Source organism: Hyperolius riggenbachi, chromosome 2 (genome assembly GCF_040937935.1).
Source record: "Hyperolius riggenbachi isolate aHypRig1 chromosome 2, aHypRig1.pri, whole genome shotgun sequence".
Classification (NCBI taxonomy): Eukaryota; Metazoa; Chordata; class Amphibia; order Anura; family Hyperoliidae; genus Hyperolius; species Hyperolius riggenbachi.
The window spans coordinates 75,727,636-75,871,814 of record NC_090647.1 but is presented as its reverse complement, the minus strand read 5'-3'; the positions used below and the strand labels follow the sequence as shown (position 1 = coordinate 75,871,814).

Below are 144,179 nucleotides of genomic sequence, written 5' to 3'. Positions count from 1 at the left end.
TATTTTTTGGGTGTGGGAGGTTAACAGACAATTTTAAATGTAAGTTAATTTTAAATGTAATTTATTGTCTTTTTGTAATAAAAATGTATGTGCATGTAGTTTTACTATTGGACCACAGTGATTTTTTTTTCTATCCTGTGAGTGAGCATGCTCAGTACAGGAACTAGGAGGACGTGATTTATTTATTTTTCAGAAAGACTACGGCCTCAGAAAAGAAGCAGTCGGTTTTCTACCGGGGACTTAAATCAATGAATGGGAACAATGGGGGGTGCAGCAGCAGCCTTTTGGATGTGACAGACATGTCCAAAAGGCTAAAATGGTTCTTTTTTGAGCGGATAAAATGAGAAAATTATAATCTGCTTTTTCTTTCCTCCCCTAGATAAGACCATAAGCTGTCCAAAGAGGAAGCTGGAGGACATCTACATCATTTTGCACTGTTATTGGCATTTGATGATCTTGTAATAAAACTCTCACTTACAAATCTTTCCTCAATCTTCTTGTGTTTAATTTTCTCAAAGGAGAATCCAGATTAGGTGCACAGTGACCTAAGTATCCATTCCATTGCCACAGACTATTTCATTGCATGCGAATGCAATATTTCTCTGGTACGTTCACATAAGGTGCAGTGTGTTTGGTAAATACACAGCATGTTGTGAGTTACTCCCGACAAAACCCGACATAATTTACAGTGGGGTGAAGCATACACTTATTGTACTTTGTGCTTCACTGTATGGTTTCATTGCACTGTTAGGGCGTGATGAGACTTTTCGGCAAGTTGCATTGCAATGATATTGTAACTTAACGTGCACAGTGTGGGTGGACCCTTAAAGCGGACCTGAACTCTGAACTTCCCCTCTGCTATAAAAAAATAAGCATCAGCATAATAACCTTTAAAGAAAACCATTAATTTGTTACAGCTGGTACAAATCCTGAAGTAAATCTGCAGTGTCTACTTCCTGCTTTCATGGAAGGAACATAGGGTTAACATCCTGTGTTTACAAGTTAGCTTCTCTGCTGGGGCAGCCAGCTGACACGGCTGAGAGATCAATTTACAAATTGTGATTAGTCACAGATGAGGGGGAATTACATACATACAGGATGCATTTCTTATGTTTTCCTTCTGTCCTGTGCACGAGTTCAGGTCCACTTTAAACATCAGTTCAACGGTAAACCCATCAGACTGCTGAATAGAATACACATCAAATTTAAACCAGCAGGTTGTCCCCTATACTCATAAAATGGTCTACTATATTTGTGAAATATGTACAAGCTGTATTAGTACAAATATTTCACACACTTTTAACCACTTGAGGACACTGGGCTTACACCCCCTAGTGACCAGGCCATTTTTTACAAAATAGGCCACTGCAGCTTTAAGGCCTCGCTGCAGGGCTGTACAACTCAGCACACAAGTGATTCCCCGCCCCTTTTTCTTCCCACCAACAGCTTTCTGTTGGTGGGCTGTGATTGCTCCACAATGTTTATTTTTTTTGTTATAAATATTTTTGTTAAAAAAAGGAAAAATGTATTTATTTGAATTATCCCTCCCTCCCCCGCCAGCCAATCAGTGCAATCGGCTGTCATAGGCTTCAGCCTATGACAGCGGATTGCTTCCTTGCTGCCTGGGGGACAGCCTTGTCACATGGGTGTCCCCAGTACAGCGCTGCCATAGCTTGCATCACTGTACAGATTAAATAGACTGCGCTTTCCCCATTTAACAGTCTCCTAGCTCCGTCATCAAGCGGAGATGCACACGATTTACTGCAAATCCCCGCCCCAGGACTTTACGCTGATCGGTGTTAGGTGGTCCTGGGGCTGCCGCTGCGATCACGCCCATTGGTGTGAAGCGGTCGTATAGCAGTTAAAAGCCAAACAAAATATATGGTCCATTTTCTACTAGGAAATGTCCCCCCAAAACATGGGATTCGGCATTGGTAAACATAAAACTGGGCCCAATCAGCACTAACACAGGAGACCTCTCCTCCCCCCAACCGACCCCCCCCACCCCACCCCCCCAAAAAAATCTTTACAATGTCCACCCTGTCTGATTGATTAGAAATGACTGTAACAATAGTGACAGAAAATCCCAGAGGGAAGGTTATCTAGTAGCAGATATTCGTATAGTATTTGCCACATCCAGATACCCTGTGCTTCCATATATGGAGTACATGCAACAGTCTTATCTTGTCTTATAAAAGCACAGGTTTCTGTGTTTGAATGTGCATGGCCACGAGCATTAGCACTACGTTCTACCACCAGTTATTAAAACAAGTCTAATTGTAAATAATAGAAGAAAATGTACAAGCGCTTGCCAGATACTGTTAGTATAGAAACACACTGCTGCAGCCAAAGAATCCTATTCTACACAATTGAACACTCGAAAATCCAGTTAGCCTCAACGCAAGCATAAAAATCTCCTTCCTCTATAGAAGACGTCTCCTGCAGACACCCAGTGCTAAAACAAACTGAACAACCAGTGATGCCTGATGACGACATAGCACTGAAACCAGTCGGAACTGGAGAGTGGGCATATCTGCTGTACTGTATATTGGGTCCCTGTTGCATAGAACCTCATGATGTGTTTGTACACAGTTTTATTTTATTCAATAAAAGCTTCTGCTTTTACCTTACACTAATAGTGTTCCAATCATATGTGGTGACTGTCACCATGTTTTGTTGGTTTGAGCACTGCGTGGCTGCAGATGTTTACAAACTCTTCTATAGAGGAAGATGTTTATTTTTGGGCTGATTAGCAATAAACAGGCCCTGTAGGGACATATAGTAGAATGTAGTAAATTATCCAGGTTACCTAATTTTGCATTATCATGGTTTTAGTATCAGAAACACTTGCCATATACAGTATAATCTCATTATAATAAACTTTGATATAGTAAACATTCAGGTATAGTAAACTACTGCTCCAGGTCCCAGCCAATCTCCATTGTTAGTCTATATGGGAGCAATATTGATATAGAAAACTCTGATATAATAAAACTTCTGTTATAGTAAACATGGGGGGGGTTTTGGCCTCTACATGATGCTGAATCTGGATATAGTAAACAGTGGATGGGGCATGCATCATATGTCAAGGTAAAGGTGTGTACACATGCCATACTGTAGCAAACGACGGGTCCGTCAGACCCTCCCGCTAGGCGGACGATCTTCCGATAGTAGCACATGTGTACATGCTGTCGGCAGCCTCATAAGACTTTCTGACAATATTATCAGTCTGCCGACAGCGTGTACACACATGCTACTGTCGGCAGATCGTCCGCCCAGCGGGAGGGTCTGATGGACCCGTCGTTTGCTACAGTATGGCATGTGTACGCGCCTTAAAACCCATGGTCTGCTGCTCTCTTCAGGCTGGTTGCAAGCGAGTTGATGCCTGGTAACATTTGACAAGTAGAATGGTACCAGCACTGGAGATACAGTACAAATTAGCCTGGGGGAAATGAGGAATTATGTAAACAGGATGAAGCATTATCACTTCCATGTTGCAATCACTGGTAAAAGTAGTCACAGTCCTCCCAAAGGATTGTACGCACTTCTAGGTATCTCTTCCCTTAAAGGGAACCTTAACTGAGAGGGATATGGATGTTTATTTATAAACCATACCATTTGCTGATCTCTTTGGCTGCAGTAGTGGCTGAATCACACCTGAAACAAGCATGCAGCTAATCCAGTCTGAATTCAGTCAGAGCACCTGATCTGCATGCTTGTTGAGGGGTTGTGGCTAAAAGTATTAAAGACACAGGATCAGCAGGAGAGTCAGGCAACCGGTACTATTTTAAAAGGAAAAATCCATATCCTTCTCAGTTTAGGTTCCCTTTAACCTCTTGAGGACTGCAGGGCTAAACCCCCCTAAGTGACCAGGCCATTTTTAGTAAAATTGGCCACTGCAGCTTTAAGGCCAAGCTGCAGGGCCGCACAACATAGCACACAAGTGATTCCCCCCCCCCCCCCCTTTTTCTCCCCACCAACAGAGCTCTCTGTTAGTGGGGTCTGATCGCTCCCCCCATGTTTGTTTGTTTTTATAATAAATATTTTTATTTTTTTTTATAAAAATCCCAGTTTCTTTAAAACCCTTCCCTCCCTCCCTCCCCACATCCAGCCAATTACGGCGATCGGCTGTCATAGGCTTATGCCTATGAAAGCCGATTGCTCTCTTGTCCCCAGTGCAGCGCTGCACAGTGTATCACGCCCTCTAACAGTCTCCCGAGTGGCAATAGCCGCTCGGAGACTGAAGAGGGGGCGGAGCTCCACCCTCCGAGCATGAGATGTGCGCGCGATTTCATACAAATTACAGCCCCAGGACTTTACGCCAATCGGCGTAGGCGGTCCTGGGGCTGCTGCCGCGGCCACGCCCATTGACGCGGTCGGAAAAAGGTTAAGGCGTGATACACGCCAGATTTTTTCTGGGTCGTCAGATCTATTTGTGAGGCAGTCGTTCTGACAACAGTTGCACGTGAGTACAGGCTGTCGTCATACTGATGAGGCTGGTTTTGACTGATCAAAACCAGCCTCATCAGTCTTACAGCCTGTACTCACGTGCAACTGTTGTCAGAACAACCGCCCCGCAGGCGGGTCCGACGACCAGTAATTTTGGGAAAAAAAAAAATCTGGCGCGTGTACGTGCCTTTATTAGTGATGATGCTCCTGGTAGCATGTGGAGTACAGTACAGGCTACTTTCACTTTTAGTACAGATCAGAGCGGACCTACTCGCTGCAAAACTGAGAAGAGTGCCAAGTCCCACCCATGGAAGTATCGGAGCCACTTGTATTACAGATGCTAGTGCCTTATCATGATTGGCTGCATTTTGAAGAGAGCCTTCATAATTTGCTCAAGTGTGGGCAGAACGGTTTGCAGGGCACGCTACAGTCTCCCCCCACGAGGTATTGGAGCCACTAACAGGAAACAAGTGGCTTCAGCAATTTTTTAAAGAGCCCTGGATAATGTACTAGCAATGTTTTACAGCCTGGCTCTGTAGCCCTTAGGTATACTTAACCTTGTAGTCCACCAAATGTGCAGGCGCTTGTACTTTCAATGAGAGAATAGTTGGAGCTGTTGCAGCAGAGAAAGTACCAGGGCATGCCTGGCCATTTCTAGGGCAAATTCAGATATAATAAACCACTTCTGGTTGGAGATAACTATAGCAAGATTATACTGTACTGTGGTTTTTCTGTTTACTGGTATGTAATCCTACTCTCCCAGCAACTATTTGAAAAACTGTGAGCTAACCTACCTTAAAGGGGAACTGAAGAGAGAGGTATATGGAGGCTGTCGTGTTTATTTCCTTTTAATCCATACCAGTTGCCTGGCAGCCCTGCTGGTCTATTTCTCGGCAGTAGTATCTGATTTTAACCAGAAACAAGCATGCAGCTAGTCTTGTCAGATCAGACTTATAAGTCTGAACCACTGAAACACCTGGTCTGCTGCATGCTTGTTCAGGAGCAATGGCTAATAGTATTAGAGGCAGAGGATCAGCAGGGCTGCCAGGCAACTGGTATTGTCTAAAAGGAAATAAACATGACAGCCTCCATATACCTCTCTCTTCAGTTCCCCTTTAAATAGGAACTTAAAGTGGTATTGTCACTAAAAATAAAATTTCAACAGAAACTGGTCTGAGTGTATTAAGTGATAAAGATGCTAATCCTGCATTGAAAACTTTTTCTGCTGTTATGGTTTGGAGTTATCACATACTTTAGGAGCACTGGCCCTAGTGCCAAACAGTACCAAAGAGTTGAATGCTGGGAGTTCTCTTTATCTATAATATATTCCTCCTCTTCCATTTATTTCCCTGCCTAGCTGATCACTTGTGTTTACAAGCAAGGCTGAGGTGACTCAGCGATTGGATGTGTAAATAAAAAAAAGACTCTGGGAGGAGGGCAGCTAATGAATACACAATGAGCAAGAGAAGGGAGGGAAGGAAACGAGTCAGGAAGGATATGTCAGCATTAGCTTGGCAAAATGGCCACTGCCTAGAATAGGATTTTCTGCTTTTCCTTTATAAAATTCACAGGAATCATTACGTGGATAGCACAATACATCTGTTATATAAGTAGATAAATACTACTTCTACTTACATATGTGTTTTTATTACAAGGTTAGCATGGGTGTCGTTTGTTCTTTAACCCCCTTGCCGTTACAAGTCTGGCAGCAAGGGGGCAGCGCAGCACTTTTTAAAAAAAAAAATTTAAATTATGTAGCGAGCCCAGGGCCCAAGTGCTAGCTGCGTGCAGTAAAACATTTTTGGGGAAAATCGGCCTGGCGGGGCCGGAGAAATCCTCCTACGCAGGTTACCCCGAGCTGAGCTCGGGATAATCTGGCAAGGAGGTTAAAGGGAACCTGAACTGAGTAAAATTATTTAAAGTGTTAATTTGAAGTTACCTCATGTATTCAGAGCCGGATTAACCACTTCCCGACCGCCTAACGCACAGAGGCGGCCGGGAAGTGGAGCCCTGAAGGACCGGCTCACCCACAGAGGCGGCGGTCCTTCTAAGGGCATGGGCGGAGCGATCGCGTCATCCGTGACGCGATCCTCCGCCGGCGCCTGTCACCGCTCGCTCGCCGCAACATCCCGCCGGCTATACGGAAGCGCCGGCGGGATGTTAACCCCGCGATCGCCACATACAAAGTGTATAATACACTTTGTAATGTTTACAAAGTGTATTATACAGGCTGCCTCCTGCCCTGGTGGTCCCAGTGTCCGAGGGACCACCAGGGCAGGCTGCAGCCACCCTAGTCTGCACCCAAGCACACTGATTTCTCCCCCCCCTGCTCCAGATCGCCCACAGCACCCATCAGACCACCCCCCTGCCCACCCCCCAGACCCCTGTTTGCACCCAATCACCCCCCTAATCACCCATCAATCACTCCCTGTCACTATCTGTCAACGCTATTTTTTTTTTATCCCCCCCCCCTGCTCCCTGCCCCCTCCTGATCACCCCCCACCCCTCAGATTCTCCCCAGACCCCCCCCCCCCAGACCACCCCCCCTGTTTACTGTATGCATCTATCCCCCTGATCACCTGTCAATCACCCATCAATCACCCCGTCACTGCCACCCATCAATCAGCCCCTAACCTGCCCCTTGCGGGCAATCTGATCACCCCCCCACACCAATAGACCGCCCACAGATCCGACATCAGATCACCTCCCAAATCCATTGTTTACATCTATTCTCTCCTCTAAACACCCACTAATTACCCATCAATCACCCTCTATCACCACCTGTCACTTTTACCTATCAGATCAGACCCTAATCTGCCCCTTGCAGGCACCCAATCACCCGCCCACACGCTCAGATTGCCCTCTGACCCCCCCTTATCAATTCACCAGTGCATTAATTACATCTGTTCTACCCTGTAATAACCCACTGATCACCTGTCAATCACCCCCTGTCACTGCCACCCATCAATCAGCCCCTAACCTGCCCCTTGCGGGCAATCTGATCACCCACCCACACCATTAGATCGCCCGCAAACCCGCCGTCAGATTACCTCCCAAATGTATCGTTTACATCTGTTATCTTCTCTAAACACCCACTAATTACCCATCAATCACCCCCTATCGCCACCTGTCACTGTTACCTATCAGATCAGACCCTAATCTGCCCCTTGCGGGCACCCAATCACCCGCCTACACGCTCAGATTGCCCTCAGACCCCCCTTTATCAATTCGCCAGTGCAATATTTACATCTGTCCTTCCCTGTAATAACCCACTGATCACCTGTCAATCACCTATCACCCATCAATCACCCCCTGTCACTGCCACCCAACAATCAGCCCCTAACCTGCCCCTTGCGGGCAAACTGATCACCCACCCACACCAATAGATCGCCCGCAGATCCGACATCAGATCACCACCCAAGCGCAGTGTTTCCATCTATTCTCTCCTCTAAACACCCACTAATTACCCATCAATCACCCCCTATCACCACCTGTCACTGTTACCCATCAGATCAGACCCTAATCTGCCCCTTGCGGGCACCCAATCGCCCGCCTACACGCTCAGATTGCCCTCAGACCCCCCCTTATCAATTCGCCAGTGCAATATTTACATCTGTTCTCCCCTGTAATAACCCACTGATTACCTGTCAATCACCTATCAATCACCCATCAATCACCCCCTGTCACTGCCACCCATCAATCACCCCCTGTCACTGCCACCCATCAATCACCCCCTGTCACTGCCACCCATCAATCACCCCCTGTCACTGCCACCCATCAATCAGCCCCTAACCTGCCCCTTGCAGGCAAACTGATCACCCACCCACACCAATAGATCGCCCGCAGATCCGACATCAGATTACCACCCAAGCGCAGTGTTTCCATCTATTCTCTACCCTAAACACCCACTAATTACCCATCAATCACCCCCTGTCACTGCTACCTATCAGATTAGACCCCTATCTGCCCCTAGGGCACTCAATCACCCGCCCACACCCTCAGAATGCCCTCAGACCCTAGCCCTGATCACCTCGCCAGTGCATTGCTTGCATCTATTCCCCCCTCTAATCACACCTTGAAACACCCATCAATCACCTCTTGTCACCCCCTAGCACACCTACCCATCAGATCAGGCCCCAATTTGCCCCGTGTGGGCTCCTGATCACTCGGCCAAACCCTCAGACCCCCTTCCGATCACCTCCCCAGTGCATTGATTGCATCTATTTTCCCCTCTAATCACACCTTGAGACACCCATCAATCACCTCCTGTCACCCCCCTAGCACTCCTATCCATCAGATCAGGCCCAATACAACCTGTCATCTAAAAGGCCACCCTGCTTATGACCGGTTCCACAAAATTCGCCCCCTCATAGACCACCTGTCATCAAAATTTGCAGATGCTTATACCCCTGAACAGTCATTTTGAGACATTTGGTTTCCAGACTACTCACGGTTTTGGGCCTGTAAAATGCCAGGGCGGTATAGGAACCCCACAAGTGACCCCATTTTAGAAAAAAAGACACCCCAAGGTATTCCGTTAGGTGTATGACGAGTTCATAGAAGATTTTATTTTTTGTCAAAAGTTAGCGGAAATTAATTTTTATTGGTTTTTTTTACAAAGTGTCATTTTTCACTAACTTGTGACAAAAAATAAAATCTTCTATGAACTCGCCATACACCTAACGGAATACCTTGGGGTGTCTTCTTTCTAAAATGGGGTCACTTGTGGGGGCCCTAAACCGCGAGGAGTAGTCTAGAAAACAAATGCTTCAAAATGACCTGTGAATAGGACGTTGGGCCCCTTAGCGCACCTAGGCTGCAAAAAAGTGTCACACATGTGGTACCGCCGTACTCAGGAAAAGTAGTATAATGTTTTTTGGGGTGTATTTTTACACATACCCATGCTGGGTGGGAGAAATATCTATGTAAATGGACAATTGTGTGTAAAAAAAAAAATCAAACAATTGTCATTTACAGAGATATTTCTCCCACTTAGCATGGGTATGTGTAAAAATACACCCCAAAACGCATTATACTACTTCTCCTGAGTACAGCGGTATCACATGTGTGGCACTTTTTTACACCCTAAGTACGCTAAGGGGCCCAAAGTCCAATGAGTACCTTTAGGATTTCACAGGTCATTTTGCGACATTTGGTTTCAAGACTACTCACGGTTTAGGGCCCCTAAAATGCCAGGGCAGTATAGGAACCCCACAAATGACCCCATTCTAGAAAGAAGACACCCAAAGGTATTCCGTACGGAGTATGGTGAGTTCATAGAAGATTTTATTTTTTGTCACAAGTTAGCGGAAAATGACACTTTGTGAAAAAAAACTATTAAAATCAATTTCCGCTAACTTGTGACAAAAAAATAAAATCTTCTATGAACTCACCATACTCCTAACGGAATACCTTGGGGTGTCTTCTTTCTAAAATGGGGTCATTAGTGGGGTTCCTATACTGCCCTGGCATTTTAGGGGCCCTAAACCGTGAGGAGTAGTCTTGAAACAAAAATGACCTGTGAAATCCTAAAGGTACTCATTGGACTTTGGGCCCCTTAGTGCAGTTAGGGTGCAAAAAAGTGCCACACGTGGTATCGCCATACTCGGGAGAAGTAGTACAATGTGTTTTGGGGTGTATTTTTACACATACCCATGCTGGGTGGGAGAAATACCTCTGTAAATGACAATCTTTTGATTTTTTTTTTTACACACAATTGTCCATTTACAGAGGTATTTCTCCCACCCAGCATGGGTATGCGTAAAAATACACCCCAAAACACATTGTACTACTTCTCCCGAGTATGGCGATACCACATGTGTGGCACTTTTTTGCACCCTAACTTCGCTAAAGGGCCCAAAGTCCAATGAGTACCTTTAGGATTTCACAGGTCATTTTGAGAAATTTCGTTTCAAGACTACTCCTCACGGTTTAGGGCCCCTAAAATGCCAGGGCAGTATAGGAACCCCACAAACGACCCCATTTTAGAAAGAATACACCCCAAGGTATTCCGTTAGGAGTATGGTAAGTTCATAGAAGATTTTATTTTTTGTCAAAAGTTAGCGGAAATTGATTTTAATTGTGTTTTTTCACAAAGTGTCATTTTCCGCTAACTTTTGACAAAAAATAGTCTTCTATGAACTCACCATACTCCTAACGGAATACCTTGGGGTGTCTTCTTTCTAAAATGGGGTCATTTGTGGGGTTCCTATACTGCCCTGGCATTTTAGGGGCCCTAAACCGTGAGGAGTAGTCTTGAAACGAAATTTCTCAAAATGACCTGTGAAATCCTAAAGGTACTCATTGGACTTTAGGCCCTTTAGCGCAGTTAGGGTGCAAAAAAGTGTCACACATGTGGTATCGCCGTACTCAGGAGAAGTAGTATAATGTGTTTTGTGGTGTATTTTTACACATACCCATGCTGAGTGGGAGAAATATCTCTGTAAATGGACAATTGTGTGTAAAAAAAATTAACAAATTGTCATTTACAGAGATGTTTCTCCCACCCAGCATGGGTATGTGTAAAAATACACCCCAAAACACATTATACTACTTCTCCTGAGTACGGCAATACCACATGTGTGGCACTTTTTTGCAGCCTAACTGCGCTAAGGGGTCAAAAGTCCAATGAGCACCTTTAGGCTTTACAGGGGTGCTTACAATTTAGCACCCCCCAAAATGTCAGGACAGTAAACACACCCCACAAATGATCCCATTTTGGAAAGTAGACCCTTCAAGGTATTCAGAGAGGGGCATGGTGAGTCCGTGGCAGATTTCATTTTTTTTTTTCGCAAGTTAGAAGAAATGGAAACTTTTTTTTTTCTCACAAAGTGTCATTTTCCGCTTACTTGTGACAAAAAAATAATATCTTCTATGAACTCACTATGCCTCTCAGTGAATACTTTGGGATGTCTTCTTTCCAAAATGGGGTCATTTGGGGGGTATTTATACTATCCTGGAATTCTAGCCCCTCCTGAAACATGACAGGGGGTCAGAAAAGTCAGAGATGCTTGAAAATGGGAAAATTCACTTTTTGCACCATAGTTTGTAAACGCTATAACTTTTACCCAAACCAATAAATATACACTGAATGGGTTTTTTTTTAATCAAAAACATGTTTGTCCACATTTTTCGCGCTGCATGTATACAGAAATTTTACTTTATTTGAAAAATGTCAGCACAGAAAGTTAAAAAAATCATTTTTTTGCCAAAATTCATGTCTTTTTTGATGAATATAATAAAAAGTAAAAATCGCAGGAGCAATCAAATAGCACCAAAAGAAAGCTTTATTAGTGACAAGAAAAGGAGCCAAAATTCATTTAGGTGGTAGGTTGTATGAGCGAGCAATAAACCGTGAAAGCTGCAGTGGTCTGAATGGAAAAAAAGTGGCCGGTCCTTAAGGGGTAGAAAGCCCTAGGTCCTCAAGTGGTTAAGGCTAAATGGGGCCCTAAGCAAAGTAACTGATTTGGGCCCCCCCGTCATGTCGTAATAGAATCAGAATATGCAGCTGCACACACCGGGGCACCCGAGTTACTGGTTGTTATGGGCAACAGCCCGCTTTCCTCTGTGGGTGCACAATGCAGGGAATAGCAGCTGTAAAATGCAGAGTGAGAGATGAATGGCTGGGACATTTGCACTCAGGGGCTGGGGCACCCCTGTGAAGAGAGCCCTAGATATCACAGCAGCAGCACTTTCCCCCTGCATCTCCAGCCTGGCAATAGCTGAAAGCTCTGGACATCGCCAAACCGGAAGCCGTCCCCAAGACAGAATTACATAACCACCCCCACTACCGTACAACCAATTTCCTCCCAGACAAGACAGCCACCATGCAACCTCCATCACAGTGAATACGATAGTGCAGCAGAGAAGGCAGCCGCAGCGGGGGAGAATGACAGCACCAGATGACTCACGTTCACCTATTGCGATCCAAGCAATAGAGGTCCCGTCATCCGGAGCCCATCTGTCTCCTCTAGAGTGCTGCTGCTCTGTTACTACTACTTCCTGTCTGATCTGAGAATCAGGAAGTTCAGAGCGAGCGGCTGCACTGTAGAAGAGACAGATGGGTTTCAGATGACGGGATCTCTATCGCTTGGATCATGGATAGGTGAGTGAGCGTTTGCCATCTGCTGCTATCATTCTTGCTGCAGCTGTGGTTTTCTGTGGGAAGGGAGGGAGGAGTGGGCAGTGGCAGAGCGCACAGTAGCAGGAGGGGGAGCTAGGAGGAGAGCCTGGCTCTGAAGATAATCAGCAGCGCACAAGACAGAAATAACATATCGCGTTTTTCTACTGGCGGACTCAAAGCGCCAGAGCTGCAGCCACTAGGACGCGCCCTATAGGCAGTAGCAGTGTTAGAGAGACTTGCCTAAGGTCTCCTACTGAATAAGTGCTGGCTTACTGAACAGGCAGAGCCGAGATTCGAATCCTGGTCTCCTGTGTCAGAGGTAGCGCCCTTAACCTGCTGAGCGGTCTGGACGAGCTCAGCTCGTCCAGTACCGTCGGAGCCTGCCGCTCAGGCCCTGCTGGGCCGATTTGGCTCAAATAACAAGCAGCACACGCAGCCGGCACTTTGCCAGCCGTGTGTGCTGCCTGATCGCCGCTGCAGTGCAGCGATCCGCCGCATGCAGCGGCGAAAGAGGGTCCCCCCAGCCGCCTGAGCCCAGTGTAGCCGGAACAAAAAGTTCCGGTCAGCGCTAAGGGCTGGATCGGAGGCGGCTGACGTCCATGACGTCACTCCGCTCGTCGCCATGGCGACGAGGTAAGCGAAACACGGAAGGCCGCTCATTGCGGCCTTCCGTGTTACTTCTGGCCGCCGTAGGCGATCAGAAGAACGCCTCCAGAGCGCCCTCTAGTGGGCTTTCATGCAGCCAACTTTCAGTTGGCTGCATGAAATAGTTTTTTTTTTATTAAAAAAAAAAAACCTCCCGCAGCCTCCCTGGCGACCTTAATAGAACGCCAGGCAGGTTAAAGGGACTCCGAGCAGTGCCTGTGGGTATGCCTTTAAAGGATACCTCAACTGAAATGTGACATGAGATAGCCATGTGTATGTACAGTGCCCAGCACACAAATAACTATGCTGTGTTCCTTTTTTTCTTTCTCTGCCTGAAAGAGTTAAATATCAGGTATGTAAGTGGCTGACTCAGTCCTGACTCAGACAGGAAGTGACTACAGTGTGACCCTCACTGATAAGAAATTCCCCTTTTTTTACCTCTTTCTTGCTCTCAGAAGCCATTTTCTGCTAGAAAAGTGTTTTATAGTTGGAATTTCTTATCAGTGAGGGTCACACTAGTCACTTCCTGTCTGAGTCAGGACTGAGTCAGCCATTTGCATACCTTATATTTAACTCTTTCAGGCAGAAAAATAAAAAAAGGAACACAGCATAGTTATCTGTGTGCTAGGCACTGTACATACACATGTCTATCTCATGTCACATTTCAGTTGGGGTATCCTTTAAACATACCCACAACTAATTAATTACATCCTCACACCTACCAGCATGATGATTGTAATTATATCCCCCTGGGTTCCTTACATTTCATTGCATTGTGCCGAATCGAGCTGCTGACTTTGGAGAAAAGTCATCCTGTGTAATACAATGTAACTATGGAAAGATGCATATCATTTTGAAACTCTCTTTCTCCTCTTTCCAATGATAGATAAACTGCCACCCTACGCCTTTTAGTTTTTCCTATTTTCGCGATCGAAATTGCTGTGGCCGCAATTTCAATCGCGAAAATAGCGGAAACTAAAAGGCGTAGGGCGGCGGTTTATATATCATTGGAAAGAGAGCTTCAAAATGATATGCATCTTTCCATAGTAACTGCACTGCTCAGAGTCCCTTTAACCATTATACCATCCAGCCACCGCTGACAGGATGGCGAGGGCTGGTTTATGTGCTGATGGGGCCCCTTTGCCTCTGAATGGGGCCCCAAGCGACTGCTTTTGTTGCCTGGTTGGTAATCTGGCCCTGCATGTGTTCATTACATAGTTACCTTTCCATTAGTTCATCTCAATCTCACCATTTTCTTCCGACAATGATCCCTTCCAGTTTTAACAACATTTTGTTAGAACTGGAATATATCAGTTGCTGTCAGTTATAGCAGAGAGGACAATGGATGTGCCAGGTAATGTCCATGTTCCCCTATGGCTCAAGTGGGAGATGTTAGTTAAACAGTGTGCTGACCAGAAAGCTGCTATGGGGTAATGGCCATTTTCAAAATGGAGGACAGAGAATTCCATTGATCACAGGGGACAAACAGGACACAGGAGAGGAGAAAGAAATTGAGGAGTAAACTACACGGGAGGCAAGTATGACTTGTGTTTTTATTTTGACTTAATTTTCAGTTCAGGTTTTCTTTAAGTGAATATAATGGAAAAAAAATTGTAAAATTTTTTACAATTATAAATGATTTAGTCAATGTTTGCCCATCGTAAATTCTTTCCTCTCCCCGATTTACATTCTGTCTTATCACATGGTGACATTTTTACTGCTGGAAAGTGATGGCTGTGGAAAATGATGCATTTGGAAACCACTATTACTACCAACAAGGCTCCCACAGTGTAGTGTCAGCAGTATTGGAGGGTTTCACCACAAAACCAGCTGTACAGAGCTCCCTGATATGTTTGAGAAAAGGAATAGATTTCTCATGGGAAGGGGGGGGGGGGGGGGGGGGGGGGGGGGGGTATCAGCTACTAATTGGGGTCAAGTTCAATCCTTGGTTACATTTCTCTTGAAGAAACATGAACACACACAATCCATAATTGATATTTCTCACCACTTGGATGCTCAAAAGTAAGTTGGTATTGCTGGAGATTTACTTAAAGAGAACCTGTACTGAGTAAAAATATTTAAAATAAACACGAGGTAACTTCAAATGAACATTACATAGTTACCTTGCCATCAGTTCTTCTCAGAAGCTCACTATTTTCTTCTGACAATAATCCCTTCCAGTTCTGGACAATCTTTTGTCAGATCTGAAATATATCAGTTGCTGTCAGTAAAATATCAGTTGCTGTCAGTTATAGCTGAGAGGAAAACTGATGTACCCGGTAATGTCCATGTTTCCCTATGGCTCAAGTGGGCGATGTTACAGTTTAACTGTGTGCTGACCAGAAAGCTGCTATAGGGTAATGGCCATTTTCAAAATGGAGGACGGAAAATTCCCTTGATCACAGTGAACAAACAGGACGCCTGACAGGAGAAAGACACTGAGGAGTAGACTACATGGAAGGTAAGTATGCCTTGTGTATGCTTATTTTGACTTTTCATTTTCAGTTCAGGTTTTCTTTAACTGTAAACTATCAGTAGAGTTGAACATGGCTCCAGATCTGAAAACACCAGGCTGTTCCTGCAGCTGTGCAGTCCCTGCTCAGATCCCCTGTGGTCTGAAGCAGGGAATATATGCTGGAAGCTGCCATCAATCCTACTCCTAAGTGGACAGAAAAAGTGTGTGGGGGTTGTAATACACATTTTTCAGAGTATAGGACACATTTAGTTCTAGATGGCAAAGATCAGGGGAAAAAAAAAAAGAAACCTTGGGTGGTTGTGGTAAAAAGGGCATCGTAGCCTCCCTGGCGGTATGGAGGAACTGAGTTCGTCCAGCAAAAACTTGCAAAAAGCGGTAATGAGCTGAGCTCGTCCATGCAGACAGGGAGATTTCCTGTTTCTCTGCCCCACCAGCTGCATTTTTTTCTCTTCACAGGGATTCCCCAGGATGGCTGGATGCCTGACTGCAAGCTGTGGGTAGTGTTCTGTGCTACCCACAGCGTGCAGAACAAGCATCCAACCATGCTAGGGAATCCCTGGGCAGCCAGTGGGGCAGGGAATGTGTGGGGGTTCCCCCTTCAATGGTGGCTATGCATGCGGAGATCCCCCTCTGTGCGGGCGGGGGATCCCCCTCTATGGCGGCTGTGTGGGTGGCCTATCCCCCTGGTACCTCCCCCCTCCATCTCAGCCCATTGAGTAAATAGATGTACTCACCTGAGGACTTTCTCCAGCGACGGCTGCGGTGCACACCCTCCTCCATCTCCGAAGTCTCGTTCTCTGTTCAGTTACATTACGAGACTTGGCGACCAAGTCTTGTAATGTAACTGTACAGAGAATGAGACTTTGGAGTTGGAGGAGGGTGTGCACCGCAGCCGTCGCTGGAGAAAGCCCTCAGGTGAGTACATCTATTTACTCAACAGGCTGTGACAGGAGGGAGGAGGGGGGGGGGGGGGTGACAGGCCACCCACACAGACGCCATAGAAAGGGTATCACCCCGCCCACACATTCTCTGCCCCGCTGGCTGCCCAGGGATTTCTTAGGGTGGCTGGATGCTTGTTCTGCACACTGTAATAGCACAGATCGCTACCCACAGCGTGCTGGGGGGGGGGGGGGCATCTGGCAACCTATAAATCTGGCTAAACACCTGGCTCACTATATACCTGGCTGCACATCTGGCTTACCTATACATCTGGGTCTTATACTCACCATTGGGGTGCTGATCCCTCGTCACGTACCTCTGATAGCTTCACCAGTGTCTTTTTCCATGTCCTTAGGCGGATTTTGCTTCTCCCTCGCCGATCACATATCCCCCGTTGATCGGCGTTGATGACAACAGCGTCATCAACATCTTGCAGAAAACACTTTTTTAAATTCAATACAATAACCTGTATTGAATTAAATAAAAAAAAAATTGCAAAAAAAAAAAAAAAAAATGGTTGGAAATTAATTGAAACACTTTTTGCACGGAAATCCTGGGGAAATTGAACGCCAGGGTTGTTAACCACTTGAGGACCTAGGGCTTTCTACCCCTTAAGGACCGGCCACTTTTTTTCCATTCAGACCACTGCAGCTTTCACGGTTTATTGCTCGCTCATACAACCTCCCACCTAAATGAATTTTGGCTCCTTTTCTTGTCACTAATAAAGCTTTCTTTTGGTGCTATTTGATTGCTCCTGCGATTTTTACTTTTTATTATATTCATCAAAAAAGACATGAATTTTGGCAAAAAAAGATTTTTTTAACTTTCTGTGCTAACATTTTTCAAATGAAGTAAAATTTCTGTATACATGCAGCGCGAAAAATGTGGACAAACATGTTTTTGATTAAAAAAAAAAACCATGCAGTGTATATTTATTGGTTTGGGTAAAAGTTATAGCGTTTACAAACTATGGTGCAAAAAGTGAATTTTCCCATTTTCAAGCATCTATGACTTTTCTGACCACCTGACATGTTTCATGAGGGGCTAGAATTCCAGGATAGTATAAATACCCCCCAAATGACCCCATTTTGGAAAGAAGACATCCCAAAGTATTCACTGAGAGGCATAGTGAGTTCATAGAAGATATTAATTTTTGTCATGACAATTTTTTAAATTTTTTTTACACACAATTGTCCATTTACAGAGATCTTTCTCCCACTCAGCATGGGTATGTGTACAAATACACCCCAAAACACATAATACTACTTCTCCTGAGTACGGCGATACCACATGTGTGGCACTTTTTTGCACCCTAACTGCGCTAAGGGGCCCAAAGTCCAATGAGTACCTTTAGGATTTCACAGCTCATTTTGAGAAATTTCGTTTCAAGACTACTCCTCACGGTTTAGGGCCCCTAAAATGCCAGGACAGTATAGGAACCCCACAAATGACCCCATTTTAGAAAGAAGACACCCCAAGGTATTCCCTTAGTAGTACGGTGAGTTCATAGAAGATTTTATTTTTTGTCACAAGTTAGCGGAAAATGACACTTTGTGAAAAAAACCAATAAAAATCAATTTCCGCTAACTTGTGACAAAAAATAAAATCTTCTATGAACTTACCGTACTACTAACAGAATACCTTGGGGTGTCTTCTTTCTAAAATGGAGTCATTTGTGGGGTTCCTATACTGTCCTGGCATTTTAGGGGCCCTAAACCGTGAGGAGTAGTCTTGAAACAAAATTTCTCAAAATGACCTGTGAAATCCTAAAGCAGGGGTCAGGAACCTTTTTGGCTGAGAGAGCCATAAACGCCACATATTTTAAAAAGTAATTCTGTGAGAGCCATACAATATGTTTCAAACTGGGACAATAGGACTCACGTCCCTGTTGCCATGGTGACGTCTACAGTTGATCCGCTGGACAGCGGAAGTGTCAGACATCTTCAGCTTCTCTTGGGTTTCAGCAACATCAGCAATTTCCCCGAGAGCCAGACAGGAAAAATAAAGACCAACAGCTTGGACAATTAGCTAGCTGACTTGGGTGTTAATTCACTTTGGCCCAATAGGCTGCCAGTCAAGTGACAGGCAGCCTATTGGGCCAATCGAAGTGTAGGGAATCTCGTCCTACAAAGTCACTGGACCTGACAGGGCCCAGAGTGGGACAATTGGAGCAGCTGTTAGTTTTGGGGTAGGGTAAGTTAGTAGTGCTACAGCAGTAGCGTGCCTACTTTGAAAATGTTACTTGCGCTGCCACACTAAGCTGCACTGCTTGAGCCGTGTAGCTTAGTGAATCAACCCCTACTGATTTGTATGTGAGCCAGATGTAGCCATGAAAAGAGCCACATCTGGCTCCCGAGCCATAGGTTCCCTACCCCTGTCCTAAAGGTACTCATTGGACTTTGGGCCCCTTAGCGCAGTTAGGGTGCAAAAAAGTGCCACACATGTGGTATCGCCGTACTCGAGAGAAGTGGTACAATGTGTTTTGGGGTGTATTTTTACACATACCCATGCTGGGTGGGAGAAATAACTCTGTAAATGGATAATTGTTTGTAAAAAAAAATCAAAAGATTGTCATTTACAGAGGTATTTCTCCCACCTAGCATGGGTATGTGTAAAAATACACCTCAAAACACATTGTACTACTTCTCCCGAGTACGGCGATACCACATGTGTGGCACTTTTTTGCACCCTAACTGCGCTAAGGGGCCCAAAGTCCAATGAGTACCTTTAGGATTTCACAGGTCATTTTTGTTTCAAGACTACTCCTCACGGTTTAGGGCCCCTAAAATGCCAGGGCAGTATAGGAACCCCACTAATGACCCCATTTTAGAAAGAAGACACCCTAAGGTATTCCGTTAGGAGTATGGTGAGTTCATAGAAGTTTTTATTTTTTTGTCACAAGTTAGCGGAAATTGATTTTAATAGTTTTTTTTCACAAAGTGTCATTTTCCGCTAACTTGTGACAAAAAATAAAATCTTCTATGAACTCACCATACTCCTAACGGAATACCTTTGGGTGTCTTCTTTCTAGAATGGGGTCATTTGTGGGGTTCCTATACTGCCCTGGCATTTTAGGGGCCCTAAACCGTGAGGAGTAGTCTTGAAACCAAATGTCGCAAAATGACCTGTGAAATCCTAAAGGTACTCATTGGACTTTGGGCCCCTTAGCGTACTTAGGGTGTAAAAAAGTGCCACACATGTGGTACCGCCGTACTCAGGAGAAGTAGTATAATGTGTTTTGGGGTGTATTTTTACACATACCCATGCTAAGTGGGAGAAATATCTCTGTAAATGACAATTGTTTGATTTTTTTTTTACACACAATTGTCCATTTACATAGAAATTTCTCCCACCCAGCATGGGTATGTGTAAAAATACACCCCAAAACACATACTACTTTTCCTGAGTACGGCGGTACCACATGTGACACTTTTTTGCAGCCTAGGTGCGCTAAGGGGCCCAACGTCCTATTCACAGGTCATTTTGAGGCATTTGTTTTCTAGACTACTCCTCGCGGTTTAGGGCCCCTAAAATGCCAGGGCAGTATAGGAACCCCACAAGTGACCCCATTTTAGAAAGAAGACACCCCAAGGTATTCCGTTAGGTGTATGGCGAGTTCATAGAAGATTTTATTTTTTGTCACAAGTTAGTGAAAAATGACACTTTGTGAAAAAAACCCAATAAAAATCAATTTCCGCTAACTTTTGACAAAGCATAAAATCTTCTATGAACTCGTCATACACCTAACAGAATACCTTGGCGTGTCTTTTTTTCTAAAATGGGGTCACTTGTGGGGTTCCTATACCGCCCTGGCATTTTACGGGCCCAAAACCGTGAGTAGTCTGGAAACCAAATGTCTCAAAATGACTGTTCAGGGGTATAAGCATCTGCAAATTTTGATGACAGGTGGTCTATGAGGGGGCGAATTTTGTGGAACCGGTCATAAGCAGGGTGGCCTTTTAGATGACAGGTTGTATTGGGCCTGATCTGATGGATAGGAATGCTAGGGGGTGACAGGAGGTGATTGATGGGTGTCTCAGGGGGTGGTTAGAGGGGAAAATAGATGCAATCAATGCACTGGGGAGGTGATCGGAAGGGGGTCTGAGGGGGATCTGAGGGTTTGGCCGAGTGATCAGGAGCCCACACGGGGTAAATTGGGGCCTGATCTGATGGGTAGGTGTGCTAGGGGGTGACAGGAGGTGATTGATGGGTGTCTCAAGTTGTGATTAGAGGGGGGAATAGATGCAAGCAATGCACTGGCGAGGTGATCAGGGCTGGGGTCTGAGGGCATTCTGAGGGTGTGGGCAGGTGATTGAGTGCCCTAGGGGCAGATAGAGGTCTAATCTGATAGGTAGCAGTGACAGGGGGTGATTGATGGGTAATTAGTGGGTGTTTAGGGTAGAGAACAGATGTAAACACTGCACTTGGGAGGTGATCGGACGTCAGATCTGCGGGCGATCTATTGGTGTGGGTGGGTGATCACATTGCCCGCAAGGGGCAGGTTAGGGGCTGATTGATGGGTGGCAGTGACAGGGAGTGATTGATGGGTGGCAGTGACAGGGGGTGATTGATGGGTGGCAGTGACAGGGGGTGATTGATGGGGTATTGATGGGTGATTGATAGGTGATTGACAGGTAATCAGTGGGTTATTACAGGGGAGAACAGATGTAAATATTGCACTCGCGAATTGATAAGGGGGGGGGTCTGAGGGCAATCTGAGCGTGTAGGCGGGTGATTGGGTGCCCGCAAGGGGCAGATTAGGGTCTGATCTGATGGGTAACAGTGACAGGGGGTGATTGATGGGTAATTAGTGGGTGTTTAGAGGAGAGAATAGATGGAAACACTGCGCTTGGGTGGTGATCTGATGTCGGATCTGCGGGCGATCTGTGGGTGGGTGATCAGTTTGCCCGCAAGGGGCAGGTTAGGGGCTGATTGATGGGTGGCAGTGACAGGGGGTGATTGATGGGTGGCAGTGACAGGGGGTGATTGATGGGTGATGGACAGGTGATCAGTGGGTTATTACAGGGAAGGACAGATGTAAATAATGCCCTGGCGAATTGATAAGGGGGGGGTCTGAGGGCAATTTGAGCGTGTAGGCGGGTGATTGGGTGCCCGCAAAGGGGCAGATTAGGGTCTGATCTGATGGGTAACAGTGACAGGTGGTGATAGGGGGCGATTGATGGGTAATTAGTGGGTGTTTAGAGGAGAGAATAGATGTAAACGCTGCACTTGGGTGGTGATCTGATGTCGGATCTGCGGGCGATCTATTGGTGTGGGTGGGTGATCAGATTGCCCGCAAGGGGCAGGTTAGGGGCTGATTGTTGGGTGGCAGTGACAGGGGGTGATTGATGGGTGATAGGTGATTGGCAGGTGATTGACAGGTGATCAGTGGGTTATTACAGGGAAGGACAGATTTAATTAATGCACTGGCGAATTGATAAGGGGGGGGGGGGTGTTTGAGGGCAATCTGAGCGTGTGGGCGGGTGATTGGGTGCCCGCAAGGGGCAGATTAGGGTCTGATCTTATAGGTAACAGTGACAGGTGGTGATTGATGGGTAATTAGTGGGTGTTTAGAGAAGATAACAGATGTAAACAATACATTTGAAAGGTAATCTGACGGCGGGTTTGCGGGCAATCTAATGGTGTGGGTGGGTGATCAGATTGCCCGCAAGGGGCAGGTTAGGGGCTGATTGATGGGTGGCAGTGACAGGGGGTGATTGATGGGTGATAGGTAATTGACAGGTGATTGACAGGTGATCAGTGGGTTATTACAGGGAAGAACAGATGTAATTAATGCACTGGCGAATTGATAAGGGGGGGTCTGAGGGCAATCTGAGCGTGTGGGCGGGTGATTGGGTGCCCGCAAGGGGCAGATTAGGGTCTGATCTGATAGGTAAAAGTGACAGGTGGTGATAGGGGGTGATTGATGGGTAATTAGTGGGTGTTTAGAGGAGAAAATAGATGTAAACAATGGATTTGGGAGGTGATCTGATGTCGGATCTGCGGGCGATCTATTGGTGTGGGGGGGTGATCAGATTGCCCGCAAGGGGCAGGTTAGGGGCTGATTGATGGGTGGCAGTGACAGGGGGTGATTGACAGGTGATCAGGGGGGATAGATGCATACAGTACATGGTGGGGTCTGGGGAGAATCTGAGGGGTGGGGGGGTGATCAGGAGGGAGCAGGGGGGGGATAAAAAAAAAATATAGCGTTGACAGATAGTGACAGGGAGTGATTGATGGGTGATTGGGTGCAAACAGGGGTCTGGGGGGTGCTGTGGGCGATCTGGGGCGGGGGGGGAGGGAAAATCAGTGTGCTTGGTGCAGACTAGGGTGGCTGCAGCCTGCCCTGGTGGTCCCTCGGACACTGGGTCCACCAGGGCAGGAGGCAGCCTGTATAATACACTTTGTAAACATTACAAAATGTATTATACACTTTGTATGCGGCGATCGTCGGGATAACATCCCGCCGGCGCTTCCGTATGGCCCGCGGGATGTTGCGGCGGGTGAGCGGCGCCAGGCGGAGGATCGCGTCACGGATGACGCAATCGCTCCGCCCATGCCCCTACAAGGACCGCCGCCATTTGTCTATACGGCGGTCCTTGCGGGGTGCACTTCCCGGCCGCCAATTGTATATACGGCGGTCGGGAAGTGGTTAAAGAGAACTTGTAACAAAAAAAAAGTTCCCTTGAGGGTACTCACCTTGGGAGTACCCAATGAAGCTTACCTCTCCCCTGTAGCTGCAGGCAATCCAGTGCTGGCTCCCCCAAAGAGTCCCGGAATCCTCACTCGAGAAGCGCCGATTTACTTCCGACTCCACCGGGGGCGCTGTTGCGGCTCTCTGCACAGAGATAGGTGAAAATAGCCGATCTCAGTCGGCTCAGTTCTACTGCGCAGGCGACTTGCGCCTGCCTACTGCAATGTGCGCTGGAGCCGGGGAGGTAAATATTTACATCACCACCGTTCCGGGAAGATTTTTGCTGCCGCTGTGGGACCAAAAGGGGGGATGGGGGAAGTCTCAATAGGATCTGGAGGTTTTCCCCACCCAAGGTGAGTACCCCCATGGGAGGTTTTCTGTTACAGGTTTTCTTTAAAGACAGTTTAGGGGGGGGGGGGGGGACTTTCTTTTTACTGTAGAGAAATCACTGAACTCAAAATGTGGACAGTGCAATACATATGTTATGTAAGTAGAGGCAGCGTTTAGCTACTTGTTTGTTTTCTGATGAGATTGTATGGCTGACAGCTCCTCAAACTTCCCCCTCCAATTATCAATGTGGAGTGGGCCCACTTTTACACCCTACTCCGTAAGAAGCCACACTGCTCCCTTTCACAGCAGATCGGGGTGTGTGATCTCACCCGATTCCATGGTGGAAATCTCTTCTCTGCGCTCTCCTGCAGCCTTAACGGCATAATTAGACAGCGGAAGAATGAGCAGACATATTCATGCAATAAAATATTGCTAGTATAAACACAAGCGTGTTATATGTAAGGGGGCAAGATCCTCGACCTAGCTATGGAACTACACAATTAAAAAGAGAAAAGCACCACCTATATAGTGGGAATGTTGACATGAACAAATAACTGGTGCAAAAGTCCAAAGTAGATGCAAATACTAAATTTTAATGAAGAGAGGAGGAAAGCGCCGGCACTGCTGTCAATCACATTTATTTGTTCTGCAATAAGTAACATGTAAATACATGCAGGCATAAAAACATTGTGGTGGGGACACGTACCCTGAGGTGGATGGTTGTGGCGTGATGGTGGGTGCAGAGGGAGGAAGAGCCTGACGGCCGTTTCGCGCTGTGCGCTTCTACGGAGGCTGCAAACGAGGTAATGGGACAAGCGGCCTAAATACCTTTACTAGGTCCCAATAAAACGGTGGGTGCCAGAGTGGCAGAAACTAATCTGGAACGGTTATGCGAAAAGGAGGTGAAGTTATTCTGGACGAAAACTACTCTACAACAATACAAGGATGATGGCCTGACAGCCAGGGGCTTTAGACGCTATACCGAAACCTCAGAGTATCAAGACGACTAGGATTTCGTCAAGACATGGAAGGGGGCTTTCATTGAACAAGCCATTCGCCTGCAGGACATCGTTCTAGAACTCACCAAGCAAGAACATTCTAAAACAATAAAATAGATAGAAACAACAAAGGCTCAGTACCAAGGTCTGGTTAGCCGGGAGCAATACATGAAAACACTAAAACGTATAGACAAGAAATTGACTGTCTTACAAGACGCCATTAACTATTTCACATTCCTGGACGTGAAACTCACGTCCAGGAAGCCATGTGCGCTCCTGCGCGTCCACGCGGCCGATCGCGCGCGTGCACGCGCGCGATCGGCCGGCGGTTTGTTAGCCAGTGAATCAGTGAATCGGGCAACGGTGCCCGATCACTGATTCCTCTCCCCCGCAGAAAAAGCGACAGCTTCTCTCGGAAGCTACGCTTTTTCTGCTTCCTATGTCGCTCTAAGCGTACGTGGTACGCTTAGAGTGACGTCACTGTAAACAACTCATGGCTGCCATCTTGTGGCCAAAAAGTAAACTACATCTAAATGTTAAATAAAAATAAAAATGCACATATATTTACAAAAAAAATACAATTTCAATCCCACCCTCCCAAAAATACCCACATAAAATGTTTAATTAAAAAAAAAAAAAAACATTACAATTAAAAAAAAAAAAAAAAACACAAATATTTACCTAAGGGTCTAAACTTTTTAAATATCTATGTAAAGATGAAATATTTCTTTTTTTTTTTTATTATAAGCTTGTAAATAGTGATGAATGCAAAACGGAAAAAATGCACTTTTATTTCCAAATAAAATATTGTCGCCATACATTGTGATAGGGACATAATTTAAATGGTGTAATAAACGGGACAAATGGGCATATACAATACGTGGGTTTTAATTATGGAGGCATGTATTATTTTAAAACTATAATGGCCGAAAAGTGAGAAATAATGATTTGTTTCCGTTTTCTTCTTATTCTTCCTTTTAAAATGCATTTACAGTAAAGTGGCTCTTAGTAAAATGTACCCCCCAAAGAAAGCCTAATTGGTGGCGGAAAAAACAAGATATAGATCAGTTCATTGTGATAAGTAGTAATAAAGTTATAGGCTAATGAATGGGAGGTGAACATTGTTCGGATGCATGAAGCGAAAAACGACTGAATGCGAACTGGTTAAAGAGAGGAAGCTGCGCAAGTTCCAAAGGGACAAAGAGGACTGCTCATTGAAGCGATTTTTCTCTTGGCAAAAAACTAGGACACCTAGAAGTCCAAGGAGAGGTAGAGGCCATTGGACAACTGACTCTGACTCGAGTGACGAGGAGAGAGGGAAACCCAAAGGCCAACCCAGTGACCCAAACCCGGAGAACCGCCCTTTAGGCGGAGGACAAGGAGGGGGAGAGGCAGGAAGAAAACAACAAAAAAGGAAAGGGAGAAGGATCTCCTGGGAGGACAGGAGGAATCCTGCCCATCCGAAACGGAAAAAGAACTGACCCTCCAGGATTTGACCAATGAACAGCTGGAGATTTTGAACTTAACAGACCACCAACTACCGGAAGGCACAATCTCCCTACTACAAAAAGGCCTTAATTACAGCATCACCACCGACTTTGACTACAGCCAGTTCAAAATAGACCTATATAAGAACATTAGGCGTTTAAAGGGACTCCGAGCTCTGTTTAAAAATAAAATTTGAACTTACCTGGGGCTTTCTCCATCCCAGCCCTGGTCGGGACGTCCCACGCCGGCCTCCTGGCTCTTCTCCCGGCGGCTGTCCGCATAGCGCGGACAGGCCGGGCCCCCGGACGACACTGGCGAGTGTCGGGGCTTCTTCTTCCTTATACGTCACGAATGACGTCACACGCCGGCCGCCGCGCGTCATGACGGCGGCCGGCGTGACAGCACGGCGCATGCGCGGTTTAATCGCGCATGCGCCGTGCTGTCACGCCGGCCGCCGTCATGACGCGCGGCGGCCGGCGTGTGACGTCATTCGTGACGTATAAGGAAGAAGAAGCCCCGACACTCGCCAGTGTCGTCCGGGGGCCCGGCCTGTCCGCGCTATGCGGACAGCCGCCGGGAGAAGAGCCAGGAGGCCGGCGTGGGACGTCCCGACCAGGGCTGGGATGGAGAAAGCCCCAGGTAAGTTCAAATTTTATTTTTAAACAGAGCTCGGAGTCCCTTTAAACATACAGTTACAATTCCTGAAGAAGGACTTCACCATCAAGAAACAGGGAGGCATGGGTCGGCACTCTACAGCAATTAGTGCCCTAGGATTTAGCCCTGGAATAGAATGGGATCAACAAGATCTCCTTAATCTGGAGATCCTGCGGGAATTGGAGGGAACAGGACTCCATCAGTGTGAGCAATCTAACTTTAGGGCCTGCAGATCGATATCACCGTTTCCTGTGCAGCCAGGCTCAAGCCTGGATATCTTCCAAAAAATGATGGAGAAAGATATGAAAGCTGAAATGTACCCACAATCCCCAGGAAACCTAACGCCACAGGAGGAGAGAGCCTTAAGTGGTTACAAAAGAGGCCCGACCTCCAAATTAAAAGTGCAGATAAGGGAGGGAGCATTGTCGTCATGACAGAACAGCAATACAAGTCAGAGGCTCTAAGGCAACTACAGGATATCAGTACCTATAGGCCCTTACATCAGGACCCCATAATAGGCTATCAGGCCCGTTTGAGATCCCTCCTTAGACGGGGTGCAGAAAAAGGTCTAATTAACATCAAATTGGCCAATGACCTGCTTCCAGATTTCCCTATTAGGCCAGTGTGGTACCACGTGCCGAAGGTGCACAAGTCCCGGACCAACCCTCCGGGCCGGCCCATTGTCTCTGGCATTGGGTCGGTGACGGAACGGTTGTCCAGATATCTGGACCACGTCCTGAGACCCCTTTTAGATGAGATTCCATCTCATCTGGGGAACACGCTTGATGTCCTTAAGGGGATCGACGATTTGACGTGGGTCCAGGGTGACACACTTGCTACGATCGACGTGGAGAGTCTGTACAGCCGCATCCCCCATGAGTTGGGGGTGCGGGCTGTGAGAGTCTTCTTCGACAGGACCGACAAAAGCAATGAGTACTAGGACTTTTTGTGTGAATGCCTCACCTTTGTATTGACCCATAACGCTTTTCTTTTCGACGGGAGTTGGTACTGGCAGGTGGCGGGGACGGCCATGGGAACGGCGGTCTCCTGCACCTATGCCAATATTTTTTTGGCATGGTTTGAGGAAATATACGTCCACACGGATGCCAATCCTTTTCGTGGCCAACTCAGGATGTGGTCCAGGTATGTGGACGACATCCTTATCTTTTGGTCCGGGACTTGTGCAGATTTTTATGACTTTGTGGCGTACATCAGTAATAACCCCATGAATATGGCCTTTACTGCCGTTATCAGTGAGAGCAGGGTACCCTTCCTAGATTTGGAGTTGGTGATACAGGGTGATACCCTGGTCCCCAGAGGTTTTGGGAAACCCACTGCCTCAAATGCCCTCCTACACAAGTCAAGCTTCCATCCCCAACATGTAACCCAGTCAATACCATACAGCCAATTCCTCAGGTTGCGCAGGAATAATGCAGAGGACGATACCTTTGTCACGCAGTCAGAGGACTTGGGGGGCAGACTATTGAGTTGGGGATATGAACAGGAGACAATCCAAAAAGCCTTTAAAGCAGTACATAGGATTGACAGGAAAGATCTCCTTTAAAGGCATAAGCACAAGAGGAAATCCCTCAATGAGGGCCAAGTTCCATTTACATTTCAGTATTCCCCTATGGCCAACAAATTGAAGGAAATCACGAAGAAAAATTGGGACATCCTCCTTGGGGACCCCCTCTTGAGGCCCCTAGTTAAAGATGGACCTCTTTTTTTCATATAGCAAGGCCCCAACCATTGGATCCAAAATCACTAGGAGCGAGTTTGTCTCGCAGAGAATTGGAAACTGGTTGAGTGACCATCTGCCACAGGGGAATCACCGGTGTGGTAGGTGCGTATCGTGTGAATTTATGGCCACCAGCTCCCGGCACCAAGTGGGTCCCCTCTCGCGTCTTACGCGGGAATTTATCACATGCCAAACGTCGTTTGTAGTGTACGCGCTGTGGTGCCCCTGTGGCAGATTTTATATAGGAGAGACCACGAGGCCACTCACAAGGAGATTTCGTGAACACTTCCATTCCATAGAGTCGGGCAAGGGTTCCACCCGGGTCATTACCTATATTAGGGAAGCCCATCAGGGGGACCCTACAAAACTGACCTTTGCAGGACTGAGGCATGTGTTGCCCCCGAGACGTGGAGGCAACAGGGAGAGGATCCTAAAGAGAGAAGAAGCACGGATGATACTTCAATCCGATGCGATGGGCCCTCTTGGCATGAACGACCACACTGACCTTGCATGTTTCTTGGACCCACCGATCTGATATCTGTGGGTCACTTGCATCTATGAACCATTACCTGCAGTATATCTCTTTTAATACATGAATGTAATGTGTACCTTCCCAGGGGGGTCTGATGTATGGTCGCCCACCCCTGGCATGCACTGGCCACTCCCTGCCCCTTACATACAACTTGTGGATGCAGGTCATCCTAGAGATAGTTTGTCCACACAATAACGGGATTCCCCCTCCCCTCTAGATTGCCGTTCCAGGTTAGTTGTTTTTAATTCTTCCCCCTTTTTTTTATCACCACTTCAGGTTTATTAATAGCCACATGTGTAGGGTGTAGATACACTTTTATGCCACGACCCCATTACCCAACACATCATGTCTTAAAATTAAAAAATTAATAAATTAATTATACATCACTTAATGCACTTTATTAGGGCTGACTTTGAGCACTAATTTCATACATGTCAATTGCTCACACATGTATATTAGGTCATGCCCCCTACATTTGCTTATTTTATCCCTTCACGTATGGCTGTTTTTTAGCTGCATATCCATATATGCCACAAGATGGCAGCACATCTTTCCAGATGAGTTTATGGCGTTTATGGCTCTCAGCCAAAAAGGTTCCTGACCCCTGCTCTGAGGTCGTTTTTTTTAGTTTTGTTGATTCACTGACTGTTGAGCACCCTTTTTATACTAGATGCTCAGTACAGGAGACTTTATTACCCTAATTGCATGATACTGTGGTAACCTCTATTTCCTGTGGATTATAGCAATACAGCGTCAATTACTTAATCATTTATCCTCATTTTTTCCAAACTTTATTATTGTGACGCTGCTACTACCCATCAGGTTATACATGCTACATCCAATATATTATGATTGATATTATTATTATATCTTAGACATTTAGTCACTAGTTGTGCAGTACAACTACCTCATGGCAGAGCTTATCAACCTTGTTATCATATAAGGGATTTTTGGGCTGGGCACGGCGTTGCCTTATTTTTACATTTTATGTAATTGGCTCAATAAAATTAGTATTTGCATCTACTTTGGACTTTTGCACCAGTTATTTGTTCATGTCAACATTCCCACTATATAGGTGGTGCTTTTCTCTTTTTAATTGTGTTGCTCCAGCCTTAACGGCATCATATGAACGCTCCAATTCATCTCAATGACTATGTAATATCGACATCATGGATCTCAAGCAGTGAACGCTAGCAGCCATTCACCTGAACCAGCCCTTAAAGTCAATGGGAATCGTAAAAAAAAAAAAAAAAAAAATTGATACATAAGGAGAGGGAAGGTCTTAAGCCTCCTCCAGGTGCCCTCAGTGCAGCACTAGCCTCCCCATTTGAATCTCCCGCTGTGGGGGAACTTCGGAAGCCCGAGTGCTCGTGAAGAAGGGCTGCTCCATACTACGAGAGCGCCCTCTCACACACACACACACTTGTATGTGCAAAGTGTGGAGCCACCTGCCTTCGAGAGGACTTGGCTCCCGAAGACTTCCAGAGTCCCGCGCAGCGTGCGATTCAATCAGGGAGGCTAGTGCAGCACTGAGGGCAACAGTAGAAAGGGTAAGTATCTGGCTTTTTTTTTTTTTTTTTTTTTACAATTCCCAATGACTTTAAGGCATCTCACATAGGAGGCTGCATGGGTGAATCCATCAGTTGCTCCCGAGCACCAATAGATGCTTGCACAGGAAGCAGAGAGGCATTTGTCTCACTAAGCATGGCCACACTCAAATGTAACATATTTCTACTGGGTATCTGCACTATGTGGCAAACTATGACAGGCGTGGGGTTAAAAATGCTGTCATTTTGCCCATCAATCGTGTATGTCAGCCACTGGTGTACAAGACCCCTGAAAGTAGTGAGATTTCTCATATAGTCCTTTTCATAATTTCTGGGTATCCAGTTACACATCTGCAATGTTCAAACACTAACGAGCACAACTTGAAGTAGTCATGACTATTACACTTCATATCATTTCACATTTAAAGCATACTTGAAGTGACATGGTGAAATATACATAGGTACATGTAGTACAAGTTCAAAAATCAAGCACCTCATCCCCCCCAAGAAGATCTACCATCCTCCCGACTGGACTACTGCAATGTTCTCTACACTGGCCTTCCAAAAAGGACTTGTACCGCCTACAGCTAATACAGAATACTGATGCCAGACTATTAACCAACCCCGTCACTGCCACATAACGCCAGTCCTGCACTCCCTTCACTGGCTACCTATAGAATGGAGGGTCCTATTCAAGATTGGCCTACTGACATTTAAAATCACTAAATAATCTGGGTCCTGGATACATGAAAAATGTTGCAGCTCCGTAGCAATTCCCCGCAATCTCAGATCCACAGGTTCTAATCTAGTCATACCGAGTCCACTTGGAAACTTTTGGTCCCAGAGCCTTCTGTCATTCTGCTCCTACGTTTTGGAACTCCTTACCTCAACAGATCAGGACAGCTCCATCTCTGGACGTATTTAAATCCAGACTGAAAACCCACCTGTTCAGTCTGGCATTTGCAGAAATATAACTTTTGTTGTGTGAAGACTTCATCCTACTACCAACTAATGAATCTGAGAGAGCCTAAGCGCTTTGAGTCCTATGGGAGAAAAGCGCTATAGAAAGGTTATTGTATTGTATAATAAGAAATTATCTGAAGTCCTTTTCTGTCTTTCAGTACACAAGTGTTAAAATGTTCATTCATCTATTCAAATGAGCTTGTGAATTTAGTCTCCTTTCCTGGAAAGAATACAGTAGGAAAATGGCTATTATCTGGCAGGGAAAAAGACAAATAAGATTGTGAACTTTCCTAAAAACTTAAAAAACGTATTACTTCTGTTTTGCAGCAGAATGAAGCAGATTTTACTTAAGACTGTCATGGCTGCTGTTTAGAATACAGTTTTAAAATTTGCCAATTAACAGAAAATTAAACACCACTTAAAAAGAACTGACAGATCATGTCAGGACAGGCTCTGTGTTAAAGGATAACTGAATTGAAAAGTCACCATATTTAATTTCATTTAAACAATACCAGTTGCCTGGCAGCCATGCTATTTAAATTTGGCTGCAGTAGTGTCCGAATAGCACCAGAAACAAGCATGCATCAATTTGTACTGGCAGATTCGATCACCTTGATCAATTTGCAGCAAACCCTCTCTGATTGGATCAGAGAAGAATTTACCTTTTTTGTCATTTTGTATAGCAATTAACCATGTATGGCCACCTTTAGTTCTATATTACTAATGCTCTATTTATCAATACTACTACACGTACAATTAAATTACAATTACTTATTTTGTACTTAAGGTATGCTTTAATGTACATTTCAGCAGGTATAAACCACCACCCTAAAGAAAAAAAGTAGAAACATTCAAATACAGAAGTCATTTACAAAAAAAAAAACAGACAAGTTATTTTGTTTTTGTTTTCATGTTTTAATTTACAGAATTTAGAAGATTTAACACCATGCACTTTCAGGATTCTCGAAGTACTGTACCAAAGCACAGTGGGGCAGATTTAGGACTAGTGGAGGAAAGATACATTTGTTTTGCCACAGCAGAGTTGAGGCTTTCATTTTGCGCAAGTACGAGAAAACAAAAATCGTAACAGTTGGATGCCGGCTGCTGTGACCAGACAATTCTTTCCTTCAGGCAGGTTTATATACTAATATACAAAAATATATCATGGGATATTCAAAAGAGTGACTTGATGAAGAGTGAGGTCAACAAATAGTATTTTATTTCAGTAAAATAAAATATATATTTAGTGCAACTTTGGAGCTAGAATTTAACAGAAAATTTCTGGGAAAAAAAAATCTTCCAACTGATCTCAACTGCGTTGTGTGGCTTTTTTGAAAATCTGTCACACACTGCGAGAATTTCATGAAATGCAATAGACAAACTTATTCTGCTAGCAACGGTCAGTACAAAATGCAGGTTTTACACAGTCACATGGCTGTTAGCACTTCCTCAGAGGGAATAAACCTCTTTAAGTAACAGTAAAAAGTAACTGATTTTTTTTCATCACTTTTAATGAAAAATTTGGTTAACTGTTACAGGAGCAATGAACATTAAATATCACTCTAAACATATTAGACAGCAAGCCGTAAAATATTACTGCCAAATTCCACATTGTGGAAATATTTTTTTTTTTAATTTTTTTTACGACATAAAAAGTAATGAAGGGCCAGTATAAAGCGTCATCTTAGTCAACCCAGATGTCCGCCTCCGACATTACAACTATGTACAAAGTCCTGGGCCCTGCTAGAGAAATATCTACTTCTTCAAGTCGAGAAGGTCTAGCATTGGCCACTGAACCACATTGTCTGTGCAAAGTTTTAGAGAAGGTCGTCATCAAAATCCCATATTAAATTAATAACCAAAAAAATATATATTTATAAATATAATCTTGCTTCGGCAAAGCAGGACAGAGACTGGAGTTAAGGAGGTATTGGACTTACAACATCAGGAGGTCCAAGAAAAAAAAAATTACATCTGAGATGATCGATACAATGGAAACCCAATATTTCCTGTAGTTAAAGGGATTTCGGGAATGACACACAAAGTACATCTACCTTCTCCAAACTAAAGCGGATCCAAACACTGCAACACAGACCAAGTGACAGGAATGACTCCACAAAATAAAACTCTACTGTACATGTCACGTCTAATAAAAACGTGGATGGACTTTTCTGGCAGGTTCATCCATATATCACTATTGTACAAGGAGGTGTACTGGACTTCATTCTGAGAAGAGAGGTCCACGTGTCGTCTTCTAATGGAGCTGTACTCTGTACGCACTGATCAGCAGCTTCACCTAAAAAAGGTAGACCAGAGCAGTATTAAAGGAAAATTATCGATTAACTTTTTTTAACCTGAGATTGAGAGCGTTCCTGAAGTGCTGGTAAATAATGGATGTATACAATTAACTTGCTTATCTCTTGTTTACTGTATCAAGTTCCTTTCACTCTAAACTGATGGCAGACTGCTCTAATCTGACCGCAGAGTGAACAATGAGGGGAGGGGGAATTCCATTACAGTGCATCTGTTAACCCTGTGTGTGTGAGAGAAAGTCCTGTGTGTCTGCCTGAAGTGTCTGAAGAGAGCAGAGGAAATGTTACTGGTTATAAAAATTTGTAATTGTCTGTGAAACCTGACAACACAACTTTTCATACTTGTTTTTGCCTGCAGAGAAAAATACTCTATAGTCTGATATGCAAAAAAACAACAACAACAAAAAAAAAAAAACTACTGGCCGTGCATTGAAGCAGACATCTCTTTTGGGAATGATTTGTCCCAATAGAGCCAAATCCTACACACAATAAATCCCCAAGTCCTCCTCGGTCCCACGGCAGCAAATATAAAGCTCCCCGAACAGTGGGGAAGCAAGTATTTACCTTCCCGGCTCCAGCGCAATATCAGCTCTCCACCTCAGAGACAGGCAGAAATAGCTGATCGCTGTCGGGCCGCTCTACTGCGCAGGCGCAAGTCTCCTGCGCAGTAGAACGGACCCGACGGAAATCGGCTATTTTTGCCTCTGTGCGGAAAACCGCCAAAGCGGCTGTACAGAATCGTAGTCAGCCTGCAGGCGGTGCGGTGAAGATGTTACATCACACTGCGAGCAGGCGAAAGGCAGAACCGCCATCAATCGACCTGAGGCAACTGGTCGTTAGTAAGGGCTGCTGTACACACACAGGATCATCAGCAGAGGCAGCCACTGTTGGCAACCATTGCCAACTTTAATCTTGTGTGTGTACTGGCCTTAAGGAAAAGTATGTCAACAGAGGCAACCCTCTCAGTTAGGGCTCGTTCACACTACAAGAGCTTTTCTAAGCACTTTGTGATTTTAAAAGCTCTTGCTAATGTTATCCTATGTGTGTGTTCAAACTGGAGCAATGTGATTTTGTAAAAAGTCCCCATAGCGTTGCATTAGTAAGAGCTTTTAAAATCTCTAGCGATTAAAAAGCTATTGTAGTGTGAATCAGACCTTACTCAGTGACATAAGATCTTCCTTTGTAACTTAGGAAACAATATCACAAACCTGTTTTTGTCTAAAATTTCTGAAAACTCAACCCTAGGTGTAAGGGGATCTCTTGCCCTGCTCTGTAGGAAGTGTAACCTCAGGACTTCCAGATCAGGGAATTTACTACTGGGATACAGTCTGCTAGACTTCACGCCATTTTCTCTAAGCAACACTGCTCTAACCCCTCAATACATAGCCTACCTCCAGGTCACTGTAGCAACTGACCGGAATGCAAACCTGTACTTTCAGACAGGAAAATACTCACTGGCAGATTCATCAACACCGATGCAAAGAGGTTTGAGTAAATGTGTAAAAGTAGCCAAACACACTTTATCAAAATCCTTCTTTAATCTACAGAGTACAACCTGATAGGTGGATGTGGGCTATGACAAATTTTCCCCCAATTTCCTCTGCAAATGTTTTGATAAATCTGTGTCCCTATTTTCCATCTAGGCCTCTTCAAATACGAGACACAGTGGCTTTAGGTACCTGTAGTATGTTCTACAATGCTTTCATACAGCAGCAGAACAACAGCGCATAGCTGGCATATGGTAAAATGAAAACAGGCCAGAAGATGACAAGCCTACCTTTGCAGTTGGTACTTCTGAGAGTCTAATAAAAAGTTTGTTTGCACCAGCCACGGGACTAAACGAATAAATAAAGTGAGCATCCTGGAAAACAAAAGGAAAATACATCAGCAATGACGGATATCTAGAGACATAATTTTACAGATAACACAAATACATTATGTTAAATATTAAAAGATAACCAGTTAGGGTTTGCTAAACTGATACCATCACCATCAGATCGACAGGAAAATTCCCGTTGTCTGCTCATTTCCAGTATGTTCAATCTTCTGATAAGAAAAGGATTGATTCTGTGCAGTACTGATCTCAATGCTTGTCGTTCTCGAACAGGGAATTTCTCATCAATCTGACGTGAAAATTGTATGGTGCGTACATAGACACTACAAAAAGCCTGCAAAGACTTTGGTCAGGTCATCATGCATAGTGTCAGGAACCCCAGACAGAAAAATCTATATTAATATCTGCATGGTTCATTTTAAAGTACAATGCCTCAAATGGGCACTTATCTAAGTAGAGGGAAGACTGTGCATAATCCATAGCTGAGCCTGATCGTGTTCCATCACTGGGACCCACAAAGTCCACAGACAAGCTGCACTGCGCTGGCTGCTCGTGCCTGCATACTAACACAGAGCCAACAGACAAGCTGCACTGCGCTGGCTGCTCGTGCCTGCATACTAACACAGAGCCAACAGACAAGCTGCACTGCGCTGGCTGCTCGTGCCTGCATACTAACACAGAGCCAACAGACAAGCTGCACTGCGCTGGCTGCTCGTGCCTGCATACTAACACAGAGCCAACAGACAAGCTGCACTGCGCTGGCTGATCGTGCCTGCATACTAACAGAGCCAACAGACAAGCTGTACTGCGCTGGCTGCTCGTGCCTGCATACTAACACAGAGCCAACAGACAAGCTGCACTGCGCTGGCTGCTCGTGCCTGCATACTAACACAGAGCCAACAGACAAGCTGCACTGCGCTGGCTGCTCGTGCCTGCATACTAACACAGAGCCAACAGACAAGCTGCACTGCGCTGGCTGCTCGTGCCTGCATACTAACACAGAGCCAACAGACAAAAGCTGCACTGCGCTGGCTGCTCGCGCCTGCATACTAACACAGAGCCAACAGACAAGCTGCACTGCGCTGGCTGCTCGTGCCTGCATACTAACACAGAGCCAACAGACAAAAGCTGCACTGCGCTGGCTGCTCGTGCCTGCATACTAACACAGAGCCAACCTGCTCTGCTCCTCTCCCCTCCCCCTTCACTGTGTCACTAGCTGTTCAGGATTTAGCATTCCATCAGCAGACTACTGCCATTCAATCACAATACTGCATTACTATTTGGATAGCAATTTTTATTTTGTTTTAATCTAATCTTAATCACAGTTACTATATTGTGACGAAGTAATGGTAATCATGGTTTCATCTGGTTAACACTTCATTGGTTCAATGCCACCTTTGCGTCGCTTGATGAAAAGCACGGAGGGGAAATAGTGGCTGCATGATGTCGGCTTTTCATCAATCCTGTGAATGTAATTATTAAACAGCACTCTACATGTTGCAACCCACCACAGAGGTATTATTATAGTATTTTTAAATCTTGAGGGAAAGTTAGTCACACATGGTGGCATTTGGAATTGCATATTGTATTTATTATATAGGACTGTACTGGCCATACAGACTCTAATGTGTTTCCAATTTGGGGTCATTTTTTAAACTAGGTCTAATAAATGTTAAGTTTTAGTGATGCATGAAGGTTCTTCAGAGTTTTTTGTTGCAATGAACCAACTTATTCCCCACTAAAGTCCCGTATGCAATTCCCTCCTTGCTTATCCAAATGCGTCTGTGAGGAATGTCAGAGTTTATGTATTTATATAAATACTTATATAACATTTTACTTATAAATGTTGGATAAGCAGTAGTGCATTGCAAATTCAACTAATAAAAACGGTATTCTCTCTATCTATACAGTTTCCATTCACCCATCAACCGGATTGCTAAAAGGATGCATCTCTTTCAATTCTGGATTTAGCTGGGCTTTCAGAACAGGAAACACAGGAACTCTGGGAGAAGAGTTCGATAAAGCGGTCATGTAAGACTTACTAAAAACACCGGGAGCTGGAATTTGTCATTTAACACCACGGCTTGGACGCTGCACGAGCCACATAGCCGGACCACCACTTCTTTACCAACGAAGTTTGCATGAAACACAAACAGGAGAATCCCTGAATCTGGAGACAGAAAAGATTTGAGAATAAGGAGGGAATTTCCTTTCCTTCACTCCACTGTAGACATAAGAAGCAGCACAGCATAATTCCCCCACCATATACCTGCCAGAACATTAGGAAAACTAAATGTATCAGTATAGAGCCAGCTTTCATAGTACCCATCACACATTTTCTGTGGTTTTGTATTACATGTGGGAGGTTCCACAAAATGTGCCCAAATCAGGGCTGAGACACACTGCAGAGCACTTTTCAATCAGTCTGTTTTTAAAGCGGTATTGTCACCATAAAAATCTAATTTCAACAGCAATTGGTCTGAGTGTACTAAGTGATAAAGATGCTAATCCTGCATTCAAAACTTGCAAACTTTTTCTGCTGTTATGGTTTGTAGTTATCACATACTTTAGGAGCACTGGTCCTAGAGCCAAACAGTGCCATAGAGTTGAATGCTGGGAGTTCTTTTTATCTATAATGTATTCCACCTCTTCCATTTATTTCCCTGCCTAGCTCCTTATCAGAAACATCCTCTGATTACTTGTGTTTACAAGCAAGGCTGAGGTGACTCGGTGATTGGATGTGTAAATAAAATTAAAAAAAAAAAAAAAAAAAAAAAGACAGTGCAGTTGTTAGTATACACCTCCGTGGGAGTGTTAAGACTCTGGGAGGAGGGCAGCTAATGAATACACAATGAGCTATAGAAGGGAGGGGAGAAAACAAGAGTCAGGGAGGATATGATGTCAGCATTAGCTTGGCAAGGATGGCAACTGCCTAGAATAGGATTTTCTGCTTTTCCTTCATAAAATTCACAGGAATCATTACGTGGATAGCAAAATACATCTGTTATGTAAGTAGAAGTAGTATTTATCTACTTATGTGTTTTTAATTTCTAGGTTAGCATGGGTGTCGCTTGTTCTTTAAAAACACGCTCCTACTGACTGCATTCAAATCACAGTAGAATTGCTGCAATCAAAATTTTTGGAAAAATCATGATCTACTGTGATTTTAATGCAAGTCAATTGGAGGGCGTTTTTGAAAAATAAAGATTGATTAAAAAGTGTTCAACAGTACTTCATCACTAAGTCAGCTTTGCCTAAATTTCTCTGGCTGAATAAATTTCCTTCTGGATGCCGGCTTCCCCCACACCCATCATTGCCCCAGGAGTACCGGTGGTACATAAAGAGCTCCCACACCGGCCTCGTGGACTGACCACTAGTGTTGCATGTGTATGGGCCACCCAATCTCCATGCTCCATGGGCCTCTAGTGGAAGAATAGGGAGCCCTAGTAAATGCATCTTTAATTCTACCACTGCAGCACCCAACTGATTGGACCTATGAGAATCCTTCCAAAAGCGTATTCCCAACAGTCAGATCAAACAAACAATGGGAAGCCCCTCTTGGCAGATTCAAAAATGCCTTATGCCAGGGCTCATTGCACATTACTATTAGGAGCCCCACCAAAAGCATGCTCGAACTTGCCACTGGGGTTTACTTTTCTAGACACCGACTAATTGGCTTTCTAAAGAGGAAAGCAGCAGTAGAGAAATTATTGGACTGTCCAACATCAGGCGTGAAATTTCTGTCGAACCTAACGTAATAGTTAAAAAAACAAAACCACAAAATCGTGACAAAAACAAAAATGATGCATGGCCGCCTTTACCAGCCCACATTCTACTGTGAATGTGGGCTCTGCGCAGGCGTGTGACATACGCACAAGCAGAGCACTCGCGACCGTGTACTGTAGTAAGCGTGCATCGCGGCCAGCACAGGCGCAATGATGCTCGAGCAGGCCAACTGGAAGACGGAGCCGGTGGGCAATTACAGGTACAGGAGTGGGGCAGAAAGGAGAATGGGCGGAGCAGTGAGCACACCCCCCTCCCCCGTTTCATCTTTAATTAGCTCTGGTATCCTTTAAAAGGAGTCATCAGGCAACCCTAAAGAAAATAAGTGCTACTTACCAGGGGCTTCCTCCAGCCCCAAGTTCCCAGCACGTCCCTCGCCGCAGCTCTCCCTTCAGCAGTTTGCCACAGCTCCGTCCCCAGCGATGACGCCACATCAATCGCCGCCACGTGGGCCAGAGCGGACTGCGCAGGCGCAGTAGTTCTGCGCCTGCGCATTCCGCTCCGGCCCACGTGGCGGTGATGGCCAGCGCCGCTCGCGCAGGCGCAGTACAGGCCGTCCTGGAGGTCGCCCCGACGTCATCGCCAGGGACCGGGACGGAGCTGCGGCAAACGGCTGAAGGGAGGGCTGCGGTGTGGGACATGCTGGGAGCTTGGGGCTGGAGAAAGCCCCCGGTAAGTAGCACTTATTTTCTTTAGGATTGCCTGATGCCTCCTTTAAGACAGAGGTGCCCACATATTTTCGGCTTGTGAGCCACTTAAAAAAATTAACAAGTCAAAATTATCTACCCATGTACAATTTTAGGAGCACACTTGTATATACAGAATGGAAAATGTACTGGGGTCGGATCTACCATGAAGTCCTTTGTGATCTACTGGTAGATCGCAATTTACCTAATGGGCACCACTATAAGATTACCTGAAGGGAAGTGCCCCTAATGGGTACTTTACTCGGGTGGGGGAAGCATCTGGATCCTAAAGAGGCTTCCTCAGTCCTCCTTAGCAGAGGCGATCCTGCACTGGGACCCCTGAAAAGCTGCTCGTCAGGAGCCTAGCGCAGTCACATTATCAGCTTCCCCCCCCCTCCCAGCGGAAATAGCAGAGCCTGATCGGATTAATAGAGCAGATATTTCCGCCAGAGCCTAAGGGAAAGCTGCTACTGGCGTAAGGTTTTCTTTTTGTGGGGGCTGCCTGCGCTGGAATGGAGGAAGCCCCATTAGGCACCAGAGGCTCCCCCCCTCCCCCCCGAGGCAAGTATCTGATTTTGATTGAAATAAAAATGTACAGGTTTTCTTTCATCATGTATTCACTGGGACTGGCCATAGATGTGTGGAGTAGCAGTCTTCCACCCAGCCTGTCATTTATACATGCGGTTTGTGGTACAATTCTGAACCTGCAGATTGGACCTGTGTTTCCACACATTGTTTTAATTTCAACATTATATCACAATTCCTAACACGCATAAAAACAAAAACTTATGGGGGGGGGGGGGGGGGGTGTTGGCACACATGATGCAGCTACTATTTTTAGCTCTAAATCCACACTTGATTAAAGATTGTGGGGTAACTCGTGTAAGCAGCTCCACTGTCTGAGGCCCCCTCCCCAGATATATTATAGCACTGACAACCCTGGATTATCCGGGATACGTGCAGGTTCAGGATGGTGACTTTTTTTCCTTCTTTCTGGTTGAAATTGATGGATGGATGTCTTCTTTCTGGTTGAAATTGATGGATGTCTTCTTCAACCAAACTAACTACGGTATGTAACGCATAAGTAGATGTGCAGAACAGCATATGTACCTGCCGGTGTATTATGTGGTGGTTTGTAATTGAAATCCAGGGAAAAGTCTGGCCCTTCGCAGAGTCTGTGGCAGGCAATTGGGAACACTGCTTCAAGCACCACTAGGCGGGCCTCAAAGTAATCCTTTATTGCATCTTCAACCACTCGGGAGAGTCTGAAAGAATATATGAAGAAATTTTTTAGTGTACTAAAACCAAAAAGCGCACCATGTCCTGTCCAGTAGCTGCACCAGTCAGGCAATAATTGAGACAGACACACACTAGATGGCAATAAAGAGCCATTCTAATATAAAACAAACATTTTTTTTTTTTTACTGGTTATCTTTAAAGCGACCTATATGCATCCACATACCACTGCACAAGTATAAATACTAAGATTCTCTAACAAAAACCTGAAGTGAAAGAACTCTAATTCAATGAAATAAATGTATTTGTAGAACTAATCCTAAACAGAACTTTCCTGAAGTACACACATTCTTGTGGTTATAAGGGTTGAAAATCTGCAATTTTTGAACCAGACTTAATGTCACATTGACATGACTGCTGTTTATTCACCACCCACACAGAGAAAACATATCCTACTGAACATCTCATCACTATTCTGCCATCAGAAGTGTTTGCACAGCCACAGAGGCTTTATGACCTCTAACTAGTTTCAAAGAGGTTGCTCCTGGAGTTCCACAGCAGAGATAAACCACTGGTCTATTAACTCTCGCAATTAAAATAAAAGGAAACGGGCGCATGCAGCTTTCGGAGGGGAGAGCTGCTAAATGGATCGGACCGGAACACTGAAGGGTCGCTCACACCAGAGGGCATTTTTCATAATTCGTAAAAGAAAACAAATGCATTAATTACACATAGCCAAGCACTAAAATAGCTACAAGGGAATACTTACTTTTCCAAGTGGCCATTGATCAATTCAAATAGCAGCACAACATTGCTCTGTTTAGCAAACTGTAAAGCATTGCCCTGGTGCTTTGACAGCACATTGCAGTCAGCGCCTTGCTCCATCAACAGTCGCGCAATATCATAATTCCCTCTTTTACACGCCTAGAGAGATAAGACAAGACAATTACTTTGTTATATATGGATACCTCCACGAGACAGCAAACCACCTTCACACTATTCACACGGAAGTTTAGCATGAAGGCCTGCACACACACTCAAACTGCCTGATTGTTGTCTGAATTTCGTGACAATCAGGCATGTGTACATGTGACAAATGACTAGACGAGTGATATAACAGGCGGTATGCCCGATCCATTTGGCGCAGTGATCTGCAAATTTGACTTTCCAGCTGTTTAGGAACTACAAGTCCCACAATGCATTTGCCTTCATGAATCATGACTGGCTGTCAGACTCTTGCAATGCATTGTGGTACTTGTAGTTCCTTAACAGCTGGAGAGCCAAGTTTGCAGATCACTGATCTGGCGGTTCAATTTGACTGTGGGGCTGACATCGTGCAGTTGGCCACATGTGTACAATGTCGTTTGAACAACGTAGTTTTGAATGCGACCATGTTGTACAGTTTCACTTGCGCGTGCAGTATTTAAATGAGTTGGTAGTTAATGGGAAATGCAAGTCACAGTAAAAAATCCAGTCGCCACGTGCCTGCGCGGTACTCTAGGATCCTCCAACACCCGGCGCGGCTTTCGATTTCGCCAACTAAGCCCAACACCAGGTACTGTGTCTGCGCAGCCCTGGCCGCACGAGTCCTTGTTTGTGCTCCTGGAGCGTGCTATGCAGGCGCAAGAGATTTTCTTTTCAGGATGCTCAGGGGACAGGAGCGCAAACGAGTATGCATGTGGCTAAGGTCACGCAGGCACAGAAATATAATTTTTTTTTTTTTTTTTTTAATTACAGGTTTTCTTTTAACTATTTTCCTATTCATATTTCCATCACGAAATTTGTCGTATGGATTTTTGTAAATTTTATAAATTCCGGCCAGATCTGCAGTTACTACATAAAGCAGTGAAGTATGCAGCAGCTTTGTGTGCATTGCGCATATATTGGACTTGCTGGATTATCTGTTTTTTCAACCAAGCCATGTATCTATGTTGGCTGGATTACCTCCTCCTAAGCATCCAGATGCTGCTCTTGTCCTCGGAATCCCCCGTTACACGTCCCTCCCTGGTCCTCTAACCTCCCAAGTGGCACAGAATGATTCTGAACTGCGCAAGCGTGAGTTTTGACTGCACATGCGCAGTGAAATAAAGCACTTGTGGGTGAACACTATTTTGCTCTGCAAGTGCGATTTTGGAGAACTGGGAATGGGACGGACCCCAAGGACAATGACCAGCATCAGGAGGAGATAATCTAGCCCACTATGGGCTACATTCATTGACATGAGTATTTTCCACACACCAGCCAACTTAGAGGGAAATGTAAGTCACTGTAAACAAGCCAGTTTTACCTGGGGCTTCTACCAGCCCCCTGCAGACGTCCTGAGGCTGCGCTTAGTTTTAATTTTGCCGACTGAGCCTGTTGTTGGCTGCTGCGCCTGCGTGACCTTAGCCACATGCATACTCGTTTGCGCTCCTGTCCCCTGAGCATCCTGAAAAGAAAGTCTCTTGCGCCTGCATAGCACGCTCCAGGAGCACAAACAATATAATCATCCCTCTGGGGGATACTTGCAACGGGAGGGGGAAGCCTCTATCCTAACAAAGCTTCCTCTGTCCTTCCATTTAAGTGCCAGGGTCCCACAAAGTGCGGCATGGCAAATATTTACCTACTGCAATCCTGCGCACGCACAATAGTGACACTTCATTCGGGTTAAGGTGGAAATAGCCGAACTTGATCGATCCGTTGTACTGTGCACGCATGAGTCCTTTTGTGCCTGCGCAGTAGAGCAGATACGATCAGGCTCAGCTATTTCCACCTAGTCCGAACCAAAAGCCGCTACTGTGCATGCGCTGGATCCCGGAGAGGTAAATTTATCAAGCCTCGTCAAGCTTGTCAGCACTGGATTCCCTAAAGCCTCATTGGGACCCTGAGGCTTCCCCCTCCCAAGGTAAGTATCCCCCAGAGGAGTGTTCTTTACATTACAGAGTCTCTTTAAACAGACTCATGTAACATTTATTGTTCAGCAGTTTCTAACTAAAATGCTGCATCCCCGCGGCAGATCGCTACATTTAAACGCCCCAAATCTTAGGGCAAAACTCAGCGACTTTCTTGGTCATGGATTTTGCTGCCCGGGGAGGCAGAGCTTTGGGCTGCAGCTCTGCCTCCATGCTTGTCCATCAGCGCTGATCACCGCCTCTCCCCACCCCTCTCAGTGAAGGAAGACAGAGGGGTGGGGAGAGGCGGTGATCAGCGGGTAATGACACGCATGGAGGCAGAGCTACAGCCCAAAGCTCTGCCTCTGAGGAAGCGATCTCCGCATTTTCCCACGGGGATTTGGGGGGGGGGGGGGTGTGTTTAAATGTTGCGGTCTCCTGCGGGTATGCAGCGTTTTAGTTAGGGTGAAACTGCTGAACATAAATGTTGCATAAAAAAATGGCATTATGACACTTCAGACTCTCTTTAATATGCACATGAAAGATGCTTGAACACAGACTATATGGCTGCGAAATGTTTTTCACCATGATGAATACAACACAGAAGGAACAGACAATTTAATACATAACTAGAGCCAACAAAGCAGGTAAATGGCCTGTAACAAGCATAAGGCCCAGTTCACAGTGCTCAGTTTCGTTGCAGAATAGTTCTGCATGTCAGCTCACTGCCCATACAATTCTGTGGGCCTGTTCACAGTACTGCGTTGTAAAGGATTGCGTTATTCTAACTCACTGCATGAAGGCTTTGTATTAAAGACTATGTCCGGTCTCCATTGCAGTTCACAATTATAACACACACATTACTGTGAACATAATGCCTGGTACACACAATTACATTTTCTGGCAGATTTACTGCCAGTTCGATTATTTCCAACATGTCCAATCTGATTTCAAATCGATTTTCCAGAGAAGTGAATGGAAAAAATGAATCGGAAATTCAGATCAGACATGTTGGAAATAATCGATCTGTCAGTAAATCTGCCAGAAAATCTCATCATGTGTAACAGGCATAAAGCTCACAGAGCCATTTATCGCTGTATAACAGTCCCCACCCTCCTCTTTACCTTCATCAGGGCAGTCTCCCCGGTTACTTGCTGCACATTCACAAAAGCTCCAGCATCCAGCAGTATGGCTACTGTTGTCAGGTAATTCTACAAAGAGGAAATACAATGCAATAATAAATATTCTTACACAATGGTCCAAACTTCACTTCCTAGCTTTTAACACTCATGCAGTCTGGCAATTTCACAACACTAAGGTTGCCTTCTCATGCACAGCGACTGCTGCCATTCAGGATCATGCTTTAGGGCAAAAAGTTTAGGGCATGAGCACTATTGAGAAACACACAAATTGGCTGTAGGCAAAAAGAGGAGTAAAGCTCAACTGAATATGGAAAAGGGAGCAGTGCACAAGCCAGCAGGGCAAGTCACTGTTGGGGCAAGTAAGAATTCATGGCACTTGTTCTTGTGTGTCATTTAGGACGAGTAAAAAAAAAAAAAAAAAAAATACACAAGGAACACTGCATCCAGAATTTGCCGCTTCCCACCTTTTCTGCAGCATGCATTAGTGCTGTGGTCCCATTCTTCTGCCTGGCGTTGACTTTGGCTCCTTTCTTTATCAAAATACGGAGGATGTCATCCTGCCCTACAGCTGCCGCCATCATCACCAGAGTCATCCCACTAGAGTCCTGCATGGAACAAAAACACAGCTACACAGATTAGACGACAGATGCCAGAAGTGCAGCAGACAATCTGACTACCATCATTTGCAATAGAAAATCTACTGGTAAATAATATATATATATATATATCTTGGTTGTAATTGGTTTGTGCTGCTCATCCCCTGATATATATTATCTTCCCCTGTGTGCCTAACCACGCCCATCTCTAGCACAGTTAAGCATATAAATGAGCGGAGCTCAGAGTTCAGTCAGTAGCTAGTAGAGGGTGAGGTGTTTTTAATTTCCTTTTTCCCCATTTAGTTGACTCTTGGAATGGTTCCCACCAGAACGCTGATAAAAACTAGCATTCTTGCATGGTTAGAGTAAAGCTCAATCTACACGATACGATTCTTTGTGCGATTCGATTACGATTCTATTTACAATCCGATTAAATCAGACATGTCCGATCGGGATTCAATTCAATTTGCCATTGCAAAACAATTGCGAATCGAATCCCGATCGGACATGTCGGATTTAATCGACTCGTAAATAGAATCGTAATCAAATCGCATAAAGAATCGTATTGTGTAGATGGGGCTTATGACTCACCAGATTGGGGGCATAGTTGGTGAGCTGAAAACTAAACCAAATAAATTACAATAGCAAGTTATTTGCCGTGTGTATGCGGTTACTCTGCCTATAATTATACTTACCTGGGTCTTTCTCCAGCCCCCTTGTAGGCCTTGGCCTCCCTCACTGTCCTCCCGGGTCAGTCCGCTCCACCGCTGTCCATCTGGTAAAATCCCACTGGGCCAGTCCCACTACACTACTCATAAGCAGCCCTGGCCACATCTTGGTTGCATTCCTGGCGCAAGGAGCTCTCTGCACCTGCACAGTTACAAGCCTTAACTAACTGCACAGGTGCAGACCACGCGAGACCAAAACCACGCATGTGCATTGGTCCCCGACTACTGGGGCGGACAGTGGAAGAATAGAGCAGCTCGGGATAATGGCAATGGAGCCCCACGGCCTACGGCAGGCAGCACCAAGTCATTATAAATGCGTTTTTAACATCTCAGGTTTCCTTTAAAGGAGTCATCAGGCAAATAGAAAAGCCGATTTACTTACCTGGTTCTTTCTCCAGCCGTCCTTACAGCGGTCGTCTTTACTGCGCCTGCGTGAAGCGCCGCCGTCAATCAAGACCACGTCGTTTGCGGCATACTGCGCAGTACTGCATTGTTTGCGGCGTACTGTTCAGGGGCAGAACTACTGTGCCTGCGCAGTACGCTGCGGACAGCGTGGGCTTGATTGACAGTGGCGCTTCACACAGGCGTCGTATGGAGGACCTCGAAGGTCATCTGCACTGTGCAGGGACCCCGGGCCGGCGTCTGCGAACGGAGCTGTCAGCATGGGACAGACAGCTGCGAGGGGCTGGAGAAAGCCCCAAGTAAATCAGCTTTCCTCTTACTTGCCTGAACAAACAACAAACAAACACAGAACATTTATATTGCGCTTTTCTCCTGGCGGACTCAAAGCGCCAGAGCTCCAGCCACTAGGACGCGCTCTATAGGCAGTAGCAGTGTTAGAGAGACTTGCCTAAGGTCTCCTACTGAATAGGTGCTGTTTACTGCACAGGAAGAGCCGAGATTCAAACCCAGGTCTCCTGTGTCAGAGGCAGAGCCCTTAACCATTACACTATCCAGCCACCACACCATCCAGTAAACATACACTAATACATATCTAATAAAGAGATCTGCGCCCAACTGATTGTTAGCAGCAGCAGCCGCCCAGATAACGGAGGGTGACCCTTCCCTCAAGGTACTAGAAAGACTGTATAATGCCTGGTCTGCACTGTGGGTTTGGTTCCCACTATAATGGATGACACTTCAAATATACATATAGACAACTAAATGACTTAGTTGTTCAAGAGATAAATACTAAACTAGATTGAACAATTTAATAATATCAGTACATAATAGTACAGATGTGATATGCAGAGTATCGCACTATGCAACACCAAAGTTCAGCAGAGTACTGCGCTGAGTGGATAGCCAGTTCTACTCACATAACCTCTCACTGAGCTGGAGTGGAGCGGTCCGTGTCATCAGCGCTCCTGCGATTCCTCCGAGTTGGTGTGCTGGGTGGAGCCGTCTGATGTCTGAAATACATCAAGGTCCGGATGGCAGGCGGCTCAAAGTGAAAAACTGGCCAGCTTCAAGGGGAGGTGGCGGCGCGCTGCTCTCCTCCACTGCCGGTTCAGTTGCGAGGGACTTCCTAGTCGGTGACGTCACCAAGAGTCTTCCACTGTATTTATCTCTTGAACAACTGAGTCATTTAGTTGTCTATATGTATATTTGAAGTGTCATCCATTATAGTGGGAAACAAACCCACAGCGCAGACCAGGCATTATTCAGTCTTTCTAATACATGTTCGAGGTACAACACTAAATAATAATATTACCTCTTGGTCCAGATTGTACTCTTCATCAGAATTAAGCGCATATTTTACAGTCAAGTAGTCACCATTTTTGACAGCCTCTTTCAATGCGCCTGATTAAAAAGACAACACTGTGTTTAGTCACAGAAAAAAAACACAGAACTGTTACGCAAGACCATACTGGTAACACAACTTACTGCTCGATATGGGATCCTTTGGGATGATTTCATCAGCTCCATCAAGGTGCCTCTGAAAGTCTTCCAGGGTCATCCACTCTAGCTGAAGGTCCATCGTCATCGCGCTCACTTGGTTCCTGCTCTCCAGGGGGCCTGACAATGCAAATTCCACTGAATACGGTGCAGCTGGTGAACCACAAATTCCTGACCTAACTACTGCACATTGCTGTGGAGTTTCACTTACCTGGGGCTTCTACAAGCCCCCTGCAGCCGTCATGTGTCTGCGCCAGTCCGACGATCCTCCGGTCCCCCGCCGCGGCTTAGTTTCATTTTCTGCCTACCAAGAGTAGGCGGTCCACTGCACCTGTGCGGCCCAGACTGCGCTCACCCTCCTACATGTTCCTGTCGGCAAGAGCGTCCTGCACAGGCACTGTAAGAGAAAACCTTGTACTGCGCCTGCACAGGACTCTTGCCGACGGGAACACGTGCAAGGATGCGCACAGCAGTGGCCTGCCATCTCTCAGTCAGTAGAAAACGAAACTAAGCCATGGTGGGGGACCGGAGGGTCGTCAAGGACCAGAGTATGCACAGGAAGGCTGCAGGGGGCTGGTAGAAGCCCCAGGTGAGGGCTGGTGCACACCGAGCGGCTTTTTGGGCGTTTTCAGATCCGCTTGCGGCTGCGGATCTGCTTGGTCAATGTATCTCAATGGGGTGGTGCACACCAGAGCGGCAGGCGTTTTGCAGAAACGAAAAATGCCTGGGTGAGGCATTTTTTGGATTGCGGATGCGTTTCTGCCTCAATGTTAAGTATAGGAAAAACGCAAACCGCTCTGAAAAACGGCACTTCAGAGCGGTTTGCCAGGCGTTTTTGTTACAGAAGCTGTTCAGTAACAGCTTTACTGTAACAATATATGAAATCTACTATACTGAAAACCGCAGCAGCAATCCGCAAAACGCTAGCAAAACGCCTCATAAAAATAAAAAAAAGCGTTTAAAAATCTGCTAGCATTTTGCGGATCTGCTAGCGGGTTTTGGTGTGCACCAGCCCTTAGTGAATATTTTTTGCCTTTCGGTTTAGGTTCACTTTAAATCTTATTTGACTTCAGATCAAAAGCATAAAAAGGTGCACAAGCAGCGCAAAGATACAGAGGAGTCAAGGCAAGCACATGAGGCACAGTCTACCATGTGTCATGAGATTTAACTATAAGCATGGATTTTAGCAAACATTTCTATAAGCAGCTTTATTATTTTACTTTGTGTAGCTCATCTGTCTCACATGTGTAAAGCAGGAAGCTTAACTGGGTGTGTCTGCACATGGGCTGTATAAATCTGGCACGATGAATTCCCTGTACAGCTCTGCAAAGTTACATGGGGAAACAAAGAATACACATTTGGAGCAGTAACACCCACCAAACAGTGGAAAGATCCCATGGCTTCAGGGAAGCCCAATGCAGCAAGTATTTAAAAAAAAAAAAAAAAAAAAAAAAATAGCTGACTAACTACTAGATGGGAAGAATGACAAGGATAGTCAACAAGATGCAAATTTTATGCCAGTTAAGAAAAAACAATGGACCACCCAAATGCTTGCAATTTGTTTAAAGAGACACTGAAGTGAAAAAAAAATTATGATATTATGATTTGTATGTGTAGTACAGCTAAGAAATAAAACATTAAGATCAGATACATCAGTCTAATTGTTTCCAGTACAGGAAGAGTTAAGAAACTCCAGTTATCTCTATGCAAAAAAAGCAATTAAGCTCTACTGACTTTCAAAGTAGTGGAGAGGGCTGTTATCTGACTTTTATTATCTCAAGTGTTATTGAACTAATTACTTTTTCTCTGCCAGGAGAGGTCATTAGTTCACAGACTGCTCTGAAAGAATCATTTTGAATGCTGAGTGTTGTGTAATCTGCACATATTATAGAATTGTTCAATGTTAGAAAAAACACTACATACCTGAAAATAAAAATATGAGAATATTTTCTTTGCTGCTAATCTTCTAGTAATCATTCATAGTACACAACCAATTCATTATATCATATATATTTTTTCGCTTCAGAGTCTCTTTAACCAACCTCAGGGACGCGATAGTCACGTCCCTGCAGCTTGGGGGGCTGTGCGGGCAATTGTGCGGGCAGATGCCTGCAATCGCACTGTCAAAGGCAACGGGGGGGGGGGGGGGGGGGGTATTGGCTGCAGGGGACAAAAGTCCCCTGTGCCTATTAGTACATGTCCACTGAGAATAAACACTGTTTTTGTTCAGAAACAGTGTTTATTCTTCAATAGAGCCGCTGCCGATTGTCAGTCGGGCATACACTTTGTGGCATCAATTTTCATCGGATTTCGATTATAATAATCGAATCAGAGGGTCAATCGGCCAAGTTGCCTGATGTATGGCCACCTTAACTCCCAGATAGAGTATTGCTATGAACAAAGAGCTGTCCATCTATTACATACATGTCAAACTCCAGCCCGCGGGCCAACTCTGGTCCACAGAGCCATTAAATTTGCCCCCCCCCCCCCCAAGTGGTTTCTCCCTTTGCATTAGGTTTGGCCCATTCTAGACCACCAGGTAAGCTATATTGGAGGTGAAGCTCTAGATCACCAGGGAACTGCACAGGGGAGGGAGGACCACTAAACACCAGGGAACTGTATAGGGGAGGGAGAAGGCATTAGATACCAGGCATCTTTCCACCAGACATTGAGATTGGCCAACAACTTGGTTCCAGCGTTCAGTTTCAGTCCAATGTATTTGAGTTTGACAACACTGATCTATTACAAGCCACGGCAGGATCTACACACTATTGCTCAGTTGACAATGCGCTGGCTTGCTGTCCTGCATTTGTAGTAATGTATGCATGGCAGGAACCCTAATGTATCGGTCTAAATCGAGAGCTTTACTACCAACTTCAGAATACAAAAACGGATGAAATGTACTCCACCAGAGCCCAATAAACATTTATCCAACATATAAAACACTGCTGCATCCCTTCAAGTCTATAATATAGAAGACCTTTATGAAGTACCTACCAGAGTTTTCCTGCATGCGGCACACTGAGTCCATAACTTCCTGTTCCCCTTCTAAAGCCCCAAATGTCCAAGAATCTGTCTCATCTTGGGTACTTCTCCTCTCTTTCAGAACTGGCTTGGCCACTTTCATTTTATGATCTTCAGGGAGTCTATTGTCAGGAGGCGGTCGCTCCTTCTTGGTGCTCTCCATACATTCCTCCCGGTCCTCAGCAGACACAGTGAAGGCATCGTGTGCAGGTTTCTGTTCTATGAGAGCTGCCACAGATTAAAGTAATAACAGTTTACAGCAGACATCTCAAGTTGGTGGAAATCAAGCTAGCCACACAACCTAGCCATTTATCAGAAGATCTGACCGTTTCAATCGAATCTGCCAGTAATATATTTACTCTCATAAGTCCTTCTAGGTTCTTTTGGGCAATTAACCAATTAAAAGGTGTAGCAGGTTGGTGGTGGTAATCAACAAGTGTATAGATTTGTACTGTACAGAGCCATGTAAAGTTAATGAAAATGAGGGTTAAAAATGAGGAATTTCAGCTTATTAGTTACAGGGAACCTGAAGTGAGAAGGGTTTGGAGGCTGATGTGTATGTCCTTTTAAAAAATACCATTTGCCTGGCGTCCTACTGATCCTTAGCCTACAATACGTTTAGCCATAGACCCTGAACACGCAAGCAGATCAGGTGTTTGACAAAAATCTCAAAAGATTGGCTGCATGCTTGTTTAAGGTGTGATTCAGACACTACTGCAACCAAATAGATCAGCAGGACAGCCAGGCAATTGGAATTGTTTAACCACTTTGTCCTCCTTGACGTATAAAAACGTCAAGGAGGACAGGCGTGCTCCCGCGCGCTCCCGCGGCCGATCGCGCGCGTGCACTTCCGGCCGCGGAGTCGGTAGCCACGGAATCAATTTATCGGGCTATGGAGCCCGATCATTGATTCCTCTCCCCCGCTGAAAAAGCGACAGCTTCTCTCGGAAGCTTCGCTCTTTCTGAAGCTGTGTCTCTCTAAGCGTACATTGTACGCTTAGAGTGACGTCATGTAAAAAAAAAAAAAATCGAGATTGCTATCTTGTGGCCAAAAAGTAAAACTACAAGTAAATTCCCAAAAACATTACAATACACCAATATTTCCCCAAATAAAACACTTTTATATCCCACCCTCCCAAAAAATACCCACATAAAATGTTTAATAAAAAAAAAACAAAAAAAACATTACTATAAAAAAAACAAAAAACAAATATTTACCTAAGGGTCTAAACTTTTTAAATATCTATGTAAAGATGAAATATTTCTCTCTATTTTTTTTTTATAAGCTTGTAAATAGTGATGTATGCAAAACGGGAAAAAATGCTCTTTTATTTCCAAATAAAATATTGTCGCGATACATTGTGATAGGGACATAATTTAAATGGTGAAATAACCGTGACAAATGGGCAATAACAATACGTGGGTTTTAATTATGGAGGCATGTATTATTTTAAAACTATAATGGCCGAAAACTGACAAATAATGAATTTTTTCATTTTTTTTCTTATTCTTCCTGTTAAAATGCATTTACAGTAAAGTGGCTCTTAGCAAAATGTACCCCCCAAAGAAAGCCGAATTGGTGGCGGAAAAAACAAGATATAGATCAGTTCATTGTGATAAGTAGTGATAAAGTTATAGGCTAATGAATGGGAGGTGAACATTGCTCGGATGCATAAGCTGAAAACGACTGAGATGTTAAGTGGTTAAAGAACTGTAAGTTAAATTAAAAAAAAAAAAAAAAAAAAAAAAAAAAAAAAAGGAGGTTCAACTTACCTGGGGCTTCTACCGGCCCCCCGCACTGGCACAAAACAATCCTCTCGTCCTGGGAGCAGCCCACTTTTTTTTTGTTTTGCGAATTTAATGTCAAGGGCCACTGCGCCTGGGCAGCCCTGGCCACGTACGTCCATGCTCCCGCCGCCAGGAGCATCCTTCACAGGTGCACTACGTTCCCGGTATACTAAGGGGGAGTGAGATGCGTGCAGCCAGGGCTGCACAGGCACAGTGGCCCGTGACATTGAAGTCACAAAAAACGGAAGTGAGCCACGGCGGGGGAACAGAGGATCATTTTGTCCTGGCAAGGGCACAGGAGGTGTTTTTTTTTTTTTTTTTTTTTTTTTTTTTTTTTATGTTGTTTACAGTACTCCTTTAAAGGCAAATAAATGAGGCAGCCTCCATACCCCTCTCTCTTCAGGTCCCTTTAAAACTTGGTTGAGAAGTGATGCAAGATGGCAAATTGACTGTAAGGGCCCATTCACACTTAGAAGAAACGCAAAACGCCGGCAATTTTTGACAGTGTTTGCGAGAGAAAAAAAAAAATCACTGAACACTAGCGATTTTTCCGCGATCGCATTTAGTGCTTCTATAGCACTGAAACGCGATCGCCAGAAAATCGCCTGAAACCGGTGCAGGCGACGCGTTTGCGTTACGCGGTTTGCACAAATCGCACAAGTAAGAACGGGCCCATAGACCTATTACACTACTGCTTTCAAAAGCGCTAGCTTTTTTCCAAAATCTCCGGCAAAACGCTCAAGTGTGAATGGGCCCTAAGGGCTTGTTCACACCTAGGGAGTTTTGCGTATTTTTTTTGAGCGCCGGCGATTTTAAAAATCGCCTTAAAAGTGCTTGTGCAATGATTCCTTATAGGACAGTTCATAATCAGCGCGTTTCATGCGCTTTCCGCTCAGCAAAGCACTGCATGTACCATTTTCAAGGTGATTTTTGCTACAATGGAAGTTATAGGAAAAGCGCAAAACGCTCACAAATTGATTTCTCTGGCGATTGCGTTCATGAATACATACATTGTATTTATTCATTTCTGGGTGAAAGTTCACTTCCCGACTGACGTCAGGAAGTGAAAAAACGGATTCGCTCTGCAAAAGCGCTTTGTACAAAATCGTAGTGCGCAGTGGAGCGCTGGGGGGGGGGGGGGGGGGGGGTTACGACTGTGCCTCTTATTCACAACCTGCAGGGAGGCGGGGGAGCCATCGGGTGACACGGTCAGACAGAGAGCTGGCCAATGGCAGGTCTGGAAACCCTGCAGGAACATTTTAAACAGGGATTCCCTCTCCCCTATGTTTACCTCTGAGATAGCAACAAATATTGTCACTAATCTTTGCAGGCTGTAGAGCTGGGAGTGGGGGGACACAGAGTGACAGAGAACATGTATGTGTGTCCCATCTGACCCCCCCCCCCCCCCCCCCCCTCAACTGCCTCAGGTTCTCTTTAAGGAATCTACAGATAATGGTTTTCCATTCCTGTGCAAAAGTCCCCATTCCTCACTGATAACAGAAAGCAACAGGAAGGAAAGTTGCACAACCATACCAATCATGCTGCTGATTTAAAGAAAAAAAAAGTGTTCTGTCATATGACGTTCAAGAGACCACAACTCACTTTTCTTCACTATTGGCTCTTTCTTCCCCTCTTTCTCAGGCTCGTGCCTCTTCTTGGGCCTTTCCTTTGCAATTTCTGCTTTTTTTGCTTCTTTAGGCTAGTGATACAACACACATGTTAACACCTGAAGTCTCAGAGATAGAACATTCCAAAATGTAAAAAATATATCAATCAAGTTCTACAAATGCGTATGAGATAAAAAGACAGCGTTCCAGGATGATACTTCCACTGACATTCCTTACATCCTTCTCCACAACTATCACCAGGCTCTCCTGACGTGTAGGAGATTCCCATCATCCTCCCTATCAGTTACTGTAGACATAGATGGCTGCTGCTGTTTATCCCCTCAGCTGGAGCGCAGCCAACGTTGATCTGTGCTGAGGCCTCAACCTAACTAGCAGAGAGAGCGCCTGAGGGTGAGAATTTGTGTGCTGGAAGCACATCTGCGGCACAGACGGGTGTGTTGGGGGGGATTAGCAAGCCTGCCAACTAGTGAATAAATGCCTATTCAGTGCAAGTGACAGCTGTGACTCATTTATCAGTGGGTTTCACATCCTAACTTGATGAACAACCACTGCACTCTTATGTGCTCCGCGATTTATTATATCTGCATAACTAAAATGTGAGCTCTGAAGAATACAGATTTTTTTTTTTTTGTGCAGTCAATACACTAAAACTTCCTCAAAGCTTACAATTCTCCATGTAGTAGAAAGAGACGAGACAGACAACAGTCCCCGCTGCACGGGGGAAGTTTTATTTTGACACGATGCTACTCTCTAGAGAGCTATGCATCAAGCTGCCCCGGTTCATTAAATCTGTCACACTCTGCTCCATTACATACATTTTCAAATCTGTTTTATATAAAGCCTATCAATAAAAGGATTTATACTTACCTGGGGCTTCCTCCAGCTCCCTGTGGTCCTTGGGCTCCCTTAGGGCTTAGACACATAAGAGCTTTTCTGAGCGCTTTTTGGCCTCTAGAGCTTTCTGAGAGCTTTTAATGCTGGGTTTACCCCATACAATTTTCTGTTATGCTAAACATACACGGTGCGTTTATTCCTCATCAATCGAGCCGCTGATGGCTCAATTGAGAATATCCGTCAGGTCTGATGACCCGCCAGATAGATTTCCCGCTCAATCCCCGCGGGCGGACAATAGCGTGGAATCGAGCGGCTGATAAGGAATGCCCGCGGGGACAAGCGGGAATCGATCCGCACGCACGGTGACGCGCTGGCTCGATACCGGCGCATAAACGCACTGTGTATGTTTAGCATTAGATTTACCTGCCAGATAGATAAAGTTCAACATGTTGGAAATGTATCTATCTTATGATCTATCTGCCGAGCAATTAGGCATTGTTCTACTCAGCAGGAGATAACCAGAAGACAATGCACCAGAGATAATGACCTTTCTCTACAGTAAATAATCTAATTATGCATTCTAACAGAAAATCTAATGCTAGCATACACCTAGCCAATTATGTGCTGGATCGAGCCGCTGGCTCAATGCCGATGCATCTCCGCTTGTCCCCGCTGGCACTCCTTATCAGCCACTCGATTCCCCGCTGTTCGCCGGCAGGTATCGAGCGGGAAATCTATCCGGCAGGTCATCGGACCTGTGGGATATTATCAATTGAGCCATCAGCGGCTCGATTGATAAGGACTGGAAATGCCATGTATGCCCAGCATAACAGAAAAATCCAACAGAAAATTGTATGGCGTAAACCCAGCATTAACCCTCTGGGCGATACAATTACATCGCCCAGGAGAGGGCACAGCACTTTTTAAATATATTTTTCTTTTAAAATCATGTAGCTAGCCTAGCACTAGTTATATGATAGCCGCTGTGCAGCGGCATCCCCCCCTCTGATCGCCTCCGGCTGCGCAGCACGGCGGGTAGCGGCGGATCAGCGGCGATCGGAAGTTAGCAAAGTGCTAGCTGCGTGTAACAAAAAAAAAAAAATTATGCAAATCGGCCCACCAGGGCCTGAGATATCCTCCTGCGCGACATACCCCGAGCTCAGCCCGGGATTATCGCCCAGGAGGTTAAAAATGCTCCCATTGAATTCAGTGTTCTCCTCAGACTTAATTAGGTGGGTGGGCCACCCGGGTGTTTTGAAACCCTGCCCGCATGTTGGTATGCACCTGCGTATCTAGCAAATGTCACTGCTGTAAACTGCAGGCAGGAGCGCTCCATAGCCTATCAATCAGTGCTCGGCTGGTGGACGATAGCAAAAGCCATCGCTGTACTGTGCAGGAGCGCTCCTCTACCTGCGTGACCTCACCTTCCTGCTGGAACTGTGATTGGCTGGGCGGGTTGTAAGGGGCAGGACTTGGGCAGCACGATCAGACGTAACAGCAGCTGTCCGCATACACATGCTGGCAGGCTAATGCTGTGTGACTTGAGGCTGGGGAGAGAGCCTGGGGCTGCAGGAAGACTCTCACTCCCCAGAAAATCCAGACATTGTGTTTCCTCTGCCCTGGGCTGACTGCATGAATGTCAGCAGCTAGTCCCATCCTTTCCAGTCAGCTCGGAGGCTGACTCACATGTGATCAGGCAGTGCATAGCAAGAGTTCTGGAGAGAAGTTGTGAACTCTGCAAATAAAGTAAATGATCACCCTTCCACTGGTATGAGATCTCTGCTATTGTCCTCTAACCAGCAGGAGCACTTTTTATCTGATAGTGAAGAGTCTGCAGACAGCTTGTGAGAGGGTAGGGAGCTGTCAAGCTGGGGGGACCTGATAAACATGACTGCATTGACCACCTGCAATTTAGATTAGCTGACTTGCAGGGGATGGAGGCTGCTGGTTTCTGTCCAGCGGCTCGATGCCGGCGCGTCACCATTCGTCCGCGCGGATCAATTCCCACTCGTCCCCGCGAGCGCTGCTAATCAGCATTTCGTTTGCTCCCATTGTTCTCCACACCGGTATCTAGCGCAGAATCGATTCGGCGGGGTATCGGACAGGTTGAATATTCTCAATCGAGCCATCAGCGGCTCGATTGATAATATAAAACGAGCCGTGTATGCCAAGCATTAGAGGGGCTCACAATCTAATTCCTACCATAATCGTATGTATGTATGCATGCATGCATGGTGTAGTGTATGTTTTGTAGTCTAGGACCAATTTAGGGGGGAGCCAATTAACTTATCTGTGTGTTTTTGGGATGTGGGAGGAAACCAGAGTGCCTGGAGGAAACCAGGGCTGTGGAGTCGGAGTCGAGCCAATTTTGGGCACCCGGAGTTGCAGTCGTTTATTTCATAGACTGAGGAGACGGAGTCGGGAGTCTGATGATTTTTGTACAAAATCCACAGCCCTGTTAAGTAATAGAGTAAGGAGTCGGAGTCGAGGAGCCGGAGCCAGTTTGGGTACCCGGAGTTGGAGTAGTGGTTTCATAAACTGAGGAGTCAAAGTATTTTTGTACCAACTCCACAGCCCTGGAGGAAACCCACAGACACAGAGAACATACAAACTCCTTGCAGATAGTGCCCTGGCTGCGATTCAAATTGGGGACCTAGCGCTGCAAGGAAAGAGTGCTAACCACTACGCCACCATGATGCCCATACACCATCATGCTGCCCAAACCAGTCTCCCCAGTATGAAATGCAACTGTAACACCCATTTGCAGTGTTCTTCACAGGCTCTTTAAGACAGATGCTTCACCTGGCTAATTTTGAGGAGCACCTGGCTTGACTCCTCATTCTCCTCCTTATACTGTAAGCAGAGTTGCATCAGCCCTGCATTCCCCCCCTCGCAGCTCACACCCCACCCGGCTACTTTTGCATGCCACCCGGCTGGATAAAAAAATTTCTGGGGAGAACACTGGACTCGCATTAAAATTGTGGTAACATCACGGTCGAGTAAAAAAAAAAAAAAAAAAAAAAAAATCACACGATTTTATCATGATTTTACTGTCATTTTAATGCAAGTCAATGGGAGCATATTTTAAAAAGCTCTCAGAAAGCTCTAGAGCCCAAAAAGCGCTCAGAAAATCTCTTCTAATGTGTATAAGCCCTAAAAGTAGCCCACAGACCACAGGGTGCTGGAGGAAGCCCCAGGTAAGTATAAATCCTTTTGTTGTATTTATCCAAAGAGTTTAGCCTGTCTAATTATGTCTAATTCCCTCTCATCTGTGACTAGTCATAAATTGTAATTTGATCTCTCCCGTGTTACATGACTGCCTATGGCAGAGATGGCAGATAAGCTCATTTGAAAGCACTGGATGTTAATTATGTCTGCTTCCATGAATCAGGAAGTAGAAACGGTTCAGATTTATTATAGGATTTGTATCAGCGTTAACAAGTGTTTGTTTAAAGGTTATTATGCTGCTGCATCTTTTAGAGCAGAGAGGAGTTCTGAGTTTGGTCCACTTTAACCAGCTCTAGACCACCTAACACAGATGTGTGGTGGGAAGCATGGCTCTCTGGGGACCGCCTAACGCCGGTTGGTGTCAAAGTGCAGTGGGTGGGATTAACAGGGAACGTGAGCGAACGTTCCCTGCTCGTAAAGACAGCGGGGATCCATGAACTAAAAAAAACCCACAAATATATATATGTGTACAGCGCTGCGATCTAGAGCAGCGCTGTAAAGAGGAGATCCCCGTCACCTAACTGTCCCTCCAAATGGCTCACAACCCAATCCCTCTCATAGGCTGATGCCTACGAGAGTGTAGTGTACGGATCGCAGTCTAGGGTCAATTTAGGAAGGGGAGTGGTTAATGAAAATAGGGATTTTTATTAAAAATAAATAAACAAATCTCTATTAGGGGCAAGAAGAGAAGATAAAACTGGGGAAGTGCTGAATTTTTTTTTTCCTAGCGATTTCCCAGCGATTTTTCACTGTATAGAAAATGTTTTTCCAGCGATTAGCATTATGCGATTTCTAGTTCAATTAAGCCTGCAGAATCGCTCAGAAAACGCTGCAGGCAACAAATTTGCGTTTTAGCAAATTGCTTAGATGAGAACACTTCCATATACTTTAAACTTTGTACACACGTTTTTGAAACACCTGGCGATTTTCAGTTATTCTGAAATCGCTCTGAAAAACGCGCACAAGTGAATACACCCTTAAAGAGGAACTGTAACGGCAAAACGTCCCCTGGGGGGTACTCACCTCGGGATGAGGCTTCCCATGCCGTCCTCTGTCCCACGGGGGGTCTCGCTGCACCGCTCCGTACAGCTGTGACGTAATATTTACCTTCCCGGCTCCTGCGCAGGCGCTCTGACGGCTGTCGGCTCCGAAGTAGGCGGAAATACCCGATCGCCGTCGGGTCCGCTCTACTGCGCAGGCGCAAGTCTCCGGCGCCTGCGCAGTAGAGCGGACCCGACGGAGATCGGCTATTTCCGTCTATTTCTGAGCCTAAAGCAGCCACAGCGCCCCCGCTGGAGCCAGCAAAGGTAAATATTGAACTGACAGTCGGCACAGTCGCCGGCTGTTCAGAGGGCTGCAGTGAGACCCCCGTGGGACGCAGGACGGCGTGGGAAGCCTCATTAGGATCCGGAGGCTTCCCCCACCCGAGGCGAGTACCCCCCAGGGGATCTTTTCAAAGTTACAGAGTCTCTTTAAGGACCAGGCAAACTTGCATGGGGGTGGGCGAGTTCAGGCAACCGGATCCCCAGTGTTGCTTGCTGGGCATGGTGTCCCCCCTGTAGCCAGCAGCATTTACTCACCTCCCGGGCTCCAGCGATGAGTCGCAGTGGACTCCTCCACTCCGGCTGGAATCCCCGTTCATACTGCCTCTCAGTTTCGGGTCGCGGCTTGATGACATCATCAATCCGGGACCTGGCACGGACGTCAGAGTGAGCGGGGATGCCAGCCAGAGCAGAGGGGTGCGTCGATCGCTGTGGGAACGGCAGGAAGGTGAGTGTATCCTCTTCTCTCTTCCCCCCCCCCCCCCAATCAGTAACAGCGATCACTACGATCCGCCGCCAATCGTAGTGATCCCGTGATCAGAAGCCATACACGATCGCTTCTGATCACGAGGGGAGATGTCAGCTGTCATATGACAGCTTAATCTCCCCTCTTGGGTGCGCATGATCACGTCGGGAGCGGAAACGGTGGGCGGCATAAATCCTATGCCGCATCAGAGTTAGGTGGCCACAAAGGCGGCGTAGGATTTACATCAGCGATCCCCAAAAGGTTAAAGTGTAACTAAACAGAGAACACAAAATGTGAGCTGCTTCCTGCAGTCATCAAAAAAATAAATTAAAAATGGGTGATACATTTGGCAGGGCTGCCTGCTTTGCTCCGGTGTCATATCCTATGTAAATGGCTACAGAATCTCCTGAGAAGCTAATTCACACAGACAGCAGGTACTTTTGCTTGGACAAGTTATGTCAGGAATAGCTCAAACTCTGTTCCAATGCAGCCCCTCCTCCTCCTCTCCCCCAACATGCCCAGCTGCACAGAGCTCAGTGTACAACAGGAACACACAATAACCCTCTCTGCTGCCATGAATGGATTTGTCTCCAATGACCTCACCGCTACTAAAAAGTGGCACATATGACTGCAGACAGAGGATAGGATTGTCTTGAAAAAAAAAAAAAAAAAAAAAAAAAGTCTACTATCTACTGGACATTTTCCTGCAGTCCTGATACTCTATGATGAACTTTTGAAGCTGGTGGTCAGGTAAACTTTAGGCTGGACTCACACCTGTTTTTCTATGAGATTTCTGCACAGGAAAACTGAGAACCAATGTCAATGGACTAGTTCATACTTCAATGCGTTTTTCACGTGCAGAACAACAACTGACAGCAATTCAGCACTGATAGACAACCAGTGCAGAGAAACAACGGACAATAATGCAGCACTGTCCGACAACCGGATCGACAAAAAAATGTTGCACTTTAAAATGTACAAGGCAGCAGGCTGGCTTTTTCCCCTTTTTAAGCCCTAGTTGATTCTTGAAGTAACATAATCCTAAAACGGCTATTTGTGGTTATTTTGTGATTACAGTTGTTGCAGGAGATCTAAAAATGCAGTTAGTAAGGCACACAAGAACAACATTTTTTTTTCCTGGATTGTGACCAGCAAGCTTTCTCTGAACCATAACACCTATGACTACACGTCTTCTAATGGAAATATAATTACTGCTGCGCACAGGTGTTGCTGCCAGATGGCAAGACCACTTGTATTATCGTCTCCTTGTAATGCATTTCCATTTCACTTAAATCTTCTGGGCTAAGCTTAAGCTAGCTATTCCATACACGACAATGAACAGAGCTCCAAAAAATCCCAGTTAGACTAGTCGGTAATCGGTATTTCTAGGAGTCTTCCAGGACGGCCGATAGGTTGAGAGGACACCAGTTCCTCAATCTATGGAAACACAGACACTTAAATTTGCATACTAAATAGGCCACCATACATGTGTGTGCAAAAGCTGACCCACTACAGTTATCACAGAGTACCACCTTCGGTGCGCACACCACTTTAGGTTGACGGATGTCCCAGCCAGAGGTTCCCATCAAAGAAGAAAGGGTGGGTATAGAAGAGGCCGTCCTGGAGGACTCCTAGAAATCCCGATTACCGGTAAGTCTAACTGGGATTTTCTCCAGGCGTCCTCCAGGACGGCCGATAGGTTGAGAGACCACAGAGCACACAATAAATAAAATCCGAATTTTATTCCACTCACTCTTAGGGAGGGACCACCGCTTGTAGCACTTTCCTGCCGAACGACACATCCTGACTTGATAGAAGGTCGATGCGGTAGTGCTTGATAAATGTAGATGGATCAGGCCATGTTGCCGTTCTACATATTTGATCGATTGATGCCCCTGCCTTTTCTGCCCAAGAAGTAGATAAGGCTCTTGTAGAATGAGCTTTCACCTGACTAGGTATCTGTCTTCCTGCATTCTGATAACATTGTACAATAACTTGTCTAATCCACCTGGAAATACTACATTTGGGCGCCTGTAGTTCTTTTCCTTTGCCCCATAAATAAAATAAATAATTTGACTTTCTCCAGTCTCTAGTTCTTTGCAAATAAATCATAATTGCTCTCCTGACATCTAACAGATGAAGTCTTTTCTGTCTGAGGTCGCTTTTTCACAAAATTAAGGTACAATAATGTCCTGAGTCCTGTGGAACTTCGTATTAACCTTAGGTATGTATGAAGGGTCAGGCCTGAAGATAATCTTGTCTGAGAGTATCGTCATGTAAGGGTCTTTTACTGACACGGCCTGTAAATCACCTACTCTCCTTGCTATGGTGATGGCCAACAAAAAGGCTATTTTCAGAGTAAAAAAACAGAGAGGAACTTCATCCTGCGGCTCAAACGGTTCTTTCGTTAGTTCTTGCAAAACCAACTAAAGATCCCACGGAGGAAATGGCCCGATTGGAACAGGTCTAGACTTAGATGCTGCTTTCATAAATGCTTTGATGTACGGTTCTTTGGCTAAATGGGTATCCAAAAATACAGACAAAGCTGCAACCTGTACTTTTAAAGTGCTCACAGAAAGTTGAAGGTCTACTCCATCTTGGAAAAAGTCTACGACTACTGTCAAAGAATTATCTGAAATTGACACCCCCTTTCTGGATTTCCAGCTGTTAAAGGTTTTCCAGACCTTTCTATAAATCATATTTGTAATTTCTTTTCTACTCTTTACAAGCGTATTTATCACTTTCTCCAAGAATCCTTTGTTAATCAGTAATTGTTTTTCAGGATCCACGCTGTCAGATGTAGACTTAGTGGGTCTGGATGAAAGATTCCCTTTTGGGACAGCAAATCTTCCCTCACTGGTAGTGGAAATGGATCTTGTAGTACCAGAGATCTGAGTATCGGAAACCACAATCGTTTTGGCCACCAAGGGGTGATCAAGATTACCGTGGCTTTTTCCAGCTGTATTTTCCTGACCGCTTTTGTTAGGAGATTGAATGGTGGGAAGGCATAAACCAGTCCTTTTCCCCAGCTGACTTGCAGAGCATCTAGCCTGTGAACTGGAAAAGATGCGTGCAGCAAACAAAAGTCTGGAACCTTTTCGTTCCCTGGGAACGCAAAGAGGTCCAGACCTGGCACCCCCCACTTCTGAGATAGAAGCTGAAATGTCTCTGGATTCAGTTCCCATTCTGCTTCTAGAATAGGCCTTCTGCTGAGTTTGTCTGCTACTCTGTTTAATGAGCCTTTTATGTGGGTTTCTGAGTGATTTTAGAGGCTTTTCTCCACAAGCCATTATTTCCAATGACAGACATAGTAGGTCTGGCACCCTGGTACCCCCTTGTCTAAATAGGAAACTGTGGCCATGTTGTCCGAAAGTATATTTACGTGACGGCCCTGGACCTGATCCCCAGGGCTAACAGCGCTTTTTTTTTTTTACAGCAAATAGCTCTCTGAAGTTTGAAGACTTTTCCCTTAAAGACTTTGATCACTACCCTTGTACCTGACATTTTTGAACGTGGGCTCCCCATCCCCACGCGCATGCATCCGTGGTCACCCGGAGCACAGACTCCTGAATTCAAGTATGACCCTGAGATAGATTTAGTGGATCTAACCACCATTGGAGGGACTTTTTGGTCTTTATCTATGCATCTTTTCTGATCCCACAAGTGCCGATTTCTTCCCCAATTTTGCAGGAACCACTGTTGTAGAACCCAGGAGTGATATTGGGCCCATTGAACTCCCGGTATTGATGAGGACATTGATCCCAGTAGGGACACGATTTCCCTTAATGAGACCTCCGCCTGTCCCAAAACTGCCGAGATTTTCCTGGAAATTTTTTCTATTTTCTCCTGAGGAAGAATTATGCTTCTGTTTACAGTGTCCAGAATGTAACCCAGAAACATGGTCATTTGAAATGGAGCCAAGTTAGATTTTTCCCAACTTATCTTCCACCCCAGAAATTGTAGCAACTGAAGACAGGAATTTAGATCCCTCTCTAATTCCTGAGCTGAATGTGCCAAAAATCAGGAAGTCGTCCAAATAAGGGACGACTTATCTTTCTCAGATGGAGACAAGCTGTTACCTCCGCAATTATTTTCGTAAAAATCTGAGGGGACGCTGCCAGGCCAAAAGGAAGAGCCTGAAACTGGTAATGGCATACAACGTTTCCGAACTCCAACGCAAACCTGAGAAATTTCTGGTGTTCGCAATGGATGGGTACATGCAAGTATGCATCTTGCAAGTCGATTGTTGCCAAGCAGGACAGAGGAAACAATATTTCTTACTGAGTAAATACTTTCCATTTTGAACTTTTTTTCTTTTAGAAATAAATGTAACTGACTTAAATTGATAATTAGCCGATATTTTCCCGACGGCTTGAGAACAACGAAAATGTGGGAGTAAAACCCCTCCCCTCTTTCTTAGAGGGACGCGTCGAATCACCTCTTGATCTAACAGCGTTATAATAGCCTGTCTCAGTGCGTTAGATTTTACTCCATCTTTTGGAGTTTTTGTGAGGTAGAACTTGGTTGGAGGTGAGCTCTTGAATTCTAGACGATAGCCTGACTATTATTTTTAGTATTAATGAGCTTTGGGAAATTTCCCGCCATTGCGAGAGGAATCTGGACAATCTTCCTCCCACCTTGTTCTGGCTGTCAATTTGATTCCTTAGTTCCAGGGGTAGTGGTTTTAACAATAGGCCTACTACCCCTGCCTCTACCTCTGAGGAAGGACCCTCTACGGCTTGGTTCCTGACCTCTACCTGTAGATTGGGAAAAACCTCTGCCCCGAAAGAATTTCCTAGCCTGAAGTTTCTTTTTTTTCTCAGGGAATTTTAACTTTCTGTCCGAGGGCCTGGAAAGAACAGTTTCCAAGCCCTTACCAAACAAGAGTCTCCCCTCAAACTGCATTGAACAAAGCCTGCTCTTTGAGGTTACATCACCTTCCCAGGTTCTAAGCCAGATCGCCCTGCGAATAGAGTTAATTAGGGCAGCAGCTTTGGCCGACGCCCTTAAAGATTCAACCGCTGCATCTGCAATAAAGGCCATTGCTCTAGAAATGATGGGAATAGCTTCTAAAAGCTGTTCTCGAGGAGTGCCTACCGCAATTAACTCTTGCAGTTCATCAATCCAAGAAATCAAATTCCTGGATACACAAACTGTAGAGATAGAGGGCTTAAACACAAACGAAATTGCTTCCCAAGCTCTTTTCGAATTAATTTCCACCTTCTTGTCTAACGGATCTTTCAGTGCCCCTGTGTCTTCAAATGAAAGATCCGTGTCCTTAAGGTGTTGCGACAAAGCCGCATCTAATTTAGGAATTTTCCACTTCTCAACTTCCTCATCTTCAAAAGGAAACCTACTTTTAAAAGATTTTGGAATAGCAAACCTTTTTTCCAGTTCCTTCCACTGTTCATCAATAATCTGATTCAGAGCCTTGTGAACAGGGAAGGTTCTGGAAACAGGGGCCTCAAGGCCTTTATATATGTGATCTTGAATAGAAACGTCCTGCACTTTTTCAGGGATTTGCTCACTGTCGTAGATAGCATTTAGAAGCTCAGCTGTCTCTTCTGCACTAAACAAAAATCTTGTCACCTTAGATATTTGTTCAGAATCCTGCGTGGACAATAAATCATCCTCCTCAGTTCTAGAGGAGACCGAAAAAACGTCATCCTCATTAATCGTTAAATTATTCATGCGATTAGTAGAGACAGAGGAACAAGTCTGTGCAGGCGTCAGTTTGTCAGTCAGTACATTTCTTAAAGTCTGAAAAGTCGACTGCATTTCCGATCTGAATGAGTCCAGGAACTTTGTAATCGTCTTAGACTCATTACTGGAATTGCTAGTACTAGCCTCTAAACAGTTTTGACATAAGGGCTTATCCCAAGTACTGGCTAGCTTAGCTGAGCAATTATTACATCTCTTAGACTTATTTTTATGCTTCAGAGATGTGACTTTATCCAAGGGCTTTGCCTATAAAACAGAGAAAAAAAACCAACAAAACTTATATAAGTCAAAGAATCTTTTCCTCTTTAAACAGCAAAGTGTTACCTGCATCTGTGCTGTAAGAGGACAAACATACCTGTCCTGCTGTTGTAGGAGCAACCACGGCTGGCCCTGTAACAGTTTTCTTTGAGGGTTCTGTAGGAGTAACATTAGCAGGCTCCATGTTCCCTTAGAACCCTTTCCCCACTGAGAATGGACGCTTAAATAGCCCGCCCGAGGCTGGCCCCACCTCTTCTCCCCTGCCGCCATGTTGCTTCCTGGCACCCCTTCTCCTTGTACCTTCCTCCAGGAACATGGGGACAAAAAAATAAAGTGAGGTCAATGCTCCAAACCTGACTGGCAGGTCGCCTATGAGCGGGAAACCAGCGGGGAAAAAGCGGCGGTATCCGTGTCTGGAAGGAGGTCGCCGCTGATGACGCCATGCGTACTGTGCCATGCGTACACCAGATGCCTGCGCCACAAGCGTCATGCGTACCACCATCCGTACGATCTAACGCCTGCACAGTAAGCGCTTCCGGACGCCTCCTCCATACTGCAGGAAACGCCATGCTTCCGGACGGTGTGGGTCTCTGTCACACCTCCTCACCGCCAAGACACCGGTAAGCAGCCCTGCTTTGCTCCAGTGCCCCATTTCTGCCATCACCATGCCAGAAACAAAGACATGGGTCCCCCGCACGGATAATCCTCAAGGGATGGGAGCCCTTAACGACTCCTGCACAAGGAGCTCACCCCCCTTACAAAAACATGTCTATGTTCCTAGAAGGTAGGAAACACAGTGAAAACTGTAGTGGGTCAGCTTGTGTGCACATATGTATGGTGGCCTATTTTGTATGCAAATTTGTAAAGCGTCTGTGTTTCCATAGATTGAGGAACTGGTGTCCTCTCAACCTATCGGCCGTCCTGGAGGAAGCCTGGAGAAAATAGACACGTGGCTGCATTGAAGGCACAACAAGAAGCCTAGTTAGCCCAAAAGCTGAAGCAGTCTGTCCATTATTACTGCCATTTACAGAACAAAATGGCTGCTATTCATGGAAATCTGTCAGCACATGCTTGCTCAGGGCTCGTTCACACTGGAGGCGCTTTTGGAGTTTTTTTTAAGCGCTGGCGATTATTCCAAATCGCCCTGAAAGGGATTGTGCAATGATTCTCTATAAGAGTTCACATCTGAGCGGTTCGTTTCCAATCCACTCAGAGAAGAGCTGCATGGACCATTTTTGAGGCGATTTGCCTCAATGGAAGGTAAGGGGAAAATGCAAAACGCTCACAAAACCAATTTGTGCAGCGATTGTGATCGCGGATCAAAGAGTTCACTTCCTGACATCGCTCTGACGGAATTGCTCTGCAAAAGCGTTTGCAAAAACGCTTACCAAAACCGCCCAACTCACACAAAACGGCCGGGAAGGGGAAAAAAATACCTAACGCAAACGCAACGCAATGTAAACAAGGCCTCAGAGTCTACAGACCAAACGTAACTTTCCCCAAGGGGTTTTTGGTGCCAAGGGGTTAAATGTACATCTTGTGGCTCTAGTGGTTGCCTCACAAGCGCTTCGACAGGAGAAAAGGGCTTTACTAATATTGAAATTATTATTATCTTAAACAATAAGAAGCATTGATCCTAAGTATTTACATTGATTTCACATTTACATAAACAATGCAAAAATAATACAAAATCTTAGCTAGTTAAACATTATTATGCACATTACTGACTGCCGCACATTTCCTGACCAGATGTGCCGCTTCCTCAGAGACTCAGCATCAAATTCACATCTATTTGTGTTACTTAAAGGGAAGGTTCAGGGAGGGTGGAGAAAAAATAAAAATCAATTTCCACTTACCTGGGGCTTCCTCCAGCCCGTGGCAGGCAGGAGGTGCCCTCGCCGCCGCTCCGCAGGCTCCCGGTGGCCGACCCGACCTGGCCAGGCCGGCTGCCAGGTCGGGCTCTTCTGCGCTCCAAGTCCTTGTACTTCTGCGTCCCACGCCGGCGCTCTGACGTCATCGGACGTCCGCCGGGCTGTACTGCGCATGCGCAGTAGTTCTGCGCATGCGCAGTACAGCCCGGCGGACGTCCGATGACGTCAGAGCGCCGGCGTGGGACGCAGAAGTACAAGGACTTGGAGCGCAGCAGAAGAGCCCGACCTGGCAGCCGGCCTGGCCAGGTCGGGTCGGCCACCGGAGACCACCGGGAGCCTGCGGAGCGGCGGCGAGGGCACCCCCTGCCTGCCACGGGCTGGAGGAAGCCCCAGGTAAGTGGAAATTGATTTTTATTTTTTCCCCACCCTCCCTGAACCTTCCCTTTAAGTGGCATAATAAAAAAAAAAAATTAAAAAAATTTGCAGCTAGCTCAGCTGTTCTGGCAATAGGAGCTTACATGAGGGACAATGAATTAAAAGAGGCTTGGGAGAATGCATTTTTTTTTTTTTTTTTTTTTTTTTTTTTAAATAAGTCATCAGGGAAAAAAGAAAAAAAAAAAAAAAGCCTTACTCACCTGGTGCTTTCTTCAGCCCCTTGCAGCCGACTGTCCCACGCTGACCGCTCCGCCCTCCGCACGCTGTTCAGGCCGACCTCGAGGTCATCCTTATTGCGCCTGCTTGAAGCACCGCTGTCAATCATGGCCACATTGTCCGTGGCGCACTGCGGAGAGCGTGGGAGGGGCTGGAGTCGGCTACAAGGGGCTGGAGAAAGCCCCAGGTGAGTAATAGGGCTGCTCAAATCCGATCCGGGAGACATCCGGATAGTTGCTATCCGGATATCTTCCAGTAAACCTGTGCGGGGTGGGCACGGGGCAATCTTACCTGTCTGACCCTCGGCGCCTCCCACGTTGCAGTCCAAGCGGCAGTCATGTGATTACAAACACTTCCTCCTTCCGGGTTGAAGGAGGAAGTGTTTGTAATCACGTGACGCACGTGGAGCGCATCGTGGGAGGCGCTGAGGGACGGACGAAGAAGACATCAGACAGGTAAGATTGACCACCCCACACAGGTTTACTGGGAGATATCCGGATAGCAACTATCCGGATGTCTCCCGGGTCGGATTTGAGCAGCCCTAGTAAGTAAGGCTGATTTTTTTTTTTATTTTTCCCTGACGACTTCTTTAAAGAACTTGAAGTAAGGGGTATATGGAAGCTGATATTTATTTCCTTTCAAACAATGCAAATTGCCTGACTGTCCTGCAGATCTAATAATGTTACCCAAAGATTGTGACCAAGCATGCAGATCAGAGGGTCTTGAGTGAAGTGTGATTACATTACCTGCATCGTGTTTGTCTCTGGTGTGCGATTCAGACATTATTGATGCCAGAGAGACCAGCAGGACTGCCAGGCAACTGGTGTAGTATAAAAAAGGAAAATATGACAGCCTCCGAATACCTTGCATCAGGTTTTATTTGGAGATACTAGACTTCCAGAGAACCCTCCAAATGTATCTGCTGCGTCCCAGGTGGAGAAATTCAAATTCCTTGGGTCCATAATATCCAACAACCTTACACAGGATAAAAACCAGGGCTGTGGAGTCGGAGTCTGAGCAATTTTGGGTACCTCGAGTCGGAGTTGGAGGTTTGATAAACTGAGGAGTTGGATCATTTTTGTACCGCCTCCACAGCCCTGAAAAAAAACACTATTACCATTACCAAGAAAGCCCAACAGAGGATGTACCACCTCTGGAAGCTGGGGGAAAAAAAAAAAAAAAAAAAGGGATTGGCCTACCACAGAAATTATAGGTGCAGTTTTATACTGCAATCAAATCCATGACGACATCAACAACTGTTTTGGCTCATGTTCTGTAAGAGACTGCAGCTCACCATCTGATCAGCAGATATAATCATTGGCTGCAGCTTACCTATAAGCAAGATCTTGATGCTGGCATGGAAGGGAGTGATCAGGATTGCCTTAGACCACACTAACCCTGCCCAGTACAAACACTAAATTCTCATACTACTAGAACTTGAAAACATCACAGCACAGAACTAGAAAATTAACGGTTCTCATCCAGTTTACCACTACTTTAACTATATCTTGTCATGCAATATCTATACTGTCCTTGTATCATACTGTCTGTGCCCAGTAAATGATATACCAGGTGAAACAATAGCAGATTTACTTACCTGGGGCTTCCTCCAGCCCCTAGAAGCCTATGCGTCCCTCGGCACAGCTCCACTCTCTGCCAGTTTCCCAGGGTCGCAGAGCGCTCCAGGCCACAGATCAGCGGCCACTTTGGAAAGAAACCCAGGAGATTGGCTGAGAGTGGAGCTGTGCCGAGGGACCCATAGGCTTCTAGGGGCTGGAGGGAGCCCCAGGTAAGTAATTCTGCAATTATTTGAATCACCTAATGTATCCTTTAAGTAACTGCCAAGTCAAATTCCTTGTAAATGAAAACGTATTTGGCCAACTACAAAAGATTTTGATCCAAATCCCTGTCGCATAAATTTACATAAAATCAGTATCTCAATGACCATCCAGTAGACTACAGTAGACTAGAATGAAGACTACTAAAAACTGAGTAAAACTGTTCTTGTGCAATCATTTAGTAAGCTTGCCAAAATGTTTGTGGAGATGTGTGTATTTGCAATTGCACCACTGATATCTTACTATTCTTTTGGAAATTATTCTTGTATTCAGCTATGGCCCAAACAAGGGTTATGTGGCCCTTTGACTTTTTTTCTTGGATCAAAGCCCGGTATTCCTAAGTAAATCAGGTTCCTGCTGTTTTCAATTAGTAATATAAGGTTTAAACATTTTACCTGCACTGGTTTAGCACTGACATTCACTTCTGGCAAGAAGTCCACAGACTTCCTAATTTTATCATCAGTACTCGGTCTTGGACTCTTCTGTACAGGAGATGGCAGTTTATCAGTAAAAGCCTCCTTGAGCTTTTCAACCATTTTTTGTTTTTTCATCTGGCTTTTTTTTGTGTCCTGTTGGCTCTCAGCAACCAAACTGGCCTTGGAGTCCTCATGTTTCTTTTTATGTTTCTTTTTCTTCTTTTTCAGTTTTACATCATCCATCTCCTCATCATCAGGACCTGCAAAAGCAGGCTCCTCTGCTGCATGAGGAGGCGTGGTCTCCTGAATTTTGACCTCCACTTCCTGAGCTGCTTTGTCTTTCTCATCAGATATGACATCACTGCATACACTAAATGTCTCTGTATCAGGTCCTAAAGGGGAGGATTCTCCTTTCCTGGGGGTTTCAGATCCTGATGGCTTTTTGGATTTCTTCTCTTTCACTTCTTCTTTTCCTTTAGCTTTAGCATCTTTACCTTCTTCTTTCTTGGACTTCTTAGAGTCCTTGTCCTCTTTTTTGGGTTTCTTACTGCTCAGGTCCTCTTTGTGCTCGGACGATCTTTTCTTTGGTTTGGACTCTGGTGGTTGGCTCTCAGATGGTTCAGTCTCAATCTTGGACTTTTCCCTGGATTTCCCAGATTTAGATTTTTTCTTTTTCATTTCATCCATCTGTTCCTCATCTTCCTCCTTTGATTTTTTCTTCTTCTTCTTCTGTGGAATCTCCTCTTGTACATCACTGTCAGATTCCGCCTCAAAAAGATCACTAGATGACAATCTTGGCTATTGGGAAAAAAAAAAAAGATATAGATTTTACAATACAGTAAAATAATTTTTAAGAGGCTTACTTTAAAATGTAAGCGAATGATCTCTGTACAAAAAGCTTTTAATAAAAAGTGTGCCAGAGATCATGAATGAAAGTTTTTTTTTGTTTTTTTTTTAAACTTACCCCAGCTGCCTCCAGCCCCACAAGCATGGATACGCCCCTCGTGGTCCTCCATTTAGAGCAGGAGTGTTAAACTCAAATACAAAGTGGGCCGAAATTGTACACTGGGACCTAGTCACGGCTCAACCTCTGTCATGCTTATGGGGCTGGAGGAAGCCCCCAGGTAAGTAACAAAATTAAAATAAAAAAAAAATAAAAAAATAAAATGTATGAACTCTGGATAACTTTAGTCCTGGTGCACACCGAGCAGTTTTTGATGCGTTTCACAAACTGCTGCCGCCTGTAAAAAAAAATTGGCTAATGTATCAATGGGCTTGTGCACACCAGCGGTTTGAGGTTTTAAGCAAACTGCAAACGTGGGTCCTGCAGCACTTTTGCTGTTTGCAGAAGTGTTTCTGCCTCAAAGTATAGGAAAAGCTCGAACCGCTCTGGAAAGCGCTAGATCAGAGCGGTTTGCCAGGCGTTTTTGTTACAGAAGCTGTTCAGTAACAGCTTTTACTGTAACAATTGTAATCTGCTACAGAAAAACGCTCCAAAAAACGCTAGGCATGTTTAGAAAAAGTCTCTAAACATGCCTAGAATCGCTCTGAAATCTGCTCCAAAAACCTCTAGCGTTTAGACAGTCTGCTAGCGGTTTTGGTGTGCACTGGGCCTTAAAGTGTACCAGAGCTCACTGCAATAAAAAGATTTATACATACCTGGGGCTTCCTCCAACCCCATCCGCTCAGATCACTCCCACGCAGCTCCGGTACAGGGTCCCATCTCAAAGATCACAATTTCGGAATCGTCAAAGTGGCGAGTATCGCAACGACATTTCCACATGAGGGAAGTTTGAAGAAATGGCTTCATACTTCTCCCAAGTCCTGGCGAGTGTGGCCCGCAGCATTAGCAGTGTTGGACATACCTTCCGCACGACCCAAACGCTGTCCGGCCTCTATCATTGTCATCCGGCTCTTGCACACGCCATACTTCCTGGTTCCTGTATGTCACATGACATACAGGAAGTATGCCGTGCATTAGATCCTGCAGGAGAAGAAGCGAATAGATGGGCATCGCTGGACTTGTGCTGGAAGGTATATCCAGCACTGCCGCAGCTTGGGGTACAGAAGGGGCACATAGAGAGACAAAGCGGGCACAGGGAGAGACACAAAGTGGGCACCGATAGACCCAGAGGGTGCACAGAGAGAGACCCAGAGGGTGCACAAAGAGACAGGGGGAACAAAGCTTGATTTAAAGGAAATTGTGAATCGAATCATAATTTCGGACAGAAATCATTCAATTCAAGTTTTCCTAAAATCGTTCAGGCCTAGTAGACAGCAGCAATAACTGGATGCATGCATTTACTACAGTATGACCCAATATATGACACTGTCACACTTACCGGTGTTTCCTTTTTAGCAGCTTTCTGTTTAGCTTCAGCTTGCTTTCTCCTGAATTCAAGAAGAACTTCTCTGCAGGTATCAAGATGGCCCTCCGGTTCCCAGGTATCTGCATCGGATTCATAATTCTTCCAGCGGACGCGGTACAACACTTGACCCTGCAAAAGTTAGTTTAGATTGTTAGGAATCAATGGCGAGTAAGTCAACTGAGAGGTAAGAATTTGCAGGGTGTTACCCAACAAAGTGAATAGCGTATGATACAACAACAGAATAAAAGTGACAAATGAAAACATGTCTAGCATATGGAGAAGTCCCATGTGTCATGCTACAAAGCATTTCATTTTTTTATTATAAAAATCTAAAGTTTGAGCTGAAAGTAGAATTCCTTGAGGGGCCTTTCACACTGGTGCGGTGCGGTATTTTACCGCAGCCTATTGCTAGGGCAACGAAAGTCTATGGGGTATACTCACATTATCATAATTAAACTTGAGCACAAACCTATCTGCACCTTGGTCCCAATGTTCAATTTCAGCCCACTTTATTTTGAAATTGACACCCCTGCACTAGAGTGAGAAGGCAACCTGGCATCAGCGAGGGGGGCTGACGCCGGCTAGCATGCTGACACTCCGCCCCCTTGCACACGCACCAGCATGATTATGGTATTACAGCATGGTACTAAAGGGGATCAAAGTGTTGGACAAACTAACACAGATTCCCTTCAGTAACACGCTGTGATCTACACAGGCTGACAGTGTGCTGGACTGATCTAGCAACAGCTGATCTTGCAACAGCTCCCCTGGCGGAGAACCAAAATGTGCCGATGTAATATTTAAATCACATGGCGCAGGAGTGGTGCCGGCAGTGAGCGAAGTGTCGGACTTAGTCTGACACGGATTCAAAGAGGTAGACGCTGTGTCGGGTTTTATCTGGCAACAGCGCACCAAGCAGCAGCCATGATTTCCTGTTTTGGAATACATCTGACACTGGAACTATAATGAAACAAATGCCAATATTGGACATATTCCGACACAGGAATGGATAGGGTTCATGCACACCTGGGAAAAGAACTTTCTTTTACAATGAGTTAGTGGAAAGCCTCTGGATGAGTCAGAACCTCCATGAACCCACTGCTGTGGGACAGGAACCTCTTCACCACCCTGACCACCCTGATCACTCCCATTGATGTATGAGCACAACCGTTCTGCCACTTGTGCATGGCAGAAAAAGCCTTGTACAATGTTGTTAGTGCTACTTGGCATGTGCAGACCATACCTGAACACGGCCAGTATGGTCACACTCATACATGAGCCAGAGTGTGTCCATGAACGCATATTTGACAAGCCCTTGGATAAATTGGGAAAACTCGTGATTCAAATGAGGTTTATTTGGCGCAGGTGTGCAGTGAGGATACAAAGGGTTATTTACCAGTAATTCCGCCATCCACCCTGCGCTCCAAACAGCATGCACTCGTCCTATTGGTCCCATTGCAAGCCTCACACGTCTTCAAGCCGGAAGGAGGAAGTGCGCCGGTGTGAGGCTTGCAACGCGACCAATAGGACGAGTGCATGCTGTTTGGAATGCAGGGCGATCCCCATTCACGCTTAAATAGGTTTGTCTTTCAGTAAATATTAAAATGTTACAGGAATTTTTTTGAGCTACACTTCATCTGAAGCATGACCATACACAACAGCGCGTTTTGTAGGGAATAGATCAGGAAAATTATAAAACGATCCATATCTACCTGACATGAATCATTTCCCTAGTGGGGAGCGACAGGGGGAATGCAAGGTTAGCGCAACTCTGCTTACAGCATAAAAGGAGGCGAGCTGATGGTAGCCTGGTGCTCACCAAAATTAGCTGGGTGCAGCAACCGGCTAAAAGAGCCTGGGGAGAACACCAGAAATACAAGTCTGGGTTGCTCAACTGGCAACCACAGCACAAGCATGTGAAGAAGTGTCGTCTCCACCTGGCCTTTCAGGATTTTACAGGTTGCGACTCTCAAAGATTGGGTTTATGATGCAATCAAACTGCTCACCAGGTCAGGGGTTGAGGAAGGATGTACAGCAGAAGTAGGAGGCGCCCCATGGACAATCACTGATATAAATTACACCGAACTATAAAGGAAGGTGTCAGGCTACCTTAAAGAAACACTGAAGTGGAACAAAAAATGATGATATTATGATTTGTATGTGTAGCACAGCTATGAAATAAAACATTAAGATCAGATATATCAGTCTAATTGTTTCCAGTACAGGAAGAGTTAAGAAACTCTAGTTGTTATCAGGGCTGTGGAGTCGGAGTCGTGGAGTCGGGCAATTTTGGGTGCCTGGAGTCGGAGTCGGGAAAAAATGCACCGACTCCGACTCCTAATGAATTTGTAACTGTAATTAAAATAGAAAATATGATAAAATGTTCTATTTCTCAGATAATAGTCATTAAAAATAATGTATATATACAGTATATATACAGTAATAGCTATGCTTAGTCCACAAAAATGAAATAAACCAATCAAAATTAGTTACTTGTGCTGCTTCAATAAAGCAGTCCCCGTATTTTTAAGGTCAGATATACATATCTGATTGTGACTGTATATATGATGTGTACACAGGAATCTCTTATATATACTAAATAACATCTATGCTGTAAGAATAAAGCCTGATGTGTAGCTGTGTCACTAATAGAGATGGTCAACGAGATGGAAATAATTCTGCATTGATGCTGATTTATGCAAATGTAGGCACTCCCTTTGCTGATGAAATCAAATAATTTGATATGTTGTTAAAATTTGGTTTGGTGACTACAAATTAAAGGGTAACTGAGACGGATGAAAAGTAAAGTTTTATACATACCTGGGGCTTCCTCCAGCCCCCTTCAGGCTAATCAGTGCCTCGCTCTCCTCCACCACCCAGATCTTCTGCTATGAGTCCTGGTAATTCAGCCAGTCAGCGCTGTCCGGCCGCATGCCGCTCCCACAGCCAGGAACATTCTGCACCTGCGCAATAGTGCTGCACAGGTGTAGTATGCTCCTGGCGGCGGAGTGTGTGCATGCGCACTACGCCTGACTGGCTCAAGTACCTGGACTCATAGCAGAAGATCCAGGTGATGGAGGAGGACAACGAGGGACTGATTATCCTGAAGGCGGCTGGAGGAAGCCCCAGGTATGTATAAAACTTTAATTTCATCTGTCTCAGGTTTACTTTGTTACACAGTAGTACTATACTCTACATATGCACTCCCCACAGAGCTACAGGGAATCCACTGAGAATGCTGTGCACATTGAACACAGAGGTGTTGTCTGTTTACAATCTCCTCATTCCCCTGCAGAGTACCTGCACATCATTCTTACATGTACCCACACTTACATTGCCTAGGGCCTGATAGATGTTCTTTGTTCCGGTTTGTACCTTTTACAAGTACTCTTACCGAGGACTAGTTTTAGTCTAAAGGGAATAAATATAGTAGTCTACATATCCTTCTCACTTCAGTTGTCTTGTAAAATTCCTAAGCGTTGGCAGTTAAGAGATGAATTTCATGTTACATACTTTTAATCAACAAAATTGTAATATGCAAATTAGAGGAGTCGGAGTCGGTGGAATCCTAAACTGAGGAGTCGGAGGATTTTTGGACCGACTCCACAGCCCTGGTTGTTATCTCTATGCAAAAAATCCATTAATCTCTACGACTTTCAAAGTCGTGGAGAGGGCTGTTATCTGACTTTTATTATCTCAACTGTAAGTGAACTAATTACTTTTTCTCTGCCAGAGGAGAGGTCATTAGTTCACAAACTGCTCTGAAAGAATCATTTTGAATGCTGAGTGTTGTGTAATCTACACATTAGAGAATGATGCAATGTTAGGAAAAACACTGTATACCTGAAAATAAAAATATGAGGATATTTTCTTTGCTGCTAATCTTCTAGTAATTATTCATAGTACACAACCAATTCACTATATCATATATTTTTTTTCGCTGCAGTGTCTCTTTAATGATGACTATTACCCAAATACATAATAAGATGTATCAATTTCATCTATGGACAACGCGTTTCACAGTTTGATGCCGCTTCGTCAGGTCAGTGATATGCCCGAGAAGTGAAAAATGTGAAGCCGGGGTGCCAGAGATTAGACAGCAGCAGAGGTCTGCTCTAATAATTGATCACATTACCAATGCTAGCTTTGACACTGCTAAACAATAAAGCCATGCAGCTGTCAACTGATTACTGTTACCCTCTGCACTTCCCCTTCCCACATAATCTAAAAAAAAAATGTATAGCCTTTCCTTGTCAATGTATAATCACTAAATCAATCCACTATTAGGCCTGGTGCACACCAGAGGAGTTTTTCTGAGCGTTTTGAGTTTTTAAATCTGCTGCTGTTATCCTATGTGTCTGTGCACACTGGAGCAATGAGGTTTTGTAAAAAAACCCATAGCATTACATTGGGAAGAGCTTTTAGAGGTTTCAAAAGCTCTTCCCAATGTAATGCTATGGGGGTTTTTACAAAACCTCATTGCTCCAGTGTGCACAGACACATAGGATAACATTAGCAGCAGATTTAAAAACTCAAAACGCTCAGAAAAACTCCAAGGTGTGCACCAGGCCTTAGTTGAAAGGGTCTTCTGTTTCAGTGGATTTTTATTGCATCCAAGGAACGGATCAGAAAGGCCTATAGTGGCGTCACATTCATGCTAAACGCTTTCCTACAAGTGAGCAGAGCAGTGGTTGGCTTCGGTTCCTATCATTTGGTAAATGCATGATGTTGAAGCATCTGACGTCCGCCGGGCTGTACTGCGCAGGCGCAGTAGTTCTGCGCATGCGCAGTACAGCCCGGCGGACGTCCAATGACGTCAGCGCGCCGGCGTGGGACGCAGAAGTGCCAGGAAATGGAGCGCAGAAGAGCCCGACCTGGCCGCCGGCCTGGCCAGGTCGGGTCGGGCACCGGAGACCACCGGGAGCCTGCGGAGCGGCGGCGAGGGCACCTCCTGCCTGCCACGGGCTGGAGGAAGCCCCAGGTAAGTGGAAATTTATTTTTATTTTTTTAAACCCCTCCCTGAACCATCCCTTTAAGGACGACAAAACAACGGAATCGAGCATCACGCTTGTGCAAATTGTCGGGAAAAGCCGGTATTGAGCCCAGCAGGATGGTGCAGGGAGGCCACTATTCAGGGGAAAGAAATTCAGAAGCTGCTAACCATGGATCTACTGTCCGCTATGAATCATTACCCAGCCAAATCTGAGGTCCATACAAAAATTAAGTTCAGTCCACACACAGACTGTGTAAAAGCACTAGACACTGACGAGTCAGAATCCATTTACAGCATAACTGAAGTAAGGGGGACATGGAGGCTGCCATATTTATTTCCTTTTAAACAATACCAGTTGTGTGGCTCTGCTGCTGATCCTCTGCCTCTAATACATTTAGCCATAGACCCCGAACAAGCATGCAGCACATCAGGCTTTTGACATTATTGTTTGATCTGACAAGATTAGCTGCATGCTTGTTTCTGGTGTGATTCAGACACTGCTGCAGCCAAATAGATCAGCAGGACTGCCAGGCAACTGGTATTGTTTAAAATGAAATAAATGAGGCAGCCTCCCTATTCTTCTCACTTCAGTTGTCCTTTTATATCATTACACGGTTTGGCACCACAGCTGGCTGCCACCAAGTGCCTTGCATAAATGAATAGGGTTGCCTAACTATTGCCTAAAGGAAACCAGAAACTATTAACAACAAGTTTTATACATACCTGGGGCTTCCTCCAGCCCCATCCGCACAGATCGCTCGCTCCCATGCTGCCATCCTCCAGCTCAGAGCCCCGTAACAACCAGTCGCGGCCAGTCTGCACAAGAGAAGTGCGCCCTCTACGTATCTCTCCAGCGGCTGCTCAATAGGATCCTGATCCTGTATAAAGCGGACCTGAAGATAATCTAAAAATAAAGAGTTTCACTTACCTGGGGCTTCTGCAAGCCCCTTGCAGCCGTCCTGTCCTGTGACGGTCCTCCACGATCCTCCATTCTCCCGCTGCCAGCTACTTTCCGTTTTGCCATCAGGTCACTGCGCGGCTCTGGCCACGCATATCCTTGCGTTCCAGTCAGCAATAGCGCTATTGCAGCCGGGAACACATAAAAAGGATACGCTTGGAAGCCCCTCGACTTACAAGTCAAGTAACGAAGCTAGCTGGTGGCGGGGGAACGGAGGATCGTTGAGGAGCGCCTTGGGACAGGATGGCTGCAAGGGGGTTGCAGAAGCCGCAGGTAAGTGAAACGATTTTTAGAATCTCTTCAGTTTCACAGAGCACCGGGTATATTTTTAAATTCCAATTGAAGGGAGGTTCATAATGTAGTGTACCATTTGGGATACGGGAATATATGTACTCACATCCACGGACTACGGTATATTTCCCGGCATGCAGGACACTGCTGGGACAAAAAAAAAAAAAAAAAAAAAAAAAGTGGTTCAGTGCCAGTCGGTCCTGAAGCAGATGGCGTATCCCTTACGGGCCGTGGGCACTTATAGTAGCGAGGCTCTCTCCTCCCACACCCAAGGGCACACTACAATGCAGGGGCAAAAATCGCATTCCTTCAAACCGCTTGCGGGTCCCAGCCCTGAAAGTGCTTTAACACCTAAAAGCACTAGTGATTTTGGAGTGATTTATGGGCTAAGGCAAACTAGAGCACTAATTTGGAATTGCCGGAGATTCCTTAAAGTGAATGTCCAGGCTGCACCGTCTGGGACCGGGAGCCATCGGCTGAGAGCGGAGCTGCAGCGAGGGACATAATAGCTGCTAGGGGCTGGAGGAAGCCCTGGGTAAGTAGATGTAATTTTATTTTGCAGCCTGGACAATGTCTTTAACCCCCTTGGCGGTATGAAAAATACCGCCAGGGGGCAGCGCAGCAGTTTTTTTTTTAATTATTTTTTTTTTAAATCATGTAGCGAGCCGAGGGCTCGCTACATGATAGCCGCTGCTCAGCGGCATCCCCCCAGCCCCGCCGATCGCCTCCGGCGATAGGCGATCAGGAAATCCCGTTCAAAGAACGGGATTTCCTGGAGGGCTTCCCCCGTCGCCATGGCGACGGGGCGGAATGACGTCACCGACGTCGGGACGTCATTGGGAGACCCGATCCACCCCTCGGCGCTGCCTGGCACTGATTGGCCAGGCAGCGCTCGGGGTCTGGGGGGGGGCCGCGCGCCGCACCGGATAGCGGCGATCGGGCGCGCGGCGATCGGGGTGCTGGCGCAGCTAGCAAAGTGCTAGCTGCGTCCAGCAAAAAAAAAATTAAGTAAATCGGCCCAGAAGGGCCTGAGCGGCACCCTCCGGCGGCTTACCCCGTGTCACACACGGGGTTACCGCTAAGGAGGTTAAAGCAGTGGTCCTCAAACTACGGCCCGCGGGCCGAATGCCGCCCCCCGAGGATTTTCACTGGCCCCCACACACAAAATGTATAACTTATAGATGTGGCCCACTGCACCTTTAAATATCAGCGGCCCACATATAGAATAGCAGTACTGGCACCACCCATCCTCCTGTAGAAGCCAGCAAGCAGTCATTTGCTGGCTTCCAATCCAATTCTGCATTAGGCGACACTGCTGTCCAATTGGGTGGCAGGTTGTCACCAGAGCTGTGGAGTCGGAGCAATTTTGGGTACCTGGTGTCAGAGGTTTCATAAACTGAGGAGTCTGATGATTTTTGTACCGACTCCACAGCACTGGTTGTCACCTGGGTATGCTTCACTGTCTGGTGCACAAAGACATTCTTTGGGTGTCATGACTGAATAGCTGCTGCTGGGAGTTCTCCTCTGGGCATGATTGGGGGGGAATCAATACCTAGATTCAATGTAATGTTTTTCAACATCATTTTAACTATGTTCCAGCCCCCCAGCAGTCTGAAGTATGTAGACCCGGCCCTTGACCGGAAAAGTTTGGGGACCCCTGCTTAAAGGGTACCAGAATTGCAATTTGTTTGAGAAACGAGGGGAGCAGACATACATGGTTACCTGTACTGATGCCCATCACTCTCCCCATTCTCATCTTAGCCCCCAACTCACCTAGAATCCACCCCGTGATCCTCTTGTGGTCGCCCACTCTAGGCCTCATTCACACCAGGAATCTCAAAAACGCTGCAAAATCACTAGCATTTTGCAAAGCAATTTTCCTGTGATTTTTCACTGTACAGGAAAGAGATTTTGTAGAGATTGCATTTTCGTGAGTCTTTGACATTACAATGCCATTGCTCCAAAAATCGCTAAAAAATGCTGCATGCACCATGTTTGCAATTGCAGCAAATTTCTAATCGCTAGCAATCGCTACAGTATAAACTCTACCATTGATGTGCATTGCCATTGAGCTTTTCCAAGCACTAGAGCAGTGGTCCTCAAACTAAGGCCCGCAGGTCAAATGCGGCCCCCCCCAAGGCTTTTCCACAGGACCCCCAAACAAAATGTATAACTTCTAGATGCGGCCCACTGTACCTTTAAATATTGGCTGCCCGCATATAGAATAGAAGTACTGGCACCACCCATCCACATACCGTAGAAGCCAGTGAGCAGTCATTCGCTGGCAACCAATGACACTGCTGTCCAACTGATTGTCACCTGGGTATGCTTCACTATCTGGTGCACAAAGACATTCTTCGGGCACCGCATGACTGAATGGCTGCTGCTGGGAGTTCTCCCCCAGGTATGATTGGTGGTAATCAATACCTAGATTCAATGTAATGTTTTTCAACATCATTTTCTGTGTTCCAGCCCCCCAACAGTCTGAAGTATGTTGACCCGGCCATTGACCGAAAAAGTCTGGGGACCTATGCATTAGAAATTCAGGGCTGGTTCACTTTCAGTGCTTTACTGATCAATGACAATCGGCAAAGCACTGTGACTAAATTATCCCTATGGGATCATTCTTACTGCAGCGTTTGTGATTTGCATAAATCGCAAATGTGCCGCATGCATCATTTTTGGGGCAATTGCGATGCGATTTTCATTCTATAGAGCCAGAACTGCAAACTGCAAACACAAATCTCTGCAAAATTACAAAAGGTCATGCCAAAAAAAAAAAAAAAAATCACAATAGCGATTCACATTCCTAGTGTAAATGAGCTCACAGACAAGCTGAAATTGCTAGTAAAATGTTCCAGTGTGATTTCAAAGCGATTTCAACAGCACTGTTTCTTTTTCTTTACTTTTCCCAAAATCAAAATGCTACAGGCAACACTTTTGCGATTTTAATAAGAGCAATTCAGTCTGGCATTAAATCACCACGTCCCATGTCAGCGAAGATATAGTGCTGACCATCGAGTTCCTCAGCTGAGGCAGGGGACCTAATCATAAGTTTTGTTTTACAGGCAATGAATGTACTGGTCGTCTGCCTTGGTGTAGTTATAGGACTACTGTAGGGGGCAGGGCTGTGGAGTTGGAGTCGTGATTTCAGAAACTGAGGAGTCGTAGTCATATGAATTTTGTACAAAATCCACAGGCCTGTTAAGTATTAGACTAAGGAGTCAGAGTCGACGAGTCGGAGCAATTTTGGGTACCCGGAGTGGGAGTCGTGGTTTCAGAAACTGAGGAGTCGGAGTTGGAGCCTGAATATTTTTGTACCAACTCCACAGCCCTGGTAAGGGGGAAAAAAAAAGTTGAACTTACCTGGGGCTTCTAATGGTCCCCTGCAGACGTCCTGTGCCTGCGCAGCCACTCACCGATACTCCGGTGCCCCCCCCCCTCCCCCCGGTTCACTTCTGGAATTTCCGACTTTAAATTCTGAAAACCACTGCGCCTGCGCGGCCGTGTCCTCGCTGCTACTGACATCACTAGGAGCATACTGCGCAGGCACAGACTGTACTGGGCCTGCGCAATACACGCCTGGTGACGGCAGTGGAAGCAAGGGGGCAACCGTGCAGGCACAGTGGTTTTCCAACTTTAAAGTCGGAATTTCCAGAAGTGAACCGGAGACGGGGACCAGCGCATCGGTGAGTGGCTCCGAGGGCATAGGACGTCTGCGGGGGACCATTAGAAGCCCCAGGTAAGTTCAACTCTTTTTTTCCCCCTCTACCCCCCTACAGTAGTCCTTTAAGTTATGGGAGGCCCACTGGAAAGAATTGAACAGCCCCTGTAATGGGAGGACCATTGGGAATTACTGGAGAGCCCCTGTAATAGGAGAGGATCCTGCTCAGCTCACATCTGCAGTCAGCTGTACAGGGAGCTGTAATTAGTCGGCCATCCATTTCTCCTCCTGCAGCCCAGATGCATGCAGTAGCGGGCAGCCATTTGCGCCAGCACACCCCGCACGGCAACCAGAGCCGCCCCCAGGACCGCCGCAGAGGTCCTCGCTCACCTCCTCTATCTTGGAGTCTATGATGCTCTCCACCTCGAAGACGTCCTCCTCATCGTCGCCGCTCTCCCCCGTCTCCATCAGCGCCCCGCTTTCCCCTCTGTCCTCCTCCACCCCTCCGCTCCCGCCAGCCGCAGCGCCGTTCCCATCTCGCCCCGCAGACTCCGCCATGATGCTTCGAGCTGTGCAGCAGACGACAACGGGAAAATCCTCCTGCGACACACACCTCCCCGATACGTCCCGGAGGGACAGAAGGCCCAGCCAATCACAGGCCGCGGCGCCAGGCTCGGGTCTCCCATTTTCCGCCAATAGGCTCGGAGGAGCTTAGATGCGGCCGCCGGAGATTGCGTTGTCCGTTCTATGATTGGCTACGAGAGAGGGGGAGTCATCCAATGAGAGAGGGAGAGGGCGGAACGAATTGGAAGGTAACTTCAGGCAATGCCAGAGAGTCCTACAACACGCGTGACCGTCTGGAACGGAGTACGCATGCGCGATTGTCTGTTTGTTCCATGAGGGAACTCATTGGCCTCTGCCAAGGAATGTCACTGCGGAGAGGTGGGTGGGGCCTCTCGCTCACTAATCTAATCTGGTGGTTCCTCAAGAGATGTGTTCCTGACCTGTGCCATGTGCTGATTTCTTATGCCTGGAGATGCTGGTTATATAAATGCCTGGTACACACTATGCAATTTCCTATCAGATCAACGGGTTGAATCAATTCCAGACAGGTTCGATCAGGTTTCCGATCAATTTTGTACAGAAGTGATCGGAAAATCGAAAAGAAAAATTATCAGAAAACTGATTGGACCTGTAGGAAATTATCGATTTGACCCATCGATCGGATGAGAAATTGCATGTTGTGTACCCGGCATAATCAACAATAAAAAATGCTTAAAGAGGAACTGCACTAAAAATAACGTAATGAATGAAATAGCTTATTTTTTTTACTATTGTACTTGATACCTTACTGCAAAATGCATGTGTTAACATCATATTTTTAATTCACTGCATGCAACGCAACCTGAGAATAATGTGCGCCGTTGTTGTTCCGTTGCGTTCCTGTTTGTACAGGGACCACAACCCACTGATAAGCCCAAATTGCTTTTCCTAAAACGTAACTTTTATTTCTGCATTCAAAATACTGGACTGAATAGATAATGATGATCGGACCGCGACAGAATTCTTAAAGGGAACCTGAACTGAGTAAAATTATTTAAAATAAACACATGATGTAGGTGCAAATGAATATTACATACTTACCTCGCCGTCATTTCCTCTCAGAAGCTCACCATTTTCTTCTTACAGTGATCCCTTCCAGTTCTGACAATATTTTGTCAGAACTGAAATATACCAGTTGCTGTCAGTTATATATCAGCAGCTGTCAGTTACAACTGAATGTGCAAGGTAATGTCCATGTTTCCCTATGGCTTAAGTGGGCGATCAGGGAAGCTCTCAAATTCGAATTCCGATGAAATTCGAATAGGGTTACTCAAATTTCATCCTGCTAATTACTGCAGCTATGCAGGTGGCCGAGGGGGGGGAGGGGGGGTTAATCCTACCCATCAGCCGTCTTCTTGCTCCGTCCCTCGGCGCCTCCCACGCTGCGTTCCATTCCGGTGTCACGTGACTATACACTTCCTCCTTCAACCCGGAAGGAGGAAGTGTATGTAATCACGTGACCGCCGTAGGCCACCCGCACAGCTGCAGTAATTAGCAGGATGTAATTCGAATAACCCTATTCAAATTTCATCCGAAGTTGAATTTGAGAGCATCCCTGTGGGCAATATTACAGTTTAACAGTGTGCTGATCAGGAAGCTGTTATGGGTTAACTGTCATTTTCAGTATGGAGGACGGAGAATTCCATTGATCCCAGTGGACAAACAGAACGCAGGAGAGGAGACAGAGATTGATGAGGGGACTACACAGGAGGTAAGTATGATGTGTGTATTTTTATTTTGACTTTTAATGTTCAGTTCAGGTTCTCTTTAAAGGAAACCAGAGACCCCCTGTCCAAAAAAAAGTTGTATACATACCCGGGGCTTCCTGCAGCCCCATGTGCATGGATCGCTCCGACGCTGCCGTCCTCCACTGCCTGCAGCTCCAGTATCGGGTCCCGTTAGTTTGGCCAGTTCTGCCAGTCGCGGCCAGAGCGCACTTCCTCTTGCGCAGACTGGCGTGACTGACAGAACTAACGGGACCCGATACTGGACGGCGGTGTGGGAGCGATCCGTACGCATGGGGCTGGAGGAAGCCCCAAGTATGTATACATTTTTTTTCTCTGGTACACTTAAAGGTGACCATACATCAATCGACTTGGCATTATCACAGTACGAGGTTTTCCTGTACTGCGCCTGCGCAGGTCACTCCAGTCACCAGGATGGATGAGGACCGCACAGGCGCAGTGGCCATAGACTTGCAAGTCAGCGATACTGAAACTGCGCCACGGCGGGGGACTGGAGGATCGTTGAGTATCAGCCCGGGCACAGGGCAGCTGCAGGGGGCTGGCAGACGCCCCAGGTAAGTGAATCTCTTTTCTTTTTTTGTTAATTATCTTCAGGTATTGATGTAGAGAACTGTTCTATTGCAAACAGTCCATGGGCAGTCTGCCTCTGTATTACTTCCAGGTCGGCAAGGTCCTCAGTAGTATGCAGGCGTAGGCCTGGCTGCTCTCCTCCTCAATCGCGTACCTGTGGCGGCCGGGCATGCTCTGTGCATGACGTGCACATGCGCAGAGCCTGCCTGGCCACAGGCGTGCGATTGAGGATGTGAGACGCCGGACCTGCGCCTGCATACTACTGAGGACCTTGCTGACCCGGAAGCAGTACAGAGTCAGGCTGCCGATGGACTGTTCTCAGTAGAACAGTTCGCTACATCTCTATCTTCAGGTTCCCTTTACAAACAGTGAAGGACAACACGCTTTTCCCCACAGAGCTCATAGGGGTTGATTCACTAAGGTAAATAGTGCACAACCTCCTGTTGTTCACGCTATTAAATCAGCGCAACTTAATTTTCTTTCCATGCACGCTACGCGCGCTAGTGAGTAAACAACGGGCACTGCTTACAAAAGCTGCATGATAGTTATGTATCGCTACTGCAATACTTCACTAGCGCGGCTGCTACTATGTTAATTAACATACAGTATATTCCGGTGTATAAGACGACTGGGCGTATAAGACGACACCCCCAACTTTTCCAGTTAAAATATAGAGTTTGGGATATACTCGCCGTATAAGACTACCCCTCTTCCAACGCCCACCACATCAACATAAAAAAAAAATCATATACTGGTGCTATGTATGAACAGATACTGGTGCTGTACTGTATGTGGTACCCAGTATATAACAGTACATAGGCGATTGACTGGTTGGATTAGTCAACTCTCCCTAAGTGGATTGGTCAGCTCTCCGTGTTTCCCTGTTTATCAGAGCGGTATGGAAGAATAGATTGCGCTGTGCCCATAAAACACGCCTCTTTCACCCTTCTGGCCCACCCTTGTATCCTATTTACCTCCTTCTCTGCCTCTCAGATCTCGCACATGTGCACCTGGCTGCGCCGCTTCACTACTGTCCTCCGCAGCGAGATCTGAGAGGCGGTAACAGGATAGGGCAGCACGGTGGTGTAGTGGTTAGCGCTCTGGCCTTGCAACACTGGGTCCCCATTTCGAATCCCAGCTAGATCAACATCTGCAAGTTGCAAGGCGTTTGTATGTTCTCCCTGTGTCTGCATGGGTTTCTTCCGGGTATTCCGGTTTCCTCCCACATCCCAAAGACATACATTTCCCCTTAATTGGCCCTAGAGTCCTAGACTATGATATATGCACTACACGATACATACAAAAGGCATATGACTATGGTAGGGACTAGATTGTGAGCCCCTCTGAGGGACAGTTAGTGAGAAGAGAATATACACTGTACAGCACTGCGTAATATGTCGGCACTATATAAATACTTAAATAAATAAATAGGGCGGATCACCCGGCATCAATGACACCTGGCGTATAAGATGACCCCTGACTTTTCAGAAGGTTTTCAAGGGTTAAAAAGTAGTCTTATACGCCAGAATATACAGTAGTTAATATGTAATTACATAGTAACTATGTTAATTAACATAGTAGCGGCTGCACTAGTGAAGTATCGCGGAAGCAGTACATCACTACCGTGCGTCTTTTGTAAGCAGCTCCCATTGTTTCGTTACGCACGTTACGCTACCACTAGCGTGCGTTCCCTGCATGAAAAAAAAAATTAAGTCGCGCTGATTTATTAGCGCAAGCAACAGGAGGTTGCTCGCGCTATTAATCTTAGTGAAACGACCCCAAAAGAGTATATCATGCCTCAGTTGAATTACTATCACGGATGGATTATGTCACAGAGGAAAGAAGTACACATTCATAAATGCCAGACTAAAGTGCAGGACTAGAGTGAGACTTAAAATATTACACCTAGAGTTTGTGCCTAGGGTACAGTATCCTCATTTTCCTGAAGGATCTTAGCGAGAATCCATAGACATTACTATGCTGGTGGCTTGCCAGGCTAGTCAACACGTAGGGTCTATAAAACCTCCCAACACTCCCAAATCACTAAAATATTCCAAAGTTTCTGCCAAGATAAGAATCCAAAAAGACATAAATTTCCTGACTCACCTTCCAATATATAGACAGCTGGGCTCCATAAAACCTCATCCACAACTCATACCACTCTCAAGCTACTCTCCAAATCTCCTGCTGTACTATAGCGTTTTGCAGGCCCGGATTTATAGGCACAGATGTCCTGTCACCCTAGACTTCACCCTCCATGAACCTACAAACACCCGGCGAAATGCACCGCAAGTTTGCTGCTTGCCACAACTGTTACTACACCCTTCGTTCCCTTGCCTGTCATAGGTAGCTACAGGTGCCCCTTAGTTTTATGTAGCCAGAGCTATTTCCGGTATTAAGTAGCTAGAGGTGTGCCCCCAACTGGTCAGTGAAATGCTGAGACCCGGTTGAGTAACCTCTCATTTTACACACTGCTACGGACTCTGCACAGAGAAGGCGAAGGGAGGCCTTTGGGGAGAGGAGGGAGCTGCCTTTCCATCAACAGGCGCCTGTAGACACGTGCCTACAGTGCCTTGGGGTAAATCCGGCCCTGATGTTTTGTATGGCGATTTCTGGCGATTTTAGATAAAGTTATAGCGATTGTGATTTACAATCCGATTGGTCCTTCAAAATGCACAGGTTACTATGGATTTTGGATATAGTTGGTGGTTCTGAGCAGTTAAAGAGCTGCAAATCACTGAAAGATTGCCTTGTACAGTGGGCAGCACGGCAATGTAGTGGTTAGCACTCTTTCGCCTTTCAGCGCTGGGGCCCCGGTTCGAATCCTAGCCATGTCAATACCTGTAAGGAGTTTGTATGCTCTCCCTGTGTCTGTGTGGGTTTCCTCCAGGCACTCCGGTTTCCTCCAACATCCCCAAAGAACGTACAGATAAGTTAATTTGCTTCCCCCTAAATTGGCCCAAGACTAGGATACCTACCTACATTACACAATACATACATATGACTATGGTTGTAACTAGATTGTGAGCTCCTCTAAGGGACAGTTAGTGACAATACAATATATACTCTGTACAGCGCTGTGTAATATGTCAGCGCTATATAAAATAAATAAATACAGGGATTTCCATGTGCCAGGGAGGTACATTTTAGATCAGTGGTGCCCATTAGGTAGATCGTGATCTACCGGCAGATCGCAAAAGACTTCTAGGTAGATCCCACACCACCTGCCTGAGGCCCATTGCACACCAAAAACCTCTAGCAGATCCACAAAACGCTAGAGGTTTTTGAAGCAGATTTCAGAGTGATTCTAGGCATGATTAGAGAGGTTACCTAAACATGCCTGTTGTTTTGGAGCATTTTTGTGTAGCAGATTTCATATATTGTTACTGAACAGCTTCTGTAACAAAAATGCCTGGAAAATCGCTCTGATCTAGCTTTTTTCAGAGCGGTTTTCCACTTTCCTATACTTTGGAGTGGGAGTGAGACCGGGCGGACGGAGCAATAGAGGGAGATACGGAAAGCCGCGTTTTCCTATCCAAATGCCAGGACAGACACCGCTGCTAAAGTACTTGTGATATGCAAAGATTCAAGTTAACAGACGTGAGTGCGCATTTGTTGCGCAGGCGATTTGAAGTTTCTTAAGCATTATTATGCTATGATGGTTCTATATCTTTTTATATTTTTTTATGCTATGGAGTTTTTACCTTGAATATTAAAGCAAAGTTGAAGATTTCAAGTGCCAGTGGGATGATTTATTTCAAAACGCTAGAGCCACCTGTTGTGTGAGGTGGCTACAATTTGGTGAGCGCAATCTACTTTGGGGAGTGGATTCACGAGTGGAACATTATTCACTATCACCTGGGTGTTTGTGAAGTTGTATTACGGAATTACGCTATGTGCAATACATTTCATGTTTTATAGGAAATTATGGTGAGCGCAGCTCAGCAATCTATATCAAAGTACTGGACAGGATAAGTACCAAAGTACTGGATAGCGGCCGACCACAATCCATCTTTTGGGCTGCTCCGGCCCTCCCACATGGTCCCGCCAGGGGAGCTCCGAACCCTCCCCAGTGGTCCCATCCTCCGCCGCGGCCTCAAAACAGGGATGGGCTCGACATCAGACATAGCTAGCTGGATCACCTGCTGCCTTGAGGACTCTGGCCCTCCCACGTGGCACTGTCCTCCATCACCATGGCGAGCACCTCCACTAGCCTTGAGGATCAGCCGCCCACCTCTCTTCACACAGGGAATGGAAACACAGAGCTGGACACAGGTGATTATCTGCCAGGCTCTGCCTACTTGGGCCACTGAGGTTAGTGCTGCTAATCCTCTGGCCTACAGCTGTTCGCCCAAGTCGCCCGCCGCTGCATTTCTCACCCCCATCATAGGGCCATTTCATATCATCTGAGCAGCCGCCACCCACGTGGCTGTGACCACAGGCCCTAGAGCTGCTTCATCCTGACACAGGAACCTCAGCCACCAGCTGACATGCTCTGCCTTTTGCTTTCTGCTGCCGGGAGACATGATGTCTCTACTATGTCCCCTAGAGTGCCAGACCACATCCAAAGCCAGGCTCTTCACAGATGAACTGTACTGAGGCCATCCTGGTCCCTCAACTGCCGGTCCCTGCTCCACCAATATGGGGCAGCCACCCTCCACCTGGTCCCCACACGGTCTGCCACGCTTATATACTCCAGCATCTCGCAGGGGCTCCCTGAACTGAAAGCTACTAGACAGCGCCTGACCAGCAGTCGCAGATCCATCAAAGCCGCATAGCCTGCCAAATGGGAAACTAAACAGGCTAGATTGCGCAGCAATCCTAGGGGGTCTTATTTTTCACTGTCATTCTTCACTGCTCCTCTACACCTTCTCTCTCACTACTCTCTCCTTTCCTCTCCTCTCTCTCTTTTCCTAAGGATAGACTTGGGGGGCATCTGATTAAAATTATTGCTGCAGAAGCATTTGAGTGCCATAAATGGCTGCAGATGTCCCGCTGGTCCTGTTTCCTTACAGACCCTTCTAGCTATGCCTTTACTCTACTTTATACTCCATTCCTTGTATATGCATTGTATCTACTGCATGTATCTAATGTATGTATATGTTTGCACTGCGTGCATATACTGTATATCTACAGTACCTAATGTATGCTTACTGTACCATCACCGACCCTGTTTGTGTCAAAATCAATTCCGGGTATAACTCACGTTGTACTTGGCGAAATAAATGATTCTGATTCTGAAAGACTGCACAAGCAGCATTGGCAGGGCCAGACAGGACGTACTGACCGACTAGGCTGTATGGACAGGCCTGTACTGACAGGGCAGACTGACGTGACAGGGGCAGACTGACAGGATCGGGGGGGGGGGGGGTTAAATACCCTAACCTTTGCACCAGTGCTGTGGCCACACCCTCAAATGATTTGAAGGAGTTATCTGGCATTCTAAAAAACAAACAAGCTGACACTTACCTGGGTCTTCTATCGGCCCCCTGCAGCTTTAATGTCCCGCGCCGACCTCCTCCGATGCTTCGGTCCCCGCTGCCGGTCCAATCACGCAAGTAATTACACTGCGACTGCACGGGCGCATGCGTGCTCGCTCCCGATGACGTATGCAGGAGCGACGCAGTACAAGAAAATGTATACTGCGCAGTATGCTCCCGATGACGCGTGCGGGAGTGAGCACTATTTGTATATTTAAACGGATATTAGACCGGGACCGGTGTTCCTACGTGATAACCTACACGTCGAATTTGCCTACATCCACTATCAAACGTATACCAGGAGGGTTAGGGTTAGGGTTGAGGGAGGGATAGTAAAAGTCTATGGGATGTAGGTTAGTTCGACGTGTAGGATAAAGTGTTGGAGCACCGGCAGCAGGGAATGGAGCATCGGAGGAGGACGGCGCAGGACACAACAGCTGCGGGAGTGGGGCGATAGAAGCCCCAGGTGTCAGTATGATTGTTTTCTAGAATGCCACAGAACCCCTTTAAGGACGTGTGCGCCACCTGAGGATACCACTCCCAGAAGTCCACCAGGATGGCGTTCGTCGGCAATGAAGGCGTCACCGCTGGATTCCAGCAGCATTAAGAGTTGTGACAATAGACTAGGTTGAAGAAGTACTTCACAGCTGCAGTGTGGTAAGAACATAATAGCCTAAACCTTGCTGTTGAATTTGAGGCCAGACATTGAAGAGTGCTGCCCCACTAGTCTTCACTACAGTGTCCTCCAAGGGCAAATGCTCTGCTACCCCTAGTGGACTATGGACTACATTGCAGCAAGTGACTACTACGTCACAGCTTCATTTGGCTGCCTGCAACACGTGGGAATACGCAGCCCATATCCTGATCCTCCCATCTATGTGCTCGCTACAAGCCTCTCTCTCTGGCTCTGCACAGTGCACACTGAATGAAGAGGAGGAGCCATGTACCGGAAAAACAATGCGCTCTGGGAAATGTAGTCTTCTAGCTAGCTATTCTACAGAGTTTGGGGTTCTGCAGCTTATCGTATCAGGTGAGGAGGACGGTGATCGGGATGGTTGAGTTATTTGGGGCAGCAAGTGGCGTTCTTTCTTTAGATTAGTCTGAGTTCTCGGTGACCTGCAGTCGGCACGTGTAGCAGTGACGTCATCAGTATGCTACCACTAAATACTGCAGCATGGGCCATCATGTGTGCACTGTGGCTGTTCCATGCAGCTGATCTGTGCTTTTCTCTTTTCATGCCAGGCTGGAGTCTCCCAGTACCTTTTCCATGTTCTCTGCTAGCATGCTGTTTAGATCTATGTTCTGTTTCGCTTGTATTAGGAGGTTTTATGATCTAAATACTTTTAATGAACCTTGCTTCTAGCTGTACAAGTCCCAGTGAGTGGGTAAAGTGGCTTATAAGAAGACAAACATTTTAAAAACCTATTTGTGATTCCTTTCATGGTTATTGCCAGGAAACATGAGATAAATACTTGACTTGGCTGAAACGCTTGCGGAGTGGGAAACGCTGCGTTTTATGCAGCAATGTTAGTCTATGGGATGCAGAAGGACCAGTGTTCCATTTGCGATTTACAGTAAGCATTCTGCAGACGCTTGCAGTGTTGCAAAATATGCAGACTGGCTGCCAAAACGCACATAATGAAAGTCTATGGTAATGCATATGTGTTGCGTTTTTCATGCATTTTCTGCAGGGTTTTAATTAACCTCCTGAGCGGTATGCTTGACACTTTGTCAGGCATACCCACTCGCTAGAATCCCCAGGAAGATTCTAATAGATTTAATGCCCCCACAAGGTTTAGCTAGCACTGGGCTAGCTAGTATAAGTAGCTGGCACCCCCCCCCCCCCCCCCCCTCAGATCGCCACCTATCCCCCGATCCAGCCACTTAATCCATTACCCAGCCTGGCTCCAGCGGTCGGTGTAGTCTCCCTGCACAGCTCCAGTCTCTCTATGGCGAGGATCGCGTCTGCACATGATGTCATGTACGATCCTTCCCATAGAGAAGACCAGAGCTGGGCGGGGAGTCTGCACCGATCGCTGGATAGAGGCTGCGTAATGTATAATCGGGGGGATTGGAAGAAATCAGAGGGTGCTGGCTACCTATGCTAGCTAGCCTAGTGCTAGCTAAACCTTGTGAGGGCATTAACCACCCTGGCGTTCTATTAAGATCGCCAGGGCGGCTGCATGAGGGTTTTTTGTAAATTAAAAAAAAACTATTTCATGCAGCCAACTGAAAGTTGGCTGCATGAAAGCCCACTAGATGGCGCTCCGGAGGCGTTCTTCTGATTGCCTCCGGCGGCTAAAATTAACACGGAAGGCCGCAATGAGCAGCCTTCCGTGTTTGGCTTCTCCTGTCGCCATGGCGACGAGCGGAGTGACGTCATGGACGTCAGCCGACGTCCTGACGTCAGCCGCCTCCGATCCAGCCCTTAGTGCTGGCTGGAACTATTTGTTCCGGCTGCGCAGGGCTCAGGCGGCTGGGGGGACCCTCTTTCGCCGCTGCTCGCGGCGAATCGCCGCAGAGCGGCGGCGATCGGGCAGCACACGCGGCTGGCAAAGTGCCGGCTGCGTGTGCTGCACTTTATTTCATCGAAATCGGCCCAGCAGGGCCTGAGCGGCAGCCATCGGCGGTGATGGACGAGCTGAGCTCGTCCATACCGCTAAGATGGTTAAAGCTATTAGAATCTTCCTGGGGTCTCTAAGCTGCAAAACCTCCTGAGCGGTGCAATGCTAAGGAGGTTAAAAAGTAAAGATCTCTGATGTGCTTCCGCTTCCAGTTGTCTTCCTAATGATTTGCATATATTTACATTTAACAACGCATAAAAAAACCCCATATGCGTATTCTATACGTAAACGCACCAGAAATGCAATACAAAAAACGCAAACGCACCTGCAGAAACCGCAGGATTTTAACGCTATGCTATGTGTTCACCTAGCCTGAAGGAGAATTACTTTAGGTAGAACATGAACATCGCAGGGGGCTGATCAATCAATTTCTGAAACTTGATTTAAATGATCTGATAGCTGATTAATTGAAGTTCCAAGCAGGGGCATAACTAAAACCACTGGGCCCCCCGTCAAAAGTTTGTCACTAGTAGATAGTCTTGGGTACCCCAGATATTAATATTAGCTTTTCACCCTGTACAGATATTCGTTTTAGTTACCATAGTGCTCACCTTCCCCAGATATTGATATTAGTGTCACCAGCTACATCATTCGGTAGAACTTGTACTCCAGATATTAGAATTAGGTAGCCCTTGTACTCCACCTGCCCCCAGAAAGTATCTTTATTAAGCATCCTTTGCACCAGATATTAGTATTTGTCCTCTCAACAGATGCAGCTTTTACACCCAGTATGAAAAACCCTACCTCCTCCCCATACCAATAGCCGCCATTATTCTGCAGCTCAAATTGTACCCAAGGGAGGTTGTGACCTCATAAAAACAGATACTTACCTATGAAGAGGGAAGCCTCAGGATTCTCTAGAGGTTTTCAGTGTCCTCACCCCCCACCATTGCTGAGCATGGATCCCCGGGACATATCTGACGAGCAGGTGGCATGGACATGAACTTTAACCCCCTCTCGACAATCCTAACGCCAATAGGCGTCGGGAAGGTGTCAGCCCCAGGGCCATGTAATGCCGAAAGGCGTAGATTAGTGGAGATCGCGCATGCCGGAGCTTGCGCATCCCAGCTTGAGTGACAGAGCAGAGCTCCGTCAGCACTCTGGCAGTGGCGGTCGCTGCTAACAGACTGCAAAAACATTTGTACAGCGCTGCGATCTAATGCAGCACTGTATTGTCACTTACTGTGAGTAGTAAAAATCTTACATTACCGACAGGTTTTGGGTTAGTCCATCTCTTCATGGGGTTTCTCAGCAAGGCTTTTATTCTTTCTAAAGACTCACCCTTAAAAAGATTTATACACTGATGCTGGCCAGCCTCCCTGCTCACTGTACACTTCTTTGGCAGTTGTACGGAGCAACTGTCATTCATTAAGTGCTTTTAAAAATGAAAACCCTGAGAACCCCCATAAGAAGATGGGCTAGTCCAAAATCTGTCAGTAATGTCAGATTTCTATTACTTACTGTAAGTGACAGCAACATAGGAGAAAAGTAAATTATGGTTTATTTTACTCTTGAAGAAATGTACTTCCTATTTGTATATGTTTACATGTATTTTGAATTTGAAGATTTTCGTGACGGGTCCTTTAAGGGCCAGCTGCCAGCGGCTCATGTTGTTGATGCTAAATGCTTTTCTGCTACTGCTCGCAGAAATTCTAAATACTGGAGGAGGGCAGAGAGGAGAGCTATTAAGACTAGGGGGAGGGGGGAGGAAGGGGGGGGGGGTTGACCCAGCAAGTGTCAGGATGATTTCCAGTAGATTTTGTGCTTAAATCTATTGGAAGTCACGGGACAGTGTGGAGCAGGCAGCAGATCCTTCTCTGATTAGATTTCATTGGAGAGGGTGGATCTGGCTGTACATCAAGTAATGTGTGGCCAGCTTTAAACCTCATCTACACGGTACAATTTTCCATCAGATAGATCTAATAAGAAATTGCACTGTGTGTAGACATCCAAATTGTTTCAGATCAATTGTGCGGTGGATTTTGCTTTGATAAGTAGCCAAAATCTATTGCAAAATCGAATGCAATCCAGTTGGACCCGTTGGAAATGATCTAATAGATCAGATCATCTGATGGAAACTTTTACCGTGTAGATGAGGCTTAAAGGGAACCTGAAGCGAGGAAAATTTAAAATAAACACATGATGTAGCTGCAAATGAATATTACATACTTACCTCACTGTCAGTTCCTCTCAGAAGCTCAACATTTTCTTCTTACAGGGATCCCTTCCAGTTCTGACAATATTTTGTCAGAACTGAAATATACCAGTTGCTGTCAGTTATATATCAGCAGCAGTCAGTTACAACTGAATGTGCAAGGTAATGTCCATGTTTCCGTATGGCTCAAGTGGGTGATATTACAGTTTATCGGTGTGCTGACCAGGAAGTGGTTAGGGGGTAATGGTCATTTGTAAAATGGAGGACTGAGAATTACATTCATCACACTGGACAAACAAGGACGCAGGAGAGGAGAAAGGGCTAGTTCACACTGGGCGATCTTTCAGCGATTTGCTGATCACTGGTGCTAATGCACGAACAGGTAGTGTTCTCACTGTAGCGATCGGCAGTGATTAACTAATGATACATGCAGCATTTTTGGAGTGATTCCATTTTCATGTTATAGGATCACAAAATGCATTCGCTCCTAAATCGCTTTCCTGTACTGTGAAAAAACAGCTTTTTGCTGATCACCGATCTTCATCAAAAAACTGCTACCAAAGCGCCCAGTGTGAACTAGCCCAAATAAATTGAGTACTAGAGTACACAGGAGGTAAGTATGACCTGTGTATGGTTACTTTGACTTTTTATTTTCAGTTCAGGTTCTCTTTAAGACTTACACACACTTTAAAATTAAAGGACTACTATCATGGAAAATTGTAAAGTCTTAAAATACATGCCTACACATACAACTCACCTAAAGGATTATTAGGAACACCATACTGATACGGTATTTGACCCCCTTTCACCTTCAGAACTGCCTTAATTCTACGTGGCATTGATTCAACAAGGTGCTGAAAGCATTCTTTAGAAATGTTGGCCCATATTGATAGGATAGCAGTTGATGGAGATTTGTGAGATGCACATCCAGTGCATGAAGCTCCCGTTCCATCACATCCCAAAGATGCTCTATTGGGTTGAGATCTGGTGACTGTGGGGGCCACTTTAGTACAGTGAACTCAACTCATGTTCAAGAAACCAATTTGAAATGATTTGATTTGTGACATGGTGCATTATCCTGCTGGAAGTAGCCATCAGAGGATGGGTACATGGTGGTCATGAAGGGATGGACATGGTCAGGTAGCCGGTGGCATTTAAACGATGCCCAATTGGCACTAAGGGGCCTAAAGTTTGCCAAGAAAACACCCCCACCCCCCGCACCATTACACCACCATCATCCTGCACAGTGGTAACGAGGCATAATGGATGTTCTCATTGTGTTTACGCCAAATTCTGACTCTATCGAGACTCATCAGACCAGGCAACAGTCTTCACCTGTCCAATTTTGGTGAGCTCGTGCAAATTGTAGCCTCTTTTTCCTATTTGTACTGGAGGTGAGTGGTACCCGGTGGGATCTTCTGCTGTTGTAGTCCATCCGCCTCAAGGTTGTGTGTGTTGTGGCTTCACAAATGCTTTGCTGCATACCTCGGTTGTAACGAGTGGTTATTTCAGTCAACATCAGCTTGAATCAGTCAGCCCATTCTCCTCTGACCTCTAGCATCAACAAGGCATTTTCGCCCACAGGACTGCAGCATACTGGATGTTTTTCCCTTTTCACACCATTGTTTGTAAACCCTAGAAATGGTTGTGCGTGAAAATCCCAGTAACTGAGCAGATTGTGAAATACTCAGACCAGCCCATCTGGCACCAACAACCATGCCACACTAAACGACCGCCTAACGCCGATAGGCGGCGGCAGGTCGTAAGTGGTATTACATGGAAACGGCCGCTCGTTCGAGCTGCCTTTCCATGTCAGTTCACGGAGGGTGTCTCCGTGAACAGCCTGCGAGCCTCCGATCGCAGCGTGCAGGCTAATCGCAGCTTGCAGGCTAATTGTAAACACGCGGGGAAGAAATCCCCGCTGTTTACATCATACGACGCTGCTGCGCAGCAGCGCAGTAAAGGAGATCGGCGATCGCCGGCCTCTGATAGGCTGAAGCCTATCAGAGGTGGCGCAGGACACATCGCCGTCCTGTGTCGCCCAGGGGAAGGAGGGGAGGGAGGGAAAGAGAGGGAGGCTGGGAATCGCTGCGGAGGGGGGCTTTGAGGAGCCCCCCGCAACACGGAGGCAGGCAGTGGCGATCAGATCCCCCCCCCAGCAGGACATCCCCCTAGTGGGGAAAAAAGGGGGGAAGTCTGGTCGCCCTGCTGCAAATACGATCTGTGCTGTTACAAAATAGCCGGTCGCCTTTCTTTCCCATTTTGACATTCACTTTTGGAGTTCAGGAGATTGTCTTGACCAGTTCTACACCCCTAAATGCATTGAAGTAACTGCCATGTGATTGGTTGATTAGCTAACTGCATTAATGAGAAACTGAACAGGTGTTCCTAATATTCCTTTAGGTGAGTCTAAATATTAGATGTACCGGTACATTTTTATACATTTATTTTTTCTATGTCACTGTCACTTACAGTAGTTAGTAAAAATCTGACATGTTTTGAGCTAGCCCATTTCTTCATGGGGGATAGTCAGTATTTCCTTTATTCTTTACAAAAGCATCCCTGGAAAGGATCTATAAAAGCCTTCCTACAAACGCCACATATTATTATGGCAGTTAGACTGAGCAACTGCCATTTAAGGGGAACCTTTACTGAGAGGGATATGGATGTTTGCTTTTAAACAATACCAGTTGCTTGGCAGTCCTGCTAATCTCGTTGGCTGCAGTAGTGGCTGAATCACACACCTGAAATAAGCATGTAGCTAATCCAGTCTGACTTCAGTCAGAGCACCTGATCTGCATGCTTGTTGAGGGGCTGTGGCTAAAAGTATTAGAGACACAGGATCAGCAGGAGAGTCGGGCAACTGGTATTAAATCAGTCCAATTTATCTGATTTTTACTACCTACTGAAAGTGACAGCAACATAGTAATAAAAATGATGGCCCATTTTACTCTTGGAGTAATGAATATCTTATATGTAGGTGTATTAAATTTAGCAATTTTTCACAATGGTGGTCTGGTCCTTTTAGTAGCCTGAAACGATTGTTAGCAATGCTTTTGAGAACCCTTTAAAAGTGTGTATTTTTCCCCTGATGCGTGCTGACTTCTTGTTATTGATTGGGCACACTGGGAAAGCTTGCCCGATTGCCATTGTTCACATGCGCCATAAGCTTTTTCCCACTCGTCCCCCCCCCCCCCTTTGTGAGTATAGAGATTTCTGTTACAGTTCTCTATTCATACCTTGCTTCTGTGTAATGTCCCTCATACCTCAGGTATATGTGTGAGGGATGGAAGGCAGCGATGATGACGACATTCCTCAGCTCTCTGCTCACACCTTAGCAGCTTTACAAGACTTTTACACTGAGCAACAAGAGCAGGAATCTCTGAAATCTGGACACAACTATGACAAGTTCTCAGTTGGTGCTGTTGAAGAAGATTGGGTAAGAGAATCTGTTGTGGTTGTAATGTGTCTCTTCGTGATTTTGTATTTTTTTTTAACCACCCTGATGTTCAATTTCCCCAGGATTTCTGTGCAAAAAGTATTTCAATTAATTTCCAATAATTTTCAACCTTTATTTTTTTGCAATTAATTTTTTTTTTTAAATTGAATTCAATACAGGTTATTGTATTGAATTTAATAAAAAAAAAAGTGTTTTCTGCAAGGTGTTGCTGAAGCTGTTGTCATCAACCCGATGACCTTGGTGTCATCAACGCCGATCAATGGGGGACATGTGATCTCCGAGGGAGAAGCAAAATCCGCCAAGGGACATGGAAGAAGACACTGGGGAAGCTATCAGAGGTACGCGGCGAGGGATCAGCACGCCAATGGTGAGTATAAGACCCAGATGTATAAGTAGCCAGATGTGCAGCCACGTATAATTAGCCAGATGTATAGGTAGCCAGATGTGCAGCCAGGTATATAGTGAGCCAGATATATAGTGAGCCAGATGTGCAGCCAGGTATATAGTGAGCAAGGTGTTTAGCCAGATTTATAGGTTGCCAGATGTCCCCCCCCATCCTAGCACGCTGTGGGTAGCGATCTGTGCTACCCCAGTGTGCAGAACAAGCATCCAGCCACCCTTGGAATCCCTGGGCAGCCAGCGGGGTAGAGAATGTGCGGGGGTTCCCCCTTGTATGCGGAGGCTATCTGGAGGGGGATCCCCCTCTGTGCGGGTGGGGGGGATCCCCTTCAATGGTGGCTATGTGGGCGGGGGGGGGGAGCCATCATTGAAGGGGATCCCCCCCACCCGCACAGAGGGGGATCCCCCTCCACATAGCCTCCGCATACAAGGGGGAACCCCCGCACATTCTCTGCCCCGCTGGCTGCACAGGGATTCCCCAGGGTGGCTGGATGCTTGTTCTGAACGCTGTGGGTAGCACAGATCGCTACTAACAGTGTGCAGTCAGGCATCCAGCCATCCTGGGGAATCCCTCTGAGAAAAAAATGCAGCTGGAGGGGCAGAGAAACAGGAACTCTCCCTGTCGGCATGGATGAGCTCAGCTCGTCATTACCACTTTTTGCATGTTTTTGCTGGACGAACTCAGCTCGTCTATACCGCCAGGGAGGCTACGAGGACCTATATCTTGGGATTGAATGTCATCCCAGTCAGTAGCAGATACCCCATTTCCCTCTAGAAATCTTTACCTTTTATTGAATAGATGATCAGAGATATCTATATGGCTGTTGTGTGTGACTATTGTGAAACCCCTCCCACGGTGTGATGTCAGAGCCATGGCCCTGTCAGCTTCTTCTATGTGAACCTCGTTGCATAATGGGAAATGACAGCTGTTTCCAACTGCTAAGCAAGCAGCATCTCCCTCTGTACATACTATCACATTGTTAGTGAGTGTGTTTATGGGTAATGGCAGTTGGTGCTGTGTTGTTGTTGTTTTTTTCTTGTCTGCCAGCAGTAAAGATGATGACCTGCAGATTTACAGAGTATCAAACAACATGCATGAACTACCCTGCGAATAGTAACCATTTCTTGATCTATCTTCTATTCTTTTAACTTCTCTCTTTGCAATGTATTGATTTATATTTTTCCATCTACCACTATCTTTTGGTAAAGTTCCTCTTTAGTTCTGTCCCAGGCCAGACGCTTCCCATAGTAGTGATGCTTGTGTCTAGCTGAACTCATGGGCAAGCAATGTGATCAGTTTGTTCAGTTAATGGATTTGTATGGCTCTGATTAGCTCTGGTCACTTCCTGCTGTACCCATCAGAGTACAAAGAAAGCGAAGCACAGTCAAGAGTAGAAAAAGCAGAGCCATACACATCTTTCACCTGATCAAACTGATCACCTGCTTCTCCATGCATTCTGGTAAGCACCAATGAAAGATGTAGGGTTCTTATCCATTTCTCTATCATATATGGAATAGAGGAATACGGAGGCTGCCATATTTCATATTCATGTCCTTTTAAAGTGGACCTGACCTTTTGCACAGGACAGCAGGAAAACATACAGTAATACACCCTGCATGCATTTAGAGAGTTAAACCTGTGTTATCCTACTTATCTGTGACTAATCACAACTGTAATTTAATCTCTCAGCTGTGTCAGCACAGGAATATTGGCAGAGAAGCTAATTTGTAAACAAAGGATGTTAACCCTATGTCTGCTTCCATGAAAGCAGGAAGTAGACACACTGCAGATATATTGCAGGCCTTGTATCAGCTGTAACAAAGAAATTGTTTTTCTTTAACCATTTATGCCACCTGGATGTGATTGTCACTTCCAGGCGGCTGCTGCTGTGCTGCGGCGCGCTCCTGTGTGCGAACTCCCGTGCCGCCCACAATGAATGGGAACATAGTCTAGGGGTCTGAACTTTTTTAAGTGTCAAGAGGGTATATTGCAAACATTTTTTAAATTATAAGCTTGTAAATAGTGATGGAAGCAAAACTGAAAAAAGGCACCTTTATTTCCAAATAAAAGATTGGCGCCATACATTATGATAGGGACAAAATTTAAATGGTGTAATAACTGGGACAAATGGGCAAATAAAATACATAGGTTTTAAGCATGTATTATTTTAAGGCTATAATGGCTGAAAGCTGAGAAATAATAATTTTTTTTACCCCATTTTTTTCTTAATATTCCTGTTAACATGCATTTAGAAAAAAATAATTCTTAGCAAAATGTACCACCCAAAGAAAGCCTAATTGGTGGCGGAAAAAACAAGATGTAGATCAATTCATTGTGATAATTAGTGATAAAGTTATTGGCGAATGAATGGGAGGTGAAAATTGCTCAAATGCATAAGGTGAAAAATACACGCGGGCTGAAATGGTTAAAGGTTATTATGCCGTTGCTTATCTTTTAGAGCAGAGAGGACGTTCTGAGTTCAGGTCTGCTTTAAACAATACGGTCATCATTTGGGATGCCTTTTCTAAGTGTGGACAGGTGGTTCTCTGTTGCTTGCCAACTGCTCGATAGCGATTGAACGAGTTGGAAAACCCTGCCTCATAATTACTGTCATTGTCCGCTGCATGCACTGGCAGCTTTTTCCCACTCATTCTCAGCACTCCATAGAGCGGAACATGCTGCCTGGCAGATTTAAATGATGCTCATTTGTATTGGGCAAGGCTGTTCCTGATTGTTTCAGGCAGCCTTTCCCCATACAAGCAAGGTGCATGGCTCTCTGAAGAGCATGTTTTTCTCATCATGGGTAGAGTTACACTCTAAATCTGTCATTTACGTTTTATGATTGTTTTTAAAGTGGAGCTGAACTCAGAACTTCCTCTCTGCTCTTAAAGATAAGAAACCGCATAATAATCTTTAAAGAGACTCTGTAACAAAATTTTCAGCCTTATTTCTTCTACCCTATAAAGCCCCATCTACACGATACGATTCTTTGTGCGATTCGATTACGATTCTATTTACGATCCGATTAAATCCAACATGTCCGATCAGTATTCGATTCGATTAAATTTGATTTGCCATTGTTTTGCAATGGCAAATCGAATCCCGATCGGACATGTCAGATTTAATCGGATCGTAATCGAATCGCACAAAGAATCGTATCGTGTAGATGGGGCTTTAGTTCCTATACCTGTTCTAATGTGCTCTGGCTTACTGCAGCCTTTCCTAGTTGCACAGTGGCTGTGTTATCTCTGTTATATAATCTAATCTTCTTTCCTCTGTCGGGCTCAGGCTGGAATGTACTAATCTGCTTTTGAGAGGATAGAAGCTATACCAGGCATGGGCAAACTTGGCCCTCCAGCTGTTAAGGAACTACAAGTCCCACAATGCATTTGCCTTTATGAGGCATGCCTGTGGCTGTCAGACTCCTGCAATGCATTGTGGGACTTGTAGTTCCTTAACAGCTGGAGGGCCAAGTTTGCCCATGCCTGAGCTATATACACCCTCTCCACGCCCCCCTGCAGTCTCTGTATGAGTCACAGACTCTGCTTATCTGACCCTATCACAAGCTTTTAGCAGCCATGTCTTTTTTGTTTTTAAACACTGCCTAAAACTGGCAATTACAAGCCAGGATTGCAGCAGGGAGTGACAGAAACAGCATAGAGGGGGCCAGGAGAACATAATGAATAGAATGGTATGCTTTTTATTGTAAGAATTTTAGAGTACAGATTCTCTTTAAAGGAAAAAAAACATATCTTTGTAACAGCTAAAACAAATCCTGCAATAAATCTGCAGTATGTCTACTTCCTGCTTTCAAGGAACCAGACAAAGGATTAACATCCTGTGTTTACAAATTAGCTGCTCTGCTGAGGCAGCCAGCTGAGAGATCAAATTACAGTTGCGATTAGTCACAGATGAGGGGGAACTAGACAGGCTAAACTCTCTAAATACATAAAGGGTGCATTTCTTTATATTTTCTTTCTGTCCTGCGCAAGAGTTCAGGTCCACTTTAACTCAAAGGAACATTTTTTCATTAGGTCTTCAGAAATAAAACTTGTAAGCAAGGGCATAACATTCATTGTATAAAGGAACACTTTTACAGTAAACCTTTTTCATGGGAAAACATAGTATAGTCTGCCGTGTTCCTCATAGCAGGAAAACACAACATTACTTCTGTAAAGTACTAAAACCAGAAAACTTTATTACTTCAGGTATGAGCAAAAAGTCCTCTCACTATTCATGAGAACTTGTTTTCAGACTCTAGGTGGAGCCATTGCACTTCAATACGTTTTCTTGCTTTTTCCTTTCCAGCAACTAAGCCAGTTCTGGTATGACAATGAAACTGCATTGTGCTTGGCCAAGGAAGCACTAGAGGCCTCTGGGAAAAATGGAAGGTATGAGGATCCTGTTATTGGAAGAAACGCATATTTTTTTTATTTGTGATTAAAAGCATTTTTACATTGATTTCATATTTAAAGTACCCCTGAATAGGGGTAAAATCTGTTAAGGCCCCTTTTAAATTTGCATTGCAAGTGTGTGTTGCGTTGCCCTGTTTTACTCCAGGTACCGCAGTAAAACATCATAGCTCCAACTGTCCCTCTTTGGGAGCCCTGTCCCTCTTTCCTCCTCATTTGTCCCTCTTTCAGGACTTTGTCCCTCTTGCTATGTAAATATATGTATTTCTCTACTGAAAAATGTGTTTAACCCCCTTGGCGGTATGAAAAATACAGCCAGGGGGCAGCGCAGCAGTTTTTTTTTAAATTTTTTTTTTTTTAAATCATGTAGCGAGCCGAGGGCTCGCTACATGATAGCCGCTGCTCAGCGGCATCCCCCCGCCCGCTTCGATCAGGAAATCCCGTTCAAAGAACGGGATTTCCTGGAGGGGTTGCCCCGTCGCCATGGCGACGGGGCGGGATGACGTCAGCGACGTCGGGACGTCATTGGGAGTCCAGCTCCAACCCTCGGCGCTGCCTGGCACTGATTGGCCAGGCAGCGCACGGGGGGGGGGGGGGGGCGCGCGCCGCACCGGATAGCGGCGATCGGGCGCGCGGCGGCGGCGATCGGGGTGCTGGCGCAGCTAGCAAAGTGCTAGCTGCGTCCAGCAAAAAAAAAAATTATTTAAATCGGCCCAGCAGGGCCTGAGCGGCACCCTCCGGCGGCTTACCCCGTGTCACACACGGGGTTACCGCTAAGGAGGTTAATTGCCTCAACTTTATTCTCGTCTTTTAAATTGATATATTTCTTCTTTTCAAATGTTCATATGAAGGATAATGCACCAGGATAGAAAGGACCAGTGTGGTTTGAATTATAAAACAACATATGGTATGCGAGACTAGGGGTCTGATGGGGATGTGATCAGGGGTGTGACAGGGGCGTGGCTTAAGTGTCCCTCTTTCTCATCTCAAAAAGTTGGGAGGTATAAAACATGTTAGTCACTTTTTGCATTGTGGTGGGATGCGGCAGGGGCAACGCATCCCAACCGCAGCACAAACATTTGATGTAAAACGGCCTAAATGAAACTCACGGTCAGATAGATTACCTTTTTTATAAGTGTTCTGGCACTGCTTGTTGTCCTTGTGATCCCCCTCCATTGCTGTCCTCGAAGCTCCTGCCCCACCAGGAAGTTCTGCCAAGTGGCACAGAGCTATTCTGAAGCGCGCAGGCGCGAGTTTCACGATGTGCCATGAAAGAAAGTGCTTGTGAAGGAGCACTTCTTTTCTCTGTCCCTGCACAGTTTAGTTCCAATTCACACACCGCCCCAAGGTGTAGCTTCCTGGTTTTCATATTCAACAGCACGGTGGCGTAGTGGTTAGCTCTCTCGCCTTGCAGCGCTGGGTCCCTGGTTCAAATCCCAGCCAGGACACTATCAGCAAAGAGTTTGTATGTTCTCTCCGTGTCTGCGTGGGTTTCCTCCGGGCACCCCGGGTTCCTCCCACATTCCAAAAACATACGGATAAGGTAATTGGCTCCCCCTAAAATTGGCCCTAGACTACAGTACTTACACTACATAATATAGACATATGGCAATGGTAGGGATTAGATTGTGCGCTCCTTTGAGGGACAGTTAGTGACAAGATATATATATATACATTGTACAGTGCTGCGTAATATGTCGGCGCTATATAAATGCTAAATAATAATAACTTGAGGATTCCATTGAATATGAAGACGACCGGGGACCCTGAGGACAATTAGCAGCGCCAGGACACTTCTAAACTGGTAATTTAACCCACCATGAGCTCCAGTCTCATTTTTTTGTTATGTAAATATTACGTGGGCTTATTTGGGCGTATTGTAGGGCAGCAGCTGCTGGATCTTCAGTCTCATGCTGCGATGCGTAATAACGACAGTATGCCATTTCGCGTGCAAGGGGGCGGATCTACAGCATGCAAGCTGGCCCTGCCCCCCTGTCCTTCATACCTGCTCTAGAGGGAAATGGTACAGACCTTGCGGATGCCAGCGGCAAGAGTATTTTCACAATAGCCCACATTGCCCCCCTTTCTCCCAGCACACTTGAAAGCAGTAACGGGGGGGGGGGGGGGGGGTGAGTTATTATGATAATGGATTAGAAAGGGTTAATATCACCCATTATCTCTGTACGTGCATCCAACTTATTAAGTATGTTTCTTACACTTTTCTTTAAATAATAAGCTGCAAGTCTTCATCATCATAGGTCATTGAATGAACTTCTTTTCATAGCATAAGTGGCAGCATGGTGCATAGCACTCTTGCCTGGTAGAGCTAAAGCCACAGATTTAAATCTGGGCTGCGATGCTCTGCAGGGAGTTTGTATGTTATTATTATTTAGTATTTATATAGTGCTGACTTTTTTCACAGCGCAGGGTATATTGTCTTGTCACTTAACTGTCCCTCAGAGGGGCTCACAATCTAAACCGGTACAAATATCATCCAACTCTGGTACAAATATCATCCGACTCCTTAGTTTATGAAATTTCCTACTCGAGGTGCCCAAAATTACTCCCGACTCCACAGCCCTGGTCATATGTCTATATAGTGTACTGTATGTATCTTAGTCTAGGGTGAGGGCGCTAACCACTAAGCCACTGTGCTGCCTTGTGATGTTGGCACAGATTTCCATTCTGCACTCCGGTTTCCCCCCACATTCCAAAGTCACTATGGTAAGAACATCAGACTATGACTCTAAGGGATTAGACTGTGAGCTCATCAATGAATTGACTATGTACTCTGTAAAGTGCTGCAGAGACGTCAGTGCTACAGGATTACACAATAATTATAACTGTAAGACTACATAGAACAAAAGTAATAGGTGTGGCACATCCCTTAAAAGTAAGCAAAAAAAACCTACACAGACTCTGATCCTGACTAACCGCAATGGCTGCACCTGCAAAATGAACCTGCTGTCACTGGACGTGTGCTCCGCTTATGATACCAGAAGGAACAGTTCAATACTTGTCACAAAGTTTACAGAGGCGTGCACCTTCCATCCAAGGCTTTTAATTCCACAACGGTGACAGTGTTACAGTCCAACTTGAACATGCATAGCCAGGCAACATTTGCATAGTGAACAAGCGTGATTTCTACCGTGTCCATAGGGCGACTGATCAGTGGGTAGGAGGTGGGTGGTAGGCACAGAGGTGGCGAGCGACGGCCGTTTCACGTCTCCTGCCGCTTGGTCACGCTACGTGCCACGTGATATTACTGTTATTTTTTTAATTATTGGCTTGTAAATAGTGATGGACACAAAACGCACCTTTATTTCCAAATAAAATATTGGCGTCATACATTGTGATAGGGACATAATTTAAACATTTTAATAACTGGTACAAATGGGCAAAATAAAGTATGTGGGTTCTAATTATGGTAGCATCTATTATGTAAAAACTGTAATTGTCGAAAACTGAGAAATATTGATTTTTTTTTTTTTTTTAAATGTCCCTATTATTCCCATTAAAATGCATTTAGAATAAAATAATTCTCAGCATATTGTACCACCCAAAGAAAGCCTAATTGATGGCAAAAATAACAAAATATAAATCATTTTGTTGTGATACGTAGTGTTAAAGTTATTGGCGAATGAATGGAAGGAGCGCTGAAAGGTGGAAATCGCTCTGGTCCATAAGGGGTAAAACTCCTCAGTGGTGAAGTGGTTAACAGCTGTATGGAAGAACCTGATTAGCTGCAACGGGAAACAACATTGTTTGACACCCGGTCACAGCCAAATGTTTTCCCCCAAAGTTTACTGAATTGTGTGAAAGCTGAAAGCTTTTAGTTTCACGTATTTCCCCCTTTGTCATGTCTTTGCAGGATAGCCTGTGTCAGTGCTCCTAGCATCTACCAGAAACTCAAAGGACTGGCTGGAGGCGACGTGTCCATCTGTCTGCTGGAATATGACCGGCGGTTCTCAGTCTATGGCGATGACTTCATCTTCTATGACTACAATAATCCGCTGGATCTGCCAGATATTCTGCAGCCACACAGCTTTGATATAGTATTAGCAGATCCTCCATACCTTTCTGAAGAGTGCCTGAGCAAGACTACGGAGACCATCCGGTACCTGACCAAGGGAAAGATCCTGCTGTGCACAGGTGTGATATAATGCAGAGCATGGACACGTGGCCAACCCAATTGCACCTCTGACTGTCACATATTTGAATTGTTGTGTGTTTAGTGTAAGGATGGTCAGTTGGTGCATGAAGCTTGAAACGGACCAATCAAATGCAGCAGCTGCTTTAGATTGGTTGAATTCCAAGCTGCACATACATTTGCAGAAACTAGCATACAGTTTGCATCAACTCTGTATTATTAGCATCTCATTTACCACCCCTAGATTAGAGCTAAAGAAACCCCTTTTTTGGCCGTGTCAGTTATTGGTGAGGTTATAATGATGTTAGTAAATACCCATATAATGAGCGCCTGAACGGTGCTCAACAATAAATGTTATGTCCTTCACGTTTAAAACTTTCAGCACCACGCAGCTTTGGCCTCTTAAGGACCAGAGCCTTTTTTTTTTCTATTTTAGAGCTGTGATAGGCTCAAAGTGAACGCAAGTGACAGCTGAGCGTGCAGCGGCAACAGAGAAACGATTACTGCAGGAGCTTGCGGCAGGAACAGGTGAAATCTACATCCTATCCGAGACTGACAGGGCTTGATTCACTAAGACAAATGGCATGCCTTATCCGAGTGAACACGCCTTATTAGAGATAGCACGCCTTATGAAAGTAAGTGCTACAAACCCGCAGGGGCTTAGGGCAGGATAAGTGAAGCTCTCGTCATTGCCAATTAGCAGGCAAAATTTTGTAAAGCTTGCTATGCTACTCTGATAAGGCGCGTTATCTCTGATAAAGCGTGTTAACTTGGATAAGGCATGCTATTTGTCTTAGTGAATCAAGCCCACAGCCACAAAACAGGACATAGAGTTCACCTACGTCATTCCTGAAAGGATTTATGTTATTAATGGTTAGGCTATCAAAAATGTATTTTACTCATCTGCTCAAAGGAAAACAAAAAAACAGGTGGCTAAAAACTCCACCTTAAACACACCCTTTATAGCTCCATTTCAATCAAACTGAACTCGCGATCGTGATTATTGTGTTTTTTAGGTGCTGTGATGGAGGATTTGGTGGCACGGATACTTGGGCTGAAGATGTGTAAATTTATCCCTCGACACACTCGATCGCTGGCCAATGAGTTTAGGTGTTATGCCAATTACCAGACAGGGCTGGATTCCTAGCCTACCAGGACACGCAAAACCAACTACTTCCTGTTGTCCACGTTACCATGACACACACCCAACCCATTCTCTTCATAAGGCAAGCATTAAAGAGGAACTGTAGTGAAAATAACGTAATGAATAAAATTGCTTATGATTTTACAATACTACTTTTAAAAATGATTTACTTACTTTTTGCCCTCTGTAAGTTCCAGTGTGCAGAGAGGGTAACAAGGGCTTCTGCTCTGTGCAGCTTATGACTCATGCAGCATGCATGGAATCTCTGGTCAGGTTTGTACCCCAGCAGTGACAAGCGATTCAGAACTGTCCATGCGTGAGTTCTCAACCACGAGCGCACAGCAACAGGAAGTGTCCATTCACACTCATGGAGAGAAGGGATCCTGAAGACAACCAGCAGCATTTGAAGGCTGAAGATTAGGTAATCTAGCCCACATTGGCAATCATTCATAAAGCATTTCCACATGCGGAAATGCTAAAAACAGCTGACTTTACCGACCACTTAGCAAAATGTGTATTCATAAAGGCTGTTTCCGCATGAAAAGCTGACATTCCCGAGCAGAGCGATATATTACCGCCTTGTGCGGTGATTATCTTAAAAAATGTAACTAAATGTCAATTCATAAACATTAGAGCAAGCGGTATGCTGACAGGGAATACCGCTCCCTTGGAAGTAGCGATAAGCATGTGGAATACATTTAAATCAATGGAGACAGACCTCCCAAGCAACAGCAGTGAGAGCAGCGCACGGAGAGACTCGGGCAGCTTCTCTGCTTCCACATGCCTACCGACAGCCTTTTTCGGCAAATCACTGCACTGCTATCGCAACATTTTTATGAATGACCACCCAGAAGTCTAAAATACCGAAAGAGGTATTTTCCCGCACTGACTTTTGTTACCGACCACACTTTTATGAATTATAGCCTATGGGTTTTATTCAGCTGTTTTTTTTTTGTTTTTCTTGCTCAAGGTCTGCATTAAAGTAAATTTAAGACTGGGGGGGGGGGGGGGGGGGTGTAACTATACATACCTGGGGCTTCCTCTAGCCCCCTCCAGGATTATGGTTTCTTTGCCATCCTTCTCCTTGATTGCCTGCACAGTACTTCGGGTTCCACGGGAGCGCGACTGGACTGCACCTGTGCCCACTGGAGGACTCTTCTTGAGCCAGTTGCAGATGATTCAGGAGGCGGAGGAGGATGGCGAGGGAGGGACAATCTTGGAGGGGACTTGAAGAAGCCCCAGGTATGTTTAATTACTCCCCTTCGTCTTGGGTGCACTTTAAGCGGCAATAAAGCTGTTGTAGTCACATGCAGAACCCACAGTGCAGTTTTTTTTATAAAGTATCTAGATGGTTCTGAATGTATTGCATAGCAGTACTTCTTCCTTCCTGATATGATATGACCCCAGGTAAGGGTTTCCAACTTTTTCCTTTAAAAGCATAACATTTTTAAGAGAGTAGACCACGTCTGCTTGATCACATGGCTCTCCATTTCACTTCAACCTTTGTAACGCTTGGCCCGCCCTGTCACAGCGGCTGCTTAGATCAGGCCACAGCACAGGATGTAATGCATTATGGAGGACCAGTCATGCGACTGCTATTGCTTAACCACTTGTGTACCAGCAGTCTCTGGCCCCTTAAAGGACCAAAGACTCCTGGTACCAAAAAACGGGGCTTACCAACATCCCACCGCACGGAATGGCCACTGTTGCCATTCACACCGCTTACCTGTCAGTAAAGCCCACTCGCTCTGCTGTGGCTATGACAGCAGAGCTCTGTGAGCCAGTCAGGAGCCAATTTCAATGGCTTCTGACCCTGTGATCAAAGTGAGCCAATGAGATTGGCTCACAGTGATCATGGGGTCAGGTGCCAATGAAATCGGCCCCTGACCAGCTCTCGAAGCTCTGCTGTCATAGCAACGGCAGAGTGAGTGGCCTGCAGCGATGGGAAAGCGCTGGGAGCGTGGCCGGGGAAGTTGAAATATATGCCCTTGCAGGGATAACAGGCCCCAAACAGGCTAGATTTCAACTAGCGTCGTCCAGAAGTGGTTAACCTCCTTGGCGGTTTGGACGAGCTCAGCTCGACCATGTACTTGGAGGATTGCTCAACCCCCTGGGGGTCTTTTTACTTTTTTTTTTTCAGAACATGTAGCTAGCACTTTGCTAGCTACATGTTCTGTCCGATCTGCCACGATGCGCCGCTAATGGGGCTGTCGTCCCCCCCCCTCCCCCGAAACGCCTAGCGCAGCCTGGCGAATAACCGCCAGGCTGCGGAATGGGAAGGATCGGAGCTCCCCATGACCTCATGACGTCGATGTCATGTCCGATCATTACCATGGCGACGGTAGGAAATCACGCTTCTCGCGGGATCGCGGACGCGTAAGTATGGCCGGCGGGGATTGGGAGGTGTGGATGCGGACGCGAACAGCGCGGCGTACTGCTGTAGTTAGCAATCCGCTAGCTACAGCACGCGAAAAAAATTTTTTTTTAACAAAATGGTTAATGCGTACTTATGTACGCTTTACCCAGAACACCAGGGAGGTTAAGTAACTAACTTATTTAGAGGTGTTTTTCATGTTACAGAAAAAAAGTCCTAATAAGCTGTCTGTAAAGAACTTCAGACAAAATAGATTAACTCCGAATTGGAGGTCACTTAACAGCATTGTGGTCTTATTCTCTTAATGGCTCTAAAGTGAAACGTTACAAGGGAACAAAGAGGAAGAGCTATGCCTGGCACTAATTGGACATCTTCTTTCTGATTTTTATCTTTGTATAAGGTTTGTTTTTGTTTGTATTTTTTATTTTAATAAAACCAACCTGCAAATATGATTCACTTTTGTGTTGTGTTTTAATCTCATTTCAGTAAAGGGAACTTTAACCAGTTGAGGACCACAGGTTTACACCTCTCAAGTGACCAGGCGATTTTTTTTTTCTTTTTTTTTTTTCTTTTACAATTCTGCACTGCACAACTTAATTGCACGGCCATACAACTTAGCAGCCAAATGAATCTTACCTCATTTTCTTCACCCTAACAGGGCTTTCTTTTGGTGGTCTCTGATCACTTCTGTGATCCTTAGTTTTTTTGTTTTTTTTAAATTGATTTAAAAAAAAAAAAAGCTCTATTTCCTCCCCCCCCCCCCCCCCCCCCCAAATTGACGCTGCACATCGGCAGGGTCGCTACACGCTACCCTGCCGTAGTCCTGTGCAAGGCATAGGACTACGGCAGGGATTAGAATGTGAGGACATTCAAGGGACAGTTAAGTGACAAGGCTGTCATTAGAAACGTGCTGTGGGAGATTGCAGCGCTGTTTACATTACTCACCCCGTAATCTGAAAAGAAAAACGCCTGCCAGGCGCGATCGCGGGCTGGCAGGCTGATCGCGGTGGCCTCCTGTGTCCCCCTGCAGGGGAAGGGCGCTGAGCGAGTGTTCGTTCCCTGCTAATCTCATGATGAGCAAGTTCACGCACCGGTGCATCCTGGAGGAATAAGGAAGCCACTCTGTGGCCGCCATCCTGCATTAGGCGGTCGTAGAGTGGTTAAAGAGAATCCGAGCCTAACCTCGGGCTCAAAAACTCATACTCACCTACTTGATCCTAATGAGGCTTTTCTTTGGTCCCCCTTTGCCACTCGTGGACCTTCCAGCTGATCGGAGTTGCGCTCCTCTCGGCACGAGTTGCAGCCACGCAAGCACGGCCACGCCTGGTCTGTAGCACGGCTTACTGTGCTGGCGCGCCTGTACTCCTACAGTACAGCAGCGCTCGTGCTTGAAGAGGAGCGCAGTCCGATCTGAATACAGACTAGCTCTTGTTGGTAATCTTTGAAAGGTCTGCAAGTGGTAACACAGGACCGGAGGAGACCATGGCAAGCCTCCTTAGGATCCAGAGGCTTCCCTTTACTTAGGTAAGTGTGTGATTTTGGACCCGAGCTTTGGCTTGCGTACACTTTAAAAGCAAATATGTAAAAAGTGGGAATAAAACTTGTTTAAATTTGTTCAAAAAAATGGAATGGTAATAATGCTATCTGCAATGCAAAATACTGAGTTTTTGGTAATAAATAATTAACGAGTCACATAATATGTTGACGCATGATGAATTTCTAAGACTACACCAAGTCGCAGGGAACACAGCGAGTTCAACAACAAGCGTGCAGATTTGATGTTTCTAAAAAAAAAATATGAATGGATTAGCGGCATGCTTGTTTCTGGTGTGCACTTCAGACACTACTGCAGCCAAATAGATCAGCAGAGCTGACAGTTAACTGGTCCTGTTAAAAAGGAATTAAATATGGCAGCCTCCATATCCCTTTCACTCCAAGTGTACTTTAAAGAGAGTCTGAAGCCAAAAAAATTACTCTCTTTACTGGCCATTTATCTTCAGCAATAAGATCAAAGCTGAAACGCTGCATTCCCACAGCATAACAATGTCTTTATACTCCCTAAATCCCCGGGGCAAAATTCGGGGATCACCTTCTGGTAGAGGCAGAGCTTTGCGCAGTAGCTCTGCCTCTGCTCGCGTCAATCTCCGCCGATATCCGCCTCTCCCCGCCCCTCTCAGTCTTCTTTCACTGAGAGGGGCGGGAAGAGGCAGAGATTGACGCCAGCAGAGGCAGAGCTACAGTGCAAAGCTCTGCCTCCCCTGGGCAGCAAAATCCACAACCTGGAAAGTCGTGGAATTTTGACCCGGGATTCGGGGGGTATAAAGACAGCGTTCTGCTACGGAAATGCGGCGGCGTTTCAGGTATGATCTTATTGCTGAAGATAAATGGCCCGTAAAAAGAGTTATTTTTTTTATGGCTTCAGACTCTCTTTAATGGCCCATACTCACGGGCTACAATTGTCGCCGCAACCACGTGGCGCGCGCGTGTTGCGGTGACAGGTGGACTGTGAGTATGTCGAGCGCCTTGAACCGTCGCTGCTGTCGCTGGGCGATTGGCGCGGTCAATCGCCTGGCAACTTCACCGCAACTGTCGCTAGTCCGCGTGTGTATGCGGACTAGCGACAGCAACCCGCACACAGAGCTGCCGGCGGAGGGGGGGGGGGGGAGGAACCTTGGCAGCGACAGCTTCCGTCGCATCTCTAATCCCTCTGCTGCTGTGTGGATGCAGAGGGACTTGGCGACGAGCTGTCGCGCACACGCTCCCGTGTGCTAGCGACAGCTACAAATGTAGCTCGTGAGTACCAGCCATAAGTGCTGGAAAGGTCAAAGGGTCATTACTTTTGTTTGTGTTTCCGTTCAGAAATGCAGCTCTGTCATGGCTGCTTTTCAGTCTTAAAATGAAGTACTTAAACTGAACATATAAATACGAGTGAGTTCATTTATTTTTAGTAAAAACATACTGCAAAAATCATCACTTAAGTTTCTTTTTACTGCATACTTTAACAGATTTTTCTTTGTAAATATGTTATTTTTTTATGACATTATAAAAGAATGCTCATAAGAGCAATAACCACTTTAAAGTATACCTGACCTGAAGCAAAGCTACCTAGGATCCACATACCCCTGTGTGCTGTATGTTGCCTGGACCTGAAACGAGGACACTCACCTCAGGCTAGATACACGCCTATGTAACGGGAAGTCAGCTTCTTGTGACCTATGATGTATTTTCAATAAAGTTTTGGATCAGCTTGAACTAGTGCGGACCATCTCTTCTGTGGTGCATATCTATCGGGTTCAGTCTCCGGGTGCCAGCACCGTTCTTTACGGGGGTGAGCGGTTCTTCTACTACTTAGTATGTAACGGGAAGACTGAATACCATAGCGCCTTCCTGGTCTTCGGCCTATCCCTTCGTTCCACCGATGTCCCTCATTGAAGTTCTTTGGCACTCCTCATGTAGCCTTCAGAAGTATTCACATCCCTGATTGCTTCCAAAGATGGGCAAATACTGCACATTTTCAAGCCTGGACTCAGGAATGTGCAGTTGAGATGTGCTGGTCTTCAGAAGTACTCAGGAATGCGAGTACTTCCAAAGGCTGCATGAAAAGTACCCAATACACAACCGGTCGTGTAACTTCAACGAGGAACGGCGCTGGAACAATGGGTGAAACCGTGGACTGGGAAGGCTCTATTGTATTCAGAGCTTTCCCTCTGCAGAGGTATGGATCTATCTCGAATGTTAATTTCCACACTTCCGGTTTGCTTTAATGGGCCGTTGAAGGGAATGGGAGGGAAATAGAAGAAAACATCGCTGCAAACCTGCCCTCACGGTCTTTCACTGAAAGTCAAATATTTCAGGTAGTGATTACAGTGACCAGGGGGAACAAGGAAAGGAATGGACAATGCACAGAGGTATATGGATCCAGCATGAACATACTTCTGCGCTCACCTTAGGTAGCTTTGCCTCTGGTTGATCAATCTGTAAACATAACACTGCTATTTTCAGATTCTACTATTTCTAGTGTAAGGAGTTTATCCCTCTTAAGGTTTTTTTCTCCTGCATTTCAGAGATAAACGACCAATTTGCAGCCTGGAGCGCTAACAGCTGTGGCTAAGCCCTGCACGACCCAATAACCGAAAAAGCTGCAGGAGAATACGAAACTAAAACTATTAACACTTTCAGACACTTCTTTGGCTTGTTCTTAAAACGTAATGGTATAGCTAATCTACAGAAGCGGGAATGGTGATGCGGAGTTAGCAGTCACTGGTTTAGATTAAGCTACTTTTGAATTAGCTGTGACTTCCTCACCACTGGATGGATAAAAAGCTTGATGAAGTCATTTAGCATGATGTGATGTCTTCACACTCATTTCTGTCGTACGGGCTGGAAATCCTGAAGTTCCTCATGGGAACAAGTGTCTTGGTTGCACTGCATGCTTAAGTCCCGCCCCTGAGCAGCCCTGTATTCTTATAGGAATTATCTGCAACTCATTAGATCTGATATAGTTGTTTATCCATGAACAGCTTTCGAGATGGTAAAACTGCAATAGGTGATATGGATCCTACGATATTTACCGTGCATACGTTTTCGTCAGGAGGGTTACTTGCACTGAAGGTTCCTGATCTCTTTAGATAACTATGGTTCATATGAAGGAAATACTGATAATTATCCATAACATCAACCCTTCTTCTCTCTTCCATGTTCAGCTAGAGGGTGGTTTCTCGCTTTTATTTATGGGGACTTTGAATTTCTCTTTCTCTAGGCTTGAGTTCACACTGTCTGGTTCAGTCTCTTTCTCCGGTTCTGGAACACATGTGCAGCCCACAGGGATAGTGATGTAGTCCTCAGCGTAGACATATCGGCCACCAGTACAGGAAGATGTGCGTCGGAGGATGACAGTGGGCATGTAGACCGGTGTACTGCGGAAGCTAAAGTTTTCCTCTCCATAGGGGCCGGTCAGGCAACCTCTGCACAGACAATAGGCCTCTGGTATGTACTTGGGGTATCTTGTGGGGTTATAGGTAATCCTAGAAGAGAAGAAAACATTTATAATTCCTACATGCATCAGAACTGGTTTAAGGTAATTCTTCCCTATGCAGCTGGCTCGTGAAGATTTACAAAACATAAGGAGATAATCAAGAGCCCTATCTTGGTGTAGTATATAAATACAAAGGGCTTGATTCACAAAGCGGTGCTAACAGTTAGCACCCTGGTGAAAAGCCCTTTATCACGCCTAAACTCAGTTTAGGTGTGATAAGTTTAGGCGTGATAAATTTAGGTGTGATAAGTTTAGGCGTAATAACTATAGCACCAACTGGGTTAGCACCACAGTGCACAACTGATCAAAAGTTTTGCGCTAGCAAAGTCTGGTGCACTTCGCATAGAGTTAATGGCGCTACTTTGCGTGCGGGACTTTGCGCGCGATCTAAACTTATCATGCCTAAACTTATCAGGCCTAAACTGGCTTTTCACCAGCGTGGTGCAATGGTTATCACGCCTAAAGTCTCAAACTGGGTTAGCATCGCTTTGTGAATCGAGCCCAAAGAATGTATTGACTTATATTGCTGTGTTTCCCCGTAAATAAGACACTGCCTTATATTATTTTTCTTTAAAGGGAAGGTCCAAGCAAAAAAAAAAAAAGAGTTTCACTTACCTGGGGCTTCTACCAGCCCCATGTAGCCATCCTGTGCCCTCGTAGTCACTCACTGCTGCTCCAGTCCCCCGCTGGCAGCTTTCTGACCTCAGAGGTCAGGGCCATTGCATACATTTTTACGCATTCCAGCTAGTGCAGGAACAAAAATTTACGCGTTGCACCACTAACGCACCACTAACGCGTAAAAATGTATGTGTTAATGTTTCTGCACTAGCGGGAATGTGTAAAAATGTACGCAATTCGGCCCTGACCTCCGAGGTCAGAAAGCTGCCAGCGGGGGACTGGAGCAGCAGTGAGTGACTACGAGGGCACAGGATGGCTGCATGGGGCTGGTAGAAGCCCCAGGTAAGTGAAACTCTTTTTTTTTTTTTTTTTGCTTGGACCTTCCCTTTAAAAATATGTGCTAGGGCTTATTTTCAGGGAGGTCTTATATTTTGTGGGGTTAGCCAGATCCCCTTTAGTATTTAGACAGATCTCCCCCAGTATTTGGCCAGAAACCCCTAGTTTATACACAGACACCCTCTCACTCCCCAGTATATAGTCAGAACCCCCTAGTATGTAGCCAGTGTAAAAAGGCATATTCCCCCCAGCCACTGCTGCCGCCAACTTTCCTCCTTTGCTGCTGCCCCCTCCTCCAGAAAGTCGGATCCCCCTCTGGCTTACGCAGTGTATAATTCAAATCTCAGATCAGCGGGGAAAGGCAGCTAAACTTGTACAGTATCAAGGCCGCCGTATACAGGAAGTGATCTCTCTTTACTTCCTGGATACAGCGGCGATGTTACTATATAACTTTAGCTGCCTTTCCCCACTGATCTGAATTATGCGCAAAATGGAGGGGTATTCAATTGCTTAAACAGGAAGTTGTGTGAAGCACTTGGAGATCGAAGACCTCCGTGGTGGATGGAGGTGTGTGTTGCTGCTGCCGCCGCCAGTGAAAGTTGTTGGAGGGGGAGCGCTGAAAGGAGAGCCCGAGGTGGGGGGGGGGGGGGGGGGGCTGTCAACACCTCCCTGCCGATGTGCAATGCTCTCCCCTCATGCTGTGACCCCCTCCTGCCCCCCCCCTCCCCAAAACAAGGGATGCAGCCCCTGCACCCACGGGATCCCCCGTGGGTGCAGGTGCTGCATTCCCTATTGTTACGCCCCTGGATGTAACCCCAACATCTCTTTTCTGTTCCTATCATATGATATGACGTGATCGGGATCTAGGAGACTGTCAGCGTTACAGCGTCATCTGGTGGTGAAGAGTCTGTTCCTTTACAACTCTTCCACCACCGGCTGGCAATGTATTGCTGGCAGTCTCCTGGATCTCGATCAAATGTCATATCATGTGATCAGATGTGATTGGGACCCAGAAGACCTGTCCGAAGCTCAGAGCCGCAGGTGGAGAAAGAGTAGAAGCCGTCCAGAACAGGTAACTTCAGTAGGCAGGGCCGGCCTTAGGTTTCACAGCGCCCTGAGCGAAACCAGATTTTTGTACACACACACACACACACACACACACACACACACACACACACACACACACACACACACACACACACACACACACACACACACACACACACACACACACACACACACACACACACACACACACACACACACACACACACACACACACACACACACACACACACACACACACACACACACACACACACACACACACACACACACACACACACACACACACACACACACACACACACACCCATATGCAATTCACATCAGTGGGACAATTATCCTCCCCCAATTTGGAATGCACAGCACTGACAATTTGTTACACGCGTTATAGGTGCAGTGCGCCCCCACCAAAAAAAACGCCCTCAGACTCAGTATAGGTAGGTAGCCAGGTATAGGTGCCCCCAGTATAGGATCTCATGTGTAGGTGCCCTCAATATAGGTTGCCAAGCATAGGTGCCCCAAGTATAGGAAGTCAGGTGTAGGTGCCCTCAGTATAGGTAACCAGCGATAGTCGCCCCCTTGGAAGCCGGCTCCAGTCGCTCAGATCAAAGGCCGGCTATGACAGTAGGCAGCCAAATGAGATTTGCTGGCAGAAGTTTAGCGTGCACCAACAGTTTCAAACAAAATATTTTGGGTTAAAAATCTATAAATCTATAACAAGTTGCAAGATCAGTTTTTACAATCACGGTGGAACAAAACATACAAACACTTTGGAGCTCATTCACCTATATGCCCATGGAGAAATGCTGTTTAGATTGACTGGTAGCTGCTGCTTGCCATCCGCCTGGGTTCTGCCACGGATCCCTGCCGGGCAGGTAATGTTCTCCTTCTCCAGGGGCTGCAGCTGCAGCGTGTGGTGATAGGCACTGAGCATACCGGCTGCCAGGTGCCCGTACATCTGCTCCAGCACCTCTTCCTGCCGCTCAGCACAGACTTTGGGTCTTGGTGGGATGCGCTTGACTGGCTTGGAGCCGTATGAGGTGACAATCAGTAGACCGAATACCATCACCGACACCACCCGTAGCAGGCACACCTATAAAAGATATCATGTACAGTATTAGGAACAAAGAAAGGGTAAAAGGAGTAACAGAAAAATCAAACAAATAAGACTAAATGCTGGGAGATCTCAGGCCGCCATGGATGATCGGGTGCGTGGTTGTACCAGCGTGTGACAGATATGACGGAACCACCGTCCTGTGACCCCCCCCCCCCAAATGTTGCGTATGTCCATGCATTAATGTTTTACCGGTCTAGCTGCCCACCATTAGTGTCCAGCCACTTCTGCATTTGCATCCCACGTGACTATCCATCATATACAGTAGTTTGTGGTGCACGTGTGACATCACACACACGCCCCACCACGTGCTAAACGCCAGGAGCCACGTGGGGCGCTAATGTGGTAGCACAGCTAGACACTAGCAGGGACAGCAGACAAAGTATTTTAACGCATGGACCCATTTAGGGGGACTGCGAGTTGGCATCACGTGGGCGGCATCTCTGATCAGATTCAATCAGAGAGAGATCTGTCCCTTGGTCAATCTTCCCAAAAGAGTGCAGATAGTTGATTATTAATTATTTATATAGCACCATCATCTTCTGTGGTAATATACAGACATTGGTACATAATATAGAAGAAGTAGACAATATATAGTCACCCACTCAAAGCCCAACTAAACCCAAAATTAAACAAGGCAAATTATAATAGTGATTAGGTTGATGGGGGAATATTAACCATATTTCGAAGCAAACTTGTGGACATAATACCTCTTCCATGGGACAAACATGCCTGCAACTCCAGTAAGGTTTGCTTTCTGCCCTCTATGAAATCAGTTGCTGGTCAGGTCAATCTGGCATGACCAAGTGGTACACAAAGTAAGTAAGACAACAGATGCTGGAATACATTTCCCATCATTCTTACATTACAAACCATGTGACCTGAGCAGGTGGGACTGGAAAGCAATTGTATGACCTCAACACCGCTAAAAATTAAACTAACAGGGTTGAGCAGTGGAGTAACAAAGGATCTTGGGCCCCACAAAATTAGTTTTACATGGGGCCCCCCCAAGCACTGTATTGATATGGAGCCCCAAAACCTACCAGGGACAGCTGCAATGTAAGAGACGTGTAATCAGAGTAAGAAAGTAGACCACTATCAATGCACATATATTGTAGAGGTGTTCATTACCATCATAGCACCAATGAAAAGCTAAGATGGATGAAGGTAGGCCCCTCTGGCCCAAGGACCCCAGTGTGGTCACAACCTTTGCATCTCCTATTGCTACACCACTGGGATTGAGAGGTCTCAAGCAGGTGTGACATAGCTGCAACCAAGCAGAACTGTACCATGAGTTTTTCAGTTTGAAAAGCTCAGTTCAAAAGTTGAAACTAATAAGTAATACTGATTAGCATAATTGCATTACAGATTTGTCTTGTTCAGTTTTGGCTTTTCTTAAAGGGGCACTACAGCAAAAAACTGTAAAATTTTAAATATGTGCAAACATATACAAATAAGAAGTACAATTTTTTCCAGAGTAAAATGAGCCATAAATTACTTTTCTCCTATGTTGCTGTCACTTACAGTAAGTAATAGAAATCTGACAGAAGTGACAGGTTTTGGACTAGCCCATCTCTTCATAGGGTATTCTCAGCAAGGCTTTTATTCTTTATAAAGATATTCCCTAAAAAGGATTTAAACAATGATGCTGACCAGCTTCCCTGCTCCCTACACAGTTTTTGGCAGTTGGACAGAGCAACTGCCATTTACTAAGTGCTTTTTGTACATCCCTGAGAATTCCCTATAAATAGATGGACTAGTCCAAAACCTGTCACTTCTGTCAGATTTCTACTACCTGCTGTAAGTGACAGCAACACAGGAGAAAAGTAATTCATGAATCATTTTACTTTGGAAAAAACGTACTTCTTTTTTGTATATGTTTGCACACATTTTAAATTTTACAGTTTTCCGCTGTAGTGCCCCTTTAAAGAGGAACTCCAGTGAAAATAATGTAGTAAAAAAAGTACTTCATTTTTTACCATAATTATGTATAAATGATTTAGTCAGTGTTTGCTCATTGTAAAATCTTTCCTCTCCCCGATTTACATTCTGACATTTATTACAGGGTGACATTTTTACTGTGGGCAGGTTATGTAGCTGCTCCTAGCTGTTTTGTCTGTTAGAGACAGCTGTAAACAGCTAATTCCTGTCTGTGAATCTTGTTACATTGTAACAAACTGCCAAAAGTACCGCGGTACTCAGAGCTTCTTGTGGGAGGGGTTTCAGCACAATATCAGTCGTACAGCGCCCCACGATGGTCTGCTTGTGAAAAGCCTTATATTTCTCATGTAAAAGGGGGTATCAGCTACTGATTGGGATAAAGTTCAATTCTAGGTTGGAGTTTCTCTTTAAGTCTTTCCTGCCTGGTGCGCAACCTTAACCTAACCAGCATTTAACCCCTTACCCTAAATCCCTAGGGTGGAAAAACAGGTAGGTTAAAGTGAAAGAGCCGCTGTCAAACTGGGCCACATTATGAGATCATTATTCGTTAGCAACAAGCTACACAATTCAACAGACGGGTTAAACAATCAGACACCATTCACATCTCATAAAGTGGTTATGTTCAGCAATCAAAGTATTAGAACAATGCCAGGAAACCGCTGCTATTACTGAGGACATTTTACCAATGCTTTTACTAGTGTCTTTACATGTTTGATAAAGTTTGTATCTGTTAGTTAGCTGTAATATCACGGGGAGGATTGTTTGTGCTGTTTAATTTAAAGTGTACCTGAGACAAGGGGAACATGTTCTATTGTATTTACCTGGGGCTTCTTCCAGCCCTCATAACCCCTTGAAAAGCTTACCTACTGGACCAGTCACAGGCTACTACGCATGCGCACAGTGGCGTAACTACAATTCATGGTGCCCCCAGCAACACTTTGATGGGGCCCCTCAATGTTCATACCCCTTCCTTGGTGCCCTTCACAGCCTTGGGGCCCATCTCACTAGGGCTATAAGATAAGTGTGGCCAATGTGATCTTCACATCCATAACAAATACAGCCACAAAAACACCTGATCTGAACTATAGTCCCCTGTATTGGAGGTAGGAAAGGTTAGTAGTTGGAGCCCCCTGCGATTGCTGGGGCTGCTCCCCTCTAGTTACGCACCTGCATGCCAGCTGTAGCCGTGCATCTCCTTGATTGTACTCCCTTGGTGGGGATCGTTGTGCACATTGGCAGTTCCCAAAGACATAAACTGTGCATGCGCAGAATGTTCCCAGCCATGGGGGTGCCATTGGGGAGGCGTGTGGCCAGAGCCACGCAAGCGCAGTCAGCAATCTTTTGGAGGGGCGTAGCGGGACAGCGACTTTGATCAGGAGAAAACTGAGGGACCCAGGGACGGTTGTAGCTACAATGAGGCCCTGGGGCAAAAGTAACTTGGGGGGCCCCCCTAGCAATTGCCCCCACAGCCTCCGAGCGAACTCTCAGGACTCATCCCACCACACTCCTAGATACACAAAATGATAAGGTGTCCATCGTATGTCCCCAAAAGCATTGTTGGGGACTCCATTATTTCCCTCCTCCGTTTCCTTACAAATCCAGAGTGTACACACATTGGGGTCTTACCTAATCCAGGCAGGACACAGACATGGGGAAGCACTGTGCTCTACACTGCCGACTCCTCCCCTCGGTGCCTCTCTTTCTCATTCCCTGCAGGCATGTATGGGGTCACCATAGCTGGAGGGGAGGAAACACACCTCTTAGGGGTCCCTACAGGCTCTGGGGCAGTTGCCCCCTTTGCCTCTATGGAAACGCTTCCCCCCCCACCCCTCTCACATTTTTTTAGCAATAATCCAGGTAAGAATTTTTGAAATTCTGGGAATGTCTTTGGAAAACAGACATCATTTCATCAGTCAGAAGGCATTTGAGATATTCTCATGTCAGCAGGCACAGCACACTACAGGCTACAGTTATTCTATGCACAGCATCTCAATGTGCCTCTTCATGAGAGGAGGTGCAGTCAATGAACACTACTTTTACTGATACTTCTTGGCAGTTTCCAATCCCTCCCTCTACAGAGCAGTCTAGTGTCTCTCCCGGAGACCCTGCAGCTTCATTAACCCTGATCAGTGCTGGAGGAGACCATCTTCCAGGGTCCAGACTCCCCCTCTCGGTATACATTCACACCTCCATCCCTTGCTGAGGTCCTGCCCCCCTCCTCCTCACCTTGTCCTGGAGCTGCATCCTGAAGGTATGAAGAGAGGAATGGTGGTGACTGCTGAGGAGATGATGAGTTGCAGGGAGCCTGGGAGGAGGAATGAGTTGGAATGAGGAGTATCAGGAGGAGGGCATGGAAGAAGAAGGGGAAGAGACCTCACACAACACAGAATGTCATGGATTATATAAGAGACACATACAACAGGAGGAACTATCCTTCACTGGCTGCTGCTGGGATAAGTGAAAGAGAAGGCAGAAGTCAGGAACTCAGGTGGGAAGAGCGAAACGTGAGCACAAACTGGATATGAAGTGACCTGTGAACTGGCAGCAGATGGAGACAGCCGTCCACCCACCCCTCAGCCCCTCTCTCCCTTTCTTTCTTTCTTTAGGATGTAGTTGGAAAGATGCCCCAGTCACCAGGAGATTTTACATAAACACTCTGGCTGGGAGCCTCACAGGGGTGGTGTGTTCAGGGCTTGTAACAACCTTGCAGCTGGGAATAGCAGATCCAGCTAACATGACTGCTGGCTCTCCTTGTAACATTCATCTGTCTGCTGGATTCCTCATATCACAGCTGCCAGACCAATTCTATGTCTGATACAAAATCAGTCAAATCTGGGGCTGCTCAAAATGTTTATTACCTTTATCACCATCATTGTTAGTAAACTGCAGCCAGGAGTAAAATGGTCTCAGTTAGTCAGTTTTAATAATTTTGAATATCAACATTTAAATTGCACTGAAATAAAGCCCCCATCCCCCAGTAGTCTTTGAGGTCCCTTAGTGTCCCCCAGGTCCCCTTGGTTGTTCCACGATCACCCCAGCCAACACGGCTGGGGAGCACCTCCTCAATCATTCCCCCGTTGCTGGGAGCATTCGTAAAGACTTGTAACTGCAAAACCCAGCTGCATAGTTAAATTTAATTGGGGTGACAACGGAACAACGGAGGGGACAGAGGGATCTCAATGACTGTGGGGGTCGGAAGATACCCTGGTTAAGGTAAAATCAACTTTTTTCTCTCTGTTCAGAGGTTCTTTGTTGATGGTCATTAACAATACGATCCCATGAACTATTGATAATTTACAGTCATCATCGATCAGAAACAATTGTTCATGCCTACTAATGTGCAAAAGCCTGCTTACTGTAAAGGATAGAGAAGATACCGCCGCATGGCCAAGCGGCATGGCGGCTATCTCCGCGTGTCAGCTGGCGGCCTCTGCCACGCAGCTACATGCTGCTGCTTTGCCTGGTCCTTCTAGTGCACATAGATTAAGAGCTACGCGTGCGCGCGCGCCAGACGACAGGACCTTTATGCAAGTAGAAGGGGAGTCAGCTGATCAGCCGGTCAGCTGACTCCAGCTGTGCTCCGGATTGGCTGAGTGACTGGGAGCGCTGTGGAGCGCTTTGAGTATATATAGGACCAGCCTGTCAGTTGCTGGTTGTCTGGTGTTGCAAACACTAACGTGCTAGCGCACAGACCTTAGTCAGATCTTACAGTGTGTTAGAACCAGCCGGAGCTGGGAATTTACACTTAGCCAGTTTCTCTTGATAGCTTAAAGTACTAATTGTATTGTTATATTTGTGTACTATGCTTTAGTCTAGATCCCAGGTGTTGAAACCAAGGACTTCACACCTAGACTAGGATATTGCTACTATTATCTGTTTTGACCCTCTGCTTTCCTGACTAATCTCCTGTTTGCTGATTCGGTACCTCTGCCTATCTGATTACCGCTGCCGACACTGCCTGTACCTCACTCTAAATCAGCCTTCTGTCTTTGTACCTTATCTGTCCGTGTGTTACTGACCCTGCTTGTCTGACCTTCCTATTCTCACTAGTGGGTTAGCCACTAGTGAGGAATTGCTAAGAGCTGGCACCTACTTTCTAGGTGATCAGTCTTGCAAGTACAGTTTGCAACACTTGCTCCTCAAGTGTCTGCTAACTGCAGTAGAGTCTTAATCACCCGCTTCTCGGGTGATTATCTTTGTAGCTCAGTCAGTGGTCCCTGATCCTCAGGTGTCCACTGGCTACAGTACAGTCTGAATCCCCTGCTCCTCAGGGGATCCCTGGCTGATAGTTCTTCTACAATCACCTGCTCCTCAGGTGATCATCCTTGCAGCACAGTCAGTGCTTCCTGCTTCTCAGGTGCCACTGGCTGCAGTGCCGTCTGAATTCCCTGCCCCTCAGGGGATTCTTGGCTGCAGTATTGTCTGAATCACCCGCTTCTCGGGGGACCTCCTCTTCTCATTACTGTTGCACCAAAACACAACTCTACATTGGTTGTCTTGTGTCTTGCTATACTAGTATTATTGGTGATTCTGCAGATCACCACATAATCAGGTATAGCGTCTGTATTATTGGTGATACTGCAGATCACCAATGATCAGAAAAGTCTGTGTTGCTGACACCAATCGTTACACTTACCAATTTGATCACTTTAGTGGAATCAATCTTTTTTTGGATCTATCCCATCAATCTGGTTGGGTCAGGGGGTTTTGGGCTCAACCAATCATTTCCAATCGAATCAGAACAGATTGATCGTCCATGGGATTGTATCATTAATGGCCATCTTAACAGTTCTTCCAGCTGGAGTCACACTTCAGAGATTCCTACTGTATGATGTGCAAGAACTGGCCTGTTATGCTGGGCAACACATTTTTGAAAAAAATTGTTAATTATGATAGACTCCAGCAAAGTGGACAATAATATTTTTAACTGAATGTATCACGCTTGAGCTTTGAGAAACACAATGATGTCTGTATATCTATATAATATCTTATATAATACTAGCTGAAGACCCAGCATTGCCCAGGTATGTATTTCTTTGTTGTTGGTTCCAACTACTCTTTCTTACCTTAACACACAGTAACTCCATGACCAAGTTTGTGAGCTTTGGGGTCCTTGGTATCAATAATTTGAGAATGGAAGCAGTTTAAATTTTCCCATTGAAATCAAGCAAACAAATCAATTGGCTGTTTCGCCACTTCATCTGAACGCGTACTTCAGTCACCCAATGACCGATTGTAGCAGGTTTAAGGCCTCTGCCATTAAAGGATACCAGAGCTGAAAGGCTCTGGTAAGAAGGGAAGGTGCAGTGGGTAGGGGGGGGGGGGTATAAGCAAATACTTACCGTGCCTCCCATTCCCCTATGTCACTTGCTGTTCTACGACACTCAGTCCTATTATCCTCGCCAATTGGCGCAACTCCTAACTTAGACATACTGCGTCGCGCATGCACAGTATGTCCGTTCTGCTCCCCTGTGGCCATGCAGTGATGTTACCTGCGTCTTAGCGTGCACACTCTACTGCAGTGAGCATCACATGCTGAGTGGAGACGTAGGGGGAGTGAGCGCACTCCTGTCCTCTGTGACATCACTTTGTGCGGCCACAGGGGAGCAGAACGGACATACTGCGCATGTACGGCACAGTTTGTATGGGTTTGGAGTCACCTTGAATAATAGGACTAAGTGTAAGGGAACGGCAAGTGACGGAGGGGAACAGGAGGCACGGTAAATATTTACTTATACTCCCCTTCCCACTGCACCTTCACTTTTTACCAGAGCCTTTTGGCTCTGGTATCCTTTAACAGTGTAGAATGGCAGCAATTTCAATATCCCCCTTAAAAATCAATAGGTAAATTTTGATTAGCTGTTGTAGGCTCCACCCATTTCCCTGAACATTAATACCAGCTACCCAGTGAGCAACCGTGCCAAGTTTGAGAACCCTGTAATTAACAGTCTAATGCTGGGTACACACGATGCGTTTTTTTGGTCGATTTTCCATCCGATCATTTTTCGAATTCGATTCTGTTATCTTTTCTTATCTATTTCCATTCACTTCTATGAGAAATCGATCAGAAAAACTATCGAAAATTAGATCGGACATGTCAGAAATTATCTATCGAACCATCTATGTAACACAAAATTTTTGGTGTGTACCTAGCATAAGAATGGCTGCAGTTTACATTTTCCCATTTGGTTGTTGTTGGCTCTGCCCACTTTTCATAATCTTGACATGCAGTCACTCAATGACCATGTTTGTAAGCTTTGGGGTCCTTGGCATCATTAATGTGAGAAAATAAGCAGTTTATCACTCAAATGATTGTCTGTTTGTGGCTCCACCCCCTTTTCTGAATTTGAACCCCAAATCACCCAGTGATTGATTGTATCAGGTTTGAGGCCTCTGCCATTAACAGTGTAAGAATGGCAGCAATTTAAATATTCCCCTTGAAAACTAATAGGTGAATTTTGATTGGCTATTGTAGGCTCCCACCACTTTCATTATTACTATTATTATTATTTTATTTATATATAGCGCCAACATCTTCATGGTCAGTCTGCGCCCCATAGTTGTCAGGAGAATGGGACGCCCAGGGCAAGTGCCATGCGTGCACCCTGGTAGATATGCCTCTGCAGGGGTTAGTGGGTGAGGCAGTGTGCCTTCAGTGCTACCTATAGTTAATTGTAGGCCTGCCTTTCATGAATATTAATCACAATCACCTACTGACCAACTGTGCCAAGTTTGAGAACCCTGCCACTAACAGAATGGCTGAAATCAATCAAACAAATCTGATTGGCTGTTTGTGGCTCCGCCCCTTTAGTGAATTTGCACCCCAGTTACCCAGTGACCAACTCAAAGATAATGGATGATCAGCACAGGAAGACTTGAAAATTCAAAAATCAGCCAACATCCGTATAAGCCATCAGATGTAATTATAGTTTATATGTATAGCTCTCCATGCTGCCGAAGGCAGTGTGTCTACTACCAGGTGGAATAGGCAGTGTTACACCGCGGCTTGATTCCAAGAACAATAGTCTGTCGCCGTTTTGGACGGTGTCTCCGTCCTTTGTCAATTGTGCATCACCACTTCTCTTCCAACCAATCCCTCATTAGGAGGACCTGATGGGGAACTGTGGCAATACAGCATGTGGTCAGAACTGGCCAATGGGGTTAAAGTGCTGAAAAACATGTACTTCCACCCTCCCACTTCCTGTTCTGCCTTTAATTTGGAATTTCGCATTGGTAGTCAAATTTTCGCCTTATCCAAAAATCGAAAATTCGCGAAATAGCGCTACATTTATGTTTCATTGTCTGGAACAACGTTACTTCAAGCGCCCAGGAGCGACAATGCAGGCTCAAGAAATGGTGTGCTCGGTCCTCACCCCGGTACCAGAGGGGTCACAGCAGTAATTCCAACAAAGGACCAGCACCACACGAAGTATATTTACAGCTCTCTTAGTGCTTTATTTGTGCAAGCATGACAGCAACAACAGACGCTGTTTCGGCCTATTCGGGCCTTTTTCAAGTTGCTCAATAGTCATCAATAGTGTAAAGTGTAACAAGCATATATATAATGCGTACAATACCCCCCCACCAAACATGTTAACCAATCAGGGCGGCCACCACAGAGAGGACCTGATGGGGGACTAGAGTAGTCAGCAAATAGCAGACCAGTGTCTTAAATTCAAAAAACACACCATGCCTCCCTGCAGGGAAGCAGAGAGAAAACCCACCTGCAGCCAGCAAAGGTAGCCGTTACCAGCGGCGCATCATGCTAAAAGCCGCCGCCTCACTCAACAGAAGCGAACGGAAGGACGTCATAGTCATGTGCTGAGTCACATGACCCGCACCACTGACCCACGTCAGCCAATCACATGCGCCATAATAGTCGCATAGCAACACGTACACCAATGCTGGCCATGCGGAAGGCGGTGTTAAAGCGGCCAAATGTACGCCATGTAAACAAAGTTATGCGTGCTCACATAATAACAAAGTATTAGCCGCAACACTCACCAACCGCAGCAAGTAAAGGGGAACTCCTCTGCTTCTCCAGTGAGGCCGCCCAGATCAATGTGGAAATACAAAAATTAAAAACAACAAGGATTAAAACTTAATACAAACAGAGCAAAGAGGTAGAATATATATACAAAACACAGGAACATCTATAAGGCACCTAGAATCAAATACAGAACCCCAAGTCTAGCTCTCTATTGAGCCCCGCTCTCCCCATGGCATCTAGTCGTCTGATCCACCCTGCCTCTCTACGTAGCAACTCTTTCTGTCTGTCTCCCCCTCTCCATCAATAGCCATTGGTAGTCAAATTTTCGCCTTATTTGAAAATTCGCCAAATAGCGCTACATTTATGTTTCATTGTCTGGAACAACTTTGCACCACCCAATTGTGGACATAAATATCTCCGCAGTGGTCTGTACTTATATAAAAAGCAGAAACAAGTTAAAGCGGACCCAAACCAAACATTTTTTTTAATTCAAAATATTTAGTTGCACCACTCTGACATATACAAAGATAAACAAATACTCCTTCATGCCTATGAGCATTTCAGTGCATGCTTTTCACCCTTCTCTTTCCATAACTAGGGTTATACAGGTGGCAGCCATTACTTCTGAGCTTAGTAGGAGGTTTTAGATCATGGGTGTGTATGTCATCAGCTACCCTCCCTCACAGGGATATCGTCTATGTGAAATCTCACACAAGCTGAGATCACCTCCCCTGTGACATCATCAGTAGCAGCCTGTGTTTTGTTTTTGTATCTCCTCCACCAGTCTGCCGGATTCTGTCCCCTTGTGTGACATTACTGGTCCGGGCAATATGAAAGGAAGGGAGGGGTTCCTCCAATAAATGTAAAATATTTTATATTTGGCATCATGCAGCTGAAAAAAAGGCTGCTATTTATTATTATAATTTAGAAATTAGATTTTATTTCTGAAATCTTGTATTTTTAATTTGGGTCCACTTTTAGTGGGTGTGGAAGGATACAAATACCCACAGTGAGTGTGGCAATGAATAAATAGCAATCAATAAACATGTCCACAAGGACTATTACATTTTTTTTTTAAAGTTTATAAACAATTGCCAAAACCCCACTATGGTAGATAGACTCTAACAAACTCCCACATATAGGCCAGTTACCGACCCCCTGTAATCTCCTAAATTACGCCATAAAAAATTACCCATAAAAAGTAGTTGTGAAAGAACTATCTGAGCAAGAATGACTTTAGATTAAACATATAAAAGCAGAACAGGAAGTGGGAGGGGGAAGTACACGTTTTTCAGCACTCTAACCCCATTGGCCAGTTCTGACCACATGCTGTATTGCCACAGTTCCCCATTAGGTCCTTCTAGTTAGGGATTGGTTGGAAGGGAAGGAGGGGAGTATAAAAGGAAGTAGTGACGCACACTTTGTTGCATTATCCACTTCACAAAGGACAGAGACACCTTCCGAATCGGCGACAGTCTGTTGTTCTTGGAACTATGCCGCAGCGTAACACTGCCTATTCCACCTGGTAGTAGACTTACAGCCTTCAGTCAATGGAGAGCTATACATACGAGCTATAATTACTTCTGATGGATTATACGGATGTTGGCTGATTTTTGTTCACTAGCTGCATGAATAAAAAAGAACTTTCAAGTCTTCCTGTGCTGGTCATCCATTATCTCTCAGATTGAGGATCCTGTCTTTGTCGGAGGGACCGGGCCATGCACGGATTGAATCATGAAAGAAGGTGTGTACTCACATGCTTTTTTCAATAACCAGTGACCAACTGTACCAGGTTTGAGGCCTCTGCCATTAACAGTGTAAGAATGGTGGCAATTTCAATATTCCCCTTCAAAACTGATAGATGAATTTTGATTGGCTCTTGTAGACTCAACCCATGTTCATGAATATTAATCCCAGTCTCCCAGTGAGCAACCCTGCCATTAATAGTGTAAAAATGGTTACAGTTTACATTTTGCCATGTAAAATGAACAACTGTAATTTGATTGGCTGTTTTATGCTCCTCCCACTTTCCCTAAGTATTTAACCTCGGTCACAAAGTGACCAACTGTTCTGTTTGGGGACTCTTGGTTTAGTACTGTGATAACCGCAGCCTTTTAAAAATGTTTCCCATTGACGTGAATAGGTGAAATCTGATTGGCTGATTGCGGGGGTAGGGAGGGGGGGGGGGGTATGCGCTCACACAGAAAAATACTATTGGTTTGTCTCATCAGTTTATTTGCAATTCAAGTTTTAAAAATATCAGTAAGGTGCACACACACACTTTTGATGCATGTTAACCATCAGAGATTAGGACCTGATCCCCTTGTGCGACATTACTGGTCCAGGCTGCACAGACGAGAGTTAGCTGTGTAGATGATGAAAGGCTGTGTTGCTATTCAGGGGGGTGACGGAGTGGAGTGTGCAATGCGTCGAGAGGATGCTGGGAGAGCGGTGTGATGAAAGGAATCGTCTGGCACTGGAGGGAGTTGATTCACTCAACGGATCGCTTGCAGGTTGGGGTCGGGCATCGGACACCTCTGTGCCTGATTATCGGCTGAGTTGGTCATTATCGGCTGCCCCAGTCAACTTTAATCAAGAGTATGTATGAGGCTTTACAGAAATGGAAATGGTATTGCTTTCAGTTCGGCCAGGCCAATATCTCAAAACCAACTACTGTATTGCTAAAAATTGCTTTCATAACACTTTGCTTGTCCAGCTCCTGGATGTAACAAGTCCCAAAGCGTTAGGGTGCCTACACACATTCAATTTTGATTGGCTAACAAATGGCCATTTTTAACACTTCCATGTAGTATGAGAGCTTACCTACACAATCTGTTAATATTATGCAAAATCAGCTGGTCCTCATGCTACATGGAGGTGGTGCAATTGGCCAATCACCGGCCTTCCAATATGGCTGCATTATATGAAAAAAAAGGGAGGGCATCAATTCATTGAAAAAAAGATTGGCCAGCCGAGTCTGTGTGTGATAAAAGCACTTCCTGTGAGGGCCAGGTCTCCCAGAAGCTATTTTGGTTACAAAGTAGGAATGTATGAGGCCAGACGCACAGAGTACCAGGTGTGTAATATCAGATTGTTATGTGCTGCGCAATATGAACATATTTTACATCATGGATGGCTTCCAGTCCTATGAAAAATTATTATATGATATTCAGCCAACTCATATGGAGTTTCCATTACGGTCACACACATGCAAGACATTACTGAGCGCTTAATTGGAAACATCTCATGTTATTTGTTAAATTAACAGGAAACGTGTGGAAGAAAGTTTAATGAATGATTGCATAAGCTGCTATGGGTATGATCAAAAATAAATAAATAAAAACTGTTAACTGTTAGCCTCCCTTTTTTCTACAGTTCCTTCTATTTTTTTGTAATTTCTCTTTCCTCAGTAAGAATAAGCACTTTTGTATTTTAGTTAATTAAAGTACTTCAGAAATGACAGATAAATTGCAGGAGAAATCCAATGGTGGGCTAGATTACCTGTTGCTGCTTTTTGTCCCTTTTCCCATCCTTGCACCTCTAAATAGATTGGAGACGGAACAACCGTTCTAGAGGAGAATGGAAACCCAGAAATAAGTAGGGAGTGTAATGGGAGCAGAACAATGGAACTAGAGGAGAATGGAAACCCAGGAATAAGTAGGGAGCGTAATAGGAGCAGAACAATGGATTTAGAGGAGAATGGAAGAACAGGAATAAATTAGTAGGGAGTAGATTGGGAGCAGAACAATGGATCTAGAGGAGAAAGGAAGCACAGGAATAAGTAGGGAGGAGATTGGGAGCAGAGCAATGGATCTAAAGGAGAATGGAAGCGCAGGAATAAGTAGGGAGGAGATTGGGAGTAGAACAATGGATCTAAAGGAGAATGGAAGTGCAGGAATAAGTAGGGAGTGTAATGGGAGCAGAACAATGGATCTAGAGGAGAAAGGAAGCACAGGAATAAGTAGGGAGGAGATTGGGAGCAGAGCAATGGATTTAGATGAGAATGGAAGCGCAGGAATAAGTAGGGAGGAGATTGGGAGTAGAACAATGGATCTAAAGGAGAATGGAAGCCCAGGAATAAGTAGGGAGGAGATTGGGAACAGAACAATTTATCTAGTGGAGAATGGAAGCCCAGGAGTAAGTAGGGAGGAGATTGGAATCAGAACAATGGATCTAGAGAAGAATGCAAGTCCAGGAATAAGTAGGGAGGAGATTGGGAGCAGAGCAATGGATCTAGAGGAGAATGGAAGCCCATTGAATAAGTAGGGAGGAGATTGGGGGCAGAACAATTTATCTAGAGGAGAATGGAAGCCCAGGAATAAGTAGGAAGGAGATTGGGAGCAGAACAATTTATCTAGAGGAGAATGGAAGCCCAGGAATAAGTAGAGAGGAGATTGGGAGCAGAACAATTTATCTAGAGGAGAATGGAAGCCCAGGAATAAGTAGAGAGGAGATTGGGAGCAGAACAATGGATGCAAAGAAGAATGGAAGTCCAGGAATAAGTAGGGAGGAGATTGGGAGCAGAACAATGGATGCAAAGAAGAATGGAAGCCCAGGAATAAGTAGGGAGGAGATTGGGAGCAGAACAATGGATGCAAAGAAGAATGGAAGCCCAGGAATAAGTAGGAAAGATAATGGGCGCAGAACAATAAATGTAGAGGAGAATGGAAGCCCATTGAAAAAGTAGGGAGGAGATTGGGAGCAGAACAATGGGTCTAGAGAGGAATGGAAGCACAGGAATAAGTAAGGAGGAGACTGGAAGCAGAACAATGAATCTAGAAAAGGAGAATTGAGGCACAGGATTAAGTAGGCAGGAGATTGGGAGCAGAACAATGGATCTAGAAAAGGAGAAATGAGGCACAGGATTAAGTAGGCAGGAGATTGGGAGCAGAACAATGGATCTAGAGCAGAATGACTACTCATAGCTGGACATGTTTTCAGGCTACTAGCAGTTCGACTTTATTGCCGCGGCGCTCAGCTACTATTGCCTGAACCACCTCGGCACTGTATTTCCGCAATATACTATTGCAGTCTATTACACCCCTCCCTAAGCAGGCGCCCATTTCAACTGATCCGCACCTCATAGACCTCCAAAATACGGCCAACACTTTCTTTGCGTTTTCCTGAGGTGAAGCTATTCATGCAGCGCTACCCCCTACCTGCACCTGATAAAAGCCATGTACTAAGCCACAAGCCTGGTTTTAGTGATTTTTACATTCTACAACCTCAGTTCACTTTTGAAACTTCATATCTCTTGATTAAACTTCCTGGGATGTTTATGTTAGCATGTAAAGGACAGTAAATAAATGATTTTTTCGGATAGGCTTCCTATCATAGCCAGATGGAATCACAGTCTGGTCTGCTTACAGCATGTGGTAAATTTGCTGAATTGAGCAACAAGTTATAATATAAAAGTTGTATGTGATTAGTGGAAAGCACAGCAATGTGCTATTTACCTGTACAGAATTTTTTTGAAATAGCAAAATATAACCCAGTTTGCCTCGTGTTGCAACCAGAGCTGTGTGGTGTTTTCTGTTCCTCTTGTGAGGTAAATAAATAGGAAGACAGCAGCGATCTTTGATGGAGCTCAGTGCTTTCATGTGGGGTCGAAGAGGTGGAGGAGTCAGCTATTTTATATGAAACGTTCATCGTCTGAACACCATGTTTTCAGGCAGATTTCTCCAGCTGCCACAGCAATAATTTCTCTGTCAATATTTTTACACTTTTTTTTGTTGTTGGCAGAGCATGCGTGATACACATACTGTATATTTCACGGCATAGCAAATCTTAGAAAGATTAGGACACAGCTGAAGGCCTGAAGAGACTCTCTGACTAGAAACATACTTGTGTCATTGATTTTCATGATTTTCGGTGCTTTGTGTTCGTTCTGCGTTTGCGTTCGCTCTCTCTAAACAATATTTCCATGATTGTTCATGAATTTTTGGATCGTAGCAAAGTTCAATTCAAACAGGAACACATGGGTTGTGGGGGGGAAAGCAACATGTTGTCCTATTTTAAATTGCAATAAAAAGCACCAATGCAAAACCCAGTTACAGAGGGGGCAATTCAAATCGTCACACAGTGCGGAAGTGCACTTTATGTGGCAAAACGCCCTCAATGCTGGCAAGTGTGCTCCCAGTCTCTGTGTTCTTTATCTGCTCTATATAGCTCACAGCTGTCACACATTTAAAGGGACAGTTAAGGTGGCCACATACCATACAATTTTTTAAATATCTGTTCAATTCAAGAATTGCAATCAATTTTTCTGACTGATTGTAAAATTTCAAAAATCTTACCAATGTACCACACAAATATGTTAAATTTTTCCTCAATTATGATAAAAATGATTGGAAACTCTGAGAAAATTGCTTGGGTGTGTATATTAACCACCCTGGCGTTCTGATTAAATCGCCAGGGTGGCTGCGGGAGGGTTTTTTTTAAATAAAAAAAAAACTATTTCATGCAGCCAACTGAAAGTTGGCTGCATGAAAGCCCACTAGAGGGCGCTCCGGAGGCGTTCTTCCGATCGCCTCCGGCGGCCAGAAGTAACACGGAAGGCCGCAATAAGCGGCCTTCCGTGTTTCGCTTACCTCGTCGCCATGGCGACGAGCGGAGTGACGTCATGGACGTCAGCCGACGTCCTGACGTCAGCCGCCTCCGATCCAGCCCTTAGCGCTGGCCGGAACTGTTTGTTCCGGCTACGCTGGGCTCGGGCGGCTGGGGGGACCCTCTTTCGCCGCTGCACGCGGCGGATCGCCGCGCTGCAGCGGCGATCAGGCAGCACACGCGGCTGGCAAAGTGCCGGCTGCGTGTGCTGCTTTTTATTTCATTAAAATCGGCCCAGCAGGGCCTGAGCGGCAGCCTCTGGCGGTGTTGGACGAGCTGAGCTCGTCCAGACCGCTCAGCTGGTTAATAAATTGACAATCTACCGCACACCATTTAATTTTCATAAAAATTGATCAGAAAAATCCACCATTCCCGATCAACTTTTATCGCATAAAATGGTAAATCCCATCGGATTTCTTGTTCGAAAAAAAAAAGCTATTGATTTTTCAGGAAATCAGATCCATTTATCGAATTGCCGTAAAATTGGACCATTTTATTGTATCGTATGTGGCTATCTTAAGGGTGCGTACACACATCCAATTTATATTGGCCAATTATTGGCCAATTTTACCATTTCCCTGTAGTATGAAGGCCGACACATTTTCAATACTATGAACAGATTGTGTAGGCAAGCTCTAATACTACATGGAAGGGATAACATTGACCAATCAAAATCAGATGTGCGTATGCACCCTTACTCTTTTGGAAGCAAATATCCATGTCCCAATTTTTCTTTGAACCTCCTTTTGTATAATAAGAATCATAATAAAATGCAGTAGAATGTATATATTTACCTAATAGTCAGCATACCATTTTTTACTGTAATTATCCTGGTTTCAGTGTCAAAAACACAGCTTATATCTATATGTTGCTAAATAAAAGTACACCTGAACTGAGAGGGATATGGAGGCTGCCATATTTATTTACTTTTAACAATACCAGCTGCCTGGCAGTCTTGTTGATCTTTCTTGCACCAGTAGTGTCTGCATCACACACCTGAAATAAGAATATGGTTAATCCAGTCAGACTTGAGTCAGAGCACTTGCTCTGCATTTTTGTTCAGGGTCTATGGCCAAGAGCATTAAAAAACAGCAGGACAGCCAAGCAATCTGCATTGTTTAAAAGGAAATAAATATGCCAGCCTCTATACCCCCCCCCCCCTCCCCTCAATCATCCACTAGCTTAACTGTTGATCCCCGGGGGGCCCTGCAGAGTCTTTGGCAGAGTAGCGTCTTACCTGTGCTGGCTGGCACACTCCACTGTCAGTCTGTTGCTCCATGCTCACTCCGTCCTTACAAGGGTGCCTCTCCTCTGTAACACGGCGCATGTTATAATGCAATAACATGCTGCAGGTCACAGAGACGATGCAGCCATTGATAAATGAAGACAGGAGTGCATGGAGCCACAGACCGACAGAGGAGTGTACCCACTGGGGCAGGTGAGACGCTACTGTTGCCAAAGACTCTGCAGGGGCCCCAGGGGATCAACAGTTAAGTTGGTAGAGACACCTTGGGGGGCCCTACAGGCTCTGGGCACTGGAGCAATTGCCCCCTTGGCCTCTATGGTAGCACCCAGCCTTGCTAGACAGACTGGTGGTGAGTAGGAATGGCAGATGCCACTTATTAGGAAGGCGTTACACGTAAACATAATTATGGCATATAATCAGAATAATATACAGGTAGTCCTCGGTTAACGAACGAGATAGGGACTGTAGGCTCGTTCTTAAAGGATACCACAACTGACATGTGACATGTTGAGATAGACATGTGTATGTACAGTGCCTAGCACACAGATAACTATGCTGTGTTCCTTTTTTTCTTTCTGTGCCTGAAAGAGTTAAATATCAGGTATGTAAGTGGCTGACTCAGTCCTGACTCAGACAGGAAGTGACTACAGTGTGACCCTCCCTGATAAGAAATTTCACCTATAAAATACTTTCCTAGCAGAAAATGGCTTCTGAGAGCAAGAAAGAGATAAAAAGAGGAATTTCTTATCAGTGAGGGTCACACTGTAGTCACTTCCTGTCTGTGTCAGGGCTGAGTCAGCCACTTACATACCTGATATTTAACTCTTTCAGAGAGAGAAAGAAAAAAAAGGAACACAGCATAGTTATTTGTGTGCTAGGCACTGTACATAAACATGTCTATCTCATTATGTCACATTTCAGTTGTGGTCTCCTTTAACCTGAATCTGTTCTTAAGTCGGAACATTGTGCCATCTCTGTCCCCTGTACCTCTTCTGTGCCTCCACGTGCCTCCAGTGTCCCCCTCTGTGTCACCTCTGCCCTTTGTACCTGTTTATACAAGTTTAAAAGCCATTTCTTCTTTGATTTATTTAAAATCGATTTTCTCAAAATCTGGAAAAAAATTGGGGCTTGTTCCTATGGAAACAGAGAATCCATGCCATTCGTATCGGCAGGTCGTTCGTAAGTCGAGCGTTCGTAAGTCGGGGACTACCTGTAGTGTCACTTGCCCCCTAGTGGCCAGACTGCTCAATGCTTTCCAAGCTATTTCAACACAAAGACTATCCAATCACGTGGATGCAATCAGTGCACTGAAACCACTGGAATTTGGTAGCAGACAGGCTAGGAGGAAGAGTGTGAGCTACAGTAATAAAGAGCTTACAATATTTCAGGATAGAAAGCTGCCACCATCCCTCTTATCCAGGAAAAGGGAAACCCGCTCTAATTATTCTAAACCTGCAAATAAAAATTGTTAAAACTCTCTACTCTGGCTATAACAATACAATACTTCCGGGTAGGGAGCCTGCAGAAGGCTAAAATTCTTTCTGGTTTGCTGAAAACAGCTTTGTAGCCAAAAACAAAATGACTTAAAAGTCGTTTTACTATAAATGCAATATAATTAATATATACAGAAAATCATTAAAAAGTAACAGTTATAGAGAAGAGTAGCCCAGTGTAAACTAAGAAGGTAAAATAATGAAATAAGTTTGGAAGAAATATGTCCTTTTGAGGAAGCTCCAAGCACATGGAAAGTCCTTTGTTTCAGAATTAAAAGTCCAAACAAGATGGCCGCTAGCTTAAAGCGGAACTTCAGCCTAAACAAACATACTGCCATTAAGTTACATTAGATATGTTAATTAAAATATATAGATAATATAATCTCTTACCCACCCTGTTTTAAAAGAACAGGCAAAGGTTTGTGATTTCATGAGGGCAGCCATCTTTTTGGTTGAAAGGAGGTGACAGGGAGCATGAGACACAGTTCCAACTGTCCTGTGACCTGATCACCCCTTCCAGCTGCTAGGAAATGAGAAAAACATCATCATAAATCCCATCATGCTTTGCACAACATCAGGGGAAACATACATGGACAGCTTTCTTTGATGGGGAGGAGCTTAGCTTCTAAGCAGCTAAAAATTAGGCTTGGGTATGAAAAACAAAGTTCTAATGCAGTGAAACTGTTAAAGAAACGCCAAGCCTTTTCAGTGCTGCTGAGTACATTTTTAGTCTGGAGGGTCACTTTAAGTCCTCATACTAGCTGTTTGCAATCCTTGGCTTATGAATGATCCAGCTTTTAGGGTGGAATCTCAGGGTCCGCCCCTGGGCTAGACTGAGTGTTATTATACTTTGGGCGGGAAGCTTAAAGAGACTCTGAAGCAAAAAAAATGTTGATATATATACCTTTTAATTAGCTTCAGAAGTCTCATCAGCAGTAAACCGCCGCATCCCCGCCGAAAAACGAGGGCTGCAGACCCCCCAAATTCCCGGGCAAACATCCACGACCAACTTGGTCGTGGATTGTGCTGCCCTGAGAGGCAGAGCTATGAGCTGTAGCTCTGCCTCTCCTGCCGTCAATCGCAGCGCGGATCGCCGCCTCTCCCTGCCCCTCTCTGTGAAAGAAGAGTCCTCTCTGTGAAAGAAGAGTGAGAGGGGCGGGAAGAGGAGGCGATCCGCCGTGATTGACATCAGAAGAGGCAGAGCTACAGCAGAGAGCTCTGCTTCTTCAGGAAGCGCCGACCAGATTCCCCCCCCTCCCGGGGATTTGGAGGGGTCTGCAGCCCTTGTTTTTCAGTGGGGTTGCGGTGGTTTACCGCTGATGAGAGTACTGAAACAAATTAAAAGGTAAATGTAGCAAAAAAAATTCGCTTCAGACTCTCTTTAAGCCCAAAAAATGACATTTTCCATGTTTCAGCCCACGTTTTCCACACACAAGTAATAATAACAAATTCTTAATCCTCAAAAAATATCAATCTTTTTGACACTAGACGTGGGTGGGTAGTTTATGACTTTCTGCCACTGAGAAGTTTAATAACGCGGCCATGGCTTGCCACAGCTCCTTAAAAGGGTACCAAAATTTTTAGGGAGACACCACGGATCAAATTATATAACTTCCATAACTATCCTAGGCACGGTATCTCTTAAAGAGGCAAAAATCATATGATAAATGTATTTTATATCTGCATAGAGTGGCTCCAGTAAGCCTACTCCCTGCTGGGGTAGCTGCTTTTGGCTCTGTATAACCAAATGGTGATGCCCTTTCACACTTAACTGTTATCTGCCAATGAAGGGAAACCCCTTTTTTCTAGTCAATTAAGGAAAACATTGTAATACCCAGAAGAAAAGTTGTAGTCACATGAACAAAAACTGCTATCTGCTGGGATAGCCAGGTTTTCAAAGACACAGATGTCAGCAAACAGAGGCAACCCAAGTGATTTGCATTCTGCTATAACCACACACACAATTGGAATTGTTCCAGTAATCACAATCTGTTCAGAAAACCGATTGCGATTGCATTTTTTCACGGCTCATCCGTGACATATAGTTTAAAAAAACCTGTGAGATTAGTAAAAGCAAACATCATATACTTACTTTGGTAGAAAATGGACACATCCCTCATAACAATTTTACGAAGGGTTTGTTATCTTGGTTCAGACTTGTTTTGATTAACAACATGATTTCTGTATGTACGGTCACTTATCAGTTTGTTATTGAAATTAATATAGGCTATGATTTCCCTTTCATAAGAGGTGGGGGAAGGGGAGGCAGAGGATGCCTTGCCTGGGGTGCCAAAATGGCCAGAGACGGCCCTGCTTCCAAGGCAATAGAAAGGTGGATTGGAGGCACCCAAAATATATGGGTGTTACAACTTTAAAACATAACATGTAATTGAGACGTAATCACTTACCTCTCCAGAAGATACAGACTCCAGTTTAACTGGAATAAGATTTATTCAAAAAATCGACAACAAGTTTTGCGGTTCATCACCCGCTTCCTCAGGTCAATACAATAAATGCCTTAGCAACATAATGAGTAGAGTGTAGGTGTCCCAATAGAGCTAATGATACTGCACCATTGGGCTCCTAGTCTCACTCCACTTCTCGTTTAGGTGCTCTTGGTCCCTACAAGAACCACTGGACTCCTTCCAAGGTAATAGATAGGACATTGAACCCAACTCTTTCATAAGGAGTTGTGGTCCCACCAGAAAAAGAGAAATACATAATAAAAGGACATACAATCCTACCTGCAGATGATATTTGAGACTGCAAGACTGTATGTTCTTAGCACATTTTTCTTTTCTTTTTTTTCCTGCTCTTATGAATAAGTCTCATTATTATCTTCTATTACATGATGATTATTTTTGTGTATGGTGTCAAGGAACAAACTGTGACCTGCTAACATTTTTGGTAACATTCTGAGCTGAACTGCCAGCTCCTGTTTTGAAATAGAATATGGGTTGTGTTCATGCAGGAAGGGCTTGTCATTCACACAGAAAGTCACTTGTTTTCAAAGCCCGTGGCTGCTTCTGTCAGATTTATGTCAACAAATATATATTTTATCAACTGAGCATAAAGCTGAATACTCACCACAAAAAGTGCAGAAGATGGATTAGGGGACACGCGGCGATGAACAATCCGAACAGTCGTTCCCCGACTCATATTCTGCAATCGTGAATGTGGGAATAAACGCCGGGTGCAAATGCATCATTGAACAGTCGTGGTATTTAGCGCAGGGGTCAATGGCTATCGGAACGAACGTGCACAATTGGATTCGTCATGATCGATCTTTCAAAGTGAACAATTATGATGTGAAATCAGCCATCAATAAACACCGTTTAGCTCACTTTCCTTAAACGATGCTGCAATATTGCAGAAAGAATTATTCGTCGGTGAAGATGGTTCAGGAAAATCACTTGGGGGGGGGGAGGGAGGTATGGCAGGTATGGACCTGAAATGTCATCTAAGTTAGTTTGTAATCAAATACTAAGAAGGTAACAAATTATCTATTTTCCTCATTATTTACAGAGACAATTGGACCAGCACCATCAATTACATTCATCTGTATTAGTATCAGAATACCAATGATATTGCCAAGGGAATAAGCAGTCAGACTCTAGCACATAAAATTATAAATAAA

General features: G+C 45.5%; 3 protein-coding genes across 6 annotated transcripts; 1 reads left to right on the top strand and 2 right to left on the bottom strand.

Moving 5' to 3' along the window:
- Window positions 1–32,466: 32,466 nt before the first annotated feature.
- Window positions 32,467–84,604, bottom strand: MPHOSPH8 (M-phase phosphoprotein 8). The gene is made up of 14 exons (XM_068266925.1): window positions 84,372–84,604; window positions 74,049–74,204; window positions 71,686–72,504; window positions 55,076–55,172; window positions 51,659–51,913; window positions 48,650–48,781; window positions 48,477–48,565; window positions 45,903–46,043; window positions 45,421–45,507; window positions 42,196–42,350; window positions 41,301–41,455; window positions 37,764–37,891; window positions 35,665–35,748; window positions 32,467–33,871 (listed from the first exon to the last, which is right to left on the bottom strand). Exons 1-14 carry the CDS (start codon window positions 84,537–84,539, stop codon window positions 33,830–33,832), a joined length of 2,508 nt encoding a protein of 835 aa, XP_068123026.1. The 5' UTR covers window positions 84,540–84,604; the 3' UTR covers window positions 32,467–33,829.
- A 288-nt stretch (window positions 84,605–84,892) lies between these two features.
- On the top strand, window positions 84,893–110,873 carry EEF1AKMT1 (EEF1A lysine methyltransferase 1). Of its 3 annotated transcripts, none has more exons than XM_068264990.1 (5): window positions 84,893–84,923; window positions 100,430–100,597; window positions 105,327–105,409; window positions 109,302–109,582; window positions 110,597–110,873. In XM_068264990.1, exons 2-5 carry the CDS (start codon window positions 100,445–100,447, stop codon window positions 110,725–110,727), a joined length of 648 nt encoding a protein of 215 aa, XP_068121091.1. In that variant the 5' UTR covers window positions 84,893–84,923; window positions 100,430–100,444; the 3' UTR covers window positions 110,728–110,873. The 3 variants fall into 3 exon arrangements, with proteins under 3 accessions (XP_068121091.1, XP_068121089.1, XP_068121092.1); XM_068264988.1 differs by lacking the exon at window positions 84,893–84,923 and adding an exon at window positions 93,289–93,409; XM_068264991.1 differs by lacking the exon at window positions 84,893–84,923 and adding an exon at window positions 93,818–93,953.
- A 6,712-nt stretch (window positions 110,874–117,585) lies between these two features.
- On the bottom strand, window positions 117,586–125,565 carry IL17D (interleukin 17D). 2 transcript variants are annotated; one of them, XM_068264985.1, is made up of 3 exons: window positions 125,434–125,565; window positions 120,938–121,245; window positions 117,586–118,122 (listed from the first exon to the last, which is right to left on the bottom strand). In XM_068264985.1, the coding sequence occupies exons 1-3, from the start codon at window positions 125,449–125,451 to the stop codon at window positions 117,798–117,800; spliced, it is 651 nt and encodes a 216-aa protein (XP_068121086.1). In that variant the 5' UTR covers window positions 125,452–125,565; the 3' UTR covers window positions 117,586–117,797. The 2 variants fall into 2 exon arrangements, with proteins under 2 accessions (XP_068121086.1, XP_068121085.1); XM_068264984.1 differs by lacking the exon at window positions 125,434–125,565 and adding an exon at window positions 122,791–122,941.
- Window positions 125,566–144,179: the final 18,614 nt, after the last annotated feature.

Coding starts and splice junctions, on each gene's coding strand:
- IL17D (XM_068264984.1), bottom strand. CDS start 122,847: ATGAAGAGATGGGCTAGTCCAAAACCTGTCACTTCTGTCAGATTTCTA. Junction 121,246..122,790: donor TCAGATTTCTATTACTTACT/GTAAGTGACAGC, acceptor TATCTTTTATAG/GTGTGCCTGCTACGGGTGGT. Junction 118,123..120,937: donor ATTTCTCCATGGGCATATAG/GTGAATGAGCTC, acceptor CTTCTCTTCTAG/GATTACCTATAACCCCACAA.
- EEF1AKMT1 (XM_068264990.1), top strand. CDS start 100,445: ATGGAAGGCAGCGATGATGACGACATTCCTCAGCTCTCTGCTCACACC. Junction 100,598..105,326: donor GTGCTGTTGAAGAAGATTGG/GTAAGAGAATCT, acceptor TTTCCTTTCCAG/CAACTAAGCCAGTTCTGGTA. Junction 109,583..110,596: donor AAAGATCCTGCTGTGCACAG/GTGTGATATAAT, acceptor TGTGTTTTTTAG/GTGCTGTGATGGAGGATTTG.
- MPHOSPH8 (XM_068266925.1), bottom strand. CDS start 84,539: ATGGCGGAGTCTGCGGGGCGAGATGGGAACGGCGCTGCGGCTGGCGGG. Junction 72,505..74,048: donor CTGCTAAAAAGGAAACACCG/GTAAGTGTGACA, acceptor TTTTCCCAATAG/CCAAGATTGTCATCTAGTGA. Junction 51,914..55,075: donor AGAGCCAATAGTGAAGAAAA/GTGAGTTGTGGT, acceptor AATCTGTGGCAG/CTCTCATAGAACAGAAACCT.